This window comes from Carcharhinus amblyrhynchos, chromosome 22 (genome assembly GCF_965287045.1).
Source record: "Carcharhinus amblyrhynchos chromosome 22, sCarAmb.v2.hapA, whole genome shotgun sequence".
Classification (NCBI taxonomy): Eukaryota; Metazoa; Chordata; class Chondrichthyes; order Carcharhiniformes; family Carcharhinidae; genus Carcharhinus; species Carcharhinus amblyrhynchos.
Window position 1 is genome coordinate 43,886,743 of NC_137345.1, and position 133,817 is coordinate 44,020,559.

The window sequence follows — 133,817 nt, forward strand, 5'->3', positions numbered from 1 at the left end:
GATTGGAGATAGTCAGCATGGTTTTGTGGCGGGTAGGTCGTGCCTTACTAACCTTATTGAGTTTTTTGAGAAAGTGACCAAAGAGGTGGATGGGGGTAAGGCAGTGGACGTGGTGTATATGGATTTTAGTAAGGCATTTGATAAGGTTCACCATGGTAGACTTCTGCAGAAAATGCAGATGTATGGGATTGGGGGTGATCTAGGGAATTGGATCAGGAATTGGCTAGCGGATAGGAGACAGAGGGTGGTGGTTGATGGTAAATATTCATCATGGAGTTCGGTTACGAGTGGTGTGCCTCAGGGATCTGTTTTGGGGCCACTGCTGTTTGTAATTTTTATTAATGATCTGGATGAGGGTATAGTTGGGTGGATTAGTAAATTTGCTGATGACACCAAAGTCGGAGGTGTGGTAGATAGTGATGAAGGGTGTCATAGTTTGCAGGAAGACTTAGACAGGTTGCAGAGCTGGGCCGAGAGGTGGCGGATGGAGTTTAATGCGGAGAAGTGTGAGGTAATTCACTTTGGTAGGAATAACAGATGTGTCGAGTATAGGGCTAACGGGAGGACTTTGAATAGTGTGGATGAGCAGAGGGATCTAGGTGTATGTGTACATAGATCCCTGAAAGTTGGGAGTCAAGTAGATAAGGTTGTTAAGAAGGCATACGGTGTCTTGGCGTTTATTGGTCGGGGGATTGAATTTAGGAGTCGCAGTGTCATGTTGCAACTGTACACAACTCTGGTGCGGCCGCACTTGGAGTACTGTGTGCAGTTCTGGTCCCCACATTACAGGAAGGATGTGGAGGCTTTGGAGAGGGTGCAGAGGAGGTTTACCAGGATGTTGCCTGGTATGGAGGGGAGGTCCTATGAGGAGAGGCTGAGGGATTTGGGGTTGTTTTCGCTGGAAAGAAGGCGGCTAAGAGGGGATCTTATTGAAACATATAAGATGATTAGAGGTTTAGATAGGGTGGATAGTAATAGCCTTTTTCCTCTGATGGAGAAATCTAGCACGAGGGGGCATGGCTTTAAATTAAGGGGTGGTAGTTATAGGACGGATGTCAGGGGTAGGTTCTTTACCCAGAGGGTGGTGAGGGAATGGAATGCCCTGCCTGCTGCAGTTGTAAATGTGCCTAGTTTGGGGGCGTTTAAGAGATCCGTGGATAGGTTTATGGACGAAAAGGGATTGGTTTAGGTTAGTGGGTCATTGTTTTGTAACTGGTCGGCGCAACATCGTGGGCCGAAGGGCCTGTTCTGCGCTGTAATGTTCTATGTTCTATGTTTTTTTAAACTTGGTTTGTTCTCACTGGAGCAACGGAAGTTGAGAGGAGACCTGATATAAGTCTACAAGATTATGAGAGGCATGGATAAAGTAGATAATCAGAAGCGTTTTCCCAGGGTGGAAGAGTCAGTTACTCGGGGTTTAATGTGTGATTTGCAGGGTTTAAAGGAGATGTACAAGGCAGATTTTTTACTCAGAGAGTAGTGGGTGCCTGGAACTCATTGCCGGGAGACGTAGTGGAAGAGGATACGGTAGTGACTTTTAAGGGGTGTTTTGACAAGTACATGAATAGGATGGGAATAGAGGGGTATGGTCCCTGGAAGGATAGGGGGTTTTAGTTAAGTCGGGCAGCATGGTCGGTGCAGGTTTGGAGGGCAAAGGGCCTGTTCCTGTGCTGTAATTTTCTTTGTTCTTTGTTCCTTCAAAGTCCTTCAAAGATGGGGAACTGTGTGAGCTTATACAATGTTATATTGTCATCTCCGATGTTAAACATGCCGGAGATTATTTTAACATGGGTATTAATACAATTGATCCAAGTCTGCTCAACTTCCACACTTGTAATTTTCCGTACAGTTCACTCCCACCTTAGACAGGAAACACTGAGCTCCGTGTCCTACTGCCCTGGCTGAGATTGGATATCAGAGTGCAGACAGGGAACTGAACTGGAGAAGTGGTCTGTCTGACTCTGAGCCAATGTGAGCAGTGTATTTTACTCAGTGCTGTTCAATATTGTTTCAGGAGGGGAAAGAAGGCCAGGAACTGGAAGAAAATACTTACTGTGGATCAGTCAGCGTGATGGTCTTGGTGTCATTTTTGACATAAATGTGGGCAGGAATGTCACCAGCCTGCTTTCTGTAATAGAGAATACACAATAAGTGTCAGATACAATAGAAATTAGAAGGATCACTCATTCCCTGGTTGTAGGGTTGCTAACCCTCTGGGACTGTCCTGAGATTTGTCGAACTGAAGATCAATCTTGTAGAAGCTGGCAGTCACGCAGTGGAACCTCCAGGAATGCGTTTCCACTATTGTTGACAAATGCACCTGGTGGATATATTTATGAAAGTGTCAAACTGATTGGTTTGATTGACCTCAGCAATACAGAACTGTGTAAGGGTGTAAAAACTGCCCTTGCTGTAACAGTGCTGGGAGCAGAATAAAATCAGCCCGGGCTCTTAGTCTGGCTGGCTAATCATTGATCAGTGCTGGAACATTCATTTCTATGAATATTGTCTAAAAACAGTGGTGACAGCACCTTTATTATGTTGCTTGTGGACACTAATTGTCCATGCTGACATTTATACCTGACTCAATGGAGAAAATGATGCCCATGGACTCTATAGTACATTCTAATCTCTGCTCCCCAATTAGCCCATGAAGGTGAATTATGTGTTTCATATTTTAACCCGAATTAAGATCAAGCAGCTTGACATTGATAAGGAATTGAACCTGGAATTTACATGGACAGTACTAGTTAGTTGGTCTCAGATATGGTCTCAAAGTTACATAATGAGGGCAATTCTTCCAGCCTGCTGCACTGCTCGAGTGCTGTCCTCCTGGCACTGCCCACTGGGCATCCTGGCACTGCCCACTGGATGTTGGTCAATGTCAAGGGGGTGGGTCCTGAGGGGGTGGGGCCTACTAAGATTGTGAGGAAAGGGGTACCTGATGGGCACTTTGCATTAGCAATTGGTTGGAGAGGGAGGGAGGAGGATGGATATGGGGAGTTTCAGGCTGGGCATTGGGGCGGGTGGTCATGGTGGCTACTGGTCAGGAGGGCCACAAAGGCTGCCAATCAGGGACATGATCCAGGGAAGCAATTGAATACTGGCAATCAAGAGGCCGGTGATGGATTGCCAGTGCTCATGCACTGAATTCACCATTGACAGATCGACACATGCGCAATGGCCCACTCAGTGCACTGATGACAGTCTCTCCAGTCGTCCCTCTATGGCACACTGTGATGCACAGACTGCTGGAGATTGATTCAACTAAGCCCGCCCAAAAATGAGTGGAAAAAACCCTCCTATTCCTGTCTGTTGGGCCGTTAAGATTTTTTTGGGGAGAATCGCTCAATGCTCTATTTTGTTGAATTTCTTTCAGTCACTTAGATGGAAATCTGCCTTTATTCAGAGCTCAGTATCTTAATATAAACACTTTCTCAGTGAGCTTCACATAGGATGCAATTCTTATCACTTGTCATATCCTGCAAAACCAAATGTTATACTGACAACATATTGAAGATAAACTTTCCCTTAAATGTAGAACATAGTTAATACTTAATCAGCAATTTCCTGTTTCTGCTGAGTAACATTAAAACTCGTTGGAACAAACTTTGTGATTTTTTTTCCCCATAACTACAGTCCTGCAAGATCTTGAATGGAAAGTAGCTGCTAGATAAAGGAGTCCCAGGTCTAATATCTGTGCAAATCCGCAAAATCAAAAAACATTCTATCATTTGTCATGAAATAAATCAGCGAGCAATCTGTTTTGCTGCTGTCATAAATCATTAATTTAAAGAATTCTGTCTGGACAAGGATACAGTGAAAATTGAACATATGAAGCTTGACTTGCACCTTGTCAATTACTATTCACTTCAAAGGATGAAACTGCACTGAAGCTAAATGTATAGAACATACTTACCCTAGGTCAACCTTCGTAATGCTTTATATTGGGCCACTTTTGATGTTATAGTTGGTACTGATCCCAGTGGCAATCCATTAATTACGATTGCCATTCTCAGAATAGCCTCATTATCCTAACTCTCTGTTCCCTGTTAGTTAAACAATCAGCTATCCATGCCAATATAATAATAGCTTAGTATGGTAACTTTTTTATGTGGCAGCACCTCAAAAGCCTTTTCGAAAACAAAATATACTCCAGCTTCTGGTTCCAACACATGAAGCTGAAATAACCCTTTGTTTTTAACATAGAATCCCTACAGTGCAAAAGGAGGCTATGTGGCCCATGGTGTCTGCACTGACAGCAATCCCACCCTGGTCCTAACCTCAAAATCCCACACATTTACCCCACTAGTCCCTCTAATTGTTGCATCCCAGGACAGTAAGGAACAATCTAGCATGGCCAATCCACCCAACCTGCACATTTTTGAACAATAAGGAGCAATTTAGCATGGTCATTCAACCTAACCAGCACATCTCTTAGACTGTGGGAGGAAACTGGAGCACCCGGAGAATTCCCATGCAGACACAGTGGGAAAAGGTGCAGACGGTGACCGAAGCCGGGAATTGAATCCAGATCCCTGGAGCTGTGAACTTTGAAACAATGATATGGACCAAGCTAAATGTTCCAGACATACTTACGTTGGGTCAGCCTTGATAGAGTGTGTTTGTGGGTCACTTGTGGGGATAGAACGACTGCAATTGTTGTAACAGACATAGGTAGTGTTTCCCATTCTGCTAGCCTGTAAAGGAGAATAGAAAGTTATCATCAGATACAAATGCAGTTTTAAAATCTAAAATGCTCCCTGATAGTAGGGTTGCAAACTCTTCAGGAATATTCTTAAGTCTCAGAAATTGAAGGTTGATCTGCAAGAATCGGCTGCATGCAATCTGGGGCCAGTAAAAAAAATCATAGGATCCTCGAGTGCAGAAAGAGGCCCTTCGAGTCTGCACTGAACACAATCCCACTGACCGGGAGAGAGGCGGGGGGAGTGAAAATACTCATGAGAAAAGCAGGAAAAGATACTGGCAGCTCACATTAAAGTGAATCCAAACTCTTCTATTAGCAGATAAATAATAAAAGGGTGATAAAAGAGTCAGGCTGGCTAGGGGTTTAAAAAAAAGGGATTTCCATGTGAAGGCAGGGGAAATGTGCCACTTTCCCCTTTCACAAAGTCTTTGGAGCCAGATCGACCAGCAGTGTTGTATTTGACAGACGTCTGATGTGGGAGATGGCAATTTCACATCTTATGGCAAGCTGAACTCTGATTGTGAAGAGATGCTTCAGAAAGTAGTAATTATTTGACTCTTACCTGGCTCCTGGAAGTGTTGCTGCGATGCTTTGGCTCTGGATTCCTGTCTGATGTGCAGACTGAGGCTCACCATCACTGGTTTTATATGTTTCAAACTAGCAATAGGATTAGTCTTTCAGCCAATCACAGTACAGTTACTTGGAATTTCAACATTATTTTTGATCAATTTTACAGAGAATGGGTGTTGCTGGCAAGGCCAATGTTTATCACCATTCTGGAATTTCTGTTTAAGAATGTGGTGATGAGTCAAGCAGAATCTATCTAACCAGTATGGCAGCCGACCAGCTTTGGAGATTTGCTGTGTAGAGTCAGGTAATGAGTCCAATATCCAATCCTTGATAAGCTGCAATTTATTTCAGTTAAACACTGAGAAGACCAAAGTTTTTACCTTCAACCCCACCACAAACTCTGTGAACTCACCATCAATTCCATTCTGTTCCTTAAAGCAAGGAATCTGAAAGGAGAAGAGGACTGGAGAAAAACTCAGCAGGTCCAGCAGCCTCTATCAGGAGACCTGCTGAGTTTCTCCAGCCTCCTTTGTTCTTGTTCCATTCTGCTCCATGGTCACTTTGAGCCAGAATGCTGACAGTCTTGTCATCGAGTCTGACCCCGAGCTGAGCTTCAGTCTCTATTGCTGTACATCAAAAAGACATCTCCTTCCACCTCAGGCTTTGTAACAAAAATTGTGGATTTCCTGAGTGGCGGGTGATGTTAAAATTCTCTCTGGAGTGACAGCCTGACACTCGATTAACCGTGGAAGTGGAAAAGTTGGGTTCAGCTGCATTAATAACTTAGTAGTTGAATGACATTAGTCAATAACCTCAATCTGCTCCTGTCCTTGAGGTAAACTCAGTATTTTAAATCAATCCAATTCAGTTTTATTAATTTAAATTCAAAGCTTTGTCAAATGTTCTGCAAGATTGTTAAAGAGATTGACTTATGGGAATGACTCTGATACTCTGACCCCCCTTTGCCAATCGATGATGGTTTTGGACTGTTGTAGTTTGGAGTTTACAGTAACTATTGACCATTATGTCCTCTGCCTGCCAGACTGGGTTAAGAGGGATCTTTTCTCAGTGACTCATGCCCACCATGACCATAGTCCATTTTCAGGGGTTGAGAATGATTGTTCTCCGGAGCAGTGTACCTGGTGGCTGTGGTGAGTGTTTGATTTTACTTTGGAAGGTTTTGACTGCATTTCTGGTTCGCGAGGTTTCTGTGAGTACTTTTTATTTCCGTAGTGGAAGTCAGGCTAGGGGCTAGTTGGGAAGGGAGAGCGGGGGGAATAAAAAGATGGCGGTAATAGACAGCGGGCAGCGACGGGAGCAGGCAGCGGAGTCAGTGGGAGCTGAGTGAGAGCTGTAAGGGCTTTGGCTCGCTGGGCTTAGGCGAGAGCAGACATGGGCAAGGTGAGTTGCTGGTTCCATCTTTCCTGTGTTGCATTTCGGTACATATAATTCCAAGGGAGGTCAGGACATGGCAGGGGCTATGGGGAGGCGCTTTAGCTGTGTCAGGTGCCACATGTGGGAGTTCTTGGAGGCATCACGTCTCCCGAAGGCCCACATCTGCGTCAAGTGTTTAGAGCTGCAGCGTTTGAGGGCCCGGGTCAGGCAACTGGAGCTGCGTTTAGAGGATGCATTTCTGGTTAGGGAGAATGAGGAGTTAATGGCTATGAACCATGAACAAGTGGAGGTCCCAGGGCCTGGGGGACAGGATGGGTGGGTAACTGTTGGGAGGGGGAAGAGGAAGAAGAAGAATAGTCCTGGTCCAAAGACCACCCCAGTGGCCCCCCAAAAGGCATCGACAGGAGTACAAAAGGTATGTCAGGAGGGCCAGAATGACTCAGAGGGAAGGAAGGGGGCTGGCAATGAGATAGTGGTGGGGGATGGGAGGGTCAAAGGAATTGACAGGCGGTTCTGTGGGCAAAAGCGTGACTCCAGGATGATAATCTGCCTCCCTGGAGCAGGGGTACAGGATGTATCAGAGAGGATAGAGGGAGTTTTGAAGGGTGAGGGGACACAGGCTGAAGTAATTATACACATAGGAGAAAAGAACTTAGGAAGGCAGAGTAGGGGGGATGTACGTCGGGAATTTAGGGAGTAGGGGGCCAAGCTGAGGAGCAGGGCCTCCAGGGTGGCATTCTCTGGTCTGCTGCCTAGTACCAGCAGGGCTAGGAATAATGAGATCATGCAGCTGAATGCGTGGCTGAGGGATTGGTGCAAGGTAGAGGGCTTCACTTTTGTCGATCACTGGGAAGTATTTGTGAGAGAAGGGCACCTGTACAGGAGGGATGGGGAACATTTGAATGGGAGGGGGACAAATATCCTAGCTGGGAGGTTAGCTGGAGTGTTTCGGCAGGGTTTAAACTAATAGGGAGGGGGGGTGGGGATGAGAATGAGACTGATAGCTCAATAAAACTGGGATTGAGAGTGAGTTGGGTGACAGGGTAGGTTTGGGTGAAAGGAATAATATCAGGGGAAAGGAGGTTCCGAGTGGGTCTGGAGGGTTGGATTGCATATGTTTCAATGCGAGGAGTGTAACGGGTAAAACGGATGAGCTTAGGGCCTTGATGTTCGTGAGGAATTTAGATGTGGTGGCAGTGACGGAGACGTGGTTAAAGGAAGGGCAGGACTGGCAGCTGAATATTCCTGGGTATAAGTGTTTTAGGTGTGACAGAGGAGGGTTGAAGAGAGGTGGTGGGGTGGCGTTGTTAGTTAAGGAGCGCATCACAGCAGTGCAGAGGGAGGAGTTAGGGATTGAGTCGCTGTGGGTGGAATTGAGGAATAGAAAGGGAGCGATTACTATGCGAGGGGAATACTATAGGCCACCCAACAGCCCGAGGTCAGTGGAGGAAGGTATTTGTAGAGACATTTTAGATAGGTGCAGAAAGAATAGGGTGGTTGTAGTGAGTGACTTTAATCTTCCTGGAGTGGATTGGAAGTTGCCTAGAGCTGGGGGTACGGATGGGGAGGAATTTGTAAAATGTGTGCTGTGTCCTTGGAGCAGTATGTAACTAGCTCGACTTGGGAGGGGGATATACTGGATTTAGTTTTGGGTAATGAGCCAGGCAGGTGGTTGAGGTTGCAGTAGGCGAACATGTGACTAACAGTGACCACAAGTCTGTCTACTTTAGGATAAAAATGGAAAAGGATGAGTGCCATCCGAAGGGGAGGGTGCTGAACTGGGGGAAGGCGAGCTATAGCCGGATTAGGAAGAAGCTGAAGGACACTGATTGGGAGGGGTTGTTAGTGTGTAAGTCCATGGTTGGCAAGTGGGAGGCTTTCAAGGGCAAACTGATAATGTTGCAGGAACGACATGTGCCGGCAAAGAGGAAGGATGGGAAAGGCAGGATTAGAGAGCCGTGGATTACAGGGGATATTAAGGACTTGGTCAGGAAGAAGAGAGTGGCATATGTTAGGTCTAAATAACTGGGAATGGGGAGAGCGCTGGAGGAATATAGAGACAGCAGGAGGGAGCTTAAAAGGGGAGTTAGAAGGGCGAAAAGGGGGCATGAAATGGCTTTGGCTGATAGGATTAAGGAAAATCCAAAGGCATTTTACTCTTATATTAGGAACAAGAGGGTGGTTAGAGGGAAAATAGGTCCTCTTTGGGACAAAGGAGGGGAACTATGCATTGAGTCTGAGGGAATGGGGGAGAACCTGAATGAATACTTTGCGTCGGTATTCACGAAGGAGAGGGGCTTGGTGTCTTGTAATGTCTTGGAGGGAGCTGTAGATCAGTTGAAGGAAATATCCATTCCGAGGGAGGAAGTGTTAGGGTTTTTAGGTAGCATAAAAACTGATAAAGCTCCGGGGCCTGATGGTATTTATCCCAGGCTGCTTAGGGAGGTGAAAGATGAAATTGCTGGGCCTCTGACGCAAATCTTTGTCTCTTCTTTGGACACAGGTGAGGTCCCAGAGGACTGGAGGGTAGCTAATGTGGTACCGCTGTTTAAAAAGGGCAGTAGGGATAACCCTGGTAATTATAGACCAGTGAGTTTGACATCGGTGGTAGGAAAATTGTTGGAGAAAATTGTTAGGGATAGGATGTATAAGTATTTGGAGCGTTGCGATCTGATTAGGGATACGCAACATGGCTTTGTTCAGGGGAAGTCTTGCCTTACAAAACTGGTAGAATTTTTTGAGGAGGTGACAAAAACGGTTGACAATGGGCGAGCCGTTGATGTCATCTATATGGATTTCAGTAAGGCGTTTGACAAAGTCCCTCACGGTAGGCCGGTAGAAAAAGTTAAGGCACATGGGATACAGGGACAGGTATCTAGATGGATTGAAAACTGGCTAGGCAACAGGAGACAGAGAGTAGTAGTGGAAGGGTCCTTTTCTAGATGGAGGTCTGTCACCAGTGGTGTGCCGCAGGGCTTAGTACTGGGACCTCTTCTCTTCGTAATATATATAAACGACTTGGAAGAGGGCGTACGTGGTGTGATCAGCAAGTTTGCAGATGACACCAAGATGGCAGGATTGGCGGATACTGAGGAAGATTGTCAGGTGACACAGCAGGATATAGATAGGCTGGTATACTGGGCAGATAGATGGCAGACGGAATTTAATCCTGACAAATGCGAGGTGATACAATTTGGAAGGAATAATGCAGGGAGGAGTTACATGATAAAAGGTAGACCAATTAAGAGTATAGAAATGCAGAGGGACCTGGGAGTGCAAGTGCACAAGTCTCTGAAGGTGGCAACCCAGGTGGAGAAGGTTGCGAAGAAAGCTGATGGAATGCTAGCCTTTATAGGAAGGGGTATAGAGTATAAGAGCTGTCATCTAATGCTTCAGTTGTACAGAACGTTGGTTAGGCCGCATGTGGAGTACTGCGTCCAGTTCTGGTCACCTTACTACCGGAAGGACGTGGAGACCCTGGAGAGAGTGCAGAGGAGGTTTACCAGGATGCTGCCTGGGATGGAAGGACTGGGTTATGAGGAAAGATTGGGTAAACTGGGGCTCTTCTCCTTAGAAAGACAGAGATTAAGGGGGGATCAGATAGAGGTGTATAAAATAATGAAGGGTATAGATAGAGTCAACAGTGGCAGGCTTTTCCCTAGATTGGAGACAAATATCACAAGGGGTCACGATCTAAGGGTGAGGGGGGAGAAGTATAATTTGGATACTAGAGGGAGGTTTTTCACACAGAGGGTTGTGGGGGTATGGAATGCACTTCCAAGTAAGGTAGTGGAGGCAGGCACTCTGGACTTGTTTAAGGTTTACTCAGATAGGCACATGAGTGAAACAGGAATGGAGGGTTACAGGAGACGGTTTTAAAAAGGGTCAGAGCCTCGGGACGATACTGGAAATGTAATACTACATGTTAATGTTTTGTCTCTTTGATCCACAGGTGTCGGTCCACCTTGTTGTCTAACGAGGGGCATGCACACGGTGGGTCGTGCGTGGGCTGCTCTTGGATGTTTCGAGAGTGGCCTAGTACTTTGCGTTGTTGTGTGTGCTTTAACCTGGACCAGCAGATGGGCACCACAACAGCTCAGTGACTATCACTGCTAGCTGTGCAGATACATGGAATTGGGCCAGTGTCTGTGGGAGTTTGTGCATTCTCCCTGTGGTTGTGGGACAGTGTCTGTGGGAGTTCCTGGAGACACCACGTCTCCGGAGAGTCCACATCTGCACCAAATGTCTGGAGTTGCAGCGTTTGAGGGGCTGGGTTAGGCAACTGGAGCTGAGGCTGGAGGATTTATTTTTAGTCAGGGAGAATGAGGCGCTAATGGATAGGAATCACGTTCAAGAGGGGATCCTAGAGCCCAGGGAGGTGGGGAATGGGTAGGTTACAGTTAGGAAGGGGAAGAAGAAGAGGAGTAATGTTCCAAAGGCTACCCCAGGTGTAGTCTCTCAAGATATCAGGGGGAAAGCAACAACTGAGGTGGAAAGGGCACGAGGGGAAGACCGTAATGCCTCAGAGGGAAGGAAGGGGGCTGGATGTGAGACAGTGGTGGGGACAGGAGGGTTAGAGGAATTGATAGGTGGTTCTGTGGGCAAAAGTGGGACTCCAGGATGGTAGTCTGCCTCCCTGGAGCAGGGGTACAGGATGTGTCGGAGAGGGTAGAGGGAATCTTGAAGGGCCAAGGGACCCAGGCGGATGTAATTATACACGTAGGAGAGAAGGACATAGGAAGGAAGAGCAGGGGGGATATACGTAGGCAGTTCAGGGAGTTGGGAGCCAGGCTGGAGTGCAGGGCCTCCAGGGTGGCGATCTCTGGGCTGCTGTCAGTGCCCAGCAATAGCAGGGATAAAAATAATGAGATCCTACAGCTGAATGCATGGCTGAGGGATTGGTGTAGGACAGAGGGTTTTAGTTTTATAGATCATTGGGTAGTCTTTGTGAGGGAAGGGCACTTATACAAGTGGGATGGGGAACATTTAAATGGGAAGGGCACAAATATTTTAGCTGGGAGGTTAGCTGGAGTGTTTCAGCAGGGTTTAAACTAATATGGAGGGGGGGTGGGGAGGAGAGAGACAGCTCAGGCACTGGGAGTGGGAGTGAGTTGGAGGTCAGGGGAAGTCTAGTTGATGGGAAAATCTCCCAGAAGGAGGATCGAGTGGGCCTGAGGGTCTTCAGTGAGGAGTGTGACGGGTAAGACGGATGAACTTAAGGCTTTGACGTTCGCGAGGAATTTAGATGTGGTGGCAGTGACAGAGACGTGGTTAAAGGAAGGGCAGGACTGGCAGCTAAATATTCCTGGGTATAAGTGTTTCAGGCACGACAGGGGAGGGTCGAAAAGAGGAGGGGGAGTGGCGCTCTTAGTTAGGGAGCACATCACAGCGGTGCAGAGGGAGGATAACATATAGGGGTTGGAAATTGAGTCTCTGTGGGTGGAGTTGAGGAATAGGAAGGGGGCCATTACGATGCTAAGAGTGTACTATAGGCCACCCGACACCCCACAGAACAGGGTTGTTGTAGTGGGAGATTTTAATCTCCCTGGGATGGATTGGAAGGTGCCTAGAGCTGGGGGTTCGGACGGGGAGGAATTCGTAAGATGTGTATTGGAAGGATCCTTGCAGCAGTATGTAGATAGCCTGACTAGATAGGGGGCTATGCTGGATTTAGTTCTGGGCAATGAGCCGGGTCAGGTAGTTGAGGTTGCGGTAGGTGAACATGTGGCTAATAGTGACCACAACTCTGTCTACTTTAGGATACGAATGGAAAAAGATGGGTGCTGTCCTAAGGGGAGGGTGCTAAACTGGGGGAAGGCTAGATACAGTCGGATTAGGCAGGAGCTTAGGGATACAGACTGGGATACGTTGTTGGAGGGCAAGTCCACGTTAGGCATGTGGGAGTCTTTCAAGGGAAAACTGAAATGGGTGCAGGAAAGGCATGTGCCGGTTAGGAGGAAGGATGGGAAAGGTAGGATTAGAGAGCCGTGGATTACTAGAGATATAGAAGATCTGGTTAGGAAGAAACGAGAGGCGTATGTCAGATCCAAGCAGCTGGGAACGGAAAGAGCGTTGGAGGAGTACAGAGAGAGTAGGAGGGATCTCAAAAGGGGAGTTAGGAGAGCAAAAAGGGGGCATGAGATGGCTTTGGCAGGTAGGATTAAGGAGAATCCAAAGGCGTTTTACTCCTATCTTAGGAGCAAAAGGGTGGCTAGGGGTAAAATCGGTCCCCTCAGGGACAGACGAGGGGAATTGTGCTTAGAGGCTGAGGGAATGGGGGAGATCCTGAATGAATACTTTGTGTCGGTATTCACGAAGGAGAGGGGCTTGATGTCTAGTACGGTCATTGAGGGAGCGGTAGACCGATTGAAAGATCTATTGATTACGAGGGAAGAAGTGTTAGGGCTTTTAGAGGGCATTAAGACCGATAAATCTCCGGGGCCTGATTGCATTTATCCTAGGTTGCTTAGAGAGGCGAGGGATGAGATTGCTGGGCCTCTGACGCGAATCTTTGTCTCTTCTTTGGACACAGGTGAGGTCCCAGAGGACTGGAGGATAGCTAACGTGGTACCGTTGTTTAAAAAGGGTAGGAGGGATAGCCCGGGTAACTATAGGCCGGTGAGCTTAACGTCAGTGGTAGGTAAGTTGTTGGAGAGGATGCTTAAGGATAGGATGTATGCGCACTTGGAGCATTGCGATCTGATTAAGGATACGCAGCATGGCTTTGTAAAGGGGAAGTCTTGCCTTACAAATCTGGTAGAATTTTTTGAGGAGGTGATAAAAACAGTCCACGAAGGACGAGCCGTTGATGTCGTCTATATGGATTTCAGTAAGGCGTTTGACAAAGTCCCTCATGGTAAGTTGGTAGAAAAGGTTAAGGCTCATGGGATACGAGGCCAGGTATCTAGATGGGTTGAGAACTGGCTTGCAAAGAGGAGACAGAGAGTAGTAGTGGAGGGGTCCTTTTCTAGCTGGAGGTCTGTCACTAGTGGTGTGCATGATGTGGATGTGCCGGTGTTGGACTGGGGCAAACACAGTAAACCTGGTGTTGTCAGACTTTTTACTAGTGGTGTGCCGCAGGGCTCAGTACTGGGACCTCCTCTTTGTAGTGTATATAAATGATTTGGAAGAAGGAGTAAGTGGTGTGATCAGCAAATTTGCTGATGACACCAAGATGGCTGGATTGGCAGGCAGTGAGGAGCAGTGTCTGGCAATACAACGGGACATTGATAGGCTGGTATATTGGGCAGATACATGGCAAATGGAGTTTAATCCGGATAAATGTGAGGTGATGCATTTTGGCCAGAATAATGTATGGGCGAGTTATATGATAAAGGGTAAGCCTGTAAGGACTATAGAATCACAGCGAGACCTGGGGGTGCAAGTGCACAAGTCTTTGAAGGTGGCAGTGCAAGTGGAGAGTGTGGTGAAGAAATCCTATGGTATGTTAGCCTTTATAGGAAGGGGTAGAGAATACAAGAGCTGGAGTCTAATGTTGCAGTTGTACAGAACGTTGGTTAGGCTGCATTTAGAGTGCTGCGTCCAGTTCTGGTCACCTTACTACCGGAAGGATGTGGAGACTCTGGAGAGAGTGCAGAGGAGGTTTACCAGGATGTTGCCTGGTATGGAAGGACTGGGGTATGAGGAAAGATTGAATAAACTGGGGCTCTCTTCCCTTGAAAGACGTCGACTGAGGGGGGATCTAATAGAGGTATGTAAGATTATGAAGGGTATAGATAGAGTAAACAGAGGTAAGCTATTTCCTATGATAGAGACACACAGGACAAGGGGACATGGGCTTAAGGTGAGGGGGGAGAGGTATAACACAGATATTAGAGGGAGGTTTTTCACACAGAGGGTAGTGGGGGTATGGAATGCTCTGCCAAGTAAGGTGGTGGAGGCAAGCACGCTAGAGTTGTTTAAGAGTAACTTAGACAGGTACATGAGTGGGTTGGAGATGGGTGGATATAGGAGATTGTTTTAAATAAGGGTCATTAGCATTGGGGCGTCCCTGGTAAGGTAAATGGATATGGTACAATAATAATATTGTTTTCTCTTTTCATTCACAGGTTTTAAGTCGGTCCGCCTTGTGTCCAACGAGGGGCATACACGCGATGGGTCGTACTTGGGCTGCTCTTGGTTGTTCGAGATTGGCCTACTGCTTCATGTCGTTAGTGTGTGCCTAAACTGGACCAGATACTGGGCAAGACGACAGCTCAGTGACCAGCACTGATTGCTGTGCAGACACATGGATTTGGGCCGGTGTCTGTGGGAGTTTGCGCATTCTCCCCGTGCTTGCGTGGGTTTTCTCCGGGTGCTCCGGTTTCCTCCCACACCCCAAAGGTGTGCTATTAGGCTGATTGGCAGTAATAAATTGTCCCTAAATTAGTTTCCCTCAATGTGGATGGCCATTAAACATTAGATAAGGGTGATGGGTGGAGGGGGGGAGTGGTGGTGTTAAGATGGCGGCGTGGGCTCGTTGGGCGGAAGGGCCTGTTTCCCGTGCTGGGTTGTTCTTTGTGCTTTGTTTGTTCTTTGTTCTATATGCAGGGATCTCCATGGTTTATCCAATCTGCAGAGGGTGTCCATTATAACTTCCAGAGCCAATAGGTCCTTAAGGCTGCCACTAATTTCTTGGTGCCATTCCCCTTATTGGTTCAAAAACAACAACTGGAGAGAATGGAAGAAGAGACGGCCAAATCCTTCTTTCCTCCATGAGTGGCACTTGGCTCTGACTCCTGCACTCTTATTTTTCCCTCCATCTAACCCACCTTGTCAGTGGAGGTTAGCGGGAAGGAAAGGAGGTTGGCTGGTGTCCAAAACCTTATTTCTCATTATCAACTGAATGCTGCAGCACAGGTGAAGAATGAAAGTATTCCATTTATCTTGAAAGCAACTATTTGAAATTGAGTTTAACTCTGATTTGCCCACCCTGTTTCCAGCTGAGCACTTCAATCAGTGGGCCGGTCCATTAAAAGGTCACCCCAGCACAACCCAGCCACTTGTCCATGGTCCCAGGTAAGGAATGGTTGCTGAGAAGGAAGATTCACACAGACATCCCTTGACAGACTGCTGGATGCCCTGGAGGAGTATTGCCTCATCTTGTGCCTCTAGACAGGGAGGAGACTCTGAAGCACATTTCCCAACCCTACATGGTGGCAGCGCTGGTGACCACCAGCTCCCTGCAGAGGAGGAGGGTTATCCAGTGCAGGAGAGGATGAATGATCTCCTCCGCCCTGCCAGGGTAAGCAACTCATCTCATTATGGAACCATAGAATCCTGACAGTGCAGAAGGAGGCCATTTGGCCCATCAAGTCTGCAGCAACTCTCAGAAACTTTTGCATCCATCCAGGCATTTCCCCCCCACCCCCCCAAGAAGAGAATCCCACCCTGGCATTCACCCATCAACCCCGAGCCATCACCGCATGAAATTTCCACGGCTAATCCACCTAATTTACAAGTCTCTGAGCACAAAGGGGCAATTTAGCATGGCCAATATACCAAACCTGCACTCCTTACCAGGACACCTGTCGGACCAGAGCACCCAGAGAAAACTGATGCAGACACGGGGAGAACGTGCAAACTCTTCACAGACAGTCACTCAAGACTGGAATCGAACTCAGTACCTGGCACTGTGAGGCAGCGGTACTAACCACTGTGCCACAGTGCCACCCTAACTCTCAATTCACACACTCACAAACCCATCACACACCCACAAGGAGCTCACTCACTGCCACTTCAAGGGACACCAACACTCACCCTCCCACACCCTTCCTCATCTCCCCTGCGGAGGGGTCGGGGGGTAGCAGGGTAATCGCTCTGGGGAATCCTGCTGGCACACATCATAATGTAATGTTAAAAATGCTGCAGGTTTGTTGATGTGGAGACGGTGGGGGGAATTCTCCCATCCTGTTGCACTGATTTGTTAGCAGATTTCTGGCACCGTCGGCTCCGCACTGGAAATAGGCCGGAGCTGCAAAATTTATATTAATTTTCATTTCTCTGTAATTTAAATGCTATTAGCTGTCCTGGGACTGAAAGATCCAGACCCGCGAGCTCACCTCCTCGTCAGGAGTATTTCATACCAGCGGGGATTATGACAGCTCCCTACGTTCGGGGAGCTGGTGGACCAACCCCTTGGGAGTGAAGGGGGAGCAATTGCCCCCCCCAGAGGGTCGGGTGAAGGGGCGGTGCTGTGAGCATTGGCACCTTGACAGTGCCAGCCTGTGTCCCCAGCACTGTCCGGCAGTGTGGGAGCAAGGGCTGAGCATCGGCACGCTTGGGAGGTGGATCGATCGGGCTATTGGAGTGGGAGAGAGGGCCAGCACTGCAGTGGTTGTGGGGCTGACCAGCAATCGGGAGACCAGCAGACAGGGGCCATTGTGCATGAGCTGATCGGTACATGCGCAATGGCCCACTCAGCACTATGCTGCCGGCCTCCCGGGCAGGAATAGGCCCCACCCCCTGATTTTTAGCACAATTCACGCGAGTGCAGAGTGTGTGGGAGATTCTTCTCTGAAATCCCACTGAAAAAAACAGCATGAGTTACTCTGATTTTCACGTGAATTCAACACTTAGAATTTTTTTGTGCCCTGTGTGTATAATCTGTCCATTGTGAAAGTAAACAATATTTGTTGCATCCTTGATGCTGTTTATGAAAAAACTATTGAATCCGTGTCTAGACTTAACTTCCCAAAAAGAGTGGACTTTTATTAAATCTCACAAGTTATTTTTGTGTTTTGCCGTTCCCTTTTCCCAAGGAATTGTTATCAGTGCAGATGTGTCAACATTTTATCTGCTGATTAATATTTATTACGAGAATGAAATTCCTTATCTCTTGAAGTTTGACCGAATTTATTTCAACTGTTTGTCAATAAAATATAATCCATCCATAAAATGTGGCTAAAATAATGACACAAAACAGGCTGATTAGATCACCGAGTCTGTGTTGGTGTTTATTCCAGAGTTGAGCAATTGTCCACATCCTATGGCTGCTCAGTTCCCATTTAACTACATTCTCTTTTCAACCCAAATAAATGTTGGTGTCTCCTTCGATCACTGAGTGGTCCGTGCTACAGACTCCTAACCTCTGTTGTAACATCCAATTCTTTGATTTTACCACAAAATATCAGCACCTCACAAACAGGGCATATAAATACACAAGCTCAATTTACAAAATAATAGTTGGAATGAGAGTCTTTATAGGTAATCAAGTCTTAAAGGTTACTCAAGTCTTAAAAGTCCTTAAAGATTTGATTACCTGTGAAGACTCACATTCCAACCATTATTTTGTAAATTGAGTTTGTGACTTTATATGCCCTGTTTGTGAACTGAAATCCCATTCACCTGATGAAGGAGCAGTGCTCCAAAAGCTAGTGGCTTTTGCTACCAAATAAACCTGTTGAATTTTAACCTGGTGCTGTGTGACTTCTTACTCCTATTTTGTAATCAATAACGTTAGAAAGGCCTCAGTCGTGCTTCTGTGATGAGCCTGATGGGAGATGGAGCAGACTTGTCCAACCATTTCACATGGACAGCCACACTTTAATTTCCTTCTCGTCCATGGGGCGGTTGAGCAATTTTGGTCAGATAAGGTTTGTCACAATATTAAACCTGAGTGTAAAAGGGAGATCAATGTCAAAGCAATGTAGTCATTTTTTAGAAAGAATAATTAATAAAAATGACCATTACTGTTAAATTCTTTATTACTGAGGGGTATCCTCAAGAACTCACTCCACAGACAGGCATTTGGTAACACAGATATTTACTGCAGTCTTACTCATTCCGCACTCCAAGCTATAACGACCCACTCAGAGCGGTTCCCAGGCAGATCACACCAAACCCAGGGTCATCTGACCCATTCCCTTAAAGGGGCTACACCCCAACATAGACCCCAATTATAAAGTGCAAAGTATCAGAGTTAACCAATAACCTTTTCGCTTAAGAAGCGGAGCCAGAGAGAGAGAGACCAGGTCCCAAGTTCGGATCACCAGGGAAGGAGTGGGGCTGGGACCCAGCTAAGTAGTTGGGTTTAACTAACCACGGCAGCAAATAAGGTCTCCTGGTCGGCTTCATTGAATCTGGAGGCTGCTTTCCTTAAAGACAACTTTGCGGCGTGACTGGTTGTGTGTCCATTCCTGCAGGTTATATACAGCTCTGGCTGGTACAGGTGCAGTGAATTCGGCTCCTCAAGGACCAGGTGGCAACAAATCCTTGAGAAATTTTGATGGCTGTTTTCAATTGAGTGCCATACATCCCTCGGGGTGCTGATTGGCTGCCATTCAACAGGCTCTTGTGTCGAAAAGGGGTGCAATATCAGGGCTCCTAATTGATAAGCTGCTGTATCTGGAGGTGGGTGTTATACTCAGGGAACCCATTCAAGAGAGGGAATGCTCACAAGCTGGGGTTGTGCATGTCAGCACAAAGCAAGTTCTCTGCAGGGCAGTAGTGAGCTCAGTATGTTCAAGGAATGGAGAGATGGGGTACCCACATTATCCAGATCCATGGGGTGAGCAGGCAACCATGTCTGTGTGTGGGGGAGGGGGGCAGCAATGTCTATGTGGAGGAGGGGGACAGAGATATTTGTATGGGGGAGGGGAACAGCTTTGTTGTATGGGGAGAGAAGCTGCGATGTCTGTATGGGGGAGGGGGTAGCGATGTGTGTACGGGGAAGGGGGCTGCGATGTCTGTATGGGGAGGGGGTAGCAATGTGTGTACGGGGAAGGGGGCTGCGATGTCTGTATGGGGAGGGGGTAGCAATGTGTGTACGGGGAAGGGGGCAGCGATGTCTGTATGGGGAGGGGGTAGCAATGTGTGTACGGGGAAGGGGGCAGCGATGTCTGTATGGGGAGGGGGGCAGTGATGTCTGTATGGGGAGGGGGGCAGTGATGTCTGTACGGGGAAGGGGGCAGCAATGTCTGCATGGGGAGGGGGGCAGTGACGTCTGTATGGGGGGGCCAGTTTGTTTCTGAGGAAAGGTGTTTTGTAATTAAAGCTGATTAAGTCACTGCTCCTTTTTCCAAGAAATGTAGTCATCAGTCAGAGCTGCGGTTAACACTTCAGTTGCTGAACTACATTTATTCCCAGGAGCAAGTCCCTCAATCCCCGGAGGGTGGAGGATTCAGTGGAGCATATCCCAGGGCCTTCCACCTGGTCACAAATGTAGATCAGCAACTAAAGTGTTAACCACAGCTTTGACTGATGACCACATTTCTTTGGAAAAGCGAGCAGTAAAATGACAAAGCGATTTATATCCATTAACATTTTACATATTGTATGGGCGGCACAGTGGTTGGCACTGCTGCCTCACAGGTCATTGTCTGCGTGGAGTCTGCATGTCCTTCCCGTGTCTGTGTGGGTTTCTTCCGGGTGCTCCAGTTTCCTGCCACAGTCCAAAGATGTTTGGGTTCGGTTGATTGGCTATGGTAAATTGCCCCTTATGTCAGGGAGATTAGCAGGGTAAATACGTTGGGGTTAGAGCCTGGGCAGGATTGTTGTCCCTCTATGATTCCTTCAGTTAGTTGGTTAGCTTGACCCGTTATTAGCTTGATGAGACTAATGGAAGTGTAAGATCAATCTGTATGTGTTGCCAAGGTCCTCTGGGATGAAACTGGAGATTTTTTTTATGATTGTTGCCTCCCCAGGGTTGCACTGCGCATACGTAACACATTGCTGGCAAAATTGGGTAGTTTCTGTTCTGATTCCCTTCCACCACCAGCCCATTAAATCTGACACGTTGTTCTGTCTGGTATGCTTTGTCCCGTGGTAAATCCCTTCTAAGTCTTTTGATACTCCTTAGGGCAACAACTTTCCCTTCTTTCCTCCACACTCCTTCACTATCTGGAGATTCTGTCACTCTTGTCTTATTTTTTATTCTCAATCACTTTATCTTCTCTTGCTCTTGAGTGGGGCTATCTGTGCACAGGAAGATCTACCTTGTTGTTTAGACACCAGCTTCCTCTTCACATGATTTGTGTTAAATTTTGTTAATATCGACTTGAATGTGGTCTCTTGAGTGATTAGATTAATGTTCCTTTCTGCCTGACACTCCCCACTAGCAGTTTCCTAACTCAATATCATTTAAAATATTGTGCATAGACTGAAAATATCCTCCATTTATCTGTATTCATCTCATGGATATTCTTTGCAAGATTTATTTGCTGCTTAATTCTTTCCACCCAAATTATTTACTCTTTCACTGTAATTTTGCTCGTTTTTTTTCTGACAGTTACTGAGTTATTTCTTATTCTGTCCCAATTGTCTTGAAATTGGTTTCTCTGTTGAGTGTGTGCTGGGGACTTAATCCCTTTGGCCCCATTTAACATTTCATACCATGTTGTTTGTCAAGTAGAGTGAATGTTTGAGATGTGTTCTTAAATATATAATAGCAAGCATTTCCAAACTCTTGAATGGATCTATTAGTTACATTGTATGTAACTCATCTGAACATTTATGCAGTACCTCAATATTATGCCAACACCTTCTTGACTCTCAGACAATCTTATCAACAGATTTTGAAGTCTTTGCTCATCTCTGCACGTATGGTCCCGATGCCTCGGTTGTTTAGGGTATCAAACTTTGTTCTTTAATAAACATAGACAAGTAAGCAAATATCACCAAGAGAAAACTATCAGTTTACTAGCCAATCTATACTTTCCTTTTTCTAGAATGTACATCAGCGCCAAATCAAAATATCCTGATGAACTGAACTGCACTCAATATCCCAATTCCCATCTGCTGTTTAATTTCCCATCTCTATCTTCCACCCTCAATTACTTCATCGTATTCAGTTTTCTTCATAACACCTTTAAGACAGAATCAAATCTTTCTATTTGATTCCAAGCAGTGACTTACCTTGATTGCTTATTCTGTGCCTTAAGTCGCATCATTTTTCAGGCAGCTTGCTCACAGCACACTTTCCTATGTCAGAACTGTCCCAAATGTTGTTGGCTTTCAGATGTCCGTTGATGCCTATCTTATCTCTTCTTTAAAAAATGCTGTTCCTGCATCCATAGCTACCACCTAAACTGCACGTTTTTTTTTCAGAATCCCTTTAAATGTCCGTTTTTAAAAGATCACCGTTGTTGTCCTCATTATCCATCAAATAAATCTCACCTTTAATTCTGCCCGACCCCATTCAACTATTGCCCATCCTGTTCTTGGCTCTCCTTTAACTCTACTGTAACCCTTTGACAAACAGGGTCACATCAGATCCCCTATAATGGCTCTTCTATTACCCTGTTCGCTTCCTCACATCTCAGCTGCACATCACATCATGGTCCTTTCCTTCAATGTTCACCGACCCCACTGGGTTATTTCCCTCATCTCTAACTATAGTAATCAGCCCATTTACTGGCAGGAGCAGGCTTTCCCATTGAGCCAGCCTTACATCCAACACCGTTTTCAACCTTCCCATTTTCAGAATTTGCGCCTGAGTGTGTTTTGTGTACAAGATTATTTCTACCAGCACGGTAATTGGTTCATTTATTCTGACTGCCCTTGCTGCCCAATCCAGGGCTCAAATGCAAATAAATTCTCAAATATCTTGAAGCTACTGCAAATCTTGTTCCATTTGCAGTTCGCTGCTACAAAAAAATCCATCCAGCTTGGAGCAGAATGGGTCAATTTATCTGAACAAACCTGACAATTCAAAACCTTAAAATCTTGTAATTCCCAATTCCTGCAAAACATAAATACATCTTCAGCTGTTAGTGGACAGAATGGGAGAGTACACCGACAGACACGGCTGGAAAGATTTGGGCAAAGTGGACAACCTGACATTTTCCCACATTATTCACCACCTTCCAACATTCTTCCCACTCAGTTAACGTATCTAAATTCTGTTTCTAGAGCACTTGTATCCTCCTCACAGCCTGTTTTCTGATTTTTGTACTTATCACCAGCAAATTTGGCTGCAATCTAGGTCGTAGAATGCTAAAATGTAGGCACTAATCCCAATGGCATTCAACAAGGTATAGTTTGCCAACTGCAATTATCTAATGGTTCTGACTCTCTGTTCCCCATTATGTGGCAGCTTATCAAATGCCTTCTGGAAATCCAAATATGTTCCAGCTTCTGGTTACAAGCATGAAGCTTGTGAACGTAAAACGTTAGTACACAAGATAAGAGCATAAGTTGTTGCAGTTATATATTGGCATGGATAGATAACAAACAAGAAACAGGGTCAAGACAATTAGATTGTATTGAGGTTTGGCTGTGCAAGACCTGAACAAACACATTTCAAAATGAGGCAAACATACCACGTAAAGGAAATAATGATCCCCTTTCCCATAGTTGTTAAAACAAAGTGGGTGTTGAAAATAATTAACTAGATGTGGAGCCTGGCAGAACGACAGACAGCAAAGGTATGCAAAGAAGTCGTTGCACTGAAAGACTCCTGGAGGAATTCAGACGTAGACATGAGAAAGCGTGATGATCCACTGGCATGATCTGGAAGTCTTCAACCCAGCAGAGACTGAGTAACGTAGCAAACAGTTGTTAATACATGAGGTCAGTGGGTGTATAAATGGGTACTTCACAATTACACATTTTTGAGCATACCATATTGTCTTCTCCTTGCTTGGAAAAGGGAGATGTTTGATATGAAAAGGGAAATGATAGTAGGCAAGTACAATAGATTTTTTGATGTGTTTAAGAAGACTGTTTCCAGATTGAGCTGTATTCTGCACGCAGTCAGTGTGTCTGGAAAACATTGAGATTACATGCTGAGCGAGCAGGATAATTAGGAGCAGGAAGCAGATTAGGGATTCAAATGTGAAGTTCCAAGAAATATGGGAAGTTATGGGAAGTGACAATTCTAATGACAAAAGCAAGCTCTTTTGTCCTATCCTCCTCAAAATTCTCTTTAAAGCACAAGTGATGCTTTGCTTATGTTGACTATATAAACTTACTTGTGACACTAATAAATAAACTTTAATCTTTAAACTTTAAAAAAAATTGCTCATCGTTGCAACTTCCAGCATCCCCGAACAATGATCAGGAGTGAAAATACCGGATTATTTTTCATCTCCTTAGATCTTGATGCACTGACACTCAGTGGGGTCATCCCAGTTGTTGTCTCAGAACTGTTCTGGGTGGCTTAGCTTCTCAATGGGTAAACTTACAGGGTGACCTTGCCTTTCAGTTTCTTATTGACAATAATTTATTCAACAATGAGGCCCTCTGTGGCTGGCCATTCATACAGATGAAATGCTTTATTCACCCAACTTTCCCCTTTTGAGACCCTTTACTGGGATACTGGGACCAATCACTTTTTTGCACCTTTCTCATTCCTCAGGCCGAGACCAGCCGTCCACTTCTAGCATTTTGTATTCCACATTTCCAAGTAAAGGATGGCCTACGCAGTAGCGTGATAAGTTTCAATTGTGCCACCTTAACATAACTTCTTCATCAATTGCAAAGTTTAATTGGAAGTCAGGGCAGGTCATTCATCTGTTGCATTGACCAGAAGAGTAAAACTTGAATTAGCTCTTCCTGTTCCTTCCTGTTCCTACAATTAAAAGATAAAGTGCACACACATTATGGGACCAACCTGAACACAAGTATGTTCAATAACACAGTACCAAATGGGCTGGCTCTTAAAGAATCTTGGTAGGGCAATTGTGTCCCAGACGGTAAGACTGCAAGCAGTGTTCACAGACATATCACAATCTGTCCCTTGGTGTGGCTTTCAATGGGTGACTCTGACAGTGAAAAATATCAGTGATCCATGAAGCTGAATTGTTGATGTCAGGCTTGTATGATGTGGAGATGCCAGTGTTGGACTGGGATAAACACAGTAAGAAGTCTCAAAACACCAGGTTAAAGTCCAACAGGTTTATTTGGTAGCAAAATCCACCAGCTTTTGGAGCAGTTGCTGCTCCTTCGTCAGGTGAGTGGGAGTTCCATTCACAAACAGGACAAATAAAGACACAAACTTAATTTACAAAATAATGGTTGGAATGAGAGTCTTTACAGGTAACCAAGTCTCAAAGATACAGACAATGTGAGTGGAGAGACGGTTTAGCACAGGTTAAAGAGATGTGATTTGTCTCCAGACAGGACAGTTAGTGAGATTTTGCAACCCAGGAAAGTTGTGGGGGTTACAGATAGTGTGACATCAACCCAAGATCCCGGATGAGGCCGTCCTCATGTGTGCGGAACTTGGCTATCAGTCTCTGCTCAGCGACTCTGCATTGTCGTGTGTCATGAAGGCTGCCTTGGAGAATGCTTACCCGAAGATCAGAGGCCGAATGCCTGTGACCGCTGAAGTGTTCCCCAACAGGAAGAGAAGAGTCTTGTCCAACCGTGTTCATTCATCCACTGTTGTAGCGTCTGCATGGTCTCCCCAATGTTCCATGCCTTGGGACATCCTTTCCTGCACCATATCAGGTAGACAACGTGGGCCCAATTGCAAGAGTATGTACCGTGTACCTGGTGGATGGTGTTCTCACCTGAGATGATGATATCCATGTCGATGATCCGGCATGCCTTGTAGAGGTTGCTGTGACAGGGTTGTGTGGTGTCATGGTTACTGTTCTCCTGAGGCTGGGCAGTTTGCTGTGGACAATGGTCTGTTTGAGGTTGTGCGGTTGTTTGAAAGCAAGAAGTGGTCAGGTTTCTGGACAGGGATTTTGGCAGAGGTCCAAACAAATGGATGCACTGCTGGTCTAAGCTGCACTAAGATGGTTGGATTGGCGGGTACTGAGGAGCAGTGCCTGGCAATGCAACAGGACATAGACAGGCTGGTAGATTGGGCAGATAGATGGCAAATGGAATTTAATCCGGAGAAATGCGAGGTGATGCACTTTGGCCGGAATAATGTGGAGGGGAGTTATACGATAAAAGGTAGAACTATCCAGAGTATAGATACGCAGAGAGACCTGGGGGTGCAAGTGCACAAGTCCCTGAAGGTGTCGGTGCAGGTGCAGAATGTGATGAGGAAAGCGTATGGTATGTTAGCCTGATGTTGCAGTTGTATAGAACGTTGGTTAGGCCTCACTTGGAGTACTGCGTCCAGTTCTGGTCGCCGTACTACCGGAAGGATGTAGACATCCTGGAGAGAGTGCAGAGGAGATTTACCAGGATGCTGCCTGGTATGGAAGGGCTGTCTTACGAGGAAAGATTGAACGAACTTGGGCTGTTTTCCCTTGAGAGACGTCGGCTGAGGGGGGATCTAATAGAGGTTTATAAGATTATGAAGGGGATAGATAGAGTAAATGGTGGTAAGCTTTTTCCACTATTAGAAATGGATAGAACGAGGGGTCACGGGCTTAGGGTGAGGGGGGCTAGGTATAAGACAAATATTAGAGGACAGTTTTTCACGCAAAGGGTAGTGGGGGTGTGGAATGCACTGCCGAGTAAGGTGGTGGAAGCAGGCACGCTAGGGTTGTTTAAGAGTCACTTAGACAGCCACATGAGCGGTCTACATACAGGGGGATATAGCAGGCCTTACTAAACATTGTAGGCTTGGGATTACGTTTTTGCCTCAGGGATGTTACAGTCTTTGCCTGTTTAATAATGAATTTTTTGTCTCCACAGGCATTTAAGTCCACCTTGTTGACCAGCAAGGGGCATGCATGCGGCAGGTTGTAGTGGGCTGCTCTTGGACGTTGCTTCGGGAGTTGCCTATTGCTTCATGTCGTTAGTGTGCTTAAACTGGACCATCTCGAGGGCAACATGACAGCTCAGAGACTATCTCTGTTGCTGTGCGGACACATGGATTTGGGCCTGTGTCTGTGGGAGTTTGCACGTTCTCCCCGTGGTTGCGTGGGTTTCCTCCAGGTGCTCTGGTTTCCTCCCACATCCCAAAGATGCGCTTTTAGGCTGATTGATTGGGTAACAAATTGCCCCTAAATTGGACCTCCCTGATCCTCGCACATTAGGCGTAGACTAAAATCATGAGTAGGTCACTGAGACAATGGGACGGCGGCGCGGGCTCGTTGGGCCGAAGGGCCTGTTTCCCGTGCTGTGTTGTTCTTTGTTATTTGTTCTTTGTTCTTTGGTCGGTACAACATTCCACATCAGGTGGTCTGTGACCAGGGAACTAACGAATTGCCTCACTTGCTGACCAGTTTCTTTTGGAAAAGGCTCCATATTGCAAATGGCATAGACCTTCACGGCGATCGTCAATACACAGAATGCAAGACCATAAGATATAGGAGCAGAATTAGGCCATTCGGCCCATTGAGTCTTCTTCGCCATTCAATCATGGCTGATACGATTCTCATCCCCATTCTCCTGCCTTCTCCCTGTAACTCTTGATCACCTTATTGATCAAGAACCTATCTCTGTCTTAAAGACACTCAATGACCAGCCCTCCACAGCCCTCTGTAACGATGAGTTTCACAGATTCACCACCCTCTGGCTGAAGAAACTTCTCCTCATCTCTGTTTGAAAGGAGCACCCCTTCCTTTGAGGTTGTACCCTTGAGTTCTAGTCTCTCCCACTAGTGGAAACACTCTCTCATGTCCACTCTATCTCGGTCTCTCAGTATTCTGTAAGTTTCAATTAGATTCCTCCCTCATCCTTCTAAACCCCATCGAGTATAGACCCAGACTTCTCAACTGTCCCTCATATGACAAACCCTTAATCCTTGGGATCATTCTTGTGAACCTCCTCTAGACACCCTCCAAGGCCTGCACATCCTACCTTAGGTATGGGACCCAAAACTGCTCACAATATTACAAATGGGGTCTGACCAGAGCCTTATACAGCCTCAGCAGTACATCCCTGCTCTTGCATCCTTGCCCTCCAGAAATGAAGGCTAACTTTGAGTTTGCCTTCCTAACTGCCAGCTGAAGCTGAATGTTAACTTTAAGCATCCTGAACCAGGACTCCCAATTCCTTTGTGTTTCAGATTTCTGAAGACATTCCCCATTTAAAAAAAAGGCTACACCACTATTCTTCCTTCCAAAGTGCATAACCTCACACTTTCCCACATTGTATTCCATCTGCCACTTCTTTGCCCACTCTCCTAACCTGTCCAAATCATACTGCAGCCTCCCCACTTCCTCAACGCTACCTGTCCCTCGACATATCTTTGTATCATCTGCAAATTTAGCAGCCGTGCCCTCAGTTCGATCTTCCGGTTCAGTAATGTATATAGTGAAAAGTTGTGGTTCCAACACTGACCCCTGTGGAACAGCACTAGTCTCCGGTTACCATCCTGAAAATGACCCCCTTATCCCCACTCTCTGCATTCTGTCAGTCAATCTTCTATCTTCTAACATCATTGGCTCTGAGCTTATTTAGCAGCCTCCTGAAAGGCACTTTGTTAAAGGCTTTCTGGAAATCCAAATAAATCACATCCACTGGCTCTCCTTTGTTTAACTTCTTTGTTAACGCCTCAAAGAATTCATACAGATTTGTCAGACACGACCTCCCTTTAACAAAGTCGTGCTGACTCAGTCCTATTTTACTATGCATTTCCAAGTGACCCACAATTTCCCATCTTCTGCCCCCCTCCCTTTGTAACCAGGGGTATTACTTCAGCCTTTTTCCAGTTCTCCGGAACCTTCCCTGTCTCAAATGATTCCTGAAAGATCATCACCAATGCCTCCACAATCTCCTCAGCTTATCTCTATCAGAACCCTGGGGTGAAGTCCATCCAGTCTGAGTAATTAATCCACACTCAGACTTTTCAGCTTCCCTAGCACCTTCTCCTTAGTGATGGCCATTACATTGACCTCTGCCCCCTGATTCTCTTGAAGTTCTGCATGTTACTGGTGTCTTCTACTGTAAAGAGTGACACAAAATACCCGTTCAGTTCCTCTGCCATTTCTTTGTCCCCCACTACTACTTCTCCAGCCTCATTTTCCAGTGGTCCAAGGTCCATTCTTACCTCCCTTTTACCTTCTATAATCTAAAAAAAACTCTTGCAATCTTACGTTACTAGCTCGCTTACACTCATATTTCATCTGCTCCACCCTTATTGTCTTTTAGTTGTCCTCTGTTTGCTTTTAAAGCCTTCCCAATCCTCTGGCTTTCCACTATTCCTCACTATGCTCTTTCCTTTACTTTTATGCGATCCCTGACTTCCCTTGTCAGCCATGGTTGCCTCGTCTTCCCCTTAACATGCTTCCTCTTCCTTGGAATGAATTTACATTGTACCTTTTGAATTATCCCAAAAATTCCTGCCACTGTTGTCCCACAGTCTTTCCTGCTCAGCTCCCTTTCCAATCAAGTCTAGCCAGCTCCTCCTTCACAACCCTGTAGTTTCCTTTACTCAATTGTAGCACCGTTATATCCGATTCCAACATCTCCCTCTCAAACTGCAAGACGAATTCTATCACATTGTGGTCACTGTCCCCTAGGGATTCCTTCACCTTAACTTCCCTGATCAAGTCTGCCTCATTACACATCACCTGATCCAGAATTGCCTGTTCCCTAGTGGGCTCTAACACAAGCTGCTCAAGAAAAACCTCCCATAGATATTCCCCAATTTCTTTTTCTTGCGATCCACCACCAACTTGATTTTCCCAGTCCAGCTGCATGTTGAAATCTCCCATTAATACTCCTGAAGCAAATTGTCCAGATAACTCTCTCCCTCCCGGATGTGCCGTAGTGTCTGAAGCTCAGACTCCAGCTCAGCAACTCTGAGCTGGAGTTCCTCGAGCTGTCAATACTTGCTGCAGAAGTGATCCCGGCAGCTCACAATGGGATCTACCAACTCCCTCATCGCCTGTCCAGCCATCTCTACTTAGTTAGCTTTTAAATTTAGTGCAGATTTAGATCAGATTATAGCTTTCCCAATGTTTTATTTCAGATTACATCCAATTCTCTCGGGCCCTTCTTTCTCGCTCCACATTACTACTGAATATAAAGCACAGAAATTACCCCAGACTACAAGTAATAAAATTATTACTAATCCCACCTTTCTAATCAGCTCTTTCCCTTCTATCCTCTACCACTGCAGCAGAGTAAGACAACACTTTGCTTTTACCTCCTCATAGTGCCCTCCTGGACACCAGATCTTCCGCTTCCCACTTCTCAGTGGGACTTCTGCCGATTTCTCCCAGAACGTTCCAGTGAAGTCCCTCTGTCGCCTCTGCTGGATCAGTGCAAAACCAATACTATTGTCGTGGATCCAACTGGAATCTGATGAAAGTTAAACATAAAGATTGGCCACAATGAACAAGCTCTAAAGCCTATATAAGAAATCTAATGTACCAGCAAACACTAGTTTAATATTGACCAAACTTGGTACTTTCTCCAACTGCTAGGGGGAAAAAGGGAAAGTCCCTTTAAAAATATGGTTCAGAAAATAGCTGGAACGAAACAGTTTGTTCTCAACTCCCTTGAACCAGCTGTTCTCCAGCACGGTTCATGCATTACTTCAAACAGGGTGCTCGGGTGGAGACTGTGGAAGACATTGTAGCTGAGCCCAATTCTGTCCTCGCACAATGACACTCCTAAGCCCTTCCAGAACAGTTGGAGGATAGTTGTTGAATTTTTGATCAGGCCCAGCTGTTTTGTACAACTTTTTCAACCTTACCCTAGGAGTAATCAGGTGGTTGTCCCCGTACAAATTGAGAATTAAACTGGCAAATCATGAGTCTATTTAGTCCACGCTGAGTCATGCATTTAGCTACAAAGCTACCCAAGGAGAAGAAGCTTGATGTCCATCTGTACAAGCCAAGTTCTGTCAGCTCAGCGATAGGACTCCTATCTCCAAGTCAGAGGGTTGAAAATTTAAGTCTTGTGTTGAGCACAGAATCTTCTGCACAGCAGTAGGGAGTGATGTATTGTTGGAGATGCCGTACTTTGAGAGAGACATTAAGCAGAGTATGCTGCCTGCTTAGGCAAAGGGCAGGGGAGTACACCTGATAACCCGGTTAACACTTATCCATTAACCAATCTCACCAATTCAGATTAAGCAACACTTCACTGCTGCTCACTTGCTAAAATTTCATGCTTTCTTTTCCTTTATAAAAAGTTAGTCAAATATAATGCGTTGGAACATCAAGTGAAATGCGGCTTAGAAATGAACTATCAGTTCAGAAGAGGAAGTTTTCTTGTAAACGCAAACTCCTAATAGCTGGAGTTCCTTGGACTAAACCCGCTTAGAACTTCATTGAAATGTTTCCTGGCTATTAATTAGCTTCACCAATATGTCTTGTACTTCAAAAATAAAACTGTTGTATTTATAAAATACTTCACCACATCAAAACATTTCAAGACTATGTTACAAGATTAATCATTTCTGCAGTTCCAGGAGACGGGCAAACACTGGAATTACTCTATTCCTCCAACATCTTAGTATCATAGAATCCCCACAGTGCAGAAGGAAGCCATTCAGCCCATCGAATCCACACTGGCTGCAGACTCACCTCAGCCCTATTCCTGTAACCCCTCATATTTACCCTGCTAATCCATGTGACACTAAGGGGTAATTTAGCATGGCCAATCAACCTAACCCACAAAGCTTTGGATTGTGGGAGGAAACTGGAGCACACGAAGGGAACCCATGCAGACATGGGGAGAATGTGCAGTCTCTACACAGATAGTGACCCAAGGCTTGAATTGAACCCGGTTCCCTGGCGTTGAGAGGCAGCAGTGCTAACCACTGTGCCACCAGGGACTACTTCCCCTGGTTGGAGAGGGGAGGGGGGTAGAGGGAAGAACAGAGACGAGGCTTTAGTTAATTTGTTTGGAAAAGAACCATTCTCTAAAGCTTTACTTCAAATCCTGCAAGTCTCCAAGGGCCAAGCTTTTCTGTAGCAATCCATCTAAATGCTATTCAATTATTTGTCTGAGTCCACCGTGTATTGGTAAGCTATATGACCATGGGGATAACCCAGATCTAAGTCTTGTCCGATATCCACATGATTCTAAAAGGCACGGGCATGGGTTGAACAGCTGTGGGAATTCTGGCTCAGTGTTTCCATCTCAGCCACACACTTTACCCCAGCGTGGGGACAACAAAATCAAATGCATTAATCTGGCTGAGACTGGCTAAGGTTTTTAACTTGGGACATTTCAGGTAAAAAGTGAAAAGCCCGCGCAGGCCACTATAAACACAAACTGTTATCACATTCCTGTTAACATACCTCACTGTCTTGAATGTTCTCCTCGCAGCCTGGTAGCGCCTGGCATACAGTCACCGTACACTGGGGACACAGCCATACAAGGTCACGGAAAGTTTGAACGACAGCTGAAAACACAGAGAGAGAAAGACAAGTTGAATGATGATAAATTGGAACAAATATTGATGGCGGGAGACTACTTATCTTCAAACAACCTCTCAACATCAAACAGACCATTGTTCGCAGCAAACTACCCAGCCTTCAGGAGAACAGTGACCACAATATCACACAACCCTGCCACAGCAACCTCTGCAAGACATGCCGGATCATCGACAGAAATGCCAGCATCTCACATGAGAACATCATCCACCCGGTACACGGTACATACTCTTGCAACTCGGCCAACATTGTCTACCTGACACCCTGCTGGAAAGGATGTCCCGAAGCATGGTACACTGGGGAGACCATGCAGACACTACGACAACGGATGAATGGACATTGCTCGACAATCACCAGGCAGAGGTGTCCCCTTCCTGTCAGGGAACACGTCAGCAGTTAAAGGCATTCAGCCTCTGATATTTGGGTAAGCATTCTCCAAGGCAGCCTTCACGACACACAACAACACAGAGTCACTGAGCAGAGACTGATAGCCAAGTTCCGCACACATGAGGACGGCCTCAGCCGGGATCTTGGGTTCATGTCGCACTATCTGTAACCCCCGACGACTTGCCTGGGTTTGCAAAATCTCATTAACTGCTCTAGTTGGAGACAATACACATCTCTTTAACTTGTGCTTGGCCCTCCCTCCACTCACATTGTCTGTACCTTTAAGACTTGATTACCTGTAAAGACTCACATTCCATCCATTAAATTGAGTTTGTGTCTGTATAAGCCCTGTTTGTGAACACAACTCCCACTCATCTGATGAAGGAGCAATGCTTCGAAAGCTTGTCCTACCAAATAAACCTGTTGGACTTTAACATGGTGTTGTGAGACTTCTTACTGTGTTTATCCCAGTCCAACGCCGGCATCTCCACATCGAGGCTTGGCACCAGTGGAGGGCACTCTAACTCTCCCTCCCCTGCAGTACAGGCACCCCACCAGAGGAGAGCACTCTAGCGCACCCCCTGCAGTACAGGCTTGGCACCTGTTAGACTTAAACCTGGTGTTGTGAGACTTCTTACTGTACAGGATTGGCAGCAGAGAGAGCGCTCTCATGATAAATGGAGAATATTTTCATGATATTTTGAATGATGTTGAGTGAGGAAATCTGAAGGTGTGGAGTGTCAGGCACAGAGGAACATCAATCTAATTATTCAAGAGGCCACATTCAAGTTAATATTAACAGAATTAAACACAAATCATGTGAAGAGGAAGCTGGTGGACTTTTCTGTGCACAGATAGCCCCACTCAAAGGCAAGAGAAGATAAAGTGACAGAATCTCCAAATAGTGAAGGAGTGTGGAGGAAAGAAGGGAAAGTGGTTGCCCCAAGAAGTAGCAGAAGACTTACAAGAGATTTACCACGGGACAAGGCACACCAAATAGAACAAAGTGTCAGATTTAATGGGCTGGTGGTGGAAGGGAATCGGAACAGAAACTACCCAATTTTGCCAGCAATGTGTTACATATGCGCAGTGCAACCCTGGGGAGGCAACAAACATAATAAAACATCACCAGCGTCATCCCAGAGGACGTTGGCAACACATACAGATTGATCTTACACTTCCATTAGTCTCATCAAGCTAATAACGGGTCAAGCTAACCAACTAACTGAAGGAATCATAGAGGGGGGGAGCCAATGCAAGGCCATTTAGAGGCAGAATTGGAGAGTAAGTGGGAGAATTGAGTAAATAATAACATTTGATGAAGAAAGAAGTTAGAGGCTGACAGGCAGTGCCGGATTTGGAGAGAGATCAGCAAGCTGCAAAATCAAGAGAACCACAAGTGGGCAACAAGGTGATGGTAAAGATGGGAGTGGAGCACAGTATCCTCCAACTGCAGTGGACAAGGTCATCATGATGTTGGGCTGGGGTAAAGCAGAAAGAAATCCCACAACACCCTCAATCCTACTCCCAGCCACCTGACGAAGGGACAGGCTGTTCCGAAAGCTTGCGACTTTTGCTACAAATAAACCTGTTTGGACTTTAAGCTGGTGTTGTGGGATTTCTTTCTGTTTCAGGGTCATTATGACAGGTGAGGATTATATTGACTGGAGTTTAGGAGAGTGAGAAGGGATCTCATAGAAACTTGTAAAATTCTAACAGGTTTGGATTTAGAAAGAATGTTCCCAATGGTGGGGGAGCCCAGAACTAAGGGATATAATTTGAGGATAAAGGGTAAACCATTTTAGAACTGAGGTGAGGAGAAATTTCTTCATCCAGAGAGAGGGGAATGTATGGAATTCACTACCACAAAATGTAGTTGACGCCAAAACTCTGTCTGATTTCAAGAAGAAATTAGATACAGTTCTTGGGCTAAAAGGATCAAGGGATATGGGTGGAAGGTGGGTGGGGGTCAGGATATTGAATCTGAAGATCAGCCATGATCAAGATGAATGCAAGGTCTGTCTGCAAGGTCCAGCTGCAGTATAGAGGTCAGCCCCAAAGGACTTTGCCGGCCTGAGCCGAACCAGCTGGTTTTAAACCCACCCCCTCACTGCTCCCTCCCGATTGGGTGAACGTCCATTCTCCTAAGAGGGAAGCTCGTATTCTACAAGGCTCATGGGGATAGCTATTGACGAACCCCCATGGCCAACAGAACACTCAGGTTCCCCGTGACTTTCTGGAATTTTCTGTGCATGATATTTGACCCCTGACTTGACTGGATCTCAGTGGGCAGTCTGCACCTGGTGAGGAATTGGGTCTGTTCCCTCACCGCTGTTTTCTCAGTTATAGTTCTCAGGGAGGGGCAAACCTGTATGTTCAATTGGGATAATGCACAGCTTGGTGTTCAGGCCCTTTCTGTTTCTTCCGCCTTTGCTCTGGTCTGTAGATGGGATGGTTATGGTTATAGGAGGCAGCCCTTACTTGGTGAAAATATAATGAAAGGTGTTTTTAATGAGGGCATCATGACTGGCACAGGCTTGGAGGGCTGAGGGTCTGTTCCTGTGCTGTACTTTTCTTTGTTCTTTGATTTTTGTGTGGGGACAATGTATGTGAGACTGTCTTGAGGGTCCCCTCTGTAGGTGACCATGCACGCAGCCTCTAGAGGGGAAGGGATGAGGTCTACAGGGAGCATGGACACATCAATGGTAATGGGCTCAGGGGGAGGGTAGGAATGTTGCCCACAGGAACAATGGGATCCAATGTTACTGGAGAAAGCTGGAAAATATCAGGAGGAAGCTGTAGCTGCTGTGCATCATTGCACATCTTCCAGCTCATTACTGTATATAGGGAAAAGTTGTGGTTCCAACACTGACCCCTGTGGAACAGCACTAGTCTCTGGTTGCCATTCTGAAGATATAACGAAAGGTGTGCAATGTTGGACTAAGGAGCCCTCAGGCATGTTAGTGCCACAATTCAGTTAAATCTGAGAAATTAGGAACACCACCTTGAGAAGCCATTGGAACCCATGACTTGTGCTGGAACATGGAAATGTTTTTTTTTATTCATTCATGGGACATCACTGCCTGGCCAGCATTTCTTGCCCATCCCCAGTTGCCCCTTGAGAAGGTGGTGGTGAGCTTCCTTCTGGAATTGCTGCAGTCCTGTGGGCTGACCCACAATGCCGTTAGGGAAGGAATTCCAGGATTTTGACCCAACGACTGTGAAGAAATGACGATGTATTTCCAAGCCCGGACGGTGAGTGGCTTAGAGGGGAACCTGCAGGTGGTGGTGTTCCCATGTATCTGCTGCCCTTGTAACTAACACTGTGTGTACAACTGTAGAAGTCACTGCTTTGACATCACAGCCTCTGCTTTTCAACATGAACACCCAGGAATATGACATTTGGGCCACAGTTAAGGAGATGTGGCTGTTATATGTATGGTGTCCCATTAATGAAAGGCTTTCATGTGTTTCACTCAGTGTGCACCACAAGAGGGGAAGGGAAGGTCAGTGTTACTTAAACCCAACTACTTAGCTGGGTCCCAGCCCCACCCCTTCCCTGGTGACCAGGACTTGAGGCCTGGTCTCTCTCTCTCTGGCTCTGCTTCTTAAGCGAAAAGGTTATTGGTTAACTCTGATATTTTGCACTTTATAATTGGGTTGTATGTTGGGGTGTAGCCCCTTTAAGGGAATGGGTCAGATGACCCTGGGTTTGGTGTGATCTGCCTGGGAACCGCTCTGAGTGGGTCGTTATAGCTTGGAGTGCGGAATGAGTAAGACTGCAGTAAATATCTGTGTTACCAAATGCCTGTCTGTGGAGTGAGTTCTTGAGGATACCCCTCAGTAGGAAAGAATTTAACAGTAATGGTCATTTTAATTAATTATTCTTTCTAAAAAATGACTATATTGCTTTGACATTGATCTCCCTCTTACACTCAGGTTTAATATTGTGACAAACCTTAGCTGACCAAAATTGCACAACTGCCCCATGAGTGAGAAGGAAATTAAAGTGTGGCTGTCCATGTGAAATGGTTGGACAAGTCTGCTCCATCTCCCATCAGGCTCATCGCAGAAGCACGACTGAGAGCTTTCTAACGCTACTGATTACAAAATAGAGTAAGCAGTCTCACAACACCAGGTTAAAATTCAACAGGTTTATTTGGTAGCAAAATCCACTCGCATTTGGAGCACTGCTCCTTCATCAGGTGAGCGGGATTTCAGTTCACAAACAGGGCATAGAAAGTCAAACTCAATTTACACAATAATGGTTGGAATGAGAGTCTTTACAGGTAATCAAGTCCTAAAGGACCTTTCAGACTTGCATAACACTTAAGACTTGATTACCTGTAAAGACTTGCATTCCAACTTGACTCGCAGTCAAGTGTTTTGAGGGTGTAATCAGCAAGGTGACAAAGGTGAACTATTTAATAAAGTATAGTTAGGATTGAAAAGACTTTCAATAAGATACCAAACTAGAGGTTGATACACAAGATTGAATGTTATGAGATTGTAATTAATATATCAGCTCGGATTGAAGATTGCTTATCAGAAAGCAAACAGAGACTAGGAATATAGGTTGCTGGGTTATCATCTCTCAGTGTCAAAAGGATCAGGTCTTTAGCCTCAGTTATATTGTGATCTAGATCAATTGCACACGTGAAGGAATCAACTGTAATCTCTCTTAATTTGATGGTGATACAAATCTAGATGAGAAAACCAGCTGTGAGGATGATTAAAGAGACTCAAAGGAATACGGATTGGTTTGGTGAGTGGGCAAAAAGATGGAAAATGAAGTTTCATGAGGGAAAATAGGAAATTATTCCCTTTGCGGGAAAGATTAGAAAATAATATATTTGTTCACTTTAATTAAGGAAGGATACTGTTGCCTCAGAAGGTTCGCAATGAAGGCTCATGAGGTGGATTTCTATGATTAAAGGGATGCCCTCTGAGAAGAAATTGTTGCTGGAATTCTACCGCCCACCCAGCACAGGAATAGGAGCAGGCAATGGATGGACAATGGGGAGGTCTGTTGATCTCGGACGGGATTTTCCAGTCTCAGATTGAGCGAGGCCGTAAAATTCCACTCAGCACCTCTGTTCTCTTGAGATTAGAAGAATAAGAGACGATCTTATTAATACATATTCAATCCTAGAGAGATAGACAATATAGTTGCTGAGAGAAAGTTTCCCCGATTGAAGATTCTCGAACTGCTGGAGCCAGTCTCAAGATAAGGTGTCAACTGTTTAGGATGAGATGAGGAATTTCTTCACTCAGATTTATGAATCAGTGGCACTCTCTTCCTGAGGGTGATGGATACTCAGTTGTTGAATATATTCAATACTGAAATCAATAGATGTTTGGACAATCACAGAATTGAGAAACATGTGGATCCAACAGGGAAAGTACAGTTAAGATGATGACCGGACCTGATTGAATGATAGAGCTAGCTTGAGAAGCCAAATGGCCTATTCCTGTTCTTTTTCATGCTCTTAAATTTATGACTACGTGAGGAGGAGTGAAATAATTCCCCTATTCTCCCACTCCATGTCTGATTGTAACAAGATTTTTTAAATGAATTTAGAGAGGATGTGTTTTGCCAATGCTGCAGGATCCCTTATAATCTCTTCCACATTCACAGGTTGTCACCCTCTCTCTCCCTCTCCTTATATCGGCACATTTCTCTCCCAATATAAGGTTGTATAGGAGATATGGGGCCAGAATCAGTTGGTGCCTGTGCATTACTTGTCACAGTTCAATATGCACATGTAGTGCTCCAAGACGTGATGTGTTTGTATCTGCTGCAGGGTCTGAATTTTAGGAGATGTCCCATTGTTTCCAAATGTCTTCTCAGTTTGAGGAGCTGCATTAGATTCAGGTAAACTATTTTCTTTGCAGGTCAAACTGTTCGAGATATTGAATTTTGCAATTTATTCTAACCCCTAACCGACAAAAATCACACAACTGAATGCCCTCATTTAAAAAACTCAGAGTGAGTCATGTAAACAATGGGAACTTAGTTACTGAATGGTCACAGTCCAGTGGTAGATATCGCTGAAACAAGCTGAGATCGAAAGATGGGACTGATGGTGTTTGAGTGGACAAGATCTTTCCTCTTTATTATTAGTTAATGAATGTAATCAATAAACTCTATCTAAAGATAGATATTTTCCATCACTGTCATAATCTGTTTATTCAAATACTAAGAAAAACTTCAAGCCATGTTGCTATCTGAATGTCCCTGAGGTGATTCTGCAGTGTATAAATTAGCTGTCAGAGAAAAAGAGATAAGAGCCAGGAAATTAGTGAATAAACATTCTCGATGTGTGCACCGACAGTAAGGAGAGATTTTCAGTCTCAATCCGGGGTGGCGGTGTTGTTGGAGGAGACGTGTTGGAGATCAACATTGCAGACTAGAAAGTAACCAATGTAACACCGCTGGTTAAGGATGGGCTGTGGGACTGGAAGGTGTGGATTATGCATCTCTCACTTTGATGGAATCAGTCTACATATTCTGATCATTCACACATTGATGTGAGGTTGGATTTCTCATTTGATCTGTTTTAGAGGAATAACTCAGACCGGGCAGGTTTCCAATAAGAGCCAACGTGGACAGAAATATACCAGAGATTGGCAATTAGATCTGCCATCCCTTCCTGCACCCATTTATCAGAGCCGACCACGGACTGAGCACTTTCCTGGATTGATGGAGTTGGATGTCAATTCTGAATTATTCTATTTATATTTCCCTCTTCAAATTTCTTCCCCATTCTGTCTCTCCCCTCTGCCTTTTTCTGATTCTATTTTCCAGATACCTTGTTATGTCGGTCTCTCCTTCCAGTCTTCTCTTCCTCTTCCTCTCTACATTTACCCCTTTTCTTCATGTATCTGTCTCTCACACCCTCTTCCTCTCTCTCCAGTTTTCTTCCCCTTTATCTAGATTTCTTTCCCATCCAATCTTTTTCCATTCTTCAACATGATTCTTGCTTCCTCAACTCATCTGCCTATCCCTCTCCAACATCTCTCTCTCTCTTACTGTTTCTCCCGATATCTCTCTGTCTCTCCAGCATTTATCTCTCTCTCCCTCGCTTTCTCTCCTTTTCTGTGTATCTCCCTCTAACATCTCTCTCTCTTTCTCCAGTTTTTATTGTGTGGCTTTTAATCAGAGCAAGATCCCATGTACAACAATATGATGATATCCAGAGAGGACAAGGGGTGCAATCCTCCCCAGCAGCCCATCAATACCACGTGTACACTGAGCTTGGATACATGTCCCTTCAGTGACAGAAAGAATAAAGCCCCCTCTTGAACTGGGAACAAGCTGTGTCCATTCCTCGATAGACTTTTTTTAAAATTAATCTCCCAGTATGTATTTATGTATTTATTTATGTGTTTGTTTGTTTATTTAATTGATTTAATTAATTTGTTTATTTATTGATTGATTTGTGTAAATCAGAAATCCCAGGGGCTCTGACTGAGACTATTCTCCAGAGACTGGGAGCTGCATCTCCTAACAGGAGACCCTCAGATAATGTGGTTCTTTCCATCCCCTCACAGCGATGCGATTTGTGGTTTTTGGCAATGGAGGTCAGAAATATTGCATCACTCACTTTAACATATAGCACATAAGTGAGAGGAAAATAAGCAGAGATATGGACAGAGAAAAGAAGTTAGAAGTGATGGATGTATTTTGAGGTGATGGGGGCTGGGTGCAGGGACTAGGAACTAGATAAGAACATCCAAATTTACAATTATTGGGAGAGACATTGGCAGATGTAGAGAAGGGAAAGAGGGGGTTACAGAGAGACAGGGGGAAACCCAGGGTTGTGCAAGGTCAAAGCAAAGGTGGTGATAAAGGGAGAGGATTTGAGAAAGAGAGGCAGGATGTGTGGATCCCCAGTGTGTAATCACAGCTCCAATCACACCCTCTCAGGTAGTCTGAGTTATGGAGTAAAATCCTGGGAGGATTTAAAAAGTGTTACAAATGAATCAACAACCCCTTCCCAAACTGAAAATGAGAGTTGAGCAGTGCAAAGGGGGCCCTTCTGTCCATGGAATCTGCACCGACACATGAGAAAAATCTGAACTCGCACCTAATCCCATCTGCCAGCACTTGGCCCATTGCCCTGAATGTTATGATGTGCCACGTGCTCATCAAGGTACTTTTTAAAGTATGTGAGCTAACCCAGCTCCACCACCCTCCCAGCAGTGCGTTCCAGACCATCACCACTCTCTGGGTAAAAATATTTTTCCTCATCCCCATAAACCTCTGACTCTCACCTTGCCCCTACGTCCACTCGTGTCTTATTCTTCAACAAAGGGGAACAGCTGCTCCTTGTCCACTCTGTCCGTGTCTTGAATAATCTTGTACTTGTTGATCAAGTCGCCTCTCAGTCTTCTCTGCTCCAATGAAAACAACCCATATCAACTCAATCTCTCTTCATAACTGAAATTTCCCATTCCAGGCAGAATCCTGTTGAATCCTCTTTGCCTCCCCTCTACTGCAATCACATCTTTCTGGGAATGTTGCGACCAGAACCACACTCAGTATTCAAAATGTGGCTTCACCAATGTTCACAGAATCACAGAATACTGCAGTGCCCTTCGGTCCATCGAGTATGCACCGATGCATGAAAGGCCCTGACCTACTCACCTAATCCCACTTGCCAGCACTTGGCCCATAACCTTGAATGTTATGCTGTACCAAATGCTCATCCAGGTACTTTTTAAAGGATGTGATGCATCCTGCCTCCACCACCTTCATTGTTAACTATGCTTTCTGTGTCCCTCATTGTTTTGTACACCTCAATGAAGTCCATCGTTCAGTGTTCTTTGCTCTAAGGAAAGCAAACTGAGCCGCACCAACCTCGAATCATTGCAGAAACACTCCAGCCCATGCAATATCCTGGTGAATCTTGCCTGCGTCCTTTCCAGAGCAATCACATCCTTCTTCTAGTGAGGCCACCAGAATTCCTCACAATGCTCTGGCTGAGGCTCAATGAGCATTTTCCACAGCTCCATCATATCCTCCTGGTTCCTATCTTCTATACCACGGCTAATAAAAATGATTATCGTGTCTACTTTCTTCACCATCTGATCATCAGAAGTTAAGCACAGGATTGGAAAGCAATAGACAGTTAATGATATCCTTGAATCTTAATCAGAAAATAAACAAAATTCCAAAGAACAATCGTCCAGTCACAATCTCAAAAGTATGAACGAAAATAATTGAACCAACTCTATAGGAGAAAAGAAGCATCAAGTAACACAGACTATGATAAAGAGGAGGCAGCACGTATTCCAAAATTACCATCCTTCTTGACAGATTCCATTGAATTATTTTAGCAATTATTACGAATGATAGATTAGATTAATATGATCGATGTCAGACATTTTGAGCTTCTCAATGCCTTGAGTAAGTTAAGACTCAACAGACTCATGAGTAATCTCAGAGCAAGTGGAATTAGAAGACAAACAGCAAAATAAACAACAAATTGGCTAGAGAGATGGAATACAAGGAGTATGAGTTAAAGGGATTTACTCTGATTGTTGGAGGATGGGAAATGGATTTCCACAAGGATCAGCGCTGAGGTCACTTTTCTTCACCATTTACATCAACAAGATGGAATCAGGAAGCAAAATGATAATTTCAAAATGCACAAACAAATATTAACTGAGAGTGAAAGTGACCACAGCGGAAGAATATGATTAATACAATAATACATGTTCCCCAATCACTCGGCAAAGTCTCTGAATGCTTTCAAGGAATTGAAGGGTTTGGATGATCAGATTCACAACTCATTTGAAGCAGCAACAGAGCTTAAAAAAAAATTAACAAACTGGAAAGGTACATTGCAATTCATTTTCAATTAATCAAAATGTGAACAAATCACAATTTTTTGGAAAGTAAAACATGGAATATTGCACAGTTGTTGTTAGTTTGCTTACATCAGGAAATAGATGACACCTGTTTCTTTTCAATAGGAAAAAAGAGCTGTGGAGAAATTTCACATCATACACGGAGCAACAAACTTCATTAAAAGAAAGGCAACTCTTTGAGTTTTACCAAACTTAAAAGAGACAGATCCATCAGTTGGAGATCTCGCTCATCAATTTAATATATATATATATATTTCAGATTAGAACCAACTAACTTCAGTCCAGTTCCTTTCCCAAACACAAGTCAACTCCACATGGACAAATAACAGATTGTGCCCGGAACAGATGGATACTTTGGTCAGATATTCCACTCTAGTGAATGAACCACAATTAGTACAAGTGTACACTGAAAAATAGATGCTGTCGTACTTGTTCAAAGGTGTCAGATATTCTGCCCTGGTTAGTGATCCACACTCAATGTTTGATTTTGTTCTTATTCCCACTAAATGCTCTTTCAGAGAGATCATCTTCACTGAGGTCCAATCTAACATTACACATGATTTTACCAAATGCAATATCTTCATTGATCAGTGAGCCCGTCAGTTACATAGAGGCTCATTGTCAATGGGCAGAAAGATTAACAGCATAGAGACATTTATAGACATTTGATTTAAATGAATGACATCACATATCTGGAGTCTGTATAACAGTGACAATGAGATCAACATGGAGCATTTTCATTCAGAGTTTAAAATCAGACAGCCGCTCAGACACAGATTTACACCACCTCAATGGTTAAAGTCACTTACCAGGAACACCAATAACGGCAATGATTGTGCAGAATATTTTCTCAGCTATCTGAATTGGATGCAGCATCTTCAGTGTGAAGTGATGCGCTTCTTCGTGCTGCTGGCAATCTCTCTGTGTTAAACTCTGAGGTTACACATTCCCAAAGCCTTTAATTTATACACTGCAGAATTACCTCAGGGACTGAGGTAGCAACATGGTTTGAAGATTTTTTAAAATATATGAATAAACAGATTCCGAAATTGAGTTCAGTGATAGATAGTATTTATCTATAGATAGAGTTAATTCTTTCCAAGCACTGAAAAATGCCAATGAAATTTTCAATTAAAGTAAGTGGAAAGATGCTGTCCATTCAAACACCATCAGTCCCATCTCGAGATCTCAGATGGTTTCAGTAATATCTGTGACTATTTCAGTAAGTGAATTTGAATTGTTAGTGACTCCCTCTCTCTCTGTGCTTTTTAAATATGGATAGTCAGTTATCTGATTTAAGTGGGTTTTGGGTGAGCATAAATTGCAAGATTCTGTTCATCAATAATCTGGAACTATTTAACAAAGAAAAAAGAAAAGTACACACAAGAGAAAGTCTTTGGCCCTCCAAATCTGTTCCGAACATGGTGTCTGCCTAAACAAAAACTGTGTGCACTTACAGAGTCCGTATCCTTCCATTCCCATTCTATTCAAATATTCGTCTAGTTTCTCCTTAAATGCCATTATCGTTGGTGCTCCCACCACCTCCATGGGCAGTGCATACCAGACATTCACCAGTCTCTGTGTAAAAATCTCGCCCTGCATATCTTCTGTAAACTTTTCCCCATGCACCTTAAACCTATGTCCCCTAGTAGTTGACTTTTCTACACTTGGAAAGAGTATCTGACTATCCACTCTGTCCACACCATAATCTTGTAAACCTCTTTCAGGTCACCCCTCAACTCCATTGTTCCAGTTAAAACAAACTGAGTTTATCCAATCTCTCCTCCTAGCCATTACCCTCCAGACCAGGCAACATCCTGGTAAACCTCTTCTGTACCGCCTTCATTTCCTTCTGGCAGTGCGATGACCGGAAGCAATATTCTAAATGAGGCACAGAGCCTGCAAAAAAAAAAAATTACCCTTGAATCTAATGTATCTCAAACTGAGAAAACATTCAGAAACATTGGGACACATCAGAAAGTTCAGACCCTGCAGCACATATAAACACATCACCTCTAAGAACAGTAGAAACGTGGGTTCAACTGTGATGAGTAATGCACAGGCACCAGCTGATACCAGCCCCATACATCTGATATACAACCTTACTCTGGGAGGGAAACAGTAAGAAGTTTCACAATTTTAGTTCAAAATCCAACGGGTTCGTTTGGAATCATGAACTTTCCAAGCGCTGCTCCTTTATCAGGTGAGTCTTGATAAAGGAGCATTGTCCAAAAGCTCCTGATTCCAAATAAACCTGTTGGACTTTAACCTGCGCCCACCCCAGTCCAACTCTGGAATCTCCACATCATGGGAGAAAAACGGGGGTTGGGATGTGGAGCGAGAGAGAGAGAGAAATAGAGACAACGTGATATGGGCTGAAGTTAAGTAGGTTGAGAACCTGGGAAAATGAATGAATAAGAGCGAGAGAGGAAAATTCTGAGAGACTCAAAGTATAAAGTAAGGAAGCAGAGAGAAGGACAGAGGAGGAGGGAGTGACAGCAGGATGACGGAGAAGCAGATACTGTGAGAGGTATTACAACGGAAAATCCTGGAAAAAACTCAGCAGGTCTGAAATCATCTGTGGGGAAAGAATAGCTTCAATGTTTTGAGTCTAGATGACCCTTCGTCAGAGCTGAGCCCCTGGAATAATCCATCTCTCCCTTCTTTGTCCCATCTCTTCTCCCTCCCCTGTCTCTCCATCCCTGACCCCAGCTCCCTCTCCATTACCCATTTACCCCACTCGCTCTCTGCCTCACAAAAAATACATATGCACACTCTCTTCCTTCCATCCACAAACATCTTAATTCTCTTACCCACAGTCAGTGTTGCATACACTCAGATACACAAACACACTCACACACATACATTTATACTCAGACACACACTCACACACAAACACGCACACACACACTCACACACAAACACACACACGCACACACACATGCATTCATGCACACACATACTCACATAAACACACGCACACACAAACACAGTCACACACGCTTGCACACGCACATACAAACTCACTCGCACACAAGCACACACACACACACACACACACACACACACACACACACACACACACACACACACAAATGGACTCACACTCAAACATACTCACACACAAACACTCTCACATACACACACACACACAAACAGACTCACTCACCAACACGGTGGACAGAGTACCCTTCGTTGTCCAGTACTTCCCTGGAGCAGAGAAGCTATGACATCTTCTCCGGAGTCTTCAGCATATCATTGATGAAGACGAACATCTCACCGGGGCCATCCCCACACCCCCACTTCTTGCCTTCAAACAACCGCACAACCTCAAACAGACCATTGTTTGCAGCAAACTACCCAGCCTCAGGAGAACAGTGACCACGACACCACACAACCCTGTCACAGCAACCTCTGCAAGACATGCCGGATCATTGACATGGATGCCATCATCACACGTGAGAACACCATCCACTAGGTACATGGTACATACTCTAGCAACTTGGCCAACTTGTCTACCTAATATGCTGCAGGAAAGGATGTCCCGAAGCATGGTACATTGGGGAGACCATGCAGACGCTACAACAATGGATGAATGAAGATCGCTTGACAATCACTAGGTAAGAGCATTCCCTTCATGTTGGCAAACACTTCAGCAGTCACGGGCGTTCGGCCTCTGATCTTCGGGTAAGCATTCTCCAAGATGGCCTTCACGACACACGACAGCGCAGAGTCGCTGAGCAGAGACTGATAGCCAAGTTCCGCACACATGAGGATGGTCTCAACAGGGATCTTGGGTTCATGTCACACTATCTGTGTCTGAGGCCAGAACTCCCCACTCACCTGATGAAGGGGCAAACCCCGAAAGCTTGTGGGTTTACTATCAAATAAATTGGTTGGACTTGAACCTGGTGTTGTGAGACTTCTTACTGTCTTGGCCAATTATCCCAGCATACTTTGTAAATCACCATCTTATGTGGCCCGTCTGGCCACACACCACAGGTCAGGACAGGACTTACTCAGTTAAATCCCTCAAAGTCCCATCCAAATCCCTAAGCCCTCCTTAAATGGCTCCCAAGTCCTCTGTCAGATCCTTCTACGCACGCCTCCCAGCCCCAATTCTTGTCACAGGGGTGCAAGGTAGCACAGTGGTTAGCACTGCTACTTCACAGATCCAGGGACCTGCGTTCAATTCCCAGCTTGGGTCACTGACTGTATGGAGTTTCTCCTCATGTCTGCGTGGGTTTCCTCCGGGTGCTCGGTTTCCTCCCACAGTCCAAAGATGAGCTGGTTAGGTTGATTGGCCCTGCTAAAAAATAAAATTGCCCCTTAGTGTCCTGAGATGCAAAGTTAGTTGGAATAGCAGGTAAATATGTAGGGATATGGGGTTAGGGCCTGGGTGGAATTGTGGTCGGTGCAGACTTGATGGGCCAAATGGCTTCTTTCTGTACTGAAGGGTTTTTATAATTCTATGATTCTGTGTGAACTCAGTATTACAGAATCCAGTGCAGCTTGAAACCCTGGAGTCATGTTCCACCGCCACTGGAACATTGCACTTTTTCACGTGATTCTTAACTGAAGTTATTTTTGAAACATTGATGCAGGCTTGGAAGAGCCACACTACATGTGGCTCAGTCCACTGACTGAGTATTTACAGGGTAAAATGGGTATAGAGGGATATGGGCCAAAAGCAGGCAATTGGGATTAGTTTAGGGGTTTAAAAAAAGGGTGGCATGGACAAGTTGGGCCGAAGGGCCTATTTCCATCCTGTCAACGTCTATGACTCAATGACTCAAAGCAATCCCACAGAAGATCATCTGATTCTCAGACCATCATGTGGAGGTTTTCTCAGGGAAAGAACCAAGCAATTGTTTGTTTTAAAACAAAGCATTCAGCAAACAACAGACAACAAAGTAAATTACAGGAACAGGCCCTTCTGTTCCACACCCGTACTGACCATGCTGTCCGAGTTAACTAAAACCACCTATCCTTCCGGGGACCATATCCCTCTATTTCCATCCTTTTCATTTATTTGACAAGATACACCTTGAAAGTCACTAAAAACCTTATCTCGGACACCTCCTTTAAACCTTGCCTCTTACACTTTAAACTATGGCCCCTAGTAATTGATTCTTCGACCCTTGGAAAAAGCTTATGACTATCCACTCCCTCCATGCCTCTCATTATCTTGTAGGCTTCTTTCAGGTCACCCCCTCAACCTCCGTCATTCCAGTGAGAACAAACCAATTTTCTCTGACCTCTCCTCATAGCTATGCCCTCCATATCAGGCAACATCCTGGTAAATCTTTTCTGTACCCTCTCCAGAGCCTCCACATCGTTCAGGTAGTGTGGCGATTAGAATTGAACACTTTGTTCCAAGTGTGCCCTAACTAAGGTTCTATGAATCCCTCATGCTCTCAAACTAGCTGCTGATACAATTGTATTAATTTCACTGTTCTGAGCATTACCAAGTAAACACAATATGTTTAAATAGATATGTGCATTGAGGAGGCTGAGAACAATCCAATAATATCACCTCAGTGAAATTAATGATCAGACTTCATGATTGTACAACTTAGAGAGAACCAGACCACACCACGACACTCAGAATGAGAGGGTTCTCTGCATGGGTCAGAGCTGGAGATTTCACTATGATTGCAAGACTGTTCGCTAACTCTTGTTTCTCAAAGAGCTACTGCAGAAAAAAAAACATCATAATTGATCTGAACACTGATCAAAATTGTTTGGTGGGTGTTAAGTTTAGCTCTGCTAGGAGGATGGTGGGGGAAATTTGTGCACAGGGAGATTTCCGTTCCATATTTAAAGTAAATCAATGACCGGTTAATGAATGATCTTTAGGGAAGGAAATCTGCTGCCTGTCCTGGCCTGATCTGCAGGTGAGTTCAGAACTATAGCAAGGTGGGTCCCTCTGAGATGGCCGAGTTAGTTACTGACAGTGTGCAGCTCCGTAGCATTCAGCATTACCTGTGACAATTGGACCTAAAACTGACAACACAGCACAAATCGGTCACTCTTGATATTTGGATGTGGAATGGGGAAAGATGAATTTCTTCACGTTTAATACCTGCGTGTCTCTGGAAATTTTAAAGATATTACATAATGGGTCTGTGGTTCGGTTAGCATTTATTTCCCATTTCAAATTTCCGATAAGATGGTGGCAGTGAGCAGGGTCCTTCCTGGTCCACCAACAGAGCTGTTAGGGATGGGATCCATGATTTTGAACCAGGTGCGGTGAAGAGACAGTGCTATATTCCCGACTTAGAGTACAGAGAGGCTACGATGGGAATCTGCAGGTGATTCTCATCTCTCTCGGCAACTTCAGTTGTCATTCTCGATGGCAATGGTTATTGGTTTGGACAACGCAACCTCAGTGCACTTGTGCGGGTGGGGCAGCGTGGTGGGAGAGTAGACAAGCTGCAATTTAAAGTGTCTGGGGTTTATATCAGCGGTGCTCTGATGCTTCTCCTTGGGGTGGGTTGCAGTTGATTTTGTCTGGGATGTCCCTATAGAAGCTGGGTCTGGGTGCTTAGATTTTTTTTTAGATTAGTCTGGATTTTTAAATTTAGATTAGATTTAGATTCACGCTCAAAGCAGCTTCGCAGGTAGAGGCTGTGGTTAAGAAGGCGTGTGGTGTACTAGCATTCATCAATCGAGGAATTGAGTTTAGGAGTCGGGAGATAATGCTGCAACTGTATAAGACTCTGGTCAGACCCCACTTGGAGTACTGTGCTCAGTTCTGGTTGCCTCATTACAGAAAGGATGTGGAAGCCATAGAGGAGATGTACAAGGATGTTGCCCAGATTGTGTGGCATGGTTTATGAGGATAGGTTGAGACAGCTCGTTCTTTTCTCTTTGGAGAGACGAAGGATGAGGGTAAACTGATAGAGGTGTATAAAATGTTGAGAGGTATTGATCAGGTGGATTCTCAGTGGCTTTTTCCCAGGGCTGAAATGGTTGCCACAAAAGGACACAGGTTTAGGGTGCTAGGGAGTAGGTACAGAGGAGATGTCAGGGGTAAGTTTTTCACTCAGAGGGTGGTGGGTGAGTGGAATCGGCTGAGTTCGGTGGTGGTGGAGGTGGATTCGATAAGGTCTTTTAAGAGACTTTTGGATAAGCACATGGAACTTTGTAAGATAGAAGGTTATAGGTAAGCCTAGTAGGTAGGGATATGCTTGGCGCAACTTGTGGGCCGAAGGGCCTGTTTGTGCTGTAGTTTTTCTATGTTTCTATGTAGTGATTAGATTTTTTTCTTCTAACTCTTTCAGAGTAACTATCAGAATTAAACTGACTGAACACTCGAAGTTAGCCACTTCAGTCGCTTCTGTCGGATGCTTTGCAGCCGAGTGCAATTGTCCTGACAAAGTTATGCCTGATGCGCATTTGCCATCAAAACATTACATGGGATCTTCCGGAAGGGTTTGTCCAGAAATCTTTGGAGTAGCCCTGAAATGTGACCCTGGGGAACTTTGGTGTTTTGAGGCCCAGCTGTGAGCAATGCTGCCTCATAACACCAGGGACCCGGGTTCGACTCCCGGCTTGGGTCACTGTCTGTGCAGAGTCTTCACGTTTTCTTCATATCTGCATGGGTTTCCTCCGGGTGCTCTGGTTTCCTCCCATAGTCCGAAAGATGTGCTGGTTAGGTGCGTTGGCCATGATAATTTATCCCTCAAACAGGCGCTGGAGTGTGGCGACTAACTGATTTTCACAGTAACATCATTGCAGTGTGACTAATTGTGACACTAATACATAAACTTTAGACATTACCAACCTTTAAAGCCTAATCTGTACTGCAAGATTAAATTTACTCGGTGTCTGTGGCACTTAACAATTTCATGTTTAATGCTATTGGTAAGCTGGATGGTGGATGGACGGACGGACAGATGGTTGGATGGGTGGATGGATGGACAGATGGATGGGCGCGGATGATGGAAGGGTAAATGGATGGATGGATGGGCGGATGGATGGATGGGCAGGCGGGCCAGGGACCCGGGTTCGAGTCACTGTCTGTGCAGCATCTACACATTCTCACTGTGTCTGTGTGGGTTTCCTCCAGGTGTGGTTACCTCCCACAGTTTGAAAGACGTGCTGGTTCGGTGTATCTGTCACGCTAAAATCTCCCTTAGTGTTCCCAAACAGGTGCCGGAATATGGCAACTTAGGCATTTTCACAGTCGCTTCATTGCAGTGTTAATGTAAGCCTACCTGTGACACTGATAAATACATTTTAAACTTTAGCTGGACAGAAACTGACTATTGTATGGTCTGTGTATGTATTTGAGTTGTGTGTGTATGTGTTGTGTGTTTGTGTGTGTGTTAAATTGGGAGAGAATCAGAGAGCTGCCACCATGGAGACCTAAGCGGATTGCATTCAGCAACATCCCGCCCCTTCTCAGCAGGTGCTTCAAAGGTGGGAAAGTTAGAGTTAATTAAATATCAGCCATTTGGAAGAAAGTTCAGTGGACCTTTCACCGTATAATTGAAACCACGTCATTCAACGTGCAGTTAACATTTTCAGTTGTGAGAATTGTTTTTCACCGTGATTAATAAATTATCAGTGTGGAGTGCTCCTGGTTCCTGATCCAGGGAAATGTTTTCTCTGAGTACTGTTTGTGTCGGTTGTTCTCAATCAGGTAATTCATCCTTCAATCTGCTTGGATTCAGTTTCTCAAAACGAATTTGCAGACTCTTCATCTGGGACTGGGGGTATCTGATTTACTTCCATTTCCATATACCTCCCTCTCAGATCTGGCAAAGTATTCCAAACATGATGGAATGATTGTCATTTGCTTTCTGTCTAATTCTTGATGGAAAATTGCCTACAGTAAGTTCACTTTCCTTGCATCCACACTGACAGTCGGACAAAATCAAATACAGTCAGATAAATATCTGGACCGTTTTGTGGGGTTAATGCAATTTAAATAGGACAATTTTCAATTATGTTTTGGTTTGTAGCATGCACTCACATTGCTGATTTTGTGCAGTGAATTTATGTTCGAGTCTTTGATGACTTTTCCAGTATCAGAGAATGATACCAGGTATGCATGGGCGTCATCACTTTCCAAAGCTGGTGAGACTCCAGTGTTGCAGCATTTCCCGATCACTCAGGTGTTCTTTTCTTTCCATGTGGTCTTCATCCGTACTTTAAATACTAGGGAACCTGTTTGTGAGTTGACCCCGGCAGGGGCTGGGGAGTGGGGCAGGGGAGTGAGGCCGGTCACTGGAGACTGGGGAATGGGGCTGGGGGTAACTGTTACTTGTCAGCAGGTTGAGCAGTAACTGTGTGGTGAAAGACAGAAGAATTAGACTGGAGGTTGCAGTTCGATAAACCTTCACCAGATACTTTGATTTGTTAGTTTTTTTTCCGGATTTGGCATTTGGTACGAATTTGCTCAGATGTGTTTGTGTGCACCATTGGAGAGACACAAGGCAGTTGCTATTTGCCTTGCTGCAGCGGATTGTTTGTTTAACATGTTGTGTGGTGTGAATACGAGATTTACGTTGAACTGCTTTTAAAGCAGTGTAAGCTCACTCCACCGATACTATTGCGACAGTATTGGACACAGCGAGCTTTTCAGAGACCATTGGGACTGTGTCTTTATTTATCAAGATCATTGGAGAACCCGAGTGTACTGAGAGTGAACATTAGGGAGTGTGTCAGTATTTGCAGTGATCAGGGGGATGGCATCAGTGTTACATTGATTAGGAGAAGTGTGTTAGTGTTTACAGTGATCAGGGAGAGTATGTCAGTATATACAGTGATCACTGGGGAATGTGTCACTATTTACAGTGATCACTGGGGAGTGAGTCTATATTTACAGTGATCACTGGGGAGTGAGTCTATATTTACAATGATCACTGGGGAATGTGTCAGTATTTACAGTGATCAGGGAGAGTGTGTCAGTATTTACAGTGATCAGGGAGAGTGTGTCAGTCAAGCTCTGTCAAGCTTGGAGGCCCTTTGTTAAAACGTTACACCAAAAGGACTGACAAAGGTGTGTACCAAAACAAGACCTTGGGTCATCACAAAAAAATTGAAAGCATAATCATGCATTTTAATTATTTAATAGCAAGTTATTTATAGTGAAAAATATAAATTATTTTCAAATAATTGCTTCAGTTCACAAAGCAGTAAACACAGCCAGTTGTTGGAGAGTACACTAGCCATTCCCAATCTTATATTTCACCATTAACTTTTCTGGACTGAAAAAAACCTTTTGAACAATATCTTTTATGCCTTTTCTATTTTTAAAAAAATAAAAAAATACATTGTCGAGTGGCCCGGTTGACAGAGATATATATTAATATTTTCCTTTGTGTCTCATCAGCGACACTAATTAACTTCAATCTTACAAATCTGTGGATTAACAGGTCCAGCATCCTGCAAGTACCACTTATACATTGAATATAATGATGTATATTTCCCAATTGTTCTCCTCTCATGTTGGTTCTTTGACCCACATTATTTTCTGGAAGTAAATCAAACATTATTTTTATCTGTTTTGAACTAGACACACAGAGATCTAGAAACCAGCCTCTGGGGCATTCCAAAAGATAATCCTCTCTCACTCACTTCAACCATATAATTACCTTTATCCCAATAGTAGAGCCTAGTTGTATTGTCTGAGACTATTCATCTAGCTAATGTTCTGTGGACCCGGGTTCAAATCCAGCCATGATAGATGGTGCAATTTCAATTCAATAAAAATATCTGGAATTAAGAATCTACTGATGATCATGAAACCACTGTCAATTGTTGGAAAAACCCTGGTTCACTAATGTTCTTTAGAGAAGGAAATCTGCCGTCCTTACCTGGCCTGGACTATACATGACTCCAGAGGCTCAGCAATGTGGTTGACTCTCAACTATCCTCCAGCAACTAAGGTTGGGCAATAAACACTGGCCCACCAGTGATGCCCATGTCCCATGAAAGAATAAAAAAAATTACTGCTCTCTTGTTGCTATTCCCAGACTCAAGTAATTGTCCTTATCTCAATGCATACTCAGATCACCCTTCTTCTCTTTTCAATATCACTGAACTATCTGCAAATTTCTCTAAAACCTCTCCACAGTTTGCTGTCTGCATTCAAACAAATTTTCTTTCCTACTCCTTCATTCAGTCCAATTGTTTTCTATCGAAGCATAGCCTTATGTCCAGCAGCAGATAGAATTCTGTATTGCGGAGCCATTGCAATTCCCAGCTGACGTTACTCACTGTGTTTTCAGCCTAACCCTTGGGCAATATGAACATTGCCAGCACCACCAAGCGATACACCATCATCGAGACTGACCCAAAAACCAAACCTAAACTATGGTTACAGAGAATGACAGATGATCTTCTACAATGAGTGGCACATCTGAGTAAAGACTCTCTGCCTTCTAAAAAGCTCACAAAAGAAGTGCGATTGAAAGCTTTCTAAATTTGCAGACAATAAAATAGGAGACACAGAAAATAATTGTGGGGACCAAAAGAATTCACAAGGGAATATCGATCAGATGAGAAAATTCACAAGTTAATAGCAGATGGATTCAGTGCCCTAATTGTGAGCTCATACATTTTGTGAAAATATTCTGATTAGTGGAAAGTTGAGTCAGTGTTCAGAACAGACGGATTTGGGGTGGGAGGTGCAGTTTCACCAATAGCATGGGCGACACGGAAGGGGGGGCACAGTGGTTCGTGCTACTACCTCACAGTGCCAGGAACCCGGATTCAATTCCCAGCTTCAGTCACTGTCTGTGTGGAGTTTGCACATTCTCTCTGTGTCTGCATAGGTTTCCTCGGGTGCTCCAGTTCTCTCCCACAGTCTGAAAGATGTGCTGGATAGGTGCATTGGCCATGCTAAATTCTCTCTCAGTGTACCTGAACAGGCACCAGACTGTGGCAACTAGGGGATTTCCACAGCAACTTCATTGCAGTGTTTATAAGCCTACTTGTGGCACTAGATAATAAACTTTATAAACTTATAGAAAATGGGTAAGGACAGAGAGAAGCTGTGGATGTTCTGTGTTTTCTGGAAAGATAATAGAATATGATATTAGAACAGAGGTTTGTGAGTCTGCAGCATGTGATTGAAGAAGACACTGATATTTAAGAATAGAGCAGGGAATTTGAAAAGAGAATAAATGCATATTGGAAATGAGCAGCTATGCGAAGAGGATAATTGTTCGTGTCTGGGAAAATGAAAAACAGAATTGCTGCCCTGAGCATGTCAACATTTCTTATATGATGAAAAAACACCATTTTCTCAATATTATTTTCTTACATTGGCAATTATACTTTAAACTGTAGCAATACACAATTCCTTGTTATTTTTCACGTATCACACTCTCCATGGAATTATAGTTCTGATACCAAATAGTGTTTAATCATTCACAGTTTCCAATGGGTTGCTTCTTTTTTTACTCTCTCCACCAGGTAGCTTCTGATCCCAAAATTATTTTTCACTATGAGGGTAACACAATGATATCTTTCACGAGCTCCAAGCTAGGAAAACCTTCCAGCCTCAACTAACTCCTTGGGAACTCCGTCTTTAAACTGAATGTCAGCATTCTGTTTATTAGAACCTAGCATTGTTATCTCCAAACATTAATACCTTGTACCTCAGGCTCAGTAAAACAATCTGAGTCTTCCTCTCATCTCTGACAATGAAGCCACCCAGGGTTACTATAAAACAGGCTGCAGCATATGTCACATTTCATCTACCCTACAATTAAACCTTCAATTCCAAATTATAATAATCTTATAAACCAAAAGATACAGTCCTAAAAGATAAGATGATTAACTACATAATTGTAACAATTTTTTTTGGAAATTGATTGCCTTTCCTTTGTTTCCCTCTCAATTTTCTCTATGCCTGTTCTGTAGGCCTGAAATGGTTCTGGGATCACCATTTGCTCCATGGCTCTGATATATCATTCCTTCCAATGTGAGCCTGGATAGTAAGCCACTGCAAGCAATTTACCCATAGGACTATCAGTAATGATTTAAACTGATCCATAGATCTCAGGTTTTTAGGTCGGTAGATGCATTACAGAAACAAGCCTGATGTTATCCTGTTCCCAGCACAGGAGCAGCAAGGTCAGCACAGCTGTACTTGCTGGAGTCAGTGTAGTCAGCTCACATCACTGATCAAACATGGGCTTTCCTGATGTGTATGGCTCAGTTTTATACAGCTCAGTGTCTTTGTAAACTTATCCATCTGGTCAAATTCCAACTGAATGTATTCCTGGAGGTGTCTTCAAATGATCTCCCAAACTGTCCACCCATTCCCACATTCCAATCAATAATAGCCAAACTCATTACCCTCGGGACACACCAAATTCCCACTATCAATTAGGCAGTGAGAAATATTTCGTGCCCTGATTGGATGATAAGTGATTATCGGATCAATAATCACATTTCTAATCACTGCTTAGAAGTAACAGAGAGTTCAAAGGAGAGGAAACTAATGCTTTTTTATTGGCCCATAGTTGTTTGCAGTAGGCTCTAGAAGTTAAGTCTTCATTTTCTGAGACCAAGAGAGTCCGAAAGAATTTGCAACCCAACCGCCAGGGAATATTTTATCCTTTAAAATGGTTTTTGTATAGAGTCATAGAGGTTTACAGCATGGAAACAGGCCCTTCGGCACAACTTATAAATGCTGCCCTTTTTTAACTACTAAGCTAGTCTCAATTGCCCACATTTGACCCATACCCCCTATATCCATCTTACCCATGCAACTGTCTAAATGTTTTTTAAAAGACAAAATTGTGCTTGCCTTTATTATTGCCTCTGGCAGCTCGCTCCAGACACTCACCACACTCTGTGTGAAAAAATTGCCCCCCTGGACTCTTTGGTATCTCTCACCTCCCATCTTAAACGTATGACCTCTAGTTATAGACTACTTTACATTTTGGAAAATATATTGACTATCTAGCTGATCTATGCCCCTCATTATTTTGCAGACCTTTGTAAGATCACCCCTAAGCCTTCTATATTCTGGAGAAAAAGGTCCCAGTCTATCTTGCCTCTCCTTATAACTCAAGCCATCAAGCCCTGGTAGCATCTGAGTAAATTGTTTCTGCACTCTCTCATTCAATAATATCCTTTCTACAAAAGGGGACCAGAACAGTACACAGCATTCCACGTGTGGCCTTACCAATATCTTGTACAACTTCAACAAGACATTCAAGCTCCTTGATTCAATATACTGACCAATGAAACCAAGCATGCCAATGCCTTCTTCACCATTCTGTCCACCTGTGACTTCATTTTCAATGAGCTATGAACCTGTACCCCAAGTTTGCTTTCTTCTATAACTCTCCCTAATGCCCTACCATTAACTGAGTAAGTTATGCCCCAGTTTGATCCACCAAAATGCATCACCTCACATCTATCTAAATTAAACTCCATCTGCCATTTATCAGCCCACTGGCCCAATTGATCAAGATCCAATTGCAATCCTAGAAAACCTTCTTAACTGTCATTGTTTTGGGAGAATCCCGACCATGGTGTTGGGATTAAAATATTAGAATGGATAGCTGACAGTCCAGTTAACAGGGAACTGAGAGCCAGGATAATGAGATCATTTTGAGATAATGTAACTAGTTGAATGCCACTGGGATTAGTGCCTATATTTTTGCCTTGGATGCAGGGACGAACTGCTTTGTATCCAAATTTGCTGATAATAACTGTAATGGGAAAACAAGCTGTGGGGAGGAAACAAAGAGTCAAAAGCAAGGTATGGATATATGTTAAATGAGTGGGAAGAATATTGGAATATTGAAATTTAGGAAAATATCAGGTTGTCCACATTGGCAAAATTTTTCCGACATTCCCCGGTGGGCGCTTCCAGTCCCATTGAAGGCGAACCTCCAGCCACGGATTCCCCAGTAGCAGAGAATGTGAACAAAGGTGGAAGGACTGGAAGATCCTGTCACTGGCCAACAGTGGGCTGCCTTTGCCAGTGCAAAATGCACCATAGGGAGCACACTGAAAACCTTTGACAGGAAGAGTAAAAAAGCAGAGGATGATTTAAATGGAGAGTGTGAGGAATGTTGTGGTGCAGTGTGATCTTTGTGTCTTTCTATGTGTATCACAAAAAAATCAGCATGCAGCTACAGCAGGTGATTAAGAAGGAAAACAGAATGTTGCCTTTTATTGGAAAGAAAATGGTATATATAAGTAGAGAAACCTTGCTGCAACTATGCAGGTCATTGTTGAAACTACACCGAGAAGACTGCGTGCTGTTTTGGTCACTCTACTTGAGGAGGGATATATTTACATTGGAAGCAGATCAGAGAAGATTTATTCAGCCAGTTCCAGGGAGGGATGGGCTGTCTTAATGAGGAAAGGTTAAACAGTTTGAGTCAATTCTCACAGGAGTTTGGAGAAATGAGAGGTGACTTTATGAAATGAGAGGGCAGCACAGTAGCACAGTGGTTCGCACTGCTGCTTCACAGCTCCAGGATTCGATTCCTGGCTCAGGTCACTATCTGTGTGGAGTTTGCACGTTCTCCTCGTGTCTGTGTGGGTTTCCTCCAGGTACTCGGGTTTCCTCCCACAGTCCAAAGATGTGCGGGTTAGGTTGATTGGCCATGCTAAAAAAATTGCCCCTTAGTGTCCAGGGATGTGTAGGTCAGAGAGATTAGTGGGTATAATATGTTGGGATATGGGGGTAGGGCCTGGGTGGGATTGTGTTTGGTGCAGACTCGATGGGTCAAAGGGCCTCTTTCTGCACTGTAGGTTCTATGATTCTATGATTTATTGAGACAAGGAGAATTCTGGAACAGCAAGACAGGGTAGATGCTGAGAAGCTGTTTAGGTAATCTAGAATCTAGCATAGTTTCAAAGTAAGACTCTTCCATTTAAGATGGAGATGAAGAGGAACTTCTTTTCTAAGTGTGTTAGTGTATGGAATTATCTTCACCTGTGAGCAGTGGAGGTTGGCTCATTAATATATTTAGGGTTGAATTGGACAGATCTTTGATTGCCAAAGGAGTCAAAGGGCAAATGGGGATAGAAAGGAAAGTAGAGTTGAGGCTGCAATAGATCATCATGATCTTATCAAATGGTGGAGCAGACTCAAGAAGCCGAATGGGTCTATCGCTGCTGCTATTCCTGATGACCTTTTGTTATAGTTTCACCTATTCTTATCCTGGTTGAATTCATCAAATGTGTGATTTATATCTGGTCAGCAAAGTGGATCACTTTCTGACTATTTTAATGTCAATTGCCACACTGATTTATTATTACAGAGATTATACATGGAGCCTGTGAGATGTAGCCATAACTTGTCAAAACTCTGTTACTCATCATGTTGCATTATGCGTTTGTTTGATGTTCCAGTGAGGAAATCTTGAGATTTATGTTTAAACATGAACCATTTGTTGTTAACATTTAACTACGTACAGATCCCAGCTATAACCCAGGGATGTGTGGTGCTGCTCCATGCACGTTGGTCCTTTCCAAAGTGTTCTTTCTAGATTGTTCTCTCAGTCCATTACCGTATAACTCTTTAAATCTTACTGTGCATGGATCTATCCTCGAGTGCCATGTTAACCCTTGCAGTGCCAAGCACCTTAACATTACAATGACACACAGTCACTGGAACGTATTCCTGGAGGTTCCATCACATGACTGCCAGCCTCCAAATGCCCATCCTCACCCTCTCACGATTGGTCACCACACCCACTCAAATTCACTACACACAGCTTTCCCATGGTCATTATCCATTTTTCCAATTCTTCTGTGTGATCCCATAGGAAATCATCCAAATGCATTATAAAAATTCCACCTAATTTTCCTTTCGTTTTCAGTAAAACATTGCTTGATCTGCTTTTAGCTGGATGCACCAGTCTTCAGTTATATTGATCATAGTAAAATACCAAACCCTTGATGCATCAGTCAACCTATATACACACGAATTTAATTTCCACAAATGTCCCTGTGTATGACCTGCTCCTTTGGGTGGCCTCAAAAAACTTTTCTTTGAAATTTTTCACTCTGCAGAAGTGCTGCTTTGATGTCAATTGATATACAGATCCAATTATGAGTTGCTAGAACAGCAAAATAAAAAAATTCAGTGTCACTTTTCCTGCTGTGGGTGAATCAACCCTAATGTCTCTCCCATCCAAATGTTCCTCATACCTACAAACTACTAATCTGGCTTTCGCTTTATACGGTCCATCTTGTAAAACTTTCTCTGTGCAAACCCACCTATGGGATAAAGCAGGCTGCCTTTCATCTGGTACCTTTGTTTACACCCCAAACTCCTTCCAACTGTCCAACTCCCTTTGTTTGGCCTCCCTTACTTCCATGAGCTCCATTTTGTTTGCAGCTGTCAATATTCCCTTATTATGGGGGCTTCTGCTCCTATTCCTGTCATTGGTTTGATTCCTAGCCTGCCTCATTAAACTCTGGCCTCTACTGCCCTATCTGTTTCTGTCAGGCTTTGGTCACAGATTCATGACTTATTCCTGGGTTCACAAAGTCTTGCTATCTCATCTTCAGGACTTAGGTCTCGTTTTGTTTCCATCTGTCCACTCCACCCCATTTTTCCAATCTATAGCTTTGAATTCTGTCCTCATTCTTGTATGTTGAGCCTGTGTTTGTACTTTCCTGAGCCTTTCCTGTTTCCCCAGTTATAGTAGCCTCCCTCTAGTCTCTTGAGCCTTTGGGTATGTATGATACCACTGTGCCTACTGGGTAGCTGAACCTTTGAAGTAGCAGCTTTATCCCTTGCTTCACTGGTACTTTGTTGATCATCAGATTCCCTCTGCTCATCATAATAACTCAGGGTATGTGCACTTCTGCATCTTGCTCAGATGCTCCATCTTCATACCCAAGTCCAACTACTCTCGAAGAGTGGGTTCGCACTGTCCGGTTACCATGTTGTACTATAACTACCTTGCTGTCTGTTCCTATTACTTTCTGGGCCCTTTCCACTCTGTTTTGCCTTCTCTTTTATAATGGACTCTACCTCCTTTCTCAAAGTATAACCCCGATGGTCTTATGCAATTCCTTAGGGCCCTTCTTATCCGTTCTGAAACCCCAGCCTGAATGAAGGCCTTTCTCTCTGCATGCATAGCATTCAGTTCTTCAGAAAACATGGAGCAAATGCTTGTTCTTTCTGGCACTGGGGGATCATCTGTTAATACTGATGGCAACTTTGGATTTCTCCTGTATACCAACTGATATGGGCTATAGCCCCCCTACCACTTGTAATGAATTTTTCGCATGCACTCCCCATGTTAATGCAAGTGGCAATTTACATCCCACTTGATCCACCAAAATTTTATGCAGCATGTCATCTATAACTATGTGATTCCTTTCACAGAGGCCATTGCTGAATGGGCTCTCTGCTGCAGTGTCCATTATTGCAAGACTTAAATTTTTGCACATATCTTGAAACTCATCATTTGTGAATTTGCCCCCATTGTCTGTCAAAAATTGAGACAGTGCCCCCAATCCTGTTTGAATCCAGTGGTCGTAATTTTATCTATAATGGTCTTTTTATCTTTGCTATAAACCACTGTGGATACGCTAAACCGGGTGGCCATGTCCACAAATTGCAAAAGATAGATGCCTATGTCCTTGTCCCATATCTTTAGATCCATTGCCACTATATCATTGAAATCTCGTGCTAATGGTAGACTCACAACTGGATGGGGAGGTGTCCTTCTATATTTTATACTAATTTCACACTGGTCTGATATTTGTTCCATGAGATCATTATATCCTTTGTCCAGCACACCTGCATCTTGCAGCAGTGCTCACAGTCTGTGTGGTGCTGGATAAGCAAACTGCTTATGGAGTTTCAGAATCATCTTCTTTTTGTCCAGCATGCTGTTATCTGTTTGTGACATTAATGCCTCATGAATCCTTTGGCCTGATGATTTCTGTTCACTTAAAGGTAGACAATAATGGCCAGATCTTGTAAAATGTAGGTTCACAGTTTCCCCAAACACCACAGCTTTATCCTGTTTCAAGTTGATGGCCATCTGACCTTTCTTCATTGCAGGCCTGCCTAACAACAAAAGTATATCACTGGAAACAGCATATGTTGCTATAAATAAACTGATTCCTGCAATCTTACAGGGAAGTATCACCCTTTTGGAGGATGTTAGAGTGTTGTCATCTCCAAATCTAAAGCAGGTGGAACTATCATGTTCTTTTACTTTCTTTTAGTCTTTATAATCAGGAGACTCTAAATAAACAATGTAGCTAATCTTGGCTGCAGACAATGGATGTACATCCACTATCTAAAACAGCACTGTTGAAAGAGTCTATCATTAGGCTGTTCATTTCACGACTCAACTTTTCTGCCACCAGAACAATGCCTTCCTGGTCTTTATCCTCATCATTGTTAGTTTCCACGTGTGTCACATGTGGTTTCAAAGACACAATTTCTTCTTTTCGGGCAGTTCACAATGTAGTGGTATGGGAAACCACACTGGAAACAGCAATTCACAATCCCTCTAGCATTCCTTTGATTTAAATGGCTTTTATCAGTATCCCATTTCCCCATTTTCAAATTGGTTATAACTGTTTTCAACACTAGATCTGTTATCAACGTAACTGTCTCTGTTTAAAGACCTTCCTGTACCATTTGGTCTGACAGGCGTTTGAGTCACCATTGACTTCTCTGTTCTGGGCACTATGGCATTCCGATCTTCATTGAACAAGGTGGCAGAGAAGGGTTGTTTCCAGAAAAACTTTTTTAATGATGCTGCCATTTGATCAAAGAGGGGCTCTGTTGCCCTGAATTGTATTCCAGTCATGACTAGAAGAGTATCCATATGTAAATATGTATGTAAATGGCTAGTCCAGTTCAGTTTCTGACCAATGGTAACTCCCAGGATGTTGATAGTGGGGATTCTACAATAGTAATGCCATTAAGTGTCAAGAGACAAAGACTAGATCCTCTCTTGTTGGCAATGGACTATACCTGACAATTGTATTCCATTTCCAAGTGCCTAAAATTCTAATTTACTCCAATACCTGAGTTATATTTGCTTTTGTTCCTGGATAACATTAAGCTGTAATTTACTGGCTCCCCAATATTGCATTTGGGGAGTACCCCAAAGGTGCACTGAGAATCTCACTTGGATTTTCCCAGATAAGGCTTTATGTAGCATTTGTCTGGAAGTGCTACCTTCCTTTAGATATTTGGGATGCTCTCAGAACCATCTGATAAACAATTTAGATCACTTACTTTGGATGCTTTTGCCAGTTTTAACCAATAATATCCTGACAGAGTGAAGATTTAATTCTGGAACTCCACACCATGACTAATCAAATCCCCGGCAACCACCCCCTCTACAATGCGACCCCATCCCCTCAGCCTAACAGGATGTCCCAACTAGGGGGCGGTCACTCCTCCCCTAATATGATTCCAACAAGGACACAGGCACCCTGAAGCCCAGGAATGGACCCAACCTGAACTCCTCACATCTGGACCACTCAAATCCATGCACCTACCTGGACATTTACCTTCTCTCTCGCCTGTCAGGTTCATGGGCCCTATAAACTAACCTGCTTTCTGGCAGTCAGTGTAGTATAAAAGGGGGCATGACTTCCCTAAGTTCACTGGAGTTGCCTTGCATAGGGGCCTTTGGTGGCTGCAGGCTCCAAACACATCCAACCCCGGCCAGTGGAGGATTCAACAACGTTTTCCAGAGCGGGTAAGTGCACTTTAAATTCTTGTAATTCCAACAGGCCAGAACTTTACATCACTGGGTGGAAGTTCTGGATGTTGAAATATATATAATAATGTGTCCGATGTTACTCAGTTGATATATGATGTCTCTGTGTCAGAACATTGTGGGTTCAAGTGAAACTCAAGATGATTGAACACAAACTCTAGGCAGTTACTGTGTACACTGCTGAGGGAATGCTGTTCTGTTGGAGATCTCGCCTTTCAGATGAGCTATTCAATCAATTCAGTGGATGTCAAAGATTCCAAAATAATTCTGTTATAATTTGTGTCTGGCTTGTCCCAAGCAACATTGGGTAATTTTTCAAAAAGGGAAACGTGTGTATGAGCAATGTTGGACTCAATCAAATTAAAACTGGAAAGACATCAGAAAATATGGAATGTCGTGTCTTAGCGCTTTCAAAGAAAAACATTTAGCCCTTAGATTCTAACACACCATCGAAACTTCACAGTAAATACGCAAGCACAGTCACATATATCTCTGGTAAATGTTTATTAAGGGTCTGAACTAATAAGACAGTGCACTGACTGTTAACATTTGAGTGACCCTAAGATTAATGAGACTGGTTATTTGCTTTTCTTATTTGTTACGGTTAAACCAAGGGAAACAGGATCCTCTAACATAACAGTGACTTTCAGGCCTTTTGCCTCCAGGATCTGCAAGTGCTCCATTTCTCTGATTGATTTCTTGTTAAACAAGCCATCATTTTCCTCCTTCTGGAGCATGGCTTGGTACAGGCTGTCATCCAGTGTTATTTTGCTTTCTCGAATGCTCAAGATACACACTGGAGGGTCTGAATCACTGATGATGGGTGGTTTGTAGAAGAGTACCACCAGTTGCTCATCACCACACTGGTAGCTGATAAGCCCTGCACAACCTCCATCTGGACTTTCTGTGAAAGTAATTTTCTTCTCTTCCCCCATTTCAACAGGCTCCAGTGGTGACATTGCCTTTCCAGTCACAATAAAAAGCCTACGAACAAGGACATTCATTCAACGATTTAACATTGTTGAAATAAGAGAATTCATAATAAAATAAAACAGAATTTTTTTCATCATCATGTCATTGATCTTGTATGCAGTAAGGGAGGTACTTGAGGCAAAGCCCATTTACTTGGGCCTCCATCGCTTTACTCATCCATCAACATTTCTGACTCATTTGGGGATTGGGTGCATGAGCTGTGGAAATGAGGTCAATTCTCCCATAGTTTCCTCAACAACACTGGGCCACTGGGGTGCCTGAGGAATAGGCCATTGAAGGCTTTCCAATTGTAAGAGGCCAGGCTCTTGCACTACCAATCATTCAAAGAGATTGATTCTGGGACAGAAACTGGCCCACTTAACAAAGGAAGCATTCCCTCTGGATACCCCACTACTTCAGTGTGCACCGATTCTGAATTTCCTGTGTTTTGTGCCCAGTGATCCCAGTAATGAATTAGCACCAATTCCACGCAGTCATGTATGTCCAATCCCAGGAATTGGGATGGATCCACTCCACATTCGTGGGTGACTGAAGCTCTGCCTTTCCCAGAATCCCCAGCCCCATCAATCAACAATTCCCAAGTTAAACAGGATTAGATAGACAGGATTTATTCCCACTTGGAAATAAGTGGACGTATAAGTGAGAGGCAACACGGTTTTGTGGAGGGGAGGTCATGTCTCACAAACTTGATTGAGTTTTTCGAGGAAGTGATGAAGATGATTGATGAGGGTGGGGCAGTGGATATTATCTACACGGACTTCATTCAGGCCTTTGATAAGGCAGACTGTGAAGTCGCATGGAATCAGAGGTGAGCTGGCAAGGTTGACATAAAACTGGCTCGGTCAAAGAAGTCATGATGTGGAGATGCTGGTGTTGGACTGGGGTAAACACAGTAAGAAGCCTGACAACACCAGGTTTAAGTCCAACCAATTTATTTGATAGTAAATTTACAAGCTTGAGGTTTGCCCCTTCATCAGGTGAATGGAGAGTTCTGGCCTCAGACAGAGCATATAACAGCACAGACAGTTTACAAATTACTGATTAGAATGCGAGTATTTACAACTAACCTGCTATTCAAGTTTTGAAGAGGCCGACAATGTGAGTGGAAGGAGCATTGAGCACAAGTTAAAGAGATGTACCTTCGGGTAAGCATTCTCCAAGGCGGCCTTTACGACACATGACAGCGCAGAGTCGCTGAGCAGAGACTGATAGCCAAGGACGGTCTCAACAGGGATCTTGGGTTCATGTCCCACTATCTGTAACCCCCATGACTTGCCTGGGTTTGCAAAACCTCACTTACTGTACTGTCTGGAGACAATACACATCTCTTTAACCTGTGATCAGTGCACCTTCCACTCACATTGTCGGCCTCTTTAAGACTTGAATAGCAGGTTAGTTGTAAAGACTTGCATTCTAATCTGTAAACTGTCTATGCTGTTATATGCTCTGTCTGAGGCCAGAACTCTCCATTCACCTGAAGAAGGGGCAAACCTCGAAAGCTTGTGAGCATACTATCAAATAAATTGGTTGGACTTAAACCTGGTGTTGTCAGACATCTTACTCGGTCAAAGAAGACAGAGGGTAGCAGTGGAAGGGTGCATTTCTGAATGTAGGGCTGTGACATTTGGTGTTCTTCAGGGATCAGTGCTGGGAACTTTGCTGTTGTAATATATGTAAATAATTTGGAGGAAAATGTAAATGGATTGATTAGTAAGTTTGTGGACGGCACAAAGGTTGGTGGATTTGCAGATAGCAATGAGGACCATCAGAGGATAGACAGGATATAGATCAATTGGACACTTGGGCGTAGAGATGGCAGATGGTGTTTAATCCGGATAAATGTGAGGTAGTGCATTTTGGAAGGTCTAATACAGATAGAAAATATACAGTAAATGGCAGAGTATTGATAGGCAAAGGGATCTAGGTGTACAGGTACACAGGTCACTGAAAGTGATAATGCAGGTGGAGAAGGTAGTCAATAAGGCTGATGGTTTGTTTCCCTGCATTGACCAGGGTACTGAGTTTAAAAATTGGCAAGTCATGTTGCAGTTTTATAGAACCTTAGTTCTGCCGCACTTGGAATATAGTGTTCAATTCTGGATGCCACACAACCAGAAGGATGTGGAGGCTTTGGAGAGATTCATCAGGATGCTGCCTGGTATGGAGGGCATTAGCTATGAGGAGACCCGATCCTCTACACTAGTAGAGAATCCCACCCTCCCACCTCCTCTAACCTAATTATAAGTGTGGGGAAGTTTTTTTTATTATATTTTTTATTTTTCTGCTGGTAATTGCTTCAGGGATGGCAGTTCAGGCAGTAAGCTGCATCTCCTGTGGGATGTATGTGGTGAGGGAATCTAGTAGTGTTTCAGGTGATTTTACTTGTAGGAAGTGTGTTAGATTGCAGCTTCTGGAGGAGCGTGTAAAGGAGCTGGAGGTGGAGTTAGAGGAACTCCGCATAATTCGGGAGGCGGAGGTGGAAATTGATAGGAGTTATAAGGAGATTGTCACTCCTAGAAATGAGTCTTGGGTCACTGCCAGGAAGAGGGGAAAGAAGCAATTGGGGGGACAATCCCCTGGGGCTGTTCCCCTCCAAAATAGGTTTTCGGTCCTGGAGGCTACAGTTGAGGAGGAATCAACTGGGGATAGCCAAAGGGAGCAGGCTGCTGGGGGTGAGCCTAGTGTGAAAGCTCAGGTGGTTAGGGGATGTAAAAGATTGGGCCTCGTGATTGGGGACTCCACAGTTAAAGGGACAGATAAGAGAGTTGGAAGTAAAGGTAGGGACTCAGGGCTGGTGTGTTGCCTACCAGGGGCTGGGGTCCGGGATGTATCAGAAAGGGTATTCAGGACTCTTAAGGGAGAGGGAGATCAACCCCAAGTTATAGTTCATGTGGGGACACATGACATAGGGAGGTTAAGGGAAGGGGATATTAAGCAGAGATTTATGGAGTTGGGGTGGAAGCTAAAGGCCAAGTCAGACAGAGTGGTTATCTCCGGACTCTTGCCTGTGCCACGGGATAGTTTAGAGAGGAATAGAGAGAGGGAAAGTTTGAACTCGTGGCTGAGGGGTTGGTGCAGGAGGGAGGGGTTCAGGTACTTGAGCAATTGGGGCTCATTCTGGGGAAGGTGGGACCTCTATAAGAGGGATGGTCTACACCTGAATCAGAGGGGGACCAATATCCTGGGGGCTAAATTTGCTAAGGCTATGCAGGGAGGTTTAAACTGATTCGGAGGGGGGGTGGGATGCTGAGTAGAGGGGTTGAAAGTGAGGGGGGCATAGATGGGGACTGCAATGCACAGCATCGCAGGGGTGGGGTGGAGCAGGGTTTGAAATGCGTATACTTTAATGCGAGGAGTATTCGCAATAAAGTGGATGAACTTGCAGCGTGGATCAGTACCTGGGACTTTGATGTTGTGGCCATTTCAGAGACATGGATAGAGCAGGGGCAGGAATGGTTGCTGCAGGTCCCGGGGTTCAAATGTTTTAGTCGGAGTAGAGAAGGAGGTAGGAGGGGGGGAGGGGTAGCATTATTGGTCAGGGATTGTATCACAGTGTCAGAGAGGAAGTTTGATGAGGACTTGTCTGTTGAGGTAGTATGGGCGGAGATTAGAAATAGGAGAGGAGAGGTCACCCTGTTGGGAGTCTTTTATAGACCTCCTAAAAGTTCTAGAGAGGTTGAGGAAAGGATTGCGGAGACGATCCTGGTTAGGAGTGATAGTAATAGGGTAATTGTTATGGGGGATTTTAACTTTACTAATATTGATTGGAATTGCTATAGCTCTAGCTCGTTAGAGGGGTCAGTTTTTGTGCAAAGCGTGCAGGAAGGTTTTTTGACTCAGTATGTAGATAGGCCAACTAGAGGTGAGGCTATATTGGATTTGGTGCTGGGAAATGAGCCAGACCAGGTGCTAGACTTGGAAGTTGGTGTGCATTTTGGTGATAGTGACCACAATTCGGTTACGTTCACCTTAGTGATGGAAAGGGATAGGCATGAACCTCGGGCTAGTGGTTTTAGCTGGGGGAAGGGTAATTATGAGGCTATTAGGAGAGAATTAGGAAGCATAGGTTGGACTAGGAGATTACAGGGACTGGGAGCGTCTGAAATGTGGAGTTTTTTCAAGGAGCAGCTACTGCGAGTCCGTGATAGGTATGTCCCTGTCAGGCAAGGAGGAATTGGTAGGGCTAGGGAACCGTGGTGCACCAAAAAAGTTTTTTCGTTGGTTAAGAGGAAAAAGGAGGCTTATGTTCGGATGAGACGTGAGGGCTCGGGTAGTGCACTAGAAAACTTTAGATTGGCTAGGAGGGAGTTGAAGAGTGAGTTAAGAAGGGCTAAAAGAGGACATGAGAAGACTTTGGCTGATAGGGTTAAGGAGAATCCTAAGGCGTTCTATAGGTATGTCAAGAACAGAAGGTTGGTTAGGGCAAGATTAGGACCAGTTATAGACAGCAGAGGGAAGTTATGTGTGGAACCGGAGGAGATTGGAGAGGCATTGAACCAATATTTCTCTTCGGTGTTCACGCAGGGGGACATGGATATAGCTGAGGAGGACACTGGGTTGCAGGGGAGTAGAATTGACAGTGTTGCAGTTGATAAGGAGGATGTGCTAGATATTCTGGAGGGTCTGAAAATAGATAAGTCCCCTGGTCCGGATGGGATTTACCCCAGGATTCTCTGGGAGGCAAGAGAAGTGATTGCTGAGCCTCTGGCTCTGATCTTCAGGTCGTCGTTGGCCTCTGGTATAGTACCGGAAGATTGGAGGTTAGCGAATGTTGTCCCATTGTTTAAGAAGGGGAACAGAGACTTCCCTGGGAATTATAGACCGGTGAGTCTCACTTCTGTTGTGGGCAAGGTTTTAGAAAAAATTATCCGGGATAGGACTTATAGTTATTTGGAGAGTAATGAATTGATTGGAGATAGTCAGCATGGTTTTGTGGCGGGTAGGTCGTGCCTTACTAACCTTATTGAGTTTTTTGAGAAAGTGACCAAAGAGGTGGATGGGGGTAAGGCAGTGGACGTGGTGTATATGGATTTTAGTAAGGCGTTTGATAAGGTTCACCATGGTAGACTTCTGCAGAAAATGCAGATGTATGGGATTGGGGGTGATCTAGGGAATTGGATCAGGAATTGGCTAGCGGATAGGAGACAGAGGGTGGTGGTTGATGGTAAATATTCATCATGGAGTTCGGTTACGAGTGGTGTGCCTCAGGGATCTGTTTTGGGGCCATTGCTGTTTGTAATTTTTATTAATGATCTGGATGAGGGTATAGTTGGGTGGATTAGTAAATTTGCTGATGACACCAAAGTCGGAGGTGTGGTAGATAGTGATGAAGGGTGACATAGTTTGCAGGAAGACTTAGACAGGTTGCAGAGCTGGGCCGAGAGGTGGCGGATGGAGTTTAATGCGGAGAAGTGTGAGGTAATTCACTTTGGTAGGAATAACAGATGTGTCGAGTATAGGGCTAACGGGAGGACTTTGAATAGTGTGGATGAGCAGAGGGATCTAGGTGTATGTGTACATAGATCCCTGAAAGTTGGGAGTCAAGTAGATAAGGTTGTTAAGAAGGCATACGGTGTCTTGGCGTTTATTGGTCGGGGGATTGAATTTAGGAGTCGCAGTGTCATGTTGCAACTGTACACAACTCTGGTGCGGCCGCACTTGGAGTACTGTGTGCAGTTCTGGTCCCCACATTACAGGAAGGATGTGGAGGCTTTGGGGAGGGTGCAGAGGAGGTTTACCAGGATGTTGCCTGGTATGGAGGGGAGGTCCTATGAGGAGAGGCTGAGGGATTTGGGGTTGTTTTCGCTGGAAAGAAGGCGGCTAAGAGTGGATCTTATTGAAACATATAAGATGATTAGAGGTTTAGATAGGGTGGATAGTAATAGCCTTTTTCCTCTGATGGAGAAATCTAGCACGAGGGGGCATGGCTTTAAATTAAGGGGTGGTAGTTATAGGACGGATGTCAGGGGTAGGTTCTTTACCCAGAGGGTGGTGAGGGAATGGAATGCCCTGCCTGCTGCAGTTGTAAATGTGCCTAGTTTGGGGGCGTTTAAGAGATCCGTGGATAGGTTTATGGACGAAAAGGGATTGGTTTAGGTTAGTGGGTCATTGTTTTGTAACTGGTCGGCGCAACATCGTGGGCCGAAGGGCCTGTTCTGCACTGTAATGTTCTATGTTCTATGTTTTTTTAAACTTGGTTTGTTCTCACTGGAGCAACGGAAGTTGAGAGGAGACCTGATATAAGTCTACAAGATTATGAGAGGCATGGATAAAGTAGATAATCAGAAGCGTTTTCCCAGGGTGGAAGAGTCAGTTACTCGGGGTTTAATGTGTGATTTGCAGGGTTTAAAGGAGATGTACAAGGCAGATTTTTTACTCAGAGAGTAGTGGGTGCCTGGAACTCATTGCCGGGAGACGTAGTGGAAGAGGATGCGGTAGTGACTTTTAAGGGGTGTTTTGACAAGTACATGAATAGGATGGGAATAGAGGGGTATGGTCCCTGGAAGGATAGGGGGTTTTAGTTAAGTCGGGCAGCATGGTCGGTGCAGGTTTGGAGGGCAAAGGGCCTGTTCCTGTGCTGTAATTTTCTTTGTTCTTTGTTCCTTCAAAGTCCTTCAACGATGGGGAACTGTGTGAGCTTATACAATGTTATGTTGTCATCTCCGATGTTAAACATGCCGGAGATTATTTTAACATGGGTATTAATACAATTGATCCAAGTCTGCTCAACTTCCACACTTGTAATTTTCCGTACAGTTCACTCCCACCTTAGACAGGAAACACTGAGCTCCGTGTCCTACTGCCCTGGCTGAGATTGGATAGCAGAGTGCAGACAGGGAACTGAACTGGAGAAGTGGTCTGTCTGACTCTGAGCCAATGTGAGCAGTGTATTTTACTCAGTGCTGTTCAATATTGTTTCAGGAGGGGAAAGAAGGCCAGGAACTGGAAGAAAATACTTACTGTGGATCAGTCAGCGTGATGGTCTTGGTGTCATTTTTGACATAAATGTGGGCAGGAATGTCACCAGCCTGCTTTCTGTAATAGAGAATACACAATAAGTGTCAGATACAATAGAAATTAGAAGGATCACTCATTCCCTGGTTGTAGGGTTGCTAACCCTCTGGGACTGTCCTGAGATTTGTCGAACTGAAGATCAATCTTGTAGAAGCTGGCAGTCACGCAGTGGAACCTCCAGGAATGCGTTTCCACTATTGTTGACAAATGCACCTGGTGGATATATTTATGAAAGTGTCAAACTGATTGGTTTGATTGACCTCAGCAATACAGAACTGTGTAAGGGTGTAAAAACTGTCCTTGCTGTAACAGTGCTGGGAGCAGAATAAAATCAGCCCGGGCTCTTAGTCTGGCTGGCTAATCATTGATCAGTGCTGGAACATTCATTTCTATGAATATTGTCTAAAAACAGTGGTGACAGCACCTTTATTATGTTGCTTGTGGACACTAATTGTCCATGCTGACATTTATACCTGACTCAATGGAGAAAATGATGCCCATGGACTCTATAGTACATTCTAATCTCTGCTCCCCAATTAGCCCATGAAGGTGAATTATGTGTTTCATATTTTAACCCGAATTAAGATCAAGCAGCTTGACATTGATAAGGAATTGAACCTGGAATTTACATGGACAGTACTAGTTAGTTGGTCTCAGATATGGTCTCAAAGTTACATAATGAGGGCAATTCTTCCAGCCTGCTGCACTGCTCGAGTGCTGTCCTCCTGGCACTGCCCACTGGGCATCCTGGCACTGCCCACTGGATGTTGGTCAATGTCAAGGGGGTGGGTCCTGAGGGGGTGGGGCCTACTAAGATTGTGAGGAAAGGGGTACCTGATGGGCACTTTGCATTAGCAATTGGTTGGAGAGGGAGGGAGGAGGATGGATATGGGGAGTTTCAGGCTGGGCATTGGGGCGGGTGGTCATGGTGGCTACTGGTCAGGAGGGCCACAAAGGCTGCCAATCAGGGACATGATCCAGGGAAGCAATTGAATACTGGCAATCAAGAGGCCGGTGATGGATTGCCAGTGCTCATGCACTGAATTCACCATTGACAGATCGACACATGCGCAATGGCCCACTCAGTGCACTGATGACAGTCTCTCCAGTAGTCCCTCTATGGCACACTGTGATGCACAGACTGCTGGAGATTGATTCAACTAAGCCCGCCCAAAAATGAGTGGAAAAAACCCTCCTATTCCTGTCTGTTGGGCCGTTAAGATTTTTTTGGGGAGAATCGCTCAATGCTCTATTTTGTTGAATTTCTTTCAGTCACTTAGATGGAAATCTGCCTTTATTCAGAGCTCAGTATCTTAATATAAACACTTTCTCAGTGAGCTTCACATAGGATGCAATTCTTATCACTTGTCATATCCTGCAAAACCAAATGTTATACTGACAACATATTGAAGATAAACTTTCCCTTAAATGTAGAACATAGTTAATACTTAATCAGCAATTTCCTGTTTCTGCTGAGTAACATTAAAACTCGTTGGAACAAACTTTGTGATTTTTTTTCCCCATAACTACAGTCCTGCAAGATCTTGAATGGAAAGTAGCTGCTAGATAAAGGAGTCCCAGGTCTAATATCTGTGCAAATCCGCAAAATCAAAAAACATTCTATCATTTGTCATGAAATAAATCAGCAAGCAATCTGTTTTGCTGCTGTCATAAATCATTAATTTAAAGAATTCTGTCTGGACAAGGATACAGTGAAAATTGAACATATGAAGCTTGACTTGCACCTTGTCAATTACTATTCACTTCAAAGGATGAAACTGCACTGAAGCTAAATGTACAGAACATACTTACCCTAGGTCAACCTTCGTAATGCTTTATATTGGGCCACTTTTGATGTTATAGTTGGTACTGATCCCAGTGGCAATCCATTAATTACGATTGCCATTCTCAGAATAGCCTCATTATCCTAACTCTCTGTTCCCTGTTAGTTAAACAATCAGCTATCCATGCCAATATAATAATAGCTTAGTATGGTAACTTTTTTATGTGGCAGCACCTCAAAAGCCTTTTCGAAAACAAAATATACTCCAGCTTCTGGTTCCAACACATGAAGCTGAAATAACCCTTTGTTTTTAACATAGAATCCCTACAGTGCAAAAGGAGGCTATGTGGCCCATGGTGTCTGCACTGACAGCAATCCCACCCTGGTCCTAACCTCAAAATCCCACACATTTACCCCACTAGTCCCTCTAATTGTTGCATCCCAGGACAGTAAGGAGCAATCTAGCATGGTCAATCCACCCAACCTGCACATTTTTGGACAATAAGGAGCAATTTAGCACGGTCATTCAACCTAACCAGCACATCTCTTAGACTGTGGGAGGAAACTGGAGCACCCAGAGAATTCCCATGCAGACACAGTGGGAAAAGGTGCAGACGGTGACCGAAGCCGGGAATTGAATCCAGATCCCTGGAGCTGTGAACTTTGAAACAATGATATGGACCAAGCTAAATGTTCCAGACATACTTACGTTGGGTCAGCCTTGATAGAGCGTGTTTGTGGGTCACTTGTGGGGATAGAACGACTGCAATTGTTGTAACTGACATAGGTAGTGTTTCCCATTCTGCTAGCCTGTAAAGGAGAATAGAAAGTTATCATCAGATACAAATGCAGTTTTAAAATCTAAAATGCTCCCTGATAGTAGGGTTGCAAACTCTTCAGGAATATTCTTAAGTCTCAGAAATTGAAGGTTGATCTGCAAGAATCGGCTGCATGCAATCTGGGGCCAGTAAAAAAAAATCATAGAATCCTAGAGTGCAGAAAGAGGCCCTTCGAGTCTGCACTGAACACAATCCCACCGACCGGGAGAGAGGCGGGGGGAGTGAAAATACTAATGAGAAAAGCATGGAGAAAGCAGGAAAAGATACTGGCAGCTCACATTAAAGTGAATCCAAACTCTTCTATTAGCAGATAAATAATAAAAGGGTGATAAAAGAGTCAGGCTGATTAGGGGTTTAAAAAAAAGGGATTTCCATGTGAAGGCAGGGGAAATGTGCCACTTTCCCCTTTCACAAACTCTTTGGAGCCAGATCGACCAGCAGTGTTGTATTTGACAGACGTCTGATGTGGGAGATGGCAATTTCACATCTTATGGCAAGCTGAACTCTGATTGTGAAGAGATGCTTCAGAAAGTAGTAATTATTTGACTCTTACCTGGCTCCTGGAAGTGTTGCTGCGATGCTTTGGCTCTGGATTCCTGTCTGATGTGCAGACTGAGGCTCACCATCTCTGGTTTTATATGTTTCAAACTAGCAATAGGATTAGTCTTTCAGCCAATCACAGTACAGTTACTTGGAATTTCAACATTATTTTTGATCAATTTTACAGAGAATGGGTGTTGCTGGCAAGGCCAATGTTTATCACCATTCTGGAATTTCTGTTTAAGAATGTGGTGATGAGTCAAGCAGAATCTATCTAACCAGTATGACAGCTGACCAGCTTTGGAGATTTGCTGTGTAGAGTCAGGTAATGAGTCCAATATCCAATCCTTGATAAGCTGCAATTTATTTCAGTTAAACACTGAGAAGACCAAAGTTTTTACCTTCAACCCCACCACAAACTCTGTGAACTCACCATCAATTCCATTCTGTTCCTTAAAGCAAGGAATCTGAAAGGAGAGGAGGACTGGAGAAAAACTCAGCAGGTCCAGCAGCCTCTATCAGGAGACCTGCTGAGTTTCTCCAGCCTCCTTTGTTCTTGTTCCATTCTGCTCCATGGTCACTTTGAGCCAGAATGCTGACAGTCTTGTCATCGAGTCTGACCCCGAGCTGAGCTTCAGTCTCTATTGCTGTACATCAAAAAGACATCTCCTTCCACCTCAGGCTTTGTAACAAAAATTGTGGATTTCCTGAGTGGCGGGTGATGTTAAAATTCTCTCTGGAGTGACAGCCTGACACTCGATTAACCGTGGAAGTGGAAAAGTTGGGTTCAGCTGCATTAATAACTTAGTAGTTGAATGACATTAGTCAATAACCTCAATCTGCTCCTGTCCGTGAGGTAAACTCAGTATTTTAAATCAATCCAATTCAGTTTTATTAATTTAAATTCAAAGCTTTGTCAAATGTTCTGCAAGATTGTTAAAGAGATTGACTTATGGGAATGACTCTGATACTCTGACCCCCCTTTGCCAATCGATGATGGTTTTGGACTGTTGTAGTTTGGAGTTTACAGTAACTATTGACCATTATGTCCTCTGCCTGCCAGACTGGGTTAAGAGGGATCTTTTCTCAGTGACTCATGCCCACCATGACCACAGTCCATTTTCAGGGGTTGAGAATGATTGTTCTCTGGAGCAGTGTACCTGGTGGCTGTGGTGAGTGTTTGATTTTACTTTGGAAGCTTTTGACTGCATTTCCGGTTCGCGGGATTTTTGTGAGTACTTTTTATTTCCGTAGTGGAAGTCAGGCTAGGGGCTAGTTGGGAAGGGAGAGCGGGGGGAATAAAAAGAAGGCGGTAATAGACAGCGGGCAGCGACGGGAGCAGGCAGCGGAGTCAGTGGGAGCAGAGTGAGAGCTGTAAGGGCTTTGGCTCGCTGGGCTTAGGCGAGAGCAGACATGGGCAAGGTGAGTTGCTGGTTCCATCTTTCCTGTGTTGCATTTCGGTACATATAATTCCAAGGGAGGTCAGGACATGGCAGGGGCTATGGGGAGGCGCTTTAGCTGTGTCAGGTGCAACATGTGGGAGTTCTTGGAGGCATCACGTCTCCCGAAGGCCCACATCTGCGTCTAGTGTTTAGAGCTGCAGCGTTTGAGGGCCCGGGTCAGGCAACTGGAGCTGCGATTAGAGGATGCATTTCTGGTTCGGGAGAATGAGGAGTTAATGGCTATGAACCATGAACAAGTGGAGGTCCCACGGCCTGGGGGACAGGATGGGTGGGTAACTGTTGGGAGGGGGAAGAGGAAGAAGAAGAATAGTCCTGGTCCAAAGACCACCCCAGTGGCCCCCCAAAAGGCATCGACAGGAGTACAAAAGGAAAGACAGGAGGGCCAGAATGACTCAGAGGGAAGGAAGGGGGCTGGCAATGAGATAGTGGTGGGGGATGGGAGGGTCAAAGGAATTGACAGGCGGTTCTGTGGGCAAAAGCGTGACTCCAGGATGATAATCTGCCTCCCTGGAGCAGGGGTACAGGATGTATCAGAGAGGATAGAGGGAGTTTTGAAGGGTGAGGGGACACAGGCTGAAGTAATTATACACATAGGAGAAAAGGACGTAGGAAGGCAGAGTAGGGGGGATGTACGTCGGGAATTTAGGGAGTTTGGGGCCAAGCTGAGGAGCAGGGCCTCCAGGGTGGCATTCTCTGGTCTGCTGCCTAGTACCAGCAGGGCTAGGAATAATGAGATCATGCAGCTGAATGCGTGGCTGAGGGATTGGTGCAAGGTAGAGGGCTTCACTTTTGTCGATCACTGGGAAGTATTTGTGAGAGAAGGGCACCTGTACAGGAGGGATGGGGAGCATTTGAATGGGAGGGGGACAAATATCCTAGCTGGGAGGTTAGCTGGAGTGTTTCGGCAGGGTTCAAACTAATATGGAGGGGGGGTGGGGATGAGAATGAGACTGATAGCTCAATAAAACTGGGATTGAGAGCGAGTTGGGTGACAGGGTAGGTTTGGGTGAAAGGAATAATATCAGGGGAAATGAGGATCCGAGCGGGTCTGGAAGGTTGGATTGCGTCTGTTTCAATGCGAGGAGTGTAACGGGTAAAACGGATGAGCTTAGGGCCTTGATGTTCGTGAGGAATTTAGATGTGGTGGCAGTAACGGAGACGTGGTTAAAGGAAGGGCAGGACTGGCAGCTGAATATTCCTGGGTATAAGTGTTTTAGGTGTGACAGAGGAGGGTTGAAGAGAGGTGGTGGGGTGGCGTTGTTAGTTAAGGAGCACATCACAGCAGTGCAGAGGGAGGACAATATGGAGGAGTTAGGGATTGAGTCGCTGTGGGTGGAATTGAGGAATAGAAAGGGAGCGATTACTATGCGAGGGGAATACTATAGGCCACCCAACAGCCCGAGGGCAGTGGAGGATGGCATTTAGAAAGACATTTTAGATAGATGCAGAATTAATAGGGTGGTTGTAGTGGGTGACTTTAATCTTCCTGGAGTGGATTGGAAGGTGCCTAGAGCTGGGGGTACGGATGGGGAGGAATTTGTAAAATGTGTGCTGTGTCCTTGGAGCAGTACATAACTAGCCCGACTAGGGAGGGGGCTATACTGGATTTAGTTTTGGGTAATGAGCCAGGCAGGTGGTTGAGGTTGCAGTAGGCGAACATGTGACTAACAGTGACCACAAGTCTGTCTCCTTTAGGATAAAAATGGAAAAGGATGAGTGCCATCCGAAGGGGAGGGTGCTGAACTGGGGGAAGGCGAGCTATAGCCGGATTAGGAAGGAGCTGAAGGACACTGATTGGGAGAGGTTGTTAGTGTGTAAGTCCACGGTTGGCAAGTGGGAGGCTTTCAAGGGCAAACTGATAATGTTGCAGGAACGACATGTGCCGGTAAAGAGGAAGGATGGGAAAGGCAGGATTAGAGAGCCGTGGATTACAGGGGATATTGAGGACTTGGTCAGGAAGAAGAGAGTGGCATATGTTAGGTCTAAATAACTGGGAATGGGGAGAGCGCTGGAGGAATATAGAGACAGCAGGAAGGAGCTTAAAAGGGGAGTTAGAAGGGCGAAAAGGGGGCATGAAATGGCTTTGGCTGATAGGATTAAGGAAAATCCAAAGGCATTTTACTCTTATATTAGGAACAAGAGGGTGGTTAGAGGGAAAATAGGTCCTCTTTGGGACAAAGGAGGGGAACTATGCATTGAGTCTGAGGGAATGGGGGAGAACCTGAATGAATACTTTGCGTCGGTATTCACGAAGGAGAGGGGCTTGGTGTCTTGTAATGTCTTGGAGGGAGCTGTAGATCAGTTGAAGGAAATATCCATTCCGAGGGAGGAAGTGTTAGGGTTTTTAGGTAGCATAAAAACTGATAAAGCTCCGGGGCCTGATGGTATTTATCCCAGGCTGCTTAGGGAGGTGAAAGATGAAATTGCTGGGCCTCTGACGCAAATCTTTGTCTCTTCTTTGGACACAGGTGAGGTCCCAGAGGACTGGAGGGTAGCTAATGTGGTACCGCTGTTTAAAAAGGGCAGTAGGGATAACCCTGGTAATTATAGACCAGTGAGTTTGACATCGGTGGTAGGAAAATTGTTGGAGAAAATTGTTAGGGATAGGATGTATAAGCATTTGGAGCGTTGCGATCTGATTAGGGATACGCAACATGGCTTTGTTCAGGGGAAGTCTTGCCTTACAAAACTGGTAGAATTTTTTGAGGAGGTGACAAAAACGGTTGACAATGGGCGAGCTGTTGATGTCATCTATATGGATTTCAGTAAGGCGTTTGACAAAGTCCCTCACGGTAGGCCGGTAGAAAAAGTTAAGGCACATGGGATACAGGGACAGGTATCTAGATGGATTGAAAACTGGCCAGGCAACAGGAGACAGAGAGTAGTAGTGGAAGGGTCCTTTTCTAGATGGAGGTCTGTCACCAGTGGTGTGCCGCAGGGCTTAGTACTGGGACCTCTTCTCTTCGTAATATATATAAACGACTTGGAAGAGGGCGTACGTGGTGTGATCAGCAAGTTTGCAGATGACACCAAGATGGCAGGATTGGCGGATACTGAGGAAGATTGTCAGGTGACACAGCAGGATATAGATAGGTTGGTATACTGGGCAGATAGATGGCAGACGGAATTTAATCCTGACAAATGCGAGGTGATGCATTTTGGAAGGAATAATGCAGGGAGGAGTTACATGATAAAAGGTAGACCGATTAAGAGTATAGAAATGCAGAGGGACCTGGGAGTGCAAGTGCACAAGTCTCTGAAGGTGGCAACCCAGGTGGAGAAGGTTGCGAAGAAAGCTGATGGAATGCTAGCCTTTATAGGAAGGGGTATAGAGTATAAGAGCTGTCGTCTAATGCTTCAGTTGTACAGAACGTTGGTTAGGCCGCATGTGGAGTACTGCGTCCAGTTCTGGTCACCTTACTACCGGAAGGACGTGGAGACCCTGGAGAGAGTGCAGAGGAGGTGTACCAGGATGCTGCCTGGTATGGAAGGACTGGGTTATGAGGAAAGATTGGGTAAACTGGGGCTCTTCTCCTTAGAAAGACAGAGATTAAGGGGGGATCAGAGAGAGGTGTATAAAATAATGAAGGGTATAGATAGAGTCAACAGTGGCAGGCTTTTCCCTAGATTGGAGACAAATATCACAAGGGGTCACGAGCTAAGGTTGAGAGGGGAGAAGTATAATTTGGATACTAGAGGGAGGTTTTTCACACACAGGGTCGTGGGGGTATGGAATGCACTTCCAAGTAAGGTGGTGGAGGCAGGCACTCTGGACTTGTTTAAGGTTTACTCAGATAGGCACATGAGTGAAACAGGGATGGAGGGTTACAGGAGACGGTTTTAGAAAGGGTCAGAGCCTCGGGACGATACTGGAAATGTAATACTACATGTTAATGTTTTGTCTCTTTGATCCACAGGTGTCGGTCCACCTTGTTGTCTAACGAGGGGCATGTACACGGTGGGTCGTGCGTGGGCTGCTCTCGGATGTTTCGAGAGTGGCCTAGTACTTTGCGTTGTTGTGTGTGCTTTAACCTGGACCAGCAGATGGGCACCACAACAGCTCAGTGACTATCACTGCTAGCTGTGCAGATACATGGAATTGGGCCAGTGTCTGTGGGAGTTTGCGCATTCTCCCTGTGGTTGTGGGACAGTGTCTGTGGGAGTTCCTGGAGACACCACGTCTCCGGAGAGTCCACATCTGCACCAAATGTCTGGAGTTGCAGCGTTTGAGGGGCTGGGTTAGGCAACTGGAGCTGAGGCTGGAGGATTTATTTTTAGTCAGGGAGAATGAGGCGCTAATGGATAGGAATCACGTTCAAGAGGGGATCCTAGAGCCCAGGGAGGGGGGGAATGGGTGGGTTACAGTTAGGAAGGGGAAGAAGAAGAGGAGTAATGTTCCAAAGGCTACCCCAGGTGTAGTCTCTCAAGATATCAGGGGGAAAGCAACAACTGAGGTGGAAAGGGCACGAGGGGAAGACCGTAATGCCTCAGAGGGAAGGAAGGGGGCTGGATGTGAGACAGTGGTGGGGACAGGAGGGTTAGAGGAATTGATAGGTGGTTCTGTGGGCAAAAGTGGGACTCCAGGATGGTAGTCTGCCTCCCTGGAGCAGGGGTACAGGATGTGTCGGAGAGGGTAGAGGGAATCTTGAAGGGCCAAGGGACCCAGGCGGATGTAATTATACACGTAGGAGAGAAGGACATAGGAAGGAAGAGCAGGGGGGATATACGTAGGCAGTTCAGGGAGTTGGGAGCCAGGCTGGAGTGCAAGGCCTCCAGGGTGGCGATCTCTGGGCTGCTGTCAGTGCCCAGTAATAGCAGGGATAAAAATAATGAGATCCTACAGCTGAATGCGTGGCTGAGGGATTGGTGTAGGACAGAGGGTTTTAGTTTTATAGACCATTGGGAAGTCTTTGTGAGGGAAGGGCACTTGTACAAGTGGGATGGGGAACATTTAAATGGGAAGGGCACAAATATTTTAGCTGGGAGGTTAGCTGGAGTGTTTCAGCAGGGTTTAAACTAATATGGAGGGGGGGTGGGGAGGAGAGAGACAGCTCAGGCACTGGGAGTGGGAGTGAGTTGGAGGTCAGGGGAAGTCTAGTTGATGGGAAAATCTCCCAGGAGAAGGAGGATCGAGTGGGCCTGAGGGTCTTCAGTGAGGAGTGTGACGGGTAAGACGGATGAACTTAAGGCTTTGACGTTCGCGAGGAATTTAGATGTGGTGGCAGTGACAGAGACGTGGTTAAAGGAAGGGCAGGACTGGCAGCTAAATATTCCTGGGTATAAGTGTTTCAGGCACGACAGGGGAGGGTCGAAAAGAGGAGGGGGAGTGGCGCTCTTAGTTAGGGAGCACATCACAGCGGTGCAGAGGGAGGATAACATATAGGGGTTGGAAATTGAGTCTCTGTGGGTGGAGTTGAGGAATAGGAAGGGGGCCATTACGATGCTAAGAGTGTACTATAGGCCACCCGACACCCCACAGAACAGGGTTGTTGTAGTGGGAGATTTTAATCTCCCTGGGATGGATTGGAAGGTGCCTAGAGCTGGGGGTTCGGACGGGGAGGAATTCGTAAGATGTGTATTGGAAGGATCCTTGCAGCAGTATGTAGATAGCCTGACTAGATAGGGGGCTATGCTGGATTTAGTTCTGGGCAATGAGCCGGGTCAGGTAGTTGAGGTTGCGGTAGGTGAACATGTGGCTAATAGTGACCACAACTCTGTCTACTTTAGGATACGAATGGAAAAAGATGGGTGCTGTCCTAAGGGGAGGGTGCTAAACTGGGGGAAGGCTAGATACAGTCGGATTAGGCAGGAGCTTAGGGATACAGACTGGGATACGTTGTTGGAGGGCAAGTCCACGTTAGGCATGTGGGAGTCTTTCAAGGGAAAACTGAAATGGGTGCAGGAAAAGCATGTGCCGGTTAGGAGGAAGGATGGGAAAGGTAGGATTAGAGAGCCGTGGATTACTAGAGATATAGAAGATCTGGTTAGGAAGAAACGAGAGGCGTATGTCAGATCCAAGCAGCTGGGAACGGAAAGAGCGTTGGAGGAGTACAGAGAGAGTAGGAGGGATCTCAAAAGGGGAGTTAGGAGAGCAAAAAGGGGGCATGAGATGGCTTTGGCAGGTAGGATTAAGGAGAATCCAAAGGCGTTTTACTCCTATCTTAGGAGCAAAAGGGTGGCTAGGGGTAAAATCGGTCCCCTCAGGGACAGACGAGGGGAATTGTGCTTAGAGGCTGAGGGAATGGGGGAGATCCTGAATGAATACTTTGTGTCGGTATTCACGAAGGAGAGGGGCTTGATGTCTAGTACGGTCATTGAGGGAGCGGTAGACCGATTGAAAGATCTATTGATTACGAGGGAAGAAGTGTTAGGGCTTTTAGAGGGCATTAAGACCGATAAATCTCCGGGGCCTGATTGCATTTATCCTAGGTTGCTTAGAGAGGCGAGGGATGAGATTGCTGGGCCTCTGACGCGAATCTTTGTCTCTTCTTTGGACACAGGTGAGGTCCCAGAGGACTGGAGGATAGCTAACGTGGTACTGTTGTTTAAAAAGGGTAGGAGGGATAGCCCGGGTAACTATAGGCCGGTGAGCTTAACGTCAGTGGTAGGTAAGTTGATGGAGAGGATTCTTAAGGATAGGATGTATGCGCACTTGGAGCATTGCGATCTGATTAAGGATACGCAGCATGGCTTTGTAAAGGGGAAGACTTGCCTTACAAATCTGGTAGAATTTTTTGAGGAGGTGATAAAAACAGTCGACGAAGGACGGGCCGTTGATGTCGTCTATATGGATTTCAGTAAGGCGTTTGACAAAGTCCCTCATGGTAAGTTGGTAGAAAAGGTTAAGGCTCATGGGATACGAGGCCAGGTATCTAGATAGGTTGAGAACTGGCTTGCAAAGAGGAGACAGAGAGTAGTAGTGGAGGGGTCCTTTTCTAGCTGGAGGTCTGTCACTAGTGGTGTGCATGATGTGGATGTGCCGGTGTTGGACTGGGGCAAACACAGTAAACCTGGTGTTGTCAGACTTTTTACTAGTGGTGTGCCGCAGGGCTCAGTACTGGGACCTCCTCTTTGTAGTGTATATAAATGATTTGGAAGAAGGAGTAAGTGGTGTGATCAGCAAATTGGCTGATGACACCAAGATGGCTGGATTGGTAGGCAGTGAGGAGCAGTGTCTGGCAATACAATGGGACATTGATAGGCTGGTATATTGGGCAGATACATGGCAAATGGAGTTTAATCCGGATAAATGTGAGGTGATGCATTTTGGCCAGAATAATGTATGGGCGAGTTATATGATAAAGGGTAAGCCTGTAAGGACTATAGAATCACAGCGAGACCTGGGGGTGCAAGTGCACAAGTCTTTGAAGGTGGCAGTGCAAGTGGAGAGTGTGGTGAAGAAATCCTATGGTATGTTAGCCTTTATAGGAAGGGGTAGAGAATACAAGAGCTGGAGTCTAATGTTGCAGTTGTACAGAACGTTGGTTAGGCTGCATTTAGAGTGCTGCGTCCAGTTCTGGTCACCTTACTACCGGAAGGACGTGGAGACTCTGGAGAGAGTGCAGAGGAGGTTTACCAGGATGTTGCCTGGTATGGAAGGACTGGGGTATGAGGAAAGATTGAATAAATTGGGGCTCTCTTCCCTTGAAAGATGTCGACTGAGGGGGGATCTAATAGAGGTATATAAGATTATGAAGGGTATAGATAGAGTAAACAGAGGTAAGCTATTTCCTATGATAGAGACACACAGGACAAGGGGACATGGGCTTAAGGTGAGGGGGGAGAGGTATAACACAGATATTAGAGGGAGGTTTTTCACACAGAGGGTAGTGGGGGTATGGAATGCTCTGCCAAGTAAGGTGGTGGAGGCAAGCACGCTAGAGTTGTTTAAGAGTAACTTAGACAGGCACATGAGTGGGTTGGAGATGGGTGGATATAGGAGATTGTTTGAAATAAGGGTCATTAGCATTGGGGCGTCCCTGGTAAGGTAAATGGATATGGTACAATAATAATATTGTTTTCTCTTTTCATTCACAGGTTTTAAGTCGGTCCGCCTTGTGTCCAACGAGGGGCATACACGCGATGGGTCGTACTTGGGCTGCTCTTGGTTGTTCGAGATTGGCCTACTGCTTCATGTCGTTAGTGTGTGCCTAAACTGGACCAGATACTGGGCAAGACGACAGCTCAGTGACCAGCACTGATTGCTGTGCAGACACATGGATTTGGGCCGGTGTCTGTGGGAGTTTGCGCATTCTCCCCGTGCTTGCGTGGGTTTTCTCCGGGTGCTCCGGTTTCCTCCCACACCCCAAAGATGTGCTATTAGGCTGATTGGCAGTAATAAATTGTCCCTAAATTAGTTTCCCTCAATGTGGATGGCCATTAAACATTAGATAAGGGTGATGGGTGGAGGGGGGGAGTGGTGGTGTTAAGATGGCGGCGTGGGCTCGTTGGGCAGAAGGGCCTGTTTCCCGGGCTGGGTTGTTCTTTGTGCTTTGTTTGTTCTTTGTTCTATATGCAGGGATCTCCATGGTTTATCCAATCTGCAGAGGGTGTCCATTATAACTTCCAGAGCCAATAGGTCCTTAAGGCTGCCACTAATTTCTTGGTGCCATTCCCCTTATTGGTTCAAAAACAACAACTGGAGAGAATGGAAGAAGAGACGGCCAAATCCTTCTTTCCTCCATGAGTGGCACTTGGCTCTGACTCCTGCACTCTTATTTTTCCCTCCATCTAACCCACCTTGTCAGTGGAGGTTAGCGGGAAGGAAAGGAGGTTGGCTGGTGTCCAAAACCTTATTTCTCATTATCAACTGAATGCTGCAGTACAGGTGAAGAATGAAAGTATTCCATTTATCTTGAAAGCAACTATTTGAAATTGAGTTTAACTCTGATTTGCCCACCCTGTTTCCAGCTGAGCACTTCAATCAGTGGACCGGTCCATTAAAAGGTCACCCCAGCACAACCCAGCCACTTGTCCATGGTCCCAGGTAAGGAATGGTTGCTGAGAAGGAAGATTCACACAGACATCCCTTGACAGACTGCTGGATGCCCTGGAGGAGTATTGCCTCATCTTGTGCCTCTAGACAGGGAGGAGACTCTGAAGCACGTTTACAAACCCTACATGGTGGCAGCGCTGGTGACCACCAGCTCCCTGCAGAGGAGGAGGGTTATCCAGTGCAGGAGAGGATGAATGATCTCCTCCGCCCTGCCAGGGTAAGCAACTCATCTCATTATGGAACCATAGAATCCTGACAGTGCAGAAGGAGGCCATTTGGCCCATCATGTCTGCACCAACTCTCAGAAACTTTTGCATCCATCCAGGCATTTCCCCCCCACCCCCCCCCGAAGAGAATCCCACCCTGGCATTCACCCATCAACCCCGAGCCATCACTGCATGAAATTTCCACAGCTAATCCACCTAATTTACAAGTCTCTGAGCACAAAGGGGCAATTTAGCATGGCCAATATACCAAACCTGCACTCCTTGCCAGGACACCTGTCGGACCAGAGCACCCAGAGAAAACTGATGCAGACACGGGGAGAACGTGCAAACTCTTCACAGACAGTCACTCAAGACTGGAATCGAACTCAGTACCTGGCACTGTGAGGCAGCGGTACTAACCACTGTGCCACAGTGCCACCCTAACTCTCAATTCACACACTCACAAACCCATCACACACCCACAAGGAGCTCACTCACTGCCTCTTCAAGGGACACCAACACTCACCCTCCCACACCCTTCCTCATCTCCCCTGCGGAGGGGTCGGGGGGTAGCAGGGTAATCGCTCTGGGGAATCCTGCTGGCACAAATCGCATTTTGTAATGTTAAAAATGCTGCAGGTTTGTTGATGTGGAGACGGTGGGGGGAATTCTCCCATCCTGTTGCACTGATTTGTTAGCAGATTTCTGGCACCGTCGGCTCCGCACTGGAAATAGGCCGGAGCTGCAAAATTTATATTAATTTTCATTTCTCTGTAATTTAAATGCTATTAGCTGTCCTGGGACTGAAAGATCCAGACCCGCTAGCTCACCTCCTCGTCAGGAGTATTTCATTCCAGCGGGGATTATGACAGCTCCCTACGTTCGGGAAGCTGGTGGACCAACCCCTTGGGAGTGAAGGGGGAGCAAGTGCCCCCCCCAGAGGGTCGGGTGAAGGGGCGGTGCTGTGTGCATTGGCACCTTGACAGTGCCAGACTGTGCCCCCAGCACTGTCCGGCAGTGTGGGAGCAAGGGCTGAGCATCGGCATGCTTGGGGGGTGGATCGATCGGGCTATTGGAGTGGGAGTGAGGGCCAGCATTGCAGGGGTCGTGGGGCTGACCAGCAATCGGGAGACCAGCAGACAGGGGCCATTGTGCATGAGCTGATCGGTACATGCGCAATGGCCCACTCAGCACTATGCTGCCGGCCTCCCGGGCAGGAATAGGCCCCACCCCCTGATTTTTAGCACAATTCATGCGAGTGCAGAGTGTGTGGGAGATTCTTCTCTGAAATCCCACTGAAAAAAACAGCATGAGTTACTCTGATTTTCACGTGAATTCAACACTTAGAATTTTTTTGTGCCGTGTGTGTATAATCTGTCCATTGTGAAAGTAAACAATATTTTTTGCATCCTTGATGCTGTTTATGAAAAAACTATTGAATCCGTGTCTAGACTTAACTTCCCAAAAAGAGTGGACTTTTATTAAATCTCACAAATTATTTTTGTGTTTTGCCGCTCCCTTTTCCCAAGGAATTGTTATTAGTGCAGCTGTGTCAACATTTTATCTGCTGATCAATATTTTTTATGAGAATGAAATTCCTTATCTCTTGAAGTTCGAGCGAATGTATTTCAACTGTTTGTCAATAAAATATAATCCATCCATAAAATGTGGCTAAAGTAACGATACAAAACGGGCTGATTAGATCACCGAGTCTGTGTTGGTGTTTATTCCAGAGTTGAGCAATTGTCCACATCCTATGGCTGCTCGGTTCCCATTTAACTTCATTCTCTTTTCAACCCAAATAAATGTTGGTGTCTCCTTCGATCACTGAGTGGTCCGTGCTACAGACTCCTAACCTCTGTTGTAACATCCAATTCTTTGATTTTACCACAAAATATCAGCACCTCACAAACAGGGCATATAAATACACAAGCTCAATTTACAAAATAATAGTTGGAATGAGAGTCTTTGTAGGTAATCAAGTCTTAAAGGTTACTCAAGTCTTAAAAGTCCTTAAAAACTTGATTACCTGTAAAGACTCGCATTCCAACCATTATTTTGTAAATTGAGTTTGACTTTATATGCCCTGTTTGTGAACTGAAATCCCATTCACCTGATGAAGGAGCAGTGCTCCAAAAGTTTGTGGCTTTTGCTACCAAATAAACCTGTTGAATTTTAACCTGGTGCTGTGTGACTTCTTACTCCTATTTTGTAATCAGTAACGTTAGAAAGCTCTCAGTCATGCTTCTGTGATGAGCCTGATGGGAGATGGAGCAGACTTGTCCAACCATTTCACATGGACAGCCACACTTTAATTTCCTTCTCATCCATGGGGCGGTTGAGCAATTTCGGCAAGATAAGGTTTGTCACAATATTAAACCTGAGTGTAAAAGGGAGATCAATGTCAAAGCAATGTAGTCATTTTTTAGAAAGAATAATTAATAAAAATGACCATTACTGTTAAATGCTTTATTACTGAGGGATATCCTCAAGAACTCACTCCACAGACAGGCATTGGGTAACACAGATATTTACTGCAGTCTTACTCATTCCACACTCCAGTACAGGTGAAGAATGAGAGTATTCCATTTATCTTGAAAGCAACTATTTGAAATTGAGTTTAACTCTGATTTGCCCACCCTGTTTCCAGCTGAGCACTTCAATCAGTGGACCGGTCCATTAAAAGGTCACCCCAGCACAACCCAGCCACTTGTCCATGGTCCCAGGTAAGGAATAGTTGCTGAGAAGGAAGATTCACACAGACATCCCTTGACAGACTGCTGGATGCCCTGGAGGAGTATTGCCTCATCTTGTGCCTCTAGACAGGGAGGAGACTCTGAAGCACGTTTCCCAATCCTACATGGTGGCAGCGCTGGTGACCACCAGCTCCCTGCAGAGGAGGAGGGTTATTCAGTGCAGGAGAGGATGAATGATCTCCTCCGCCCTGCCAGGGTAAGCAACTCATCTCATTATGGAACCATAGAATCCTGACAGTGCAGAAGGAGGCCATTTGGCCCATCAAGTCTGCACCAACTCTCAGAAACTTTTGCATCCATCCAGGCATTTCCCCCCCACACCCCACCAGAAGAGAATCCCACCCTGGCATTCACCCATCAACCCTGAGCCATCACTGCATGAAATTTCCCCAGCAAATCCACCTAATTTACAAGTCTCTGAGCACAAAGGGGCAATTTAGCATGGCCAATATACCAAACCTGCACTCCTTACCAGGACACCTGTCGGACCAGAGCACCCAGAGAAAACTGATGCAGACACGGGGAGAACGTCAAACTCTTCTCAGACAGTCACTCAAGACTGGAATCGAACTCAGTACCTGGCACTGTGAGGCAGCAGTAGAAAGAACAACCCAGCACGGGAAACAGGCCCTTCGGCCCAACGAGCCCGCGCCACCGCATCACCCTACACCTATTCTACCCTGCGTGTCTACGAATGGAACCCCTAACTTAGCCAGATTCAGGGAAGAAATAGTGTCAATTTGGTAAAACCAATCAGCCTAAGAGCACATCTTTGGAGTGTGGGAGGAAACCGGAGCGCCCGGAGGAAACCCACTCAACCACAGGGAGAATGCACAAACTCCCACAGACACTGGCCCAAATCCATGTATCTGCACAGCCAGCAGTGCTAGTCACCGAGCTGTTGCGGCGCCCGTCTACCGGTCCAGGATCAAGCACACACACCGACACGAAGTACTAGGCCACTCCTGGAACCTCCAAGAGCAGCCCACGCACAACCCACCGTGTGCATGCCCCTCGTTTGACAACTAGGTGGACCTCCACCTGCAGAATAAAAAGACAAAAACGTTAATCGCACGAACCACTGTGCCACAGTGCCACCCTACCTCTCAATTCACACACTCACAAACCCATCACACACCCACAAGGAGCTCACTCACTGCCACTTCAAGGGACACCAACACTCACCCTCCCACACCCTTCCTCATCTCCCCTGCGGAGGGGTCGGGGGGTAGCAGGGTAATCGCTCTGGGGAATCCTGCTGGCGCAAATCGCATTTTGTAATGTTAAAAATGCTGCAGGTTTGTTGATGTGGAGACGGTGGGGGGAATTCTCCCATCCTGTTGCACTGATTTGTTAGCAGATTTCTGGCACCGTCGGCTCCGCACTGGAAATAGGCCGGAGCTGCAAAATTTATATTAATTTTCATTTCTCTGTAATTTAAATGCTATTAGCTGTCCTGGGACTGAAAGATCCAGACCCGCTAGCTCACCTCCTCGTCAGGAGTATTTCATTCCAGCGGGGATTATGACAGCTCCCTACGTTCGGGAAGCTGGTGGACCAACCCCTTGGGAATGAAGGGGGAGCAATTGCCCCCCCCAGAGGGTCGGGTGAAGGGGCGGTGCTGTGTGCATTGGCACCTTGACAGTGCCAGCCTGTGTCCCCAGCACTGTCCGGCAGTGTGGGAGCAAGGGCTGGGCATCGGCACGCTTGGGGGGTGGATCGATCGGGCTATTGGAGTGGGAGAGAGGGCCAGCACTGCAGGGGCCGTGGGGCTGACCAGCAATCAGGAGACCAGCAGACAGGGGCCATTGTGCATGAGCTGATCGGTACATGCGCAATGGCCCACTCAGCACTATGCTGCCGGCCTCCTGGGCAGGAATAGGCCCAACCCCCTGATTTTTTAGCATAATTCACGCGAGTGCACAGTGTGTGGGAGATTCTTCTCTGAAATCCCACTGAAAAAAACAGCATGAGTTACTCTGATTTTCACGTGAATTCAACACTTAGAATTTTTTTGTGCCGTGTGTGTATAATCTGTCCATTGTGAAAGTAAACAATATTTGTTGCATCCTTGATGCTGTTTATGAAAAAACTATTGAATCCGTGTCTAGACTTAACTTCCCAAAAAGAGTGGACTTTTATTAAATCTCACAAGTTATTTTTGTGTTTTGCCGTTCCCTTTTCCCAAGGAATTGTTATCAGTGCAGATGTGTCAACATTTTATCTGCTGATTAATATTTATTACGAGAATGAAATTCCTTATCTCTTGAAGTTTGACCGAATTTATTACAACTGCCAATCAACTGTCAATAAAATATAATCCATCCATAAAATGTGGCTAAAATAATGACACAAAACAGGCTGATTAGATCACCGAGTCTGTGTTGGTGTTTATTCCAGAGTTGAGCAATTGTCCACATCCTATGGCTGTTCAGTTCCCATTTAACTACATTCTCTTTTCAACCCAAATAAATGTTGGTGTCTCCTTCGATCACTGAGTGGTCCGTGCTACAGACTCCTAACCTCTGTTGTAACATCCAATTCTTTGATTTTACCACAAAATATCAGCACCTCACAAACAGGGCATATAAATACACAAGCTCAATTTACGAAATAATAGTTGGAATGAGAGTCTTTATAGGTAATCAAGTCTTAAAGGTTACTCAAGTCTTAAAAGTCCTTAAAGATTTGATTACCTGTGAAGACTCACATTCCAACCATTATTTTGTAAATTGAGTTTGTGACTTTATATGCCCTGTTTGTGAACTGAAATCCCATTCACCTGATGAAGGAGCAGTGCTCCAAAAGCTAGTGGCTTTTGCTACCAAATAAACCTGTTGAATTTTAACCTGGTGCTGTGTGACTTCTTACTCCTATTTTGTAATCAATAACGTTAGAAAGGTCTCAGTCGTGCTTCTGTGATGAGCCTGATGGGAGATGGAGCAGACTTGTCCAAACATTTCACATGGACAGCCACACTTTAATTTCCTTCTCATCCATGGGGCGGTTGAGCAATTTCGGCAAGATAAGGTTTGTCACAATATTAAACCTGAGTGTAAAAGGGAGATCAATGTCAAAGCAATGTAGTCATTTTTTAGAAAGAGTAATTAATAAAAATGACCATTACTGTTAAATTCTTTATTACTGAGGGGTATCCTCAAGAACTCACTCCACAGACAGGCTTTTGTTAACACAGATATTTACTGCAGTCTTACTCATTCCGCACTCCAGGCTATAACGACCCACTCAGAGCGGTTCCCAGGCAGATCACACCAAAACTAGGGTCATCTGACCCATTCCCTTAAAGGGGCTACACCCCAACATAGACCCCAATTATAAAGTGCAAAATATCAGAGTTAACCAATAACCTTTTCGCTTAAGAAGCAGAGCCAGAGAGAGAGAGACCAGGTCCCAAGTTCGGCTCACCAGGGAAGGAGTGGGGCTGGGACCCAGCTAAGTAGTTGGGATTAACTAACCACGGCAGCAAATAAGCTCTCCTGGTCGGCTTCATTGAATCTGGAGGCTGCTTTCCTTGAAGACAACTTTGTGGCGTGACTGGCTGTGTGTCCATTCCTGCAGGTTATATACAGCTGTGGCTGGTACAGGTGCAGTGAATTCGGCTCATCAAGGACCAGGTGGCAACAAATCCTTGAGAAATTTTGATGGCTGTTTTCAATTGAGTGCCATACATCCCTCGGGGTGCTGATTGGCTGCCATTCAACAGGCTCTTGTGTCCAAAAGGGGTGCAATATCAGGGCTCCTAATTGATAAGCTGCTGTATCTGGAGGTGGGTGTTATACTCAGGGAACCCATTCAAGAGAGGGAATGCTCACAAGCTGGGGTTGTGCATGTCAGCACAAAGCAAGTTCTCTGCAGGGCAGTAGTGAGCTCAGTATGTTCAAGGAATGGAGAGATGGGGTACCCACATTATCCAGATCCATGGGGTGAGCAGGCAACCATGTCTGTGTGTGGGGGAGGGGGGCAGCAATGTCTATGTGGAGGAGGGGGACAGAGATATTTGTATGGGGGAGGGGAACAGCTTTGTTGTATGGGGAGAGAAGCTGCGATGTCTGTATGGGGGAGGGGGTAGCGATGTGTGTACGGGGAAGGGGGCAGCGATGTCTGCATGGGGAGGGGGGCAGCGATGTCTGCATGGGGAGGGGGGCAGTGACGTCTGTATGGGGGGGCCAGTTTGTTTCTGAGGAAAGGTGTTTTGTAATTAAAGCTGATTAAATCACTGCTCCTTTTTCCAAGAAATGTAGTCATCAGTCAGAGCTGCGGTTAACACTTCAGTTGCTGAACTACATTTATTCCCAGGAGCAAGTCCCTCAATCCCCGGAGGGTGGAGGATTCAGTGGAGCATATCCCAGGGCCTTCCACCTGGTCACAAATGTAGATCAGCAACTAAAGTGTTAACCACAGCTTTGACTGATGACCACATTTCTTTGGAAAAGCGAGCAGTAAAATGACAAAGCAATTTATATCCATTAACATTTTACATATTGTATGGGCGGCACAGTGGTTGGCACTGCTGCCTCACAGGTCATTGTCTGCGTGGAGTCTGCATGTCCTTCCCGTGTCTGTGTGGGTTTCTTCCGGGTGCTCCAGTTTCCTGCCACAGTCCAAAGATGTTTGGGTTCGGTTGATTGGCTATGGTAAATTGCCCCTTATGTCAGGGAGATTAGCAGGGTAAATACGTTGGGGTTAGAGCCTGGGCAGGATTGTTGTCCCTCTATGATTCCTTCAGTTAGTTGGTTAGCTTGACCCGTTATTAGCTTGATGAGACTAATGGAAGTGTAAGATCAATCTGTATGTGTTGCCAAGGTCCTCTGGGATGAAACTGGTGATTTTTTTTTATGATTGTTGCCTCCCCAGGGTTACACTGCGCATACGTAACACATTGCTGGCAAAATTGGGTAGTTTCTGTTCCGATTCCCTTCCACCACCGGCCCATTAAATCTGACACGTTGTTCTGTCTGGTATGCTTTGTCCCGTGGTAAATCCCTTCTAAGTCTTTTGGTACTCCTTAGGGCAACAACTTTCCCTTCTTTCCTCCACACTCCTTCACTATCTGGAGATTCTGTCACTCTTGTCTTATTTTTTATTCTCAATCACTTTATCTTCTCTTGCTCTTGAGTGGGGCTATCTGTGCACAGGAAGATCTACCTTGTTGTTTAGACACCAGCTTCCTCTTCACATGATTTGTGTTAAATTTTGTTAATATCGACTTGAATGTGGTCTCTTGAATGATTAGATTAATGTTCCTTTCTGCCTGACACTCCCCACTAGCAGTTTCCTAACTCAATATCATTTAAAATATTGTGCATAGACTGAAAATATCCTCCATTTATCTGTATTCATCTCATGGATATTCTTTGCAAGATTTATTTGCTGCTTAATTCTTTCCACCCAAATTATTTACTCTTTCACTGTAATTTTGCTCGTTTTTTTTCTGACAGTTACTGAGTTATTTCTTATTCTGTCCCAATTGTCTTGAAATTGGTTTCTCTGTTGAGTGTGTGCTGGGGACTTAATCCCTTTGGCCCCATTTAACATTTCATACCATGTTGTTTGTCAAGTAGAGTGAATGTTTGAGATGTGTTCTTAAATATATAATAGCAAGCATTTCCAAACTCTTGAATGGATCTATTAGTTACATTGTATGTAACTCATCTGAACATTTATGCAGTACCTCAATATTATGCCAACACCTTCTTGACTCTCAGACAATCTTATCAACAGATTTTGAAGTCTTTGCTCATCTCTGCACGTATGGTCCCGATGCCTCGGTTGTTTAGGGTATCAAACTTTGTTCTTTAATAAACATAGACAAGTAAGCAAATATCACCAAGAGAAAACTATCAGTTTACTAGCCAATCTATACTTTCCTTATTCTAGAAAGTACATCAGTGCCAAATCAAAATATCCTGATGAACTGAACTGCACTCAATATCCCAATTCCCATCTGCTGTTTAATTTCCCATCTCTATCTTCCACCCTCAATTACTTCATCGTATTCAGTTTGCTTCATAACACCTTTAAGACAGAATCAAATCTTTCTATTTGATTCCAAGCAGTGACTTACCTTGATTGCTTATTCTGTGCCTTAAGTCGCATCATTTTTCAGGCAGCTTGCTAACAGCACACTTTCCTGTGTCAGAACTGTCCCAAATGTTGTTGGCTTTCAGATGTCTGTTGATGCCTATCTTATCTCTTCTTTAAAAAATGCTGTTCCTGCATCCATTGCTACCACCTAAACTGCACGTTTTTTTTTCAGAATCCCTTTAAATGTCCGTTTTTAAAAGATCACCGTTGTTGTTCTCATTATCCATCAAATAAATCTCACCGTTAATTCTGCCCTACCCCATTCAACTATTGCCCATCCTGTTCTTGGCTCTCCTTTAACTCTACTGTAACCCTTTGACAAACAGGGTCACATCAGATCCCCTATAATGGCTCTTCTATTACCCTGTTCGCTTCCTCACATCTCAGCTGCACATCACATAATGGTCCTTTCCTTCAATGTTCACCGACCCCACTGGGTTATTTCCCTCATCTCTAACTATAGTAATCAGCCCATTTACTGGCAGGAGCAGGCTTTCCCATTGAGCCAGCCTTACATCCAACACCGTTTTCAACCTTCCCGTTTTCAGAATTTGCGCCTGAGTGTGTTTTGTGTACAAGATTATTTCTACCAGCACGGTAATTGGTTCATTTATTCTGACTGCCCTTGCTGCCCAATCCAGGGCTCAAATGCAAATAAATTCTCAAATATCTTGAAGCTACTGCAAATCTTGTTCCATTTGCAGTTCGCTGCTACAAAAAAATCCATCCAGCTTGGAGCAGAATGGGTCAATTTACCTGAACAAACCTGACAATTCAAAACCTTAAAATCTTGTAATTCCCAATTCCTGCAAAACATAAATACATCTTCAGTTGTTAGTGGACAGAACGGGAGAGTACACCGACAGACACGGCTGGAAAGATTTGGGCAAAGTGGACAACCTGACATTTTCCCACATTATTCACCACCTTCCAACATTCTTCCCACTCAGTTAACATATCTAAATCCTATTTCTAGAGCACTTGTATCCTCCTCACAGCCTGTTTTCTGATTTTTGTACTTATCACCAGCAAATTTGGCTGCAATCTAGGTCGTCTCTTCATCCAATGCTAAAATATAGGCACTAATCCCAATGGCATTCAACAAGGTATAGTTTGCCAACTGCAATTATCTAATGGTTCTGACTCTCTGTTCCCCATTATGTGGCAGCTTATCAAATGCCTTCTGGAAATCCAAATATGTTCCAGCTTCTGGTTATAAGCATGAAGCTTGTGAACGTAAAACGTTAGTACACAAGATAAGAGCATAAGTTGTTGCAGTTATATATTGGCATGGATAGATAACAAACAAGAAACAGGGTCAAGATAATTAGATTGTATTGAGGTTTGGCTGTGCAAGACCTGAACAAACACATTTCAAAATGAGGCAAAGATACCACGTAAAGGAAATAATGATCCCCTTTCCCATAGTTGTTAAAACAAAGTGGGTGTTGAAAATAATTAACTAGATGTGGAGCCTGGCAGAACGACAGACAGCAAAGGTATGCAAAGAAGTCGTTGCACTGAAAGACTCCTGGAGGAATTCATACGTAGACATGAGAAAGCGTGATGATCCACTGGCATGATCTGGAAGTCTTCAACCCAGCAGAGACTGAGTGACATAGCAAACAGTTGTTAATACATGAGGTCAGTGGGTGTATAAATGGGTACTTCACAATTACACATTTTTGAGCATACCATATTGTCTTCTGCTTGCTCGGAAAAGGGAGATGTTTGATATGAAAAGGGAAATGATAGTAGGCAAGTACAATAGATTTTTTGATGTGTTTAAGAAGACTGTTTCCAGATTGAGCTCTATTCTGCACGCAGTCAGTGTGTCTGGAAAACATTGAGATTACATGCTGAGCGAGCAGGATAATTAGGAGCAGGAAGCAGATTAGGGATTCAAATGTGAAGTTCCAAGAAATATGGGAAGTTATGGGAAGTGACAATTCTAATGACAAAAGCAAGCTCTTTTGTCCTATCCTCCTCAAAATTCTCTTTAAAGCACAAGTGATGCTTTGCTTATGTTGACTATATAAACTTACTTGTGACACTAATAAATAAACTTTAATCTTTAAACTTTAAAAAAAATTGCTCATCGTTGCAACTTCCAGCATCCCCGAACAATGATCAGGAGTGAAAATACCGGATTATTTTTCATCTCCTTAGATCTTGATGCACTGACACTCAGTGGGGTCATCCCAGTTGTTGTCTCAGAACTGTTCTGGGTGGCTTAGCTTCTCAATGGGTAAACTTACAGGGTGACCTTGCCTTTCAGTTTCTTATTGACAATAATTTATTCAACAATGAGGCCCTCTGTGGCTGGCCATTCATACAGATGAAATGCTTTATTCACCCAACTTTCCCCTTTTGAGACCCTTTACTGGGATACTGGGACCAATCACTTTTTTGCACCTTTCTCATTCCTCAGGCTGAGACCAGCCGTCCACTTCTAGCATTTTGTATTCCACATTTCCAAGTAAAGGATGGTCTACGCAGTAGCATGATAAGTTTCAATTGTGCCACCTTAACATAACTTCTTCATCAATTGCAAAGTTTAATTGGAAGTCAGGGCAGGTCATTCATCTGTTGCATTGACCAGAAGAGTAAAACTTGAATTAGCTCTTCCTGTTCCTTCCTGTTCCTACAATTAAAAGATAAAGTGCACACACATTATGGGACCAACCTGAACACAAGTATGTTCAATAACACAGTACCAAATGGGCTGGCTCTTAAAGAATCTTGGTAGGACAATTGTGTCCCAGACGGTAAGACTGCGAGCAGTGTTCACAGACAGATCACAATCTGTCCCTTGGTGTGGCTTTCAATGGGTGACTCCGACAGTGAAAAATATCAGTGATCCATGAAGCTGAATTGTTGATGTCAGGCTTGTATGATGTGGAGATGCCAGTGTTGGACTGGGATAAACACAGTAAGAAGTCTCAAAACACCAGGTTAAAGTCCAACAGGTTTATTTGGTAGCAAAATCCACCAGCTTTTGGAGCAGTTGCTGCTCCTTCATCAGATGAGTGGGAGTTCCATTCACAAACAGGGCATATAAAGACACAAACTTAATTTACAAAATAATGGTTGGAATGAGAGTCTGCACAGGTAACCAAGTCTCAAAGATACAGACAATGTGAATGGAGAGACGGTTTAGCACAGGTTAAAGAGATGTGATTTGTCTCCAGCCAGGACAGTTAGTGAGATTTTGCAACCCAGGAAAGTTGTGGGGGTTACAGATAGTGTGACATCAACCCAAGATCCCGGATGAGGCCGTCCTCATGTGTGCGGAACTTGGCTATCAGTCTCTGCTCAGCGACTCTGCATTGTCGTGTGTCATGAAGGCTGCCTTGGAGAACGCTTACCCGAAGATCAGAGGCCGAATGCCTGTGACCGCTGAAGTGTTCCCCAACAGGAAGAGAACAGTCTTGTCCAACCGTGTTCATTCATCCACTGTTGTAGCGTCTGCATGGTCTCCCCAATGTACCATGCCTTGGGACATCCTTTCCTGCACCATATCAGGTAGACAACGTGGGCCCAATTGCAAGAGTATGTACCGTGTACCTGGTGGATGGTGTTCTCACCTGAGATGATGATATCCATGACGATGATCCGGCATGCCTTGTAGAGGTTGCTGTGACAGGGTTGTGTGGTGTCATGGTTACTGTTCTCCTGAGGCTGGGCAGTTTGCTGCGGACAATGGTCTGTTTGAGGTTGTGCGGTTGTTTGAAAGCAAGAAGTGGTCAGGTTTCTGGACAGGGATTTTGGCAGAGGTCCAAACAAATGGATGCACTGCTGGTCGGTACAACATTCCACATCAGGTGGTCTGTGACCAGGGAACTAACGAATTGCCTCACTTGCTGACCAGTTTCTTTTGGAAAAGGCTCCATATTGTAAATGGCATAGACCTTCACGGCGATCGTCAATACACAGAATGCAAGACCATAAGATATAGGAGCAGAATTAGGCCATTCGGCCCATTGAGTCTTCTTCGCCATTCAATCATGGCTGATATGATTCTCATCCCCATTCTCCTGCCTTCTCCCTGTAACTCTTGATCACCTTATTGATCAAGAACCTATCTCTGTCTTAAAGACACTCAATGACCAGCCCTCCACAGCCCTCTGTAACGATGAGTTTCACAGATTCACCACCCTCTGGCTGAAGAAACTTCTCCTCATCTCTGTTTGAAAGGAGCACCCCTTCCTTTGAGGTTGTACCCTTGAGTTCTAGTCTCTCCCACTAGTGGAAACACTCTCTCATGTCCACTCTATCTCGGTCTCTCAGTATTCTGTAAGTTTCAATTAGATTCCTCCCTCATCCTTCTAAACCCCATCGAGTATAGACCCAGACTTCTCAACTGTCCCTCATATGACAAACCCATAATCCTTGGGATCATTCTTGTGAACCTCCTCTAGACACCCTCCAAGGCCTGCACATCCTACCTTAGGTATGGGACCCAAAACTGCTCACAATATTACAAATGGGGTCTGACCAGAGCCTTATACAGCCTCAGCAGTACATCCCTGCTCTTGCATCCTTGCCCTCCAGAAATGAAGGCTAACTTTGAGTTTGCCTTCCTAACTGCCAACTGAAGCTGAATGTTAACTTTAAGCATCCTGAACCAGGACTCCCAATTCCTTTGTGTTTCAGATTTCTGAAGACATTCCCCATTTAAAAAAAAGGCTACACCACTATTCTTCCTTCCAAAGTGCATAACCTCACACTTTCCCACATTGTATTCCATCTGCCACTTCTTTGCCCACTCTCCTAACCTGTCCAAATCATACTGCAGCCTCCCCACTTCCTCAACGCTACCTGTCCCTCGACATATCTTTGTATCATCTGCAAATTTAGCAGCCGTGCCCTCAGTTCGATCTTCCGGTTCAGTAATGTATATAGTGAAAAGTTGTGGTTCCAACACTGACCCCTGTGGAACAGCACTAGTCTCCGGTTACCATCCTGAAAATGACCCCCTTATCCCCACTCTCTGCATTCTGTCAGTCAATCTTCTATCTTCTAACATCATTGGCTCTGAGCTTATTTAGCAGCCTCCTGAAAGGCACTTTGTTAAAGGCTTTCTGGAAATCCAAATAAATCACATCCACTGGCTCTCCTTTGTTTAACTTCTTTGTTAACGCCTCAAAGAATTCATACAGATTTGTCAGACACGACCTCCCTTTAACAAAGTCGTGCTGACTCAGTCCTATTTTACTATGCATTTCCAAGTGACCCACAATTTCCCATCTTCTGCCCCCCTCCCTTTGTAACCAGGGGTATTACTTCAGCCTTTTTCCAGTTCTCCGGAACCTTCCCTGTCTCAAATGATTCCTGAAAGATCATCACCAATGCCTCCACAATCTCCTCAGCTTATCTCTATCAGAACCCTGGGGTGAAGTCCATCCAGTCTGAGTAATTAATCCACACTCAGACTTTTCAGCTTCCCTAGCACCTTCTCCTTAGTGATGGCCATTACATTGACCTCTGCCCCCTGATTCTCTTGAAGTTCTGCATGTTACTGGTGTCTTCTACTGTAAAGAGTGACACAAAATACCCGTTCAGTTCCTCTGCCATTTCTTTGTCCCCCACTACTACTTCTCCAGCCTCATTTTCCAGTGGTCCAAGGTCCATTCTTACCTCCCTTTTACCTTCTATAATCTAAAAAAAACTCTTGCAATCTTACGTTACTAGCTCGCTTACACTCATATTTCATCTGCTCCACCCTTATTGTCTTTTAGTTGTCCTCTGTTTGCTTTTAAAGCCTTCCCAATCCTCTGGCTTTCCACTATTCCTCACTATGCTCTTTCCTTTACTTTTATGCGATCCCTGACTTCCCTTGTCAGCCATGGTTGCCTCGTCTTCCCCTTAACATGCTTCCTCTTCCTTGGAATGAATTTACATTGTACCTTTTGAATTATCCCAAAAATTCCTGCCACTGTTGTCCCACAGTCTTTCCTGCTCAGCTCCCTTTCCAATCAAGTCTAGCCAGCTCCTCCTTCACAACCCTGTAGTTTCCTTTACTCAATTGTAGCACTGTTATATCCGATTCCAACATCTCCCTCTCAAACTGCAAGACGAATTCTATCACATTGTGGTCACTGTCCCCTAGGGATTCCTTCACCTTAACTTCCCTGATCAAGTCTGCCTCATTACACATCACCTGATCCAGAATTGCCTGTTCCCTAGTGGGCTCTAACACAAGCTGCTCAAGAAAAACCTCCCATAGATATTCCCCAATTTCTTTTTCTTGCGATCCACCACCAACTTGATTTTCCCAGTCCAGCTGCATGTTGAAATCTCCCATTAATACTCCTGAAGCAAATTGTCCAGATAACTCTCTCCCTCCCGGATGTGCCGTAGTGTCTGAAGCTCAGACTCCAGCTCAGCAACTCTGAGCTGGAGTTCCTCGAGCTGCCAATACTTGCTGCAGAAGTGATCAGGGCAGCTCACAATGGGATCTACCAACTCCCTCATCGCCTGTCCAGCCATCTCTACTTAGTTAGCTTTTAAATTTAGTGCAGATTTAGATCAGATTATAGCTTTCCCGATGTTTTATTTCAGATTACATCCAATTCTTTCGGGCCCTTCTTTCTCGCTCCACATTACTACTGAATATGAAGCACAGAAATTACCCCAGACTACAAGTAATAAAATTATTACTAATCCCACCTTTCTAATCAGCTCTTTCCCTTCTATCCTCTACCACTGCAGCAGAGTAAGACAACACTTTGCTTTTACCTCCTCACAGTGCCCTCCTGGACACCAGATCTTCCGCTTCCCACTTCTCAGTGGGGCTTCTGCCGATTTCTCCCAGAACGTTCCAGTGAAGTCCCTCTGTCGCCTCTGCTGGATCAGTGCAAAACCAATACTATTGTCGTGGATCCAACTGGAATCTGATGAAAGTTAAACATAAAGATTGGCCACAATGAACAAGCTCTAAAGCCTATATAAGAAATCTAATGTACCAGCAAACACTAGTTTAATATTGACCAAACTTGGTACTTTCTCCAACTGCTAGGGGGAAAAAGGGAAAGTCCCTTTAAAAATATGGTTCAGAAAATAGCTGGAACGAAACAGTTTGTTCTCAACTCCCTTGAACCAGCTGTTCTCCAGCACGGTTCATGCATTACTTCAAACAGGGTGCTCGGGTGGAGACTGTGGAAGACATTGTAGCTGAGCCCAATTCTGTCCTCGCACAATGACACTCCTAAGCCCTTCCAGAACAGTTGGAGGATAGTTGTTGAATTTTTGATCAGGCCCAGCTGTTTTGTACAACTTTTTCAACCTTACCCTAGGAGTAATCAGGTGTTGTCCCCGTACAAATTGAGAATTAAACTGGCAAATCATGAGTCTATTTAGTCCGCTGAGTCATGCATTTAGCTACAAAGCTACCCAAGGAGAAGAAGCTAGATGTCCATCTGTACAAGCCAAGTTCTGTCAGCTCAGCGATAGGACTCCGATCTCCAAGTCAGAGGGTTGAAAATTTAAGTCTTGTGTTGAGCACAGAATCTTCTGCACAGCAGTAGGGAGTGATGTATTGTTGGAGATGCCATACTTTGAGAGAGACATTAAGCAGAGTATGCTGCCTGCTTAGGCAAAGGGCAGGGGAGTACACCTGATAACCCGGTTAACACTTATCCATTAACCAATCTCACCAATTCAGATTAAGCAACACTTCACTGCTGCTCACTTGCTAAAATTTCATGCTTTCTTTTCCTTTATAAAAAGTTAGTCAAATATAATGCGTTGGAACATCAAGTGAAATGCGGCTTAGAAATGAACTATCAGTTCAGAAGAGGAAGTTTTCTTGTAAACGCAAACTCCTAATAGCTGGAGTTCCTTGGACTAAACCCGCTTAGAACTTCATTGAAATGTTTCCTGGCTATTAATTAGCTTCACCAATATGTCTTGTACTTCAAAAATAAAACTGTTGTATTTATAAAATACTTCACCACATCAAAACATTTCAAGACTATGTTACAAGATTAATCATTTCTGCAGTTCCAGGAGACGGGCAAACACTGGAATTACTCTATTCCTCCAACATCTTAGTATCATAGAATCCCCACAGTGCAGAAGGAAGCCATTCAGCCCATTGAATCCACACTGGCTGCAGACTCACCTCAGCCCTATTCCCGTAACCCCTCATATTTACCCTGCTAATCCACGTGACACCAAGGGGTAATTTAGCATGGCCAATCAACCTAACCCGCAAAGCTTTGGATTGTGGGAGGAAACTGGAGCACACGAAGGGAACCCATGCAGACATGGGGAGAATGTGCAGTCTCTACACAGATAGTGACCCAAGGCTTGAATTGAACCCGGTTCCCTGGCGCTGAGAGGCAGCAGTGCTAACTACTGTGCCACCAGGGACTACTTCCCCTGGTTGGAGAGGGGAGGGGGGTAGAGGGAAGAACAGAGACGAGGCTTTAGTTAATTTGTTTGGAAAAGAACCATTCTCTAAAGCTTTACTTCAAATCCTGCAAGTCTCCAAGGGCCAAGCTTTTCTGTAGCAATCCATCTAAATGCTATTCAATTATTTGTCTGAGTCCACCGTGTATTGGTAAGCTATATGACCATGGGGATAACCCAGATCTAAGTCTTGTCCGATATCCACATGATTCTAAAAGGCACGGGCATGGGTTGAACAGCTGTGGGAATTCTGGCTCAGTGTTTCCATCTCAGCCACACACTTTACCCCAGCGTGGGGACAACAAAATCAAATGCATTAATCTGGCTGAGACTGGCTAAGGTTTTTAACTTGGGACATTTCAGGTAAAAAGTGAAAAGCCCACGCAGGCCACTATAAACACAAACTGTTATCACATTCCTGTTAACATACCTCACTGTCTTGAATGTTCTCCTCGCAGCCTGGTAGCGCCTGGCATACAGTCACCGTACACTGGGGACACAGCCATACAAGGTCACGGAAAGTTTGAACGACAGCTGAAAACACAGAGAGAGAAAGACAAGTTGAATGATGATAAATTGGAGTAAATATTGATGGCGGGAGACTACTTATCTTCAAACAACCTCTCAACATCAAACAGACCATTGTTCGCAGCAAACTACCCAGCCTTCAGGGGAACAGTGACCGCAATATCTCACAACCCTGCCACAGCAACCTCTGCAAGACATGCCGGATCATCGACACAAATGCCAGCATCTCACGTGAGAACATCATCCACCAGGTACACGGTACATACTCTTGCAACTCGGCCAACATTGTCTACCTGATACGTTGCAGGAAAGGATGTCCCGAAGCATGGTACACTGGAGAGACCATGCAGACACTATGACAACAGATGAATGGACATTGCTCGACAATCACCAGGCAGAGGTGTCCCCTTCCTGTCAGGGAACACGTCAGCAGTTAAAGGCATTCAGCCTCTGATATTTGGGTAAGCATTCTCCAAGGTGGCCTTCACGACACACAACAACACAGAATCATTGAGCAGAGACTGATAGCCAAGTTCCGCGCACATGAGGACGGCCTCAGCCGGGATCTTGGGTTCATGTCGCACTATCTGTAACCCCCTCACGACTTGCCTGGGTTTGCAAAATCTCATTAACTGCTCTAGTTGGAGACAATACACATCTCTTTAACCTGTGCTTGGCCCTCCCTCCACTCACATTGTCTGTACCTTTAAGACTTGATTACCTGTAAAGACTCACATTCCATCCATTAAATTGAGTTTGTATCTGTATAAGCCCTGTTTGTGAACACAACTCCCACTCACCTGATGAAGGAGCAGTGCTTCGAAAGCTTGTCCTACCAAATAAACCTGTTGGACTTTAACATGGTGTTGTGAGACTTCTTACTGTGTTTATCCCAGTCCAACGCCGGCATCTCCACATCGAGGCTTGGCACCAGAGGAGGGCACTCTAACTCTCCCTCCCCTGCAGTACAGGCATCCCACCAGAGGAGAGCACTCTAGCAGTACAGGCTTGGCACCTGTTAGACTTTAACCTGGTGTTGTGAGACTTCTTACTGTACAGGATTGGCAGCAGAGAGAGCGCTCTCATGATAAATGGAGAATATTTTCATGATATTTTGAATGATGTTGAGTGAGGAAATCTGAAGGTGTGGAGTGTCAGGCACAGAGGAACATCAATCTAATTATTCAAGAGACCACATTCAAGTTAATATTAACAGAATTAAACACAAATCATGTGAAGAAGAAGCTGGTGGATTTTTCTGTGCACAGATAGCCCCACTCAAAGGCAAGAGAAGATAAAGTGACAGAATCTCCGAATAGTGAAGGAGTGTGGAGGAAAGAAGAGAAAGTGGTTGCCCCAAGAAGTAGCAGAAGACTTACAAGGGATTTACCACGGGACAAGGCACACCAGATAGAACAAAGTGTCAGATTTAATGGGCTGGTGGTGGAAGGGAATCGGAACAGAAACTACCCAATTTTGCCAGCAATGTGTTACATACGCGCAGTGCAACCCTGGGGAGGCAACAAACATAATAAAACATCACCAGCGTCATCCCAGAGGACGTTGGCAACACATACAGATTGATCTTACACTTCCATTAGTCTCATCAAGCTAATAACGGGTCAAGCTAACCAACTAACTGAAGGAATCATAGAGGGGGGAACCAATGCAAGGCCATTTAGAGGCAGAATTGGAGAGTAAGTGGGAGAATTGAGTAAATAATAACATTTGATGAAGAAAGAAGTTAGAGGCTGACAGGCAGTGCCGGATTTGGAGAGAGATCAGCAAGCTGCAAAATCAAGAGAACCACAAGTGGGCAACAAGGTGATGGTAAAGATGGGAGTGGAGCACAGTATCCTCCAACTGCAGTGGACAAGGTCATCATGATGTTGGGCTGGGGTAAAGCAGAAAGAAATCCCACGACACCCTCAATCCTACTCCCAGCCACCTGACGAAGAGACAGGCTGTTCCGAAAGCTTGCGGCTTTTGCTACAAATAAACCTGTTTGGACTTTAAGCTGGTGTTGTGGGATTTCTTTCTGCTTCAGGGTCATTATGACAGGTGAGGATTATATTGACTGGAGTTTAGGAGAGTGAGAAGGGATCTCATAGAAACTTGTAAAATTCTAACAGGTTTAGATTTAGAAAGAATGTTCCCAGTGGTGGGGGAGCCCAGAACTAAGGGATATAATTTGAGGATAAAGGGTAAACCATTTTAGAACTGAGGTGAGGAGAAATTTCTTCATCCAGAGAGAGGGGAATGTATGGAATTCACTACCACAAAATGTAGTTGACGCCAAAACTCTGTCTGATTTCAAGAAGAAATTAGATACAGTTCTTGGGCTAAAAGGATCAAGGGATATGGGTGGAAGGTGGGTGGGGGTCAGGATATTGAATCTGAAGATCAGCCATGATCAAGATGAATGCAAGGTCTGTCTGCCAGGTTCAGCTGCAGTATAGAGGTCAGCCCCAAAGGACTTTGCCAGCCTGAGCCGAACCAGCTGGTTTTAAACCCACCCCCTTGCTGCTCCCTCCCGATTGGGTGAACATCCATTCTCCTAAGAGGGAAGCTCGTATTCTACAAGGCTCATGGGGATAGCTATTGACGAACCCCCATGGCCAACAGAACCCTCAGGTTCCCCGTGACTTTCTGGAATTTTCTGTGCATGATATTTGACTCCTGACTTGACTGGATCTCAGTGGGCAGTCTGCACCTGGTGAGGAATTGGGTCTGTTCCCTCACCGCTGTTTTCTCAGTTATAGTTCTCAGGGAGGGGCAAACCTGTATGTTCAATTGGGATAATGCACAGCTTGGTGTTCAGGCCCTTTCTGTTTCTTCCGCCTTTGCTCTGGTCTGTAGATGGGATGGTTATGGTTATAGGAGGCAGCCCTTACTTGGTGAAAATATAATGAAAGGTGTTTTTAATGAGGGCATCATGACTGGCACAGGCTTGGAGGGCTGAAGGGTCTGTTCCTGTGCTGTACTTTTCTTTGTTCTTTGATTATTGTGTGGGGAGAATGTATGTGAGACTGTCTTGAGGGTCCCCTCTGTAGGTGACCATGCATGCAGCCTCTAGAGGGGAAGGGATGAGGAGGTCTACAGGGAGCATGGACACATCAATGGTAATGGGCTCAGGGGGAGGGTAGGAATGTTGCCCACGGGAACAATGGGATCCAATGTTACTGGAGGAAGCTGGAAAATACCAGGAGGAAGCTGTAGCTGCTGTACATCATTGCACATCTTCCAGCTCATTACTGTATATAGGGAAAAGTTGTGGTTCCAACACTGACCCCTGTGGAACACCACTAGTCTCTGGTTGCCATCCTGAAGATATAATGAAAGGTGTGCAATGTTGGACTAAGGAGCCCTCAGGCATGTTAGTGCCACAATTCAGTTAAAGCTGAGAAATTAGGAACACCGCCTTGAGAAGCCATTGGAACCCATGACTTGTGCTGGAACATGGAAATGTTTGTTTATTCATTCATGGGACATCACTGCCTGGCCAGCATTTCTTGCCCATCCCCAGTTGCCCCTTGAGAAGGTGGTGGTGAGCTGCCTTCTGGAATCGCTGCAGTCCTGTGGGCTGACCCACAATGCCATTAGGGAAGGAATTCCAGGATTTTGACCCAACGACTGTGAAGAAATGACGATGTATTTCCAAGCCCGGACGGTGAGTGGCTTAGAGGGGAACCTGCAGGTGGTGGTGTTCCCATGTATCTGCTGCCCTTGTAACTAACACTGTGTGTACAACTGTAGGAGTCACTGCTTTAACATCACAGCCTCTGCTTTTCAACATGAACACCCAGGAATATGACATTTGGGCCACAGTTAAGGAGATGTGGCTGTTACATGTATGGTGTCCCATTAATGAAAGGCTTTCATGTGTTTCACTCAGTGTGCACCACAAGAGGGGAATGGAAGGTCAGTGTTACTTAAACCCAACTACTTAGCTGGGTCCCAGCCCCACCCCTTCCCTGGTGACCAGGACTTGAGGCCTGGTCTCTCTCTCTCTGGCTCTGCTTCTTAAGCGAAAAGGTTATTGGTTAACTCTGATATTTTGCACTTTATAATTGGGTTGTATGTTGGGGTGTAGCCCCTTTAAGGGAATGGGTCAGATGACCCTGGGTTTGGTGTGATCTGCCTGGGAACCGCTCTGAGTGGGTCGTTATAGCTTGGAGTGCGGAATGAGTAAGACTGCAGTAAATATCTGTGTTACCAAATGCCTGTCTGTGGAGTGAGTTCTTGAGGATACCCCTCAGTAGGAAAGAATTTAACAGTAATGGTCATTTTTATTAATTATTCTTTCTAAAAAATGACTATATTGCTTTGACATTGATCTCCCTTTTACACTCAGGTTTAATATTGTGACAAACCTTAGCTGACCAAAATTGCACAACTGCCCCATGAGTGAGAAGGAAATTAAAGTGTGGCTGTCCATGTGAAATGGTTGGACAAGTCTGCTCCATCTCCCATCAGGCTCATCGCAGAAGCACGACTGAGAGCTTTCTAACGTTACTGATTACAAAATAGAGTAAGCAGTCTCACAACACCAGGTTAAAATTCAACAGGTTTATTTGGTAGCAAAATCCACTAGCGTTTGGAGCACTGCTCCTTCATCAGGTGAGCGGGATTTCAGTTCACAAACAGGGCATAGAAAGTCAAACTCAATTTACACAATAATGGTTGGAATGAGAGTCTTTACAGGTAATCAAGTCCTAAAGGACCTTTCAGACTTGCGTAACACTTAAGACTTGATTACTTGTAAAGACTTGCATTCCAACTTGACTCGCAGTCAAGTGTTTTGAGGGTGTAATCAGCAAGGTGACAAAGGTGAACTATTTAATAAAGTATAGTTTGGATTGAAAAGACTTTCAATAAGATACCAAACTAGAGGTTGATACACAAGATTGAATGTTATGAGATTGTAATTAATATATCAGCTCGGATTGAAGATTGTTTATCAGAAAGCAAACAGAGACTAGGAATATAGGTTGCTGGGTTATCATCTCTCAGTGTCAAAAGGATCAGGTCTTTAGCCTCAGTTATATTGTGATCTAGATCAATTGCACACATGAAGGAATCAACTGTAATCTCTCTTAATTTGATGATGATACAAATCTAGATGAGAAAACCAGCTGTGAGGATGATTAAAGAGACTCAAAGGAATATGGACTGGTTTGGTGAGTGGGCAAAAAGATGGAAAATGAAGTTTCATGAGGGAAAATAGGAAATTATTCCCTTTGCGGGAAAGATTAGAAAATAATATATTTCTTCACTTTAATTAAGGAAGGATACTGTTGCCTCAGAAGGTTCGCAATGAAGGCTCATGAGGTGGATTTCTATGATTAAAGGGATGCCCTCTGAGAAGAAATTGTTGCTGGAATTCTACTGCCCACCCAGCACAGGAATAGGAGCAGGCAATGGATGGACAATGGGGAGGTCTGTTGATCTCGGATGGGATTTTCCAGTCTCAGATTGAGCGAGGCCGTAAAATTCCACTCAGCACCTCTGTTCTTTTGAGATTAGAAGAATAAGAGACGATCTTATTAAAACATATTCAATCTTAGAGAGATAGACAGTGTCATTGCTGAGAGAAAGTTTCCCCGATTGAAGATTCTCGAACTGCTGGAGCCAGTCTCAAGATAAGGTGTCAACTGTTTAGGATGAGGTGAGGAATTTCTTCACTCAGATTTATGAATCAGTGGCATTCTCTTCCTGAGGGTGATGGATACTCAGTTGTTGAATATATTCAATACTGAAATCAATAGATGTTTGGACAATCACAGAATTGAGAAACATGTGGATCCAACAGGGAAAGTACAGTTAAGATGATGACCGGACCTGATTGAATGATAGAGCTAGCTTGAGAAGCCAAATGGCCTATTCCTGTTCTTTTTCATGCTCTTAAATTTATGACTATGTGAGGAGGAGTGAAATAATTCCCCTATTCTCCCACTCCATGTCTGATTGTAACAAGATTTTTGAAATGAATTTAGAGAGGATGTGTTTTGCCAATGCTGCAGGATCCCTTATAATCTCTTCCACATTCACAGGTTGTCACCCTCTCTCTCCCTCTCCTTATATCGGCACATTTCTCTCCCAGTATAAGGTTGTATAGGAGATATGGGGCCAGAATCAGTTGGTGCCTGTGCATTACTTGTCACAGTTCAATATGCACATGTAGTGCTCCAAGACGTGATGTGTTTGTATCTGCTGCAGGGTCTGAATTTTAGGAGATGTCCCATTGTTTCCAAATGTCTTCTCAGTTTGAGGAGCTGCATTAGATTCAGGTAAACTATTTTCTTTGCAGGTCAAACTGTTCGAGATATTGAATTTTGCAATTTATTCTAACCCCTAACCGACAAAAATCACACAACTGAATGCCCTCATTTAAAAAACTCAGAGTGAGTCATGTAAACAATGGGAACTTAGTTACTGAATGGTCACAGTCCAGTGGTAGATATCGCTGAAACAAGCTGAGATCGAAAGATGGGACTGATGGTGTTTGAGTGGACAAGATCTTTCCTCTTTATTATTAGCTAATGAATGTAATCAATAAACTCTATCTAAAGATAGATATTTTCCATCACTGTCATAATCTGTTTATTCAAATACTAAGAAAAACTTCAAGCCATGTTGCTTTCTGAATGTCCCTGAGGTGATTCTGCAGTGTATAAATTAGCTGTCAGAGAAAAAGAGATAAGAGCCAGGAAATTAGTGAATAAACATTCTCGATGTGTGCACCGACAGTAAGGAGAGGTTTTCAGTCTCAATCCGGGGTGGCGGTGTTGTTGGAGGAGACGTGTTGGAGATCAACATTGCAGACTAGAAAGTAACCAATGTAACACCGCTGGTTAAGGATGGGCTGTGGGACTGGAAGGTGTGGATTATGCATCTCTCACTTTGATGGAATCAGTCTACATATTCTGATCATTCACACATTGATGTGAGGTTGGATTTCTCATTTGATCTGTTTTAGAGGAATAACTCAGACCGGGCAGGTTTCCAATAAGAGCCAACGTGGACAGAAATATACCAGAGATTGGCAATTAGATCTGCCATCCCTTCCTGCACCCATTTATCAGAGCCTACCACGGACTGAGCACTTTCCTGGATTGATGGAGTTGGATGTCAATTCTGAATTATTCTATTTATATTTCCCTCTTCAAATTTCTTCCCCATTCTGTCTCTCCCCTCTGCCTTTTTCTGATTCTATTTTCCAGATACCTTGTTATGTCGGTCTCTCCTTCCAGTCTTCTCTTCCTCTTCCTCTCTACATTTACCCCTTTTCTTCATGTATCTGTCTCTCACACCCTCTTCCTCTCTCTCCAGTTTTCTTCCCCTTTATCTAGATTTCTTTCCCATCCAATCTTTTTCCATTCTTCAACATGATTCTTGCTTCCTCAACTCATCTGCCTATCCCTCTCCAACATCTCTCTCTCTCTTACTGTTTCTCCCGATATCTCTCTGTCTCTCCAGCATTTATCTCTCTCTCCCTCGCTTTCTCTCCTTTTCTGTGTATCTCCCTCTAACATCTCTCTCTCTTTCTCCAGTTTTTATTGTGTGGCTTTTAATCAGAGCAAGATCCCATGTACAACAATATGATGATATCCAGAGAGGACAAGGGGTGCAATCCTCCCCAGCAGCCCATCAACACCATGTGTACACTGAGCTTGGATACATGTCCCTTCAGTGACAGAAAGAATAAAGCCCCCTCTTGAACTGGGAACAAGCTGTGTCCATTCCTTGATAGACTTTTTTTTAAATTAATCTCCCAGTATGTATTTATTTATGTGTTTGTTTGTTTATTTAATTGATTTAATTAATTTGTTTATTTATTGATTGATTTGTGTAAATCAGAAATCCCAGGGGCTCTGACTGAGACTATTCTCCAGAGACTGGGAGCTGCATCTCCTAACAGGAGACCCTCAGATAATGTGGTTCTTTCCATCCCCTCACAGCGATGTGATTTGTGGTTTTTGGCAATGGAGGTCAGAAATATTGCATCGCTCACTTTAACATATAGCACATAAGTGAGAGGAAAATAAGCAGAGATATGGACAGAGAAAAGAAGTTAGAAGTGATGGATGTATTTTGAGGTGATGGGGGCTGGGTGCAGGGACTAGGAACTAGATAAGAACATCCAAATTTACAATTATTGGGAGAGACATTGGCAGATGTAGAGAAGGGAAAGAGGGGGTTACAGAGAGACAGGGGGAAACCCAGGGTTGTGCAAGGTCAAAGCAAAGGTGGTGATAAAGGGAGAGGATTTGAGAAAGAGAGGCAGGATGTATGGATCCCCAGTGTGTAATCACAGCTCCAATCACACCCTCTCAGGTAGTCTGAGTTATGGAGTAAAATCCTGGGAGGATTTAAAAAGTGTTACAAATGAATCAACAACCCCTTCCCAATCTGAAAATGAGAGTTGAGCAGTGCAAAGGGGGCCCTTCTGTCCATGGAATCTGCACCGACACATGAGAAAAATCTGAACTCGCACCTAATCCCATCTGCCAGCACTTGGCCCATTGCCCTGAATGTTATGATGTGCCACGTGCTCATCAAGGTACTTTTTAAAGTATGTGAGCTAACCCAGCTCCACCACCCTCCCAGCAGTGCGTTCCAGACCATCACCACTCTCTGGGTAAAAATATTTTTCCTCATCCCCATAAACCTCTGACTCTCACCTTGCCCCTACGTCCACTCGTGTCTTATCCTTCAACAAAGGGGAACAGCTGCTCCTTGTCCACTCTGTCCGTGTCTTGAATAATCTTGTACTTGTTGATCAAGTCGCCTCTCAGTCTTCTCTGCTCCAATGAAAACAACCCATATCGACTCAATCTCTCTTCATAACTGAAATTTCCCATTCCAGGCAGAATCCTGTTGAATCCTCTTTGCCTCCCCTCTACTGCAATCACATCTTTCTGGGAATGTTGCGACCAGAACCACACTCAGTATTCAAAATGTGGCTTCACCAATGTTCACAGAATCACAGAATACTGCAGTGCCCTTTGGTCCATCGAGTCTGCACCGATGCATGAAAGGCCCTGACCTACTCACCTAATCCCACTTGCCAGCACTTGGCCCATAGCCTTGAATGTTATGCTGTACCAAATGCTCATCCAGGTACTTTTTAAAGGATGTGATGCATCCTGCCTCCACCACCTTCATTGTTAACTATGCTTTCTGTGTCCCTCATTGTTTTGTACACCTCAATGAAGTCCATCGTTCAGTGTTCTTTGCTCTAAGGAAAGCAAACTGAGCCGCACCAACCTCGAATCATTGCAGAAACACTCCAGCCCATGCAATATCCTGGTGAATCTTGCCTGCGTCCTTTCCAGAGCAATCGCATCCTTCTTCTATTGAGGCCACCAGAATTCCTCACAATGCTCTGGCTGAGGCTCAATGAGCATTTTCCACAGCTCCATCATATCCTCCTGGTTCCTACCTTCTATACCACGGCTAATAAAAATGATTATCGTGTCTACTTTCTTCACCATCTGATCATCAGAAGTTAAGCACAGGATTGGAAAGCAATAGACAGTTGATGATATCCTTGAATCTTAATCAGAAAATAAACAAAATTCCAAAGAACAATCGTCCAGTCACAATCTCAAAAGTATGAACGAAAATAATTGAACCAACTCTATAGGAGAAAAGAAGCATCAAGTAACACAGACTATGATAAAGAGGAGGCAGCACGTATTCCAAAATTACCATCCTTCTTGACAGATTCCATTGAATTATTTTAGCAATTATTACGAATGATAGATTAGATTAATATGATCGATGTCAGACATTTTGAGCTTCTCAATGCCTTGAGTAAGTTAAGACTCAACAGACTCATGAGTAATCTCAGAGCAAGTGGAATTAGAAGACAAACAGCAAAATAAACAACAAATTGGCTAGAGAGATGGAATACAAGGAGTATGAGTTAAAGGGATTTACTCTGATTGTTGGAGGATGGGAAATGGATTTCCACAAGGATCAACGCTGAGGTCACTTTTCTTCACCATTTACATCAACAAGATGGAATCAGGAAGCAAAATGATAATTTCAAAATGCACAAACAAATATTAACTGAGAGTGAAAGTGACCACAGTGGAAGAATATGATTAATACAATAACACGTGTTCCCCAATCACTCGGCAAAGTCTCCGAATGCTTTCAAGGAATTGAAGGTTTGGATGATCAGATTCACAACTCATTTGAAGCAGCAACAGAGCTTAAAAAAAAATTAACAAACTGGAAAGGTACATTGCAATTCATTTTCAATTAATCAAAATGTGAACAAATCACAATTTTTTGGAAAGTAAAACATGGAATATTGCACAGTTGTTGTTAGTTTGCTTACATCAGGAAATAGATGACACCTGTTTCTTTTCAATAGGAAAAAAGAGCTGTGGAGAAATTTCACATCATACACGGAGCAACAAACTTCATTAAAAGAAAGGCAACTCTTTGAGTTTTACCAAACTTAAAAGAGACAGATCCATCAGTTGGAGATCTCGCTCATCAATTTAATATATATATATATATTTCAGATTAGAACCAACTAACTTCAGTCCAGTTCCTTTCCCAAACACAAGTCAACTCCACATGGACAAATAACAGATTGTGCCCGGAACAGATGGATACTTTGGTCAGATATTCCACTCTAGTGAATGAACCACAATTAGTACAAGTGTACACTGAAAAATAGATGCTGTCGTACTTGTTCAAAGGTGTCAGATATTCTGCCCTGGTTAGTGATCCACACTCAATGTTTGATTTTGTTCTTATTCCCACTAAATGCTCTTTCAGAGAGATCATCTTCACTGAGGTCCAATCTAACATTACACATGATTTTACCAAATGCAATATCTTCATTGATCAGTGAGCCCGTCAGTTACATAGAGGCTCATTGTCAATGGGCAGAAAGATTAACAGCATAGAGACATTTATAGACATTTGATTTAAATGAATGACATCACATATCTGGAGTCTGTATAACAGTGACAATGAGATCAACATGGAGCATTTTCATTCAGAGTTTAAAATCAGACAGCCGCTCAGACACAGATTTACACCACCTCAATGGTTAAAGTCACTTATCAGGAACACCAATAACGGCAATGATTGTGCAGAATATTTTCTCAGCTATCTGAATTGGATGCAGCATCTTCAGTGTGAAGTGATGCGCTTCTTCGTGCTGCTGGCAATCTCTCTGTGTTAAACTCTGAGGTTACACATTCCCAAAGCCTTTAATTTATACACTGCAGAATTACCTCAGGGACTGAGGTAGCAACATGGTTTGAAGATTTTTTAAAATATATGAATAAACAGATTACGAAATTGAGTTCAGTGATAGATAGTATTTATCTTTAGATAGAGTTAATTCTTTCCAAGCACTGAAAAATGCCAATGAAATTTTCAATTAAAGTAAGTGGAAAGATGCTGTCCATTCAAACACCATCAGTTCCATCTCGAGATCTCAGATGGTTTCAGTAATATCTGTGACTATTTCAGTAAGTGAATTTGAATTGTTAGTGACTCCCTCTCTCTCTGTGCTCTTTAAATATGGATAGTCAATTATCTGATTTAAGTGGGTTTTGGGTGAACATAAATTGCAAGATTCTGTTCATCAATAATCTGGAACTATTTAACAAAGAACAAAGAAAAGTACACACAAGAGAAAGTCTTTGGCCCTCCAAATCTGTTCCGAACATGGTGTCTGCCTAAACAAAAACTGTGTGCACTTACAGAGTCCGTATCCTTCCATTCCCATTCTATTCAAATATTCGTCTAGTTTCTCCTTAAATGCCATTATCGTTGGTGCTCCCACCACCTCTATGGGCAGTGCATACCAGACATTCACCAGTCTCTGTGTAAAAATCTCGCCCTGCACATCTTCTCTAAACTTTTCCCCATGCACCTTAAACCTATGTCCCCTAGTAGTTGACTTTTCTACACTTGGAAAGAGTATCTGACTATCCACTCTGTCCACACTATAATCTTGTAAACCTCTTTCAGGTCACCCCTCAACTCCATTGTTCCAGTTAAAACAAACTGAGTTTATCCAATCTCTCCTCCTAGCCATTACCCTCCAGACCAGGCAACATCCTGGTAAACCTCTTCTGTACCGCCTTCACTTCCTTCTGGCAGTGCGATGACTGGAAGCAATATTCTAAATGAGGCACAGAGCCTGCAAAAAAAAAATTACCCTTGAATCTAATGTATCTCAAACTGAGAAAACATGCAGAAACATTGGGACACATCAGAAAGTTCAGACCCTGCAGCACATATAAACACATCACCTCTAAGAACAGTAGAAACGTGGGTTCAACTGTGATGAGTAATGCACAGGCACCAGCTGATACCAGCTCCATACATCTGATATACAACCTTACTCTGGGAGGGAAACAGTAAGAAGTTTCACAATTTTAGTTCAAAATTCAACGGGTTCGTTTGGAATCATGAACTTTCCAAGCGCTGCTCCTGTATCAGGTGAGTCTTGATAAAGGAGCATTGTCCAAAAGCTCCTGATTCCAAATAAACCTGTTGGACTTTAACCTGAGCCCACCCCAGTCCAACTCTGGAATCTCCACATCATGGGAGAAAAACGAGGGTTGGGATGTGGAGCGAGAGAGAGAGAAATAGAGACAACGTGATATGGGCTGAAGTTAAGTAGGTTGAGAACCTGGGAAAATGAATGAATAAGAGCGAGAGAGGAAAATTCTGAGAGACTCAAAGTATAAAGTAAAGAAGCAGAGAGAAGGACAGAGGAGGAGGGAGTGACAGCATGATGACGGAGAAGCAGATACTGTGAGAGGTATTACAACGGAAAATCCTGGAAAAAACTCAGCAGGTCTGAAATCATCTGTGGGGAAAGAATAGCTTCAATGTTTTGAGTCTAGATGACCCTTCGTCAGAGCTGAGCCCCCGGAATAATCCATCTCTCCCTTCTTTGTCCCATCTCTTCTCTCTCCCCTGTCTCTCCATCCCTGACCCCAGCTCCCTCTCCATTACCCATTTACCCCTCTCGCTCTCTGCCTCACAAAAAATACATATGCACACTCTCTTCCTTCCATCCACAAACATCTTAATTCTCTTACCCACAGTCAGTGTTGCATACACTCAGATACACAAACACACTCACACACATACATTTATACTCAGACACACACTCACACACAAACACGCACACACACACTCACACACAAACACACACACGCACACACACATGCATTCATGCACACACATACTCACATAAACACACGCACACACAAACACAGTCACACACGCTTGCACGCGCACATACAAACTCACTCGCACACAAGCACACACACACACTCACACATACAAACACACTCACACACACACACACACACACACACACACACACACACACACAAATGGACTCACACTCAAATATACTCACACACAAACACTCTCACATACACACACACACACAAACAGACTCACTCACCAACACGGTGGACAGAGTACCCTTCGTTGTCCAGTACTTCCCTGGAGCAGAGAAGCTATGACATCTTCTCCGAAGTCTTCAGCATATCATTGATGAAGACGAACATCTCACCGGGGCCATCCCCACACCCCCACTTCTTGCTTTCAAACGACCGCACAACCTCAAACAGACCATTGTTTGCAGCAAACTACCCAGCCTCAGGAGAACAGTGACCACGACACCACACAACCCTGTCACAGCAACCTCTGCAAGACATGCCGGGTCATTGACATGGATGCCATCATCACACGTGAGAACACCATCCACTAGGTACATGGTACATACTCTAGCAACTTGGCCAACTTGTCTACCTAATATGCTGCAAGAAAGGATGTCTCGAAGCATGGTACATTGGGGAGACCATGCAGACGCTACAACAATGGATGAATGAAGATCGCTTGACAATCACTAGGCAAGAGCGTTCCCTTCATGTTGGCAAACACTTCAGCAGTCACGGGCGTTCGGCCTCTGATCTTCGGGTAAGCATTCTCCAAGATGGCCTTCACGACACACGACAGCGCAGAGTCGCTGAGCAGAGACTGATAGCCAAGTTCCGCACACATGAGGACGGTCTCAACAGGGATCTTGGGTTCATGTCACACTATCTGCGTCTGAGGCCAGAACTCCCCACTCACCTGATGAAGGGGCAAACCCCGAAAGCTTGTGGGTTTACTATCAAATAAATTGGTTGGACTTGAACCTGGTGTTGTGAGACTTCTTACTGTCTTGGCCAATTATCCCAGCATACTTTGTAAATCACCATCTTATGTGGCCCGTCTGGCCACACACCACAGGTCAGGACAGGACTTACTCAGTTAAATCCCTCAAAGTCCCATCCAATTCCCTAAGCCCTCCTTAAATGGCTCCCAAGTCCTCTGTCAGATCCTTCTACGCACGCCTCCCAGCCCCAATTCTTGTCACAGGGGTGCAAGGTAGCACAGTGGTTAGCACTGCTACTTCACAGATCCAGGGACCTGCGTTCAATTCCCAGCTTGGGTCACTGACTGTATGGAGTTTCTCCTCATGTCTGCGTGGGTTTCCTCCGGGTGCTCGGTTTCCTCCCACAGTCCAAAGATGAGCTGGTTAGGTTGATTGGCCCTGCTAAAAAATAAAATTGCCCCTTAGTGTCCTGAGATGCAAAGTTAGTTGGAATAGCAGGTAAATATGTAGGGATATGGGGTTAGGGCCTGGGTGGAATTGTGGTCGGTGCAGACTTGATGGGCCAAATGGCTTCTTTCTGTACTGAAGGGTTTTTATAATTCTATGATTCTGTGTGAACTCGGTATTACAGAATCCAGTGCAGCTTGAAACCCTGGAGTCATGTTCCACCGCCACTGGAACATTGCACTTTTTCACGTGATTCTTAACTGAAGTTATTTTTGAAACATTGATGCAGGCTTGGAAGAGCCACACTACATGTGGCTCAGTCCACTGACTGAGTATTTACAGGGTAAAATGGGTATAGAGGGATATGGGCCAAAAGCAGGCAATTGGGATTAGTTTAGGGGTTTAAAAAAAGGGTGGCATGGACAAGTTGGGCCGAAGGGCCTATTTCCATCCTGTAAACGTCTATGACTCAATGACTCAAAGCAATCCCACAGAAGATCATCTGATTCTCAGACCATCATGTGGAGGTTTTCTCAGGGAAAGAACCAAGCAATTGTTTGTTTTAAAACAAAGCATTCAGCAAACAACAGACAACAAAGTAAATTACAGGAACAGGCCCTTCTGTTCCACACCTGCACTGACCATGCTGTCCGAGTTAACTAAAACCACCTATCCTTCCGGGGACCATATCCCTCTATTTCCATCCTTTTCATTTATTTGACAAGATACCCCTTGAAAGTCACTAAAAACCTTATCTCGGACACCTCCTTTAAACCTTGCCTCTTGCACTTTAAACTATGGCCCCTAGTAATTGATTCTTCGACCCTTGGAAAAAGCTTATGACTATCCACTCCCTCCATGCCTCTCATTATCTTGTAGGCTTCTTTCAGGTCACCCCCTCAACCTCCGTCATTCCAGTGAGAACAAACCAATTTTCTCTGACATCTCCTCATAGCTATGCCCTCCATATCAGGCAACATCCTGGTAAATCTTTTCTGTACCCTCTCCAGAGCCTCCACATCGTTCAGGTAGTGTGGCGATTAGAATTGAACACTTTGTTCCAAGTGTGGCCTAACTAAGGTTCTATGAATCCCTCATGCTCTCAAACTAGCTGCTGATACAATTGTATTAATTTCACTGTTCTGAGCATTACCAAGTAAACACAATATGTTTAAATAGATATGTGCATTGAGGAGGCTGAGAACAATCCAATAATATCACCTCAGTGAAATTAATGATCAGACTTCATGATTGTACAACTTAGAGAGAACCAGACCACACCACGACACTCAGAATGAGAGGGTTCTCTGCATGGGTCAGAGCTGGAGATTTCACTATGATTGCAAGACTGTTCGCTAACTCTTGTTTCTCAAAGAGCTACTGCAGAAAAAAAAACATCATAATTGATCTGAACACTGATCAAAATTGTTTGGTGGGTGTTAAGTTTAGCTCTGCTAGGAGGATGGTGGGGGAAATTTGTGCACAGGGAGATTTCCGTTCCATATTTAAAGTAAATCAATGACCGGTTAATGAATGATCTTTAGGGAAGGAAATCTGCTGCCTGTCCTGGCCTGATCTGCAGGTGAGTTCAGAACTATAGCAAGGTGGGTCCCTCTGAGATGGCCTAGTTAGTTACTGACAGTGTGCAGCTCCGTAGCATTCAGCATTACCTGTGACAATTGGACCTAAAACTGACAACACAGCACAAATCGGTCACTCTTGATATTTGGATGTGGAATGGGGAAAGATGAATTTCTTCACGTTTAATACCTGCGTGTCTCTGGAAATTTTAAAGATATTACATAATGGGTCTGTGGTTCGGTTAGCATTTATTTCCCATTTCAAATTTCCGATAAGATGGTGGCAGTGAGCAGGGTCCTTCCTGGTCCACCAACAGAGCTGTTAGGGATGGGATCCATGATTTTGAACCAGGTGCGGTGAAGAGACAGTGCTATATTCCCGACTTAGAGTACAGAGAGGCTACGATGGGAATCTGCAGGTGATTCTCATCTCTCTCGGCAACTTCAGTTGTCATTCTCGATGGCAATGGTTATTGGTTTGGACAACGCAACCTCAGTGCACTTGTGCGGGTGGGGCAGCGTGGTGGGAGAGTAGACAAGCTGCAATTTAAAGTGTCTGGGGTTTATATCAGCGGTGCTCTGATGCTTCTCCTTGGGGTGGGTTGCAGTTGATTTTGTCTGGGATGTCCCTATAGAAGCTGGGTCTGGGTGCTTAGATTTTTTTTTAGATTAGTCTGGATTTTTAAATTTAGATTAGATTTAGATTCACGCTCAAATCAGCTTCGCAGGTAGAGGCTGTGGTTAAGAAGGCGTGTGGTGTACTAGCATTCATCAATCGAGGAATTGAGTTTAGGAGTCGGGAGGTAATGCTGCAACTGTATAAGACTCTGGTCAGACCCCACTTGGAGTACTGTGCTCAGTTCTGGTTGCCTCATTACAGAAAGGATGTGGAAGCCATAGAGGAGATGTACAAGGATGTTGCTCAGATTGTGTGGCATGGTTTATGAGGATAGGTTGAGACAGCTCGTTCTTTTCTCTTTGGAGAGACGAAGGATGAGGGTAAACTGATAGAGGTGTATAAAATGTTGAGAGGTATTGATCAGGTGGATTCTCAGAGGCTTTTTCCCAGGGCTGAAATGGTTGCCACAAAAGGACACAGGTTTAGGGTGCTAGGGAGTAGGTACAGAGGAGATGTCAGGGGTAAGTTTTTCACTCAGAGGGTGGTGGGTGAGTGGAATCGGCTGAGTTCGGTGGTGGTGGAGGTGGATTCGATAAGGTCTTTTAAGAGACTTTTGGATAAGCACATGGAACTTTGTAAGATAGAAGGTTATAGGTAAGCCTAGTAGGTAGGGATATGCTTGGCGCAACTTGTGGGCCGAAGGGCCTGTTTGTGCTGTAGTTTTTCTATGTTTCTATGTAGTGATTAGATTTTTTTCTTCTAACTCTTTCAGAGTAACTATCAGAATTAAACTGACTGAACACTCGAAGTTAGCCACTTCAGTCGCTTCTGTCGGATGCTTTGCAGCCGAGTGCAATTGTCCTGACAAAGTTATGCCTGATGCGCATTTGCCATCAAAACATTACATGGGATCTTCCGGAAGGGTTTGTCCAGAAATCTTTGGAGTAGCCCTGAAATGTGACCCTGGGGAACTTTGGTGTTTTGAGGCCCAGCTGTGAGCAATGCTGCCTCATAACACCAGGGACCCGGGTTCGACTCCCGGCTTGGGTCACTGTCTGTGCAGAGTCTTCACGTTTTCTTCATATCTGCATGGGTTTCCTCCGGGTGCTCTGGTTTCCTCCCATAGTCCGAAAGATGTGCTGGTTAGGTGCGTTGGCCATGATAATTTATCCCTCAAACAGGCGCTGGAGTGTGGCGACTAACTGATTTTCACAGTAACATCATTGCAGTGTGACTAATTGTGACACTAATACATAAACTTTAGACATTACCAACCTTTAAAGCCTAATCTGTACTGCAAGATTAAATTTACTCAGTGTCTGTGGCACTTAACGATTTCATGTTTAATGCTATTGGTAAGCTGGATGGTGGATGGACGGACGGACAGATGGTTGGATGGGTGGATGGATGGACAGATGGATAGGCGCGGATGATGGATGGGTAAATGGATGGATGGCTGGCGGCGGATGGATGGATGGGCAGGCGGGCCAGGGACCCGGGTTCGAGTCACTGTCTGTGCAGCATCTACACATTCTCACTGTGTCTGTGTGGGTTTCCTCCAGGTGTGGTTACCTCCCACAGTTTGAAAGACGTGCTGGTTCGGTGTATCTGTCACGCTAAAATCTCCCTTAGTGTTCCCGAACAGGTGCCGGAATATGGCAACTTAGGCATTTTCACAGTCGCTTCATTGCAGTGTTAATGTAAGCCTACCTGTGACACTGATAAATACATTTTAAACTTTAGCTGGACAGAAACTGACTATTGTATGGTCTGTGTATGTATTTGAGTTGTGTGTGTGTGTTGTGTGTTTGTGTGTGTGTTAAATTGGGAGAGAATCAGAGAGCTGTCACCATGGAGACCTAAGCGGATTGCATTCAGCAACATCCCGCCCCTTCTCAGCAGGTGCTTCAAAGGTGGGAAAGTTAGAGTTAATTAAATATCAGCCATTTGGAAGAAAGTTCAGTGGACCTTTCACCGTATAATTGAAACCACGTCATTCAACGTGCAGTTAACATTTTCAGTTGTGAGAATTGTTTTTCACCGTGATTAATAAATTATCAGTGTGGAGTGCTCCTGGTTCCTGATCCAGGGAAATGTTTTCTCTGAGTACTGTTTGTGTCGGTTGTTCTCAATCAGGTAATTCATCCTTCAATCTGCTTGGATTCAGTTTCTCAAAACGAATTTGCAGACTCTTCATCTGGGACTGGGGGTATCTGATTTACTTCCATTTCCATATATCTCCCTCTCAGATCTGGCAAAGTATTCCAAACATGATGGAATGATTGTCATTTGCTTTCTGTCTAATTCTTGATGGAAAATTGCCTACAGTAAGTTCACTTTCCTTGCATCCACACTGACAGTCGGACAAAATCAAATACAGTCAGATAAATATCTGGACCGTTTTGTGGGGTTAATGCAATTTAAATAGGACAATTTTCAATTATGTTTTGGTTTGTAGCATGCACTCACATTGCTGATTTTGTGCAGTGAATTTATGTTCGAGTCTTTGATGACTTTTCCAGTATCAGAGAATGATACCAGGTATGCATGGGCGTCATCACTTTCCAAAGCTGGTGAGACTCCAGTGTTGCAGCATTTCCCGATCACTCAGGTGTTCTTTTCTTTCCATGTGGTCTTCATCCGTACTTTAAATACTAGGGAACCTGTTTGTGAGTTGACCCCGGCAGGGGCTGGGGAGCTGGGCAGGGGAGTGAGGCCGGTCACTGGAGACTGGGGAATGGGGCTGGGGGTAACTGTTACTTGTCAGCAGGTTGAGCAGTAACTGTGTGGTGAAAGACAGAAGAATTAGACTGGAGGTTGCAGTTCGATAAACCTTCACCAGATACTTTGATTTGTTAGTTTTTTTTCCGGATTTGGCATTTGGTACGAATTTGCTCAGATGTGTTTGTGTGCACCATTGGAGAGACACAAGGCGGTTGCTATTTGCCTTGCTGCAGCGGATTGTTTGTTTAACATGTTGTGTGGTGTGAATACGAGATTTACGTTGAACTGCTTTTAAAGCAGTGTAAGCTCACTCCACCGATACTATTGCGACAGTATTGGACACAGCGAGCTTTTCAGAGACCATTGGGACTGTGTCTTTATTTATCAAGATCATTGGAGAACCCGAGTGTACTGAGAGTGAACATTAGGGAGTGTGTCAGTATTTGCAGTGATCGGGGGATGGCATCAGTGTTACATTGATTAGGAGAAGTGTGTTAGTGTTTACAGTGATCAGGGAGAGTATGTCAGTATATACAGTGATCACTGGGGAATGTGTCAGTATTTACAGTGATCACTGGGGAGTGAGTCTATATTTACAATGATCACTGGGGAATGTGTCAGTATTTACAGTGATCAGGGAGAGTATGTCAGTACATACAGTGATCACTGGGGAATGTGTCAGTATTTACAGTGATCACTGGGGAGTGAGTCTATATTTACAGTGATCACTGGGGAATGTGTCAGTATTTACAGTGATCAGGGAGAGTGTGTCAGTATTTACAGTGATCAGGGAGAGTGTGTCAGTCAAGCTCTGTCAAGCTTGGAGGCCCTTTGTTAAAACGTTACACCAAAAGGACTGACAAAGGTGTGTACCAAAACAAGACCTTGGGTCATCACAAAAAAATTGAAAGCATAATCATGCATTTTAATTATTTAATAGCAAGTTATTTATAGTGAAAAATATAAATTATTTTCAAATAATTGCTTCAGTTCACAAAGCAGTAAACACAGCCAGTTGTTGGAGAGTACACTAGCCATTCCCAATCTTATATTTCACCATTAACTTTTCTGGACTGAAAAAAACCTTTTGAACAATATCTTTTATGCCTTTTCTATTTTTAAAAAAATAAAAAAATACATTGTCGAGTGGCCCGGTTGACAGAGATATATATTAATATTTTCCTTTGTGTCTCATCAGCGACACTAATTAACTTCAATCTTACAAATCTGTGGATTAACAGGTCCAGCATCCTGCAAGTACCACTTATACATTGAATATAATGATGTATATTTCCCAATTGTTCTCCTCTCATGTTGGTTCTTTGACCCACATTATTTTCTGGAAGTAAATCAAACATTATTTTTATCTGTTTTGAACTAGACACACAGAGATCTAGAAACCAGCCTCTGGGGCATTCCAAAAGATAATCCTCTCTCACTCACTTCAACCATATAATTACCTTTATCCCAATAGTAGAGCCTAGTTGTATTGTCTGAGACTATTCATCTAGCTAATGTTCTGTGGACCCGGGTTCAAATCCAGCCATGATAGATGGTGCAATTTCAATTCAATAAAAATATCTGGAATTAAGAATCTACTGATGATCATGAAACCACTGTCAATTGTTGGAAAAACCCTGGTTCACTAATGTTCTTTAGAGAAGGAAATCTGCCATCCTTACCTGGCCTGGACTATACATGACTCCAGAGGCTCAGCAATGTGGTTGACTCTCAACTATCCTCCAGCAACTAAGGTTGGGCAATAAACACTGGCCCACCAGTGATGCCCATGTCCCATGAAAGAATAAAAAAAATTACTGCTCTCTTGTTGCTATTCCCAGACTCAAGTAATTGTCCTTATCTCAATGCATACTCAGATCACCCTTCTTCTCTTTTCAATATCACTGAACTATCTGCAAATTTCTCTAAAACCTCTCCACAGTTTGCTGTCTGCATTCAAACAAATTTTCTTTCCTACTCCTTCATTCAGTCCAATTGTTTTCTATCGAAGCATAGCCTTATGTCCAGCAGCAGATAGAATTCTGTATTGCGGAGCCATTGCAATTCCCAGCTGACGTTACTCACTGTGTTTTCAGCCTAACCCTTGGGCAATATGAACATTGCCAGCACCACCAAGCGATACACCATCATCGAGACTGACCCAAAAACCAAACCTAAACTATGGTTACAGAGAATGACAGATGATCTTCTACAATGAGTGGCACATCTGAGTAAAGACTCTCTGCCTTCTAAAAAGCTCACAAAAGAAGTGCGATTGAAAGCTTTCTAAATTTGCAGACAATAAAATAGGAGACACAGAAAATAATTGTGGGGACCAAAAGAATTCACAAGGGAATATCGATCAGATGAGAAAATTCACAAGTTAATAGCAGATGGATTCAGTGCCCTAATTGTGAGCTCATACATTTTGTGAAAATATTCTGATTAGTGGAAAGTTGAGTCAGTGTTCAGAACAGACGGATTTGGGGTGGGAGGTGCAGTTTCACCAATAGCATGGGCGACACGGAAGGGGGGGCACAGTGGTTCGTGCTACTACCTCACAGTGCCAGGAACCCGGATTCAATTCCCAGCTTCAGTCACTGTCTGTGTGGAGTTTGCACATTCTCTCTGTGTCTGCATAGGTTTCCTCGGGTGCTCCAGTTCTCTCCCACAGTCTGAAAGATGTGCTGGATAGGTGCATTGGCCATGCTAAATTCTCTCTCAGTGTACCTGAACAGGCACCAGACTGTGGCAACTAGGGGATTTCCACAGCAACTTCATTGCAGTGTTTATAAGCCTACTTGTGGCACTAGATAATAAACTTTATAAACTTATAGAAAATGGGTAAGGACAGAGAGAAGCTGTGGATGTTCTGTGTTTTCTGGAAAGATAATAGAATATGATATTAGAACAGAGGTTTGTGAGTCTGCAGCATGTGATTGAAGAAGACACTGATATTTAAGAATAGAGCAGGGAATTTGAAAAGAGAATAAATGCATATTGGAAATGAGCAGCTATGCGAAGAGGATAATTGTTCGTGTCTGGGAAAATGAAAAACAGAATTGCTGCCCTGAGCATGTCAACATTTCTTATATGATGAAAAAACACCATTTTCTCAATATTATTTTCTTACATTGGCAATTATACTTTAAACTGTAGCAATACACAATTCCTTGTTATTTTTCACATATCACACTCTCCATGGAATTATAGTTCTGATACCAAATAGTGTTTAATCATTCACAGTTTCCAATGGGTTGCTTCTTTTTTTACTCTCTCCACCAGGTAGCTTCTGATCCCAAAATTATTTTTCACTATGAGGGTAACACAATGATATCTTTCACGAGCTCCAAGCTAGGAAAACCTTCCAGCCTCAAGTAACTCCTTGGGAACTCCGTCTTTAAACTGAATGTCAGCATTCTGTTTATTAGAATCTAGCATTGTTATCTCCAAACATTAATACCTTGTACCTCAGGCTCAGTAAAACAATCTGAGTCTTCCTCTCATCTCTGACAATGAAGCCACCCAGGGTTACTATAAAACAGGCTGCAGCATATGTCACATTTCATCTACCCTACAATTAAACCTTCAATTCCAAATTATAATAATCTTATAAACCAAAAGATACAGTCCTAAAAGATAAGATGATTAACTACATAATTGTAACAATTTTTTTTGGAAATTGATTGCCTTTCCTTTGTTTCCCTCTCAATTTTCTCTATGCCTGTTCTGTAGGCCTGAAATGGTTCTGGGATCACCATTTGCTCCATGGCTCTGATATATCATTCCTTCCAATGTGAGCCTGGATAGTAAGCCACTGCAAGCAATTTACCCATAGGACTATCAGTAATGATTTAAACTGATCCATAGATCTCAGGTTTTTAGGTCGGTAGATGCATTACAGAAACAAGTCTGATGTTATCCTGTTCCCAGCACAGGAGCAGCAAGGTCAGCACAGCTGTACTTGCTGGAGTCAGTGTAGTCAGCTCACATCACTGATCAAACATGGGCTTTCCTGATGTGTATGGCTCAGTTTTATACAGCTCAGTGTCTTTGTAAACTTATCCATCTGGTCAAATTCCAACTGAATGTATTCCTGGAGGTGTCTTCAAATGATCTCCCAAACTGTCCACCCATTCCCACATTCCAATCAATAATAGCCAAACTCATTACCCTCGGGACACACCAAATTCCCACTATCAATTAGGCAGTGAGAAATATTTCGTGCCCTGATTGGATGATAAGTGATTATCGGATCAATAATCACATTTCTAATCACTGCTTAGAAGTAACAGAGAGTTCAAAGGAGAGGAAACTAATGCTTTTTTATTGGCCCATAGTTGTTTGCAGTAGGCTCTAGAAGTTAAGTCTTCATTTTCTGAGACCAAGAGAGTCCGAAAGAATTTGCAACCCAACCGCCAGGGAATATTTTATCCTTTAAAATGGTTTTTGTATAGAGTCATAGAGGTTTACAGCATGGAAACAGGCCCTTCAGCACAACTTATAAATGCTGCCCTTTTTTAACTACTAAGCTAGTCTCAATTGCCCACATTTGACCCATATCCCCCTATATCCATCTTACCCATGCAACTGTCTAAATGTTTTTTAAAAGACAAAATTGTGCTTGCCTTTATTATTGCCTCTGGCAGCTCGCTCCAGACACTCACCACACTCTGTGTGAAAAAATTGCCCCCCTGGACTCTTTGGTATCTCTCACCTCCCATCTTAAATGTATGACCACTAGTTATAGACTACTTTACATTTTGGAAAATATATTGACTATCTAGCTGATCTATGCCCCTCATTATTTTGCAGACCTTTGTAAGATCACCCCTAAGCCTTCTATATTCTGGAGAAAAAGGTCCCAGTCTATCTTGCCTCTCCTTATAACTCAAGCCATCAAGCCCTGGTAGCATCTGAGTAAATTGTTTCTGCACTCTCTCATTCAATAATATCCTTTCTACAAAAGGGGACCAGAACAGTACACAGCATTCCACGTGTGGCCTTACCAATATCTTGTACAACTTCAACAAGACATTCAAGCTCCTTGATTCAACATACTGACCAATGAAACCAAGCATGCCAATGCCTTCTTCACCATTCTGTCCACCTGTGACTTCATTTTCAATGAGCTATGAACCTGTACCCCAAGTTTGCTTTCTTCTATAACTCTCCCTAATGCCCTACCATTAACTGAGTAAGTTATGCCCCAGTTTGATCCACCAAAATGCATCACCTCACATCTATCTAAATTAAACTCCATCTGCCATTTATCAGCCCACTGGCCCAATTGATCAAGATCCAATTGCAATCCTAGAAAACCTTCTTAACTGTCATTGTTTTGGGAGAATCCCGACCATGGTGTTGGGATTAAAATATTAGAATGGATAGCTGACAGTCCAGTTAACAGGGAACTGAGAGCCAGGATAATGAGATCATTTTGAGATAATGTAACTAGTTGAATGCCACTGGGATTAGTGCCTATATTTTTGCCTTGGATGCAGGGACGAACTGCTTTGTATCCAAATTTGCTGATAATAACTGTAATGGGAAAACAAGCTGTGGGGAGGAAACAAAGAGTGAAAAGCAAGGTATGGATATATGTTAAATGAGTGGGAAGAATATTGGAATATTGAAATTTAGGAAAATATCAGGTTGTCCACATTGGCAAAATTTTTCCGACATTCCCCGGTGGGCGCTTCCCGTCCCATTGAAGGCGAACCTCCAGCCACGGATTCCCCAGTAGCAGAGAATGTGAACAAAGGTGGAAGGACTGGAAGATCCTGTCACTGGCCAACAGTGGGCTGCCTTTGCCAGTGCAAAATGCACCATAGGGAGCGCACTGAAAACCTTTGACAGGAAGAGTAAAAAAGCAGAGGATGATTTAAATGGAGAGTGTGAGGAATGTTGTGGTGCAGTGTGATCTTTGTGTCTTTCTATGTGTATCACAAAAAAATCAGCATGCAGCTACAGCAGGTGATTAAGAAGGAAAACAGAATGTTGCCTTTTATTGGAAAGAAAATGGTATATATAAGTAGAGAAACCTTGCTGCAACTATGCAGGTCATTGTTGAAACTACACCGAGAAGACTGCGTGCTGTTTTGGTCACTCTACTTGAGGAGGGATATATTTACATTGGAAGCAGATCAGAGAAGATTTATTCAGCCAGTTCCAGGGAGGGACGGGCTGTCTTAATGAGGAAAGGTTAAACAGTTTGAGTCAATTCTCACAGGAGTTTGGAGAAATGAGAGGTGACTTTATGAAATGAGAGGGGCAGCACAGTAGCACAGTGGTTAGCACTGCTGCTTCACAGCTCCAGGATTCGATTCCCGGCTCAGGTCACTATCTGTGTGGAGCTTGCACGTTCTCCTCGTGTCTGTGTGGGTTTCCTCCAGGTACTCGGGTTTCCTCCCACAGTCCAAAGATGTGCGGGTTAGGTTGATTGGCCATGCTAAAAAAATTGCCCCTTAGTGTCCAGGGATGTGCAGGTCAGAGAGATTAGTGGGTATAATATGTTGGGATATGGGGGTAGGGCCTGGGTGGGATTGTGTTTGGTGCAGACTCGATGGGTCAAAGGGCCTCTTTCTGTACTGTAGGTTCTATGATTCTATGATTTATTGAGACAAGGAGAATTCTGGAACAGCAAGACAGGGTAGATGCTGAGAAGCTGTTTAGGTAATCTAGAATCTAGCATAGTTTCAAAGTAAGACTCTTCCATTTAAGATGGAGATGAAGAGGAACTTCTTTTCTAAGTGTGTTAGTGTATGGAATTATCTTCACCTGTGAGCAGTGGAGGTTGGCTCATTAATATATTTAGGGTTGAATTGGACAGACCTTTGATTGCCAAAGGAGTCAAAGGGCAAATGGGGATAGAAAGGAAAGTAGAGTTGAGGCTGCAATAGATTATCATGATCTTATCAAATGGTGGAGCAGACTCAAGAAGCCGAATGGGTCTATCGCTGCTGCTATTCCTGATGACCTTTTGTTATAGTTTCACCTATTCTTATCCTGGTTGAATTCATCAAATGTGTGATTTATATCTGGTCAGCAAAGTGGATCACTTTCTGACTATTTTAATGTCAATTGGCACACTGATTTATTATTACAGAGATTATACATGGAGCCTGTGAGATGTAGCCATAACTTGTCAAAACTCTGTTACTCATCATGTTGCATTCTGCGTTTGTTTGATGTTCCAGTGAGGAAATCTTGAGATTTATGTTTAAACATGAACCATTTGTTGTTAACATTTAACTACGTACAGATCCCAGCTATAACCCAGGGATGTGTGGTGCTGCTCCATGCACGTTGGTCCTTTCCAAAGTGTTCTTTCTAGATTGTTCTCTCAGTCCATTACCGTATAACTCTTTAAATCTTACTGTGCATGGATCTATCCTCGAGTGCCATGTTAACCCTTGCAGTGCCAAGCACCTTAACATTACAATGACACACAGTCACTGGAACGTATTCCTGGAGGTTCCATCACATGACTGCCAGCCTCCAAATGCCCATCCTCACCCTCTCACGATTGGTCACCACACCCACTCAAATTCACTACACACAGCTTTCCCATGGTCATTATCCATTTTTCCAATTCTTCTGTGTGATCCCATAGGAAATCATCCAAATGCATTATAAAAATTCCACCTAATTTTCCTTTCGTTTTCAGTAAAACATTGCTTGATCTGCTTTTAGCTGGATGCACCAGTCTTCAGTTATATTGATCATAGTAAAATACCAAACCCTTGATGCATCAGTCAACCTATATACACATGAATTTAATTTCCACAAATGTCCCTGTGTATGACCTGCTCCTTTGGGTGGCCTCAAAAAACTTTTCTTTGAAATTTTTCACTCTGCAGAAGTGCTGCTTTGATGTCAATTGATATACAGATCCAATTATGAGTTGCTAGAACAGCAAAATAAAAAAATTCAGTGTCACTTTTCCTGCTGTGGGTGAATCAACCCTAATGTCTCTCCCATCCAAATGTTCCTCATACCTACAAACTACTAATCTGGCTTTCGCTTTATACGGTCCATCTTGTAAAACTTTCTCTGTGCAAACCCACCTATGGGATAAAGCAGGCTGCCTTTCATCTGGTACCTTTGTTTACACCCCAAACTCCTTCCAACTGTCCAACTCCCTTTGTTTGGCCTCCCTTACTTCCATGAGCTCCATTTTGTTTGCAGCTGTCAATATTCCCTTATTATGGGGGCTTCTGCTCCTATTCCTGTCATTGGTTTGATTCCTAGCCTGCCTCATTAAACTCTGGCCTCTACTGCCCTATCTGTTTCTGTCAGGCTTTGGTCACAGATTCATGACTTATTCCTGGGTTCACAAAGTCTTGCTATCTCATCTTCAGGACTTAGGTCTCGTTTTGTTTCCATCTGTCCACTCCACCCCATTTTTCCAATCTATAGCTTTGAATTCTGTCCTCATTCTTGTATGCTGAGCCTGTGTTTGTACTTTCCTGAGCCTTTCCTGTTTCCCCAGTTATAGTAGCCTCCCTCTAGTCTCTTGAGCCTTTGGGTATGTATGATACCACTGTGCCTACTGGGTAGCTGAACCTTTGAAGTAGCAGCTTTATCCCTTGCTTCACTGGTACTTTGTTGATCATCAGATTCCCTCTGCTCATCATAATAACTCAGGGTATGTGCACTTCTGCATCTTGCTCAGATGCTCCATCTTCATACCCAAGTCCAACTACTCTCGAAGAGTGGGTTTGCACTGTCCGGTTACCATGTTGTACTAACTACCTTGCTGTCTGTTCCTATTACTTTCTGGGCCCTTTCCACTCTGTTTTGCCTTCTCTTTTATAATGGACGCTACCTCCTTTCTCAAAGTATAACCCCAATGGTCTTATGCAATTCCTTAGGGCCCTTCTTATCCATTCTGAAACCTCAGCCTGAATGAAGGCCTTTCTCTCTGCATGCATAGCATTCAGTTCTTCAGAAAACATGGAGCAAATGCTTGTTCCTTCTAGCACTGGGGGATCATCTGTTAATACTGATGGCAACTTTGGATTTCTCCTGTATACCAACTGATATGGGCTATAGCCCCCCTACCACTTGTAATGAATTTTTCGCACGCACTCCCCATGTTAATGCAAGTGGCAATTTACATCCCACTTGATCCACCAAAATTTTATGCAGCATGTCATCTATAACTATGTGATTCCTTTCACAGAGGCCATTGCTGAATGGGCTCTCTGCTGCAGTGTCCATTATTGCAAGACTTAAATTTTTGCACATATCTTGAAACTCATCATTTGTGAATTCGCCCCCATTGTCTGTCAAAAATTGAGACAGTGCCCCCAATCCTGTTTGAATCCAGTGGTCGTAATTTTATCTATAATGGTCTTTTTATCTTTGCTATAAACCACTGTGGATACGCTAAACCGGGTGGCCATGTCCACAAATTGCAAAAGATAGATGCCTATGTCCTTGTCCCATATCTTTAGATCCATTGCCACTATATCATTGAAATCTCGTGCTAATGGTAGACTCACAACTGGATGGGGAGGTGTCCTTCTATATTTTATACTAATTTCACACTGGTCTGATATTTGTTCCATGAGATCATTATATCCTTTGTCCAGCACACCTGCATCTTGCAGCAGTGCTCACAGTCTGTGTGGTGCTGGATAAGCAAACTGCTTATGGAGTTTCAGAATCATCTTCTTTTTGTCCAGCATGCTGTTATCTGTTTGTGACATTAATGCCTCATGAATCCTTTGGCCTGATGATTTCTGTTCGCTTAAAGGTAGACAATAATGGCCAGATCTTGTAAAATGTAGGTTCACAGTTTCCCCAAACACCACAGCTTTATCCTGTTTCAAGTTGATGGCCATCTGACCTTTCTTCATTGCAGGCCTGCCTAACAACAAAAGTATATCACTGGAAACAGCATATGTTGCTATAAATAAACTGATTCCTGCAATCTTACAGGGAAGTATCACCCTTTTGGAGGATGTTAGAGTGTTGTCATCTCCAAATCTAAAGCAGGTGGAACTATCATGTTCTTTTACTTTCTTTTAGTCTTTATAATCAGGAGACTCTAAATAAACAATGTAGCTAATCTTGGCTGCAGACAATGGATGTACATCCACTATCTAAAACAGCACTGTTGAAAGAGTCTATCATTAGGCTGTTCATTTCACGACTCAACTTTTCTGCCACCAGAACAATGCCTTCCTGGTCTTTATCCTCATCATTGTTAGTTTCCACGTGTGTCACATGTGGTTTCAAAGACACAATTTCTTCTTTTCGGGCAGTTCACAATGTAGTGGTATGGGAAACCACACTGGAAACAGCAATTCACAATCCCTCTAGCATTCCTTTGATTTAAATGGCTTTTATCAGTATCCCATTTCCCCATTTTCAAATTGGTTATAACTGTTTTCAACACTAGATCTGTTATCAACGTAACTGTCTCTGTTTAAAGACCTTCCTGTACCATTTGGTCTGACAGGCGTTTGAGTCACCATTGACTTCTCTGTTCTGGGCACTATGGCATTCCGATCTTCATTGAACAAGGTGGCAGAGAAGGGTTGTTTCCAGAAAAACTTTTTTAATGATGCTGCCATTTGATCAAAGAGGGGCTCTGTTGCCCTGAATTGTATTCCAGTCATGACTAGAAGAGTATCCATATGTAAATATGTATGTAAATGGCTAGTCCAGTTCAGTTTCTGACCAATGGTAACTCCCAGGATGTTGATAGTGGGGGATTCTACAATAGTAATGCCATTAAGTGTCAAGAGACAAAGACTAGATCCTCTCTTGTTGGCAATGGACTATACCTGACAATTGTATTCCATTTCCAAGTGCCTAAAATTCTAATTTACTCCAATACCTGAGTTATATTTGCTTTTGTTCCTGGATAACATTAAGCTGTAATTTACTGGCTCCCCAATATTGCATTTGGGGAGTACCCCAAAGGTGCACTGAGAATCTCACTTGGATTTTCCCAGATAAGGCTTTATGTAGCATTTGTCTGGAAGTGCTACCTTCCTTTAGATATTTGGGATGCTCTCAGAACCATCTGATAAACAATTTAGATCACTTACTTTGGATGCTTTTGCCAGTTTTAACCAATAATATCCTGACAGAGTGAAGATTTAATTCTGGAACTCCACACCATGACTAATCAAATCCCCGGCAACCACCCCCTCTACAATGCGACCCCATCCCCTCAGCCTAACAGGATGTCCCAACTAGGGGGCGGTCACTCCTCCCCTAATATGATTCCAACAAGGACACAGGCACCCTGAAGCCCAGGAATGGACCCAACCTGAACTCCTCACATCTGGACCACTCAAATCCATGCACCTACCTGGACATTTACCTTCTCTCTCGCCTGTCAGGTTCATGGGCCCTATAAACTAACCTGCTTTCTGGCAGTCAGTGTAGTATAAAAGGGGGGCATGACTTCCCTAAGTTCACTGGAGTTGCCTTGCACAGGGGCCTTTGGTGGCTACAGGCTCCAAACACATCCAACCCCGGCCAGTGGAGGATTCAACAACGTTTTCCAGAGCGGGTAAGTGCACTTTAAATTCTTGTAATTCCAACAGGCCAGAACTTTACATCACTGGGTGGAAGTTCTGGATGTTGAAATATATATAATAATGTGTCCGATGTTACTCAGTTGATATATGATGTCTCTGTGTCAGAACATTGTGGGTTCAAGTGAAACTCAAGATGATTGAACACAAACTCTAGGCAGTTACTGTGTACACTGCTGAGGGAATGCTGTTCTGTTGGAGATCTCGCCTTTCAGATGAGCTATTCAATCAATTCAGTGGATGTCAAAGATTCCAAAATAATT

The 133,817-nt window shown here is 44.3% G+C and overlaps 1 protein-coding gene across 1 annotated transcript; it reads right to left on the reverse strand.

Annotated features, from left to right (window-relative positions):
• Positions 1-63,309: 63,309 nt before the first annotated feature.
• On the reverse strand, positions 63,310-114,262 carry LOC145356928 (uncharacterized). The gene is made up of 7 exons (XM_080209929.1): positions 114,199-114,262; positions 111,842-112,018; positions 100,258-100,412; positions 74,393-74,458; positions 73,322-73,422; positions 70,776-70,850; positions 63,310-63,806 (listed from the first exon to the last, which is right to left on the reverse strand). The coding sequence occupies exons 1-7, from the start codon at positions 114,260-114,262 to the stop codon at positions 63,401-63,403; spliced, it is 1,044 nt and encodes a 347-aa protein (XP_080066055.1). The 3' UTR covers positions 63,310-63,400.
• Positions 114,263-133,817: the final 19,555 nt, after the last annotated feature.

What these genes read in the sequence shown, in the direction of transcription:
- LOC145356928 (XM_080209929.1), bottom strand. Translation starts at nt 114,262, where the DNA reads ATGGCATTTAAGGAGAAACTAGACGAATATTTGAATAGAATGGGAATG. An exon ending in CAGGAGGGCACTGTGAGGAG is followed by an intron (nt 74,459 to 100,257) that starts GTAAAAGCAAAG and finishes CTCTCCTTTCAG; the next exon opens with ATTCCTTGCTTTAAGGAACA. An exon ending in ATCACGCTGACTGATCCACA is followed by an intron (nt 63,807 to 70,775) that starts GTAAGTATTTTC and finishes CCTTGTTCGTAG; the next exon opens with GCTTTTTATTGTGACTGGAA.